General features: G+C 41.7%; 7 protein-coding genes and 1 pseudogene across 11 annotated transcripts; 5 read left to right on the plus strand and 3 right to left on the minus strand.

Annotated features, from left to right (window-relative positions):
- Window positions 1-3,253: 3,253 nt before the first annotated feature.
- Window positions 3,254-25,367, plus strand: mid1 (midline 1). Of its 3 annotated transcripts, XM_070976336.1 has the most exons (11): window positions 10,031-10,250; window positions 12,117-12,838; window positions 15,267-15,326; window positions 18,514-18,609; window positions 19,232-19,339; window positions 21,520-21,668; window positions 21,749-21,876; window positions 22,471-22,614; window positions 23,181-23,342; window positions 23,439-23,646; window positions 24,191-25,367. In XM_070976336.1, exons 2-11 carry the CDS (start codon window positions 12,173-12,175, stop codon window positions 24,537-24,539), a joined length of 2,070 nt encoding a protein of 689 aa, XP_070832437.1. In that variant the 5' UTR covers window positions 10,031-10,250; window positions 12,117-12,172; the 3' UTR covers window positions 24,540-25,367. The 3 variants fall into 3 exon arrangements, with proteins under 3 accessions (XP_070832439.1, XP_070832437.1, XP_070832438.1); XM_070976338.1 differs by lacking the exons at window positions 10,031-10,250; window positions 15,267-15,326 and adding an exon at window positions 3,254-3,428; XM_070976337.1 differs by lacking the exon at window positions 15,267-15,326 and having other exon boundaries at window positions 10,032-10,250.
- Window positions 25,368-27,301: 1,934 nt separating this feature from the next.
- Window positions 27,302-38,193, plus strand: cog3 (component of oligomeric golgi complex 3). The gene is made up of 23 exons (XM_070976176.1): window positions 27,302-27,517; window positions 27,799-27,945; window positions 28,044-28,105; window positions 28,786-28,951; window positions 29,522-29,596; window positions 29,963-30,055; window positions 30,324-30,449; window positions 30,571-30,651; window positions 30,745-30,788; window positions 30,872-30,998; window positions 31,663-31,754; window positions 32,083-32,222; window positions 32,931-33,091; window positions 33,318-33,426; window positions 33,525-33,643; window positions 33,776-33,865; window positions 34,495-34,615; window positions 34,907-34,995; window positions 35,115-35,249; window positions 35,737-35,812; window positions 35,933-36,060; window positions 36,497-36,595; window positions 36,760-38,193. Exons 1-23 carry the CDS (start codon window positions 27,350-27,352, stop codon window positions 36,787-36,789), a joined length of 2,478 nt encoding a protein of 825 aa, XP_070832277.1. The 5' UTR covers window positions 27,302-27,349; the 3' UTR covers window positions 36,790-38,193.
- A 4,332-nt stretch (window positions 38,194-42,525) lies between these two features.
- LOC139340400 (endothelin receptor type B-like) lies at window positions 42,526-54,471 on the plus strand. Its single transcript, XM_070976204.1, has 8 exons — window positions 42,526-42,621; window positions 49,953-51,361; window positions 51,507-51,619; window positions 51,808-52,012; window positions 52,291-52,431; window positions 52,511-52,644; window positions 52,744-52,852; window positions 53,567-54,471. The coding sequence occupies exons 2-8, from the start codon at window positions 50,945-50,947 to the stop codon at window positions 53,735-53,737; spliced, it is 1,290 nt and encodes a 429-aa protein (XP_070832305.1). The 5' UTR covers window positions 42,526-42,621; window positions 49,953-50,944; the 3' UTR covers window positions 53,738-54,471.
- On the minus strand, window positions 45,119-50,687 carry LOC139340637 (glutamate-rich protein 6-like; annotated as a pseudogene).
- A 6,014-nt stretch (window positions 54,472-60,485) lies between the features above and the next one.
- LOC139340402 (leukocyte cell-derived chemotaxin 1-like) lies at window positions 60,486-63,525 on the minus strand. The gene is made up of 7 exons (XM_070976205.1): window positions 63,454-63,525; window positions 63,151-63,285; window positions 62,421-62,561; window positions 62,190-62,303; window positions 61,900-62,053; window positions 61,267-61,454; window positions 60,486-60,713 (listed from the first exon to the last, which is right to left on the minus strand). The coding sequence occupies exons 1-7, from the start codon at window positions 63,523-63,525 to the stop codon at window positions 60,486-60,488; spliced, it is 1,032 nt and encodes a 343-aa protein (XP_070832306.1).
- pcdh8 (protocadherin 8) lies at window positions 63,278-99,039 on the plus strand. 3 transcript variants are annotated; one of them, XM_070976203.1, is made up of 7 exons: window positions 63,278-63,307; window positions 90,494-90,554; window positions 94,559-94,623; window positions 95,073-97,367; window positions 97,500-97,570; window positions 97,813-97,946; window positions 98,105-99,039. In XM_070976203.1, the coding sequence occupies exons 4-7, from the start codon at window positions 95,190-95,192 to the stop codon at window positions 98,452-98,454; spliced, it is 2,733 nt and encodes a 910-aa protein (XP_070832304.1). In that variant the 5' UTR covers window positions 63,278-63,307; window positions 90,494-90,554; window positions 94,559-94,623; window positions 95,073-95,189; the 3' UTR covers window positions 98,455-99,039. The 3 variants fall into 3 exon arrangements, with proteins under 3 accessions (XP_070832304.1, XP_070832302.1, XP_070832303.1); XM_070976201.1 differs by having other exon boundaries at window positions 94,559-97,367; XM_070976202.1 differs by lacking the exon at window positions 63,278-63,307 and adding an exon at window positions 84,849-84,867 and having other exon boundaries at window positions 94,559-97,367.
- Window positions 64,666-68,503, minus strand: LOC139340784 (protocadherin-8). The gene is made up of 3 exons (XM_070976768.1): window positions 65,900-68,503; window positions 65,599-65,797; window positions 64,666-65,350 (listed from the first exon to the last, which is right to left on the minus strand). Exons 1-3 carry the CDS (start codon window positions 68,363-68,365, stop codon window positions 65,037-65,039), a joined length of 2,979 nt encoding a protein of 992 aa, XP_070832869.1. The 5' UTR covers window positions 68,366-68,503; the 3' UTR covers window positions 64,666-65,036.
- Window positions 99,040-114,228: 15,189 nt separating the features above from the next.
- Window positions 114,229-127,164, plus strand: LOC139340763 (protocadherin-17-like). The gene is made up of 4 exons (XM_070976723.1): window positions 114,229-117,507; window positions 118,672-118,730; window positions 118,882-119,051; window positions 125,907-127,164. Exons 1-4 carry the CDS (start codon window positions 115,039-115,041, stop codon window positions 126,482-126,484), a joined length of 3,276 nt encoding a protein of 1,091 aa, XP_070832824.1. The 5' UTR covers window positions 114,229-115,038; the 3' UTR covers window positions 126,485-127,164.
- Window positions 127,165-143,527: the final 16,363 nt, after the last annotated feature.

Below are 143,527 nucleotides of genomic sequence, written 5' to 3' on the forward strand. Positions count from 1 at the left end.
TTGCTTAGTTATGGGCAGTATGCCTTGGGGATGAAAGCAATTAAAATCTTGAACCTTTGCCATCACGAGGACAGACTACGCTTTCATCTTATTGTTTGTTGGCAAAATGAGGAGTGGCTGTTTTGGACTGTCCTAGTTAGGAAAAACAAGCAGTGCTGCTTAGATCAGTGTTTGCACTCAAAAAGACAATCTTGATGCCAAAGCATGTGCTAACTCAATTAGGCATGTGCACTCCGGCTTTAATTACAGCAGTTTCCGGGGGATTAATGGCAAACATAACACAATATTCTGCTTTGTATTGCCTTGTATGTGTATGTGGTCTATGATGTGATGAGTGGAGAATACAGCATTTATTGTGAGGATCTATAGAGCTGTGTATTAAATGCAACCATGCAGCAAAGCCCTGGAGACTGATCCCATCTGTTCAGGGGTCTGTAGTCAGGAACTCATCAAATTGTGTTCCCCAAGGTTTATGCAGCCCCTTTTGTCTCTCCATTTGCTACATCTTTGTCTTATTGCTGAGGGGATGGGGGAGCCAGGGGCAAGAGCTCAACCCCACAGAGGAGGGGTGGGGGTGACGGGCCACAGCGTTAATGGTGACAGTATCCATGAAATGACCCAGTGGAAGTGACGCTTCCTGGGCATGTTTTACGCTTGCACGAGCATACGGCTGGGGCTGTGGCAGGGTGGGGAGCTCCAGCAATGAGGGAGGGAGTGTGGAAAGAGACTAGCCAGGATGCTACTGTATGTTTTGTTTAGTCTCTCATCCATGTGGTGCTGAAGCAGAGTGCTGATCCGTCAATGGGAGTTGCATCTTCTTCAGAGGACCAACCTTTACAACAGCACGTAAGTCAGGCTAACTGCCTTTTGTTTTGGCTGCTTAATCTAATGGAAAAGTGGTGATGATTTACTTTAGAGAGCGATTCTGGTGAAGTTGACCATAAGGACAATATGAGTCTTGGCCAGGATGAAGGCACTTCCTTCTACTTTCTTCACTGCATAATATGCATTTGGTCACCTTGGATTACATACAGATTGCAGATTTCCTCCCGCAGTGCAAAATGAGTTTGCACCTGCCAGTGGCTGAGCACCAAGGTGAAGCCTAACCTTGTAAAATGATGATGTAGCTTATACAAATGTCTGCTAGCCTGGTCCCTGAGAGAAGTCCTGTGTCTTCTTTACCCATCAAAGTTTGTGTAACATCAGGTTTCACAGCCTATTTTGTTCCAACTTCTTATCTGCTCCTTCAGGAGGGCTTTTCTGGCCCTTTTCAGTTCTTTTTCCAATTAATACAGCTTGATGTGCCAACCGCCACCAAGAGGACCGCCTCAGGCAGCAAATGGCCTTATTTAGTGGAGATGAATATTCATTTGTTTTGAATAATTATTTCGACAGTGCTGTTACTTATTGATAAGAGAATATATGTTCAGCATAAAGCAGCATATTTTCTGGAAGTAATTTTACAAGGATTACACCAAGAACGTCAACATCTTGATTGCCGCTTATACAAATACATAAACAAAAAAATATAATTGTTATTGTCAGCATCCCAACCTCTGGACTAGATTAAACTGTGGCTCTGAGTCCTATTTTATCAATTGGCTAAGATGGAACAGTCAGCCTCTCTTTTGTCAAAGCTGATACATTAGAGCATAGCAGATGTCAAATATTTGGATTAAAGCAATATCATTGCATTTGTTTTGATTTGTGGAAGTTGAATTGTCACTGAAGCACAGGAATACACAAACAGTGTTTTTTTTTTTTTTCATTCCATTTTCAGGACTAGAACCCACAGAAACTTTATGCGTTAGCCCGGATCAAGGCTCAGGTTGGGTTTCCAGTGGGTGAGGTGGGAACATCTGCTAAAACCGCAGCCTAGACGTGTTTTCTTTTTTGGAATGGCTAAACCAGACACAGACAGTTCCCCACTTAATGTTTATTACAGTTCAGAAAGGGGAGTGACTTTGGACTGACCCTGGAGTGGCAAACCATTTTCACCTTTAAAAAGCACCAGCCTCAAATGTCAGCGTGACTCTGCAATCCATGTAAATGTCATGAGTTTTATGGCATTTCATTGCACTGAAATGAAACTGAGTAGCGATCTCATTATTTCACAGACAATTTATGGATATACAGCAATGTGTGGCCTTGGGCAGAGGCAATAACACTGTCTTGTAGATTTTCTTGCTGTTGTAAATTACTGAGGAGGGGGGCATACATCTGAGGAGTGATGTGAGAATAATTTAGCACTGCTGAAAGTGTTTTACATCGGAAATGGATGTGTGCTGTGCTGTTTACAAATCCATTAGAGGAATCACAGCTGAAGTCATGCTTAATTTGCCTTTTGTCTCTCCTTACTTGTCAGAGTTTAGACGTGGCCAGTGGGAGCAGACCCATCTCACAAACAGTTTCTCTTGTGAACAGCGTCTTTACACATTTCCTTTCCTTACAAAATGCTGCCGCATTTCAGATTGGCATGAGGTGTTGGAAGGAACTGGAGAGTGACAGACAGCAGTAGGCTTGACTGAGAAACAAACAAGCTGTCAAGAGACAGCTGAAGGTTTGCCAATGAAAAGATTAGAGTGGCATTTGGCTGGAGTGCCAAGATGCATCGTTGCTCTTGCCACACCGCCATGGCAACGGAAGCTTTGTGCCTTCCTCCCAGCCCCCCCACTGGGTGACCAGACTGTACCAAAGAGTCATTTAAAGATCCTGGGATTCTTCACATTGACCCTAACATTGAGCTCGTTAGTCATGTACAACGCAAAAGACATTTTCATGAATTCAGCCGTGTTAAAAAGACATTTGCTAAGTCAGCTTTGATTGGCCGCTCATTTCCATGCCTTTATTTTCTCTTGACATGTAAATGAATGAGCTGCATGAGTCTATTATAAATATGCACATAACCTCAGCTGAGCACCTCTGCAGGCCCATCCATCCCAGCGCTCCCATTTGTCATGCAGGGCACCTCTGTTCCCCGGTGGCCAATCACGAGTGCCTCCTTGGCAACCAAAAGCAACCACCCCCCCCTCCTCACCACCTCATCATCATTTGTGATTGACAGCCTCCCACAGGAAGGAGGGGGGTTATTTACCTCCTTATGTTCTCATGGGAGTAAGTTAATGATCCCAGCCAACAAAATAATACAAAGAGGGAAAAGCCTGAGAAGTCGGCGCCTGGTTGAACCATTTGGAGCAGTTTCGGCTTCCTTTAGAGAGGATTAGAGAAGAAGAGGCTGTGTGAGGAGAATTTCAGAGATAGCGGTGAGACAGACGAAGCAGCAGAGCCCCAGACAGAAAGTGGGAGCTAAAGGGAGGCTTCTGAGGAAAGCCGGTGTTTTTAGAAGCATCTCTTTCTGGGCTTTATTTCTGCATTCATCTGTCACCCGGACTATGGACTGTCTGTTTGACTGACTAACAGACTGAGAGGTAAGGGATCATCTGTATTTCCAATAGGTGACACTTTAAAAGTCCCCTTTAAGTATCTGTTAGACTTTCAAGTCAGGCTTTGAGAAAGTTTTGCCTTGCTAAAATAAACATGCTTTGCAGTCTTCTGCATGCTTTTTTTTGTCTATTTGTTTGAAATTCAGCAAATTATTTTGGGATTTAAGTGGAGATCACAATGAAAACAAAATATCAGTGGCGATGTTATGTTGCAGCTATGATCTTTTTTTTTTATTATTATTAATTTTCTCTGCAACTGAGTTGAATTATTTTTTAGGCTCCACTGCATGTGTTTCCACATGTACATACAGCCATAACTATTGCATTTGCATTGAGTTTCATGCAATTACTAATATATTAGTGTTCTGTTACTTCAAGTCATTATCTGCCTTAACATACCTTCAAATATTAGTTGTTTTCATTGCTCTCACATTTCTTTCCATATTTTATTGAACCCCGCAGGCTAAAATGAAACACAAGGAGTCCTGCCAGAGCTTTTTGGATTGCTACTAATCCAAACCAATCCATGCCTTATGTGCTGTGGTTTTACCACAAAACATAAACATTTGCTTTAAACAGAGATACCTTATTAAGAACAGTGACTCGATGTCGCTGACAAGGTCATCTGAGGTACCGGCCTCTAACTGAATGCCCCAAACCTCATAGCTAAACAGTGATCGTGGGCTAGCATCCAGAGCTGAGACACTGATCAAACTTTAAGTGATCAGCACCGCTGTTTGGATGCCAGTCCTGTCAGCCAGCACATGTTTGTGTTGGGAACGTTCTCCACGTAGCCAAAGAGTGGTGCCAACAATCTGAGACAACTTTCAACACTATCTGAGTCAACTGTCGCAACCACACTGCATTCCTGTGTGTTTCCATTTCGGTGTATTCACATGGAAAAACAAAAGGGTGGATTCGCTCTGAGAAATAAGGTTGCTGAGTCCCCCGACTGTATGAGGTTTGCTTGATCACTGTCTGTGCTGTGGGGAACATGTCAGCTGCCAGCAGAACACGGTAGCTGTGTGGCAAAAACAGCGGATTGTCTGTTCTGCTGTCACGTTAGTGCATTAGGCCATTAACTTGGACACACAGTGACACTGTCCTTTCTGGAGAGCATATTCTCGTCATTGATTACTGTGTTTATTTATGCACTACTTCAATCAGCCGTATTGAATCTCGCCCTGGGTGTGAAACACATTTCCAGCTGCAGTAGCTCAGAGTTTGCCGAGGATAAATTTAACATGTCATAATACCAATTATGCAAAACTCAAGACAGAATGTGTTACCAATGCGCTGAATGTTGTTTTTGTGGTGTGCAGTTCAGCTCTTTGGATGAAGTTCAGTTGAGGATGACAAACCAAAGCTTTGTTGGGAGTTGTGACAACACTCCATGCTCTGATAGCCTTGAGTGATAGACCAGCTGAAGTCCTGCCCCTCTTGTGTGATTGGCCAGTGCAACAATTTGCAGCCCTCTGTGTATAGATGGGATAGGTACAGTCGTCAGTGAGAGCAGAGGAACGGGTGGAAAGTTTCGACCCTCCTACTGCTTTTCAGTGGAGAACAGGGTTAGAGGGTCAGAACTTCACAGGGAGCAGAAGAGACGAGCCACTGCACTCAAAGTTCAGAGCGCTGCACTGGATCAGCTTGGCACAGTCCAAATATCAACACTGGCTGACTTTAAAGGTGGCTTTTTTCCTCTCTTGCCTGTTTATGGATGTAATCATGTGGCGGGTAAGTCATTCTTGACTCAGTCTGTATTTTGTGTTACTGAGCCTCTATGTTTTGCTACCAAAACACTGAGTCATCACTTGTTTCCAGGCCTCCAGGCACAGCTCTGCGCAAGTGCTGAGGTTGTTTGGCCTTGTTGTGTTCACAGGTTCCTTCATGTTTAGAACTGCGGATAATACTTGGGAGATAAGATGACTAAGTGAGAAGGCCGAGGGGGATTTTGTAAGCGTCAAAGAGAGTGGGAGTAGCCGAAGTAGGTTTCCAGTGTCAAAGCAGCTATTCGGTGTGCACTTTGTAGAATTTCCTGAAATGTATATGCACCTAACTGGACTCTATCTAAAACAATACATTAGAATTTGTAAGAGCAGTCACTTGACTGTGCCTTGCAACATGATGGTGGAGTGAAAGTTCTTTTCCTCGTCTCAGAGTCACCTTTTCTCATAAAAGTTTTTTATTACCTTTACCGAGGGAGATAAAAACCAGCCTTTCATCCACAATCTGCTAGCCTCGTGGCCCACAAAATACCATTTACCCCACTGATAAGATAAAAGATACAGACTCTCCTCCCCTGGCAGTACATCTGGACACAGTTTGCGATGGGCCCACATGCATTACACACACACACAGGAGTCGTTTCACACCAAGCTGTGGCACAGATAAACTGGGACATTGCAGTTAGGTCTGTGGTTCCCCTTATTAATTAGTAACTTAGCTTGTTCCTGTGAGGAGAAATGCCAGACATCTTCCCACCAGAGCGCCTGCTGTCTGCCTTTGATCACAAGTGTGACAAATAGATATCAAGCTGTCACCATGGCAACACATGTGGAGGTCTTCATGAAGAAATGTTGCATCGTTTTTTTTTGTTTTTTTTTTAGTGGGGGTAAGCTGAGGGGGCAGATTTCTGAATGTTAATTGTGATAACAGTGAGGATGGGGATGATTATGACAATAATTATTATGATTGTTGTCGCAACTACTTGTAAAATTGGGAAAAGTGCAAACAAAAACAGCACAGTTAAGGCTAAATTCAATTTGCCATATTCTTTTCAATTATAGCATTTTTTTTTCCACTGAGAACTGCAAAATGTCTCCATGTAATTTTGTTGACATTTGTAAAGCATGAAAGGTCTCCTCTGAGCGAGGAAGCGTCAACATTTTGCTGCAGTTTATAAATCCGCCACACGATGTCGCTCTTTGACCGTTTTCCCCCGCATTAATAAAATCCATTCTTGTTGAATGACGTTTACAAAGAGCTGTAAACACACGAGGCAGGGCGGACACGCAGGCCAGCAGCTGGTTTGTGCACATTTATGTTAACGAGATGCTTCTATCTGCACTATAGTCTTAGCTCGGTGAGTCATGTCCTCAGTGAGCAGCAGGCGCACGGCCACATGCCTGGAAAGCCACATTCTGTAGAGTTCCTGTGGTTGTGGAAAGGATACAGTGGAGGATTTTTTTTTATTATTATTGTTCCTCCTGATGCCACCTGCCAAACCACGGAGAGGAAATGAGCCTTTTGGTGCAACTTGTGACACTGACCAGGAAGACCTGTTCAGCACAGACAGTAAGAGAAATGATAGGAAGAGCTTGTTTGGCTGACCTTTAAGCCTCTATTTCCACTTCTCACTCTGTAAGAAACTCATTAGCTCCAAACATTATGTACATTATTGATTTTTAGTGCCATTTCCTCCTTAATGGAGTTATCTTTTACTTTCAGAACAATTCTGTGTCTGTAAGCATCAGTTTGCCAGATGAGTTCACAGCAAAAAGTCATACTTTTGGTTGACAGATGAGTTCTTAATCCAGTAGCCTCGGTGTTTAGATTTGTAATTAAACTGCCCTCCACAATCATTGAAATAACTGGAAGAATGGATGTTGGTCAGGGCCAGGCCTGGTACAGCTAATCTCAGTAATGTGTGCAGCTGCAGATCAGGTAGATTTGTCAGTCTGATCAGCTGGTTGGTGCTGCCACAGCTGTAAATCACATTAGGCCTGAGTGGGCCGCTGCTGAGCTGGCTGCTTTAGGGAGCAGCAACAGGCCACACATTGGTCACAGCCACGCTGTGAAGACAGGATTACAGATAAATATGTTAGGTGTCTGCCCCAGGAGAGAAGACAAAGAGCGATCATACTCTTTCAGTGGCTGAATACATGGTTAAGAGCCATCATTAAAGGTGATGAAAGAGCATAACCAAAAGGATTAGAAGACGCTTGAGCAGGTAATTGTCTTCCTATCTGAGACATTGTAATTGTTTCATCCCTAAATGACCCATTACTTCCTAATCAAATAAAACCACTCGTGTTAAGGTGGTGCTCAAGTTCATCATCTGCCAAAGCGTCACACAGTTGAGTGCGCACATCTCACAGCTGCCATGCTGATAGTCACCATGAAGCACCTAGAGTCGTGATTCTGCTGTGCAACCCGTACGCTTCAAGCTGCTGTGAAATGTAAATGCAGATTTTTCTTGGAATGCAGATATGGATTTCTTTGAGCCCATACAGATAACTGATAATGCTTCTCATGGCCGATACAGATAAATATTTTCAAATTTTTGCATTTTGATCAAAAGTTCTTGCACATCCTTGGGTGAACGCTAAGCTGTAGTGAGCAAAGCTGGGTGATTTGATATTCCATGACCTCTGACCTAACCACATCACTATGTAAGATTCGTTGTAAGTCTGGTAGACTTTTTCTTTCCTCTTGGCATCTTTGAAGAACACGTACTGTAAAGTGCAATCAAGTTGTCTTCCTCTGAAACTGTAAAAAGTTTGGCTTCTTCCTTTTCTCTTTCTTCTTCCTCTTCTTTTTCTTCTTGTTCATGTTAATGTTCTTCTTCTTCTTCTTCTTCTTCTTCTTCTTCTTCTTCTTCTTCTTCTTCTTCTTCTTCCTGTGTAGATGCTTCACTTGACAAAACTAAGTCAATGACAGCAATTTGGCTTTGTACTACCAGCTCTGTTTATCAGCTATAATTTCATTTCTAATATACAATAGCCAGTCGATTGCAGGGCAACATATAGAGACATACAACCATTTACACTCACACTCACACCTAAGGACAATTCAGAGTCACCAATTAACCTAATGAGCATGTTTTTGGTCTGTGGGAGGAAGCCGGAGCGCCCAGAGAGAACCCACGCATGCACGGGAAGAGCATGCAAACTTCACACAGAAAGGCCCCGCCTGACCCGGGGATCGAACTGGCGACCTTCTTGCTGTGAGGCACGCGCACCTGCTGCTCCACCGTGCCGCCTAATAATAATAATAATAATAATAATTATAATAATACTAATAATAATAATAAATCTTTTATTTCTGGATTTTTCCTCAAAATATTAATCCATAACAAACATATCTGTTAATAGCAATTATATTAACATTAAACAGATAATATTAACTGTTCTGTTGTTCTGGCTGTTTATATGGGATTTGGTTATTATATACCATGGCGTAGCTTTTGTCATTTTTCTTGTCTTAATGGCTGCATTACAGTTCTGAGCTTATCTGTAGCTGAATGAAGTGAACTATGAATCTCTTTGGTCATCGCATCTCACGCTTTTTGATTTTAACGTTTCTTATGTAGCCTCAAAGTGCAGCAGCATATCAATACGCTCTCTATCAGGACTGAAGTATACCCAGATGGGATTGGATATGCGATATGGACCGGCCCTAAAGGTAGTGAAACTTTACCTACACAAAGCCTCGTGTGGAAAACTTTGCATTGCGTAGACGTGTGCCTTCCAATACATCAATTTTGTCAGCACATCCTGTTTAAATGCGAAGGAGCGAGCAGGGGAGGTGGGGGAGTAGGCAGGAGTTTGATCTCATGGTACTAAATTCCAGTTGGGGAATGCCATGGGAAACCTGGGGAATGCCAGTCACATTCCCACTTGCATCTCCCAAGCAGCCACCGCATTGTGTGAACTTTAGCTCATCTTTAATATTTACAGTGTGTATCTGTCTCTCAGAGAGGATAGTCACTCTGGGGACTCCTTTGAATGACAGCAGAATTCAAATGGAGCGCGGCGGGGGTGTGTCTGGAAATTGAGGCACATGGTAAGCAGATGGTACCTCGGTGATTCCCACATGAGGGCCAACTGGGACAGGCTTGTATGTAGCAGATGATGTTAACGTAGTGTCTGTCTTCATTTGTAGCCTTGTCTGTCAGAGAGGATGCTTTCTGTCGTTCAGTTTTGGCTGTCAGGAAGTTGAAAGGGGCTTTTATAAGATACTTAGATAAGATAGTTATACTTTTCCCATCTATAGAGCGAGACGGTTTTCTGAAATGTGACCCTGGTGAGGCCCGAGCCTCTGGAGACACAGACTGTGATGTCATTTGCTTATTCCACGTCATCGCCGAATTTCAGACCTCTGTCCCACGTTCCGGTTGAGTCTCGCTGCCTCTCACACGGCCTCTCAGCTGTGTTTGTGTCTTCAGCTTTCCTCTTTGAATCCCTGGTGGCATTGCCAAGAAAAGTCCCGATCCACAGCATTGTGCTGCTAGAAAGCAGAGGGGACGGTCACACAAGGAAACCTGAAACTGATCCTGATGCTTTGAATTTCTGAATGGGCAGGGCTGAGAGGACACTAACCTGCCTGTGAGGACATGGGCTGGGGCTGTGCACAATCCTGTGCCTCTGCTTATTTGCTCTCTCTCTCCCTCTCCCTCTCTCTCTCTCTCACACACACACACACACACACACACACACACACACACACACACACACACACACACACGCACACACACACACTCTCTCTCTCTCCCTGTTGTCTGCTCTCTCTCTCTTCTTCCAGTACTGGCCAGCGCTCCAGCTGTAGGTGGAGCTGGCTTTCCTGGAATTGTCGGGCAACTTTTCCTGTTGTGCTTGCTACCTCTTGCTCAATCTCTTGCTTAATGACAGCTCTGCTGCAGGATTACTGGGGCTGTGAAGACTTGTGCCATCTGGATGCCCGTCTCTACAGCGTGCTGGGGTTTATGGCTGGTGCATTTGTTGTCATAAATATGTTTTCATGATTTAGGTCAGAAGTTCTCCCTCAGCAGAAATGTCTCGGCAGTGCACAGTGGGGCGAAATCCATCGGTGGGTAAAGTAAACTGTGTATGAATGGGAGAGCTTTCAGGAGTGCATAATGTACTGTACTTGGGGCTGCAGTAATGCAGTTGGCAGTGACTCTTTGCAACACTGTTGTTTTACAAGCTTTCTGTAACTTCGGGGTGTTTTGTGTCACAGGCGATGACATCGGAGGATTAGCATCTTTGCATTGTGTTTGTCATACAAGGCTCTTTATGCATTTTGTATTTAGGACAGCCCAGCCGGAGTAAGGACTCAACCTGTTTGACGAGACCTGTGCGACACCGCTGTTTTGTAGCTGATAGCTTTGCTAAAAATGACGTGATGTCTCGTGTCACGCAAATGCCACGCAAATTTAAAAAATGCTGGACAAGTAATATAGCAGTTTTATGTGCCACAGTTTGGTTTTTCTGTGGAGATTGCTTTGCTTTTAGGCTACTTATATATGCATGAATTATTCCCTGCAAACGTATGGTAGTTTAGAACTGAAATTGAAATAAAGTGCATAAAAGAGTATCTGACATTTTAAAGAGAATATGTTAATGACTGATGAAATGACAAAGAAAACAAAAGGCTTGATGTTCAACATATTTTGTTTAACGCTCGGGGGGTTTGCACAGTGAACAGGCTGTCTTTGATCCTCTCTTATAACTTCTAGACACCTGCATTCACCGCTTTGTCTGTAAAGAACAAAATAGCAAAGAAACAAAGGCCCGCAGATGCATCACAGTCGTCACCGGAGACAAGTGCAACAATTGCCTCTTGTCTTGTACAGTACAGTGGGATAGCTGAGTGTCTGTGAAGATTTGAATAGAATGGAAAGAACAAAACCAGGTCTGTGGCTCAGAGGTAATTGCTGTATCCTCACAACTTCAAAAGGCTACTTGTGCCCGACTGTCCTGATAATGAGCTTTTGCCTTCTTCACACATAATGAGTGGAGGTAGAGAGTTCACGTAGAGAGACGCTGTGAGCACAGTGTGTCCACTCGCAGCTGGGGTGTCTGACTGGCCGGGAACAAAGGCTTAGTGTCTGCGATAGTGTGGAGCCCCAGCCATCAGCAAGCAGGCCAATAGACTTCTGCTTGGCTGAGCTGTCAGTCCTCACTGGCCTGCTGGCCTGCGGACTACAGTATAGAGAGGAACACATGGGGACAGGCTAGACTATTCCTGTGCCAAATTAAAATGAGACGCTGCTGCATTCTCTGAGATGTAAGTTCAGCCAAATAGACCATCTACATGTCTGATGTACGCATAATATGCAGACACGTCAGTATGTGCACATGTGTGAGTATTCTGCTGCTTGCATCTATTATTTGTACAGTATGCTTCATTTCCCTAATCAGCTGTCTCTTACAAATATATGCAAACGCTAATAGTTATATTCATGTCTTCATATTCAGCTTGCAATGAAAATCTAATGAAACTCAAGACAGCGATGTGTTGTTTTTATTGTCATAAGCTCTTGATGATAGAGACAGAATGTGCATAATATCTGTTTAAGGTATTGTTTACACGTAAGCTTCACGTCTAAATGTGGACATTAGAGCTGCAAGTGATTTTCATTTCAGTTAATCTGCAGATTATTTTCTTGATTAATGGATTAATTGTTCGGTCTATTGGATGTCAGAAAATAGTTAAAAATAAAATAAAATAAAAAGGCTGGTGTTAAGATTACCTAAAGCCAACAGTTCAAAATCCAAATCCTACCACATGAAGTAAAGCTGAAAATCACAGCTGACAAGCTGAAACAAAGGACTGTTTTTTGCTTGAAACATAATTGAAAGAGTATTCGATCATTATGATAATTGCAGATACAACCTCCCTCTTTTCATACCTGTCACCGTTTTCTAATTCATTTCTGCGTTGTCTTTACAGATAGCTGATCAGCTTCCCTGGATTTCGCTGACGACCCCACTTTGTTTTGCCTGAAGATGGAAACACTGGAGTCGGAGCTGACCTGCCCAATCTGTCTGGAGCTCTTTGAGGACCCGCTGCTCTTGCCCTGCGCTCACAGCCTTTGTTTCAACTGTGCCCATCGCATCCTGGTGTCACACTGCACGCCCAGCGAGCCAATTCAGTCCATCAGCGCCTTTCAGTGCCCGACCTGTCGATATGTCATCACCCTCAACCAGAGGGGCCTAGAGGGACTGAAACGCAACGTTACATTACAGAACATCATTGACCGCTACCAGAAGGCTTCTCTAAGCGGACCTAACTCTCCTAACGAGACTCGGCGGGAGCGAGCCGTCCCCGACAGCAAAGCCATGACATCTCCCGGTGACCGGGTGCAGTGTCAGTTCTGTGAGCAGGACCCTCCGCAGGATGCCGTGAAGACCTGCGTCACCTGCGAGGTGTCATACTGCGACGAGTGTCTCAAGGCCACCCACCCCAACAAGAAGCCTTTCACGGGCCACCGTCTAATCGAGCCCTTGCTGGACTCCCATCTGCGAGGCCTCATGTGTCTGGAGCACGAGGACGAGAAGGTCAACATGTACTGTGTGACAGATGAACAGTTGATCTGTGCATTGTGTAAGCTGGTTGGCCGACACCGGGACCACCAAGTGGCAGCCCTCAGCGAGCGATATGACAAACTCAAGGTAAGATATGATCTGTACTTAGAGGAATGCTTGAGATTCATGATGCACTGGAGACAGCTGTGCCTACTGAGTTTAGCCACACTGAAAGCTGATTTCTGCTTTTCTTCAAACCCTCTTTTCAGTCTGGTATCACAGTATGACATTGAAGCCTGCAAGTAATGATTATTTTCATTATCTTTTCATCAAAGTGACGTCTCCAAATAGCTTCTTTCATCCAAACAACAGTCCAAAACCCAGAGATGCTCCATAAATAACAAAGAAAAGCAGCAAATCCTCACATTTAAGAAGCTGGAACCAGCAAAATGACTGAAACGACGATTCAGTTATCAAAACAGGCGATTGATTTTGTTTTGATTGGATTGATTTATCAATGAAGCTCTAATGAGACAGTCTCCTAATAAATGTGCTGACTTTAAATTTTAGAAAAAAGAACAAGTAAGTTTTTGTGTTGCTTGATTTTAGTGATGTAAAAATGTGCGCAGACATAAGTTCATCAGCACATCTTGAAAAGTTGTGATGATAATGCTAAATCTCATTAGTTGCTTTTCACCGTACAGCTTAGCTGAGCCAGTCGTTTTAAAAGAAACAAAAACTTTTAACATTGTTTTGCAGGGTTGGGTTCTGATGGCCTTTTCAATTTTGGATTCGGCTCCTGGTCGGTAAAATGCACAGATTCTTTAAGCTCTGAGGCTAAAAAAATGTTTTTTCTTAGTGAAGATGAAATGCAAATATTACCATTCTCACTAAAATCTGTCAAAATAACTGCAATGTGATTTTTTTTTTTTTTTTTGCACATCATTCAGTCCTGATCTAAACCGAATCTTGAAGTTTTTTAACTTTAGTTATTTGCAAATGATGAAAGAACTTAAACTTAATGAGATTCAGTGAAGAACTCGGATTTGATGAAATGCCATTGAACGCCAACCCTGTTGTTTTGTTGAAAATACTTAAAATCAGACCACTGTGTGAATAACAAATTATGCAAATGATTTAAGCCACTTCAGAAACTGTGATGGTCCTTGCAAGCACAAATAAGTTAACACTGCATAATGTTATTCCAAGTGAGACGCATCTGTGTTTATTGTTGCAAATGAAATTTGAAGCAAGCAGTGTCTTTAAAACTTCACATGACAAACAATATGAAACAGCTAAACCTAAGAAATAACTTCCTCATTTAAAGGAATTTTACAGTTATGTGTGTGTCTGGTGATATTCTGTATTTTTCTTATTGTCAACAAATCCTATGAAAAGACAAGAGTGCGTTTATATCTGCCTCAGATCTGCACTGTTGTCAAAGGCACATCAGTGAGCTGCACTGTTGCACTGGGTGACATGCTCCTTCACTGTGATGAACACGGCACTGTTGTTTATTTTCAGTCGATCCCGCATAAACCGTCCTGCTGCTGTAAATACTCGCAAGCGTACCAGATCTGTGGCTGAAAATTGTCCCAGACCAAGACGCTATTTAGCGCTTTTTGAGAGACGTTTGAGAAACAATACAGAGCCCAGCTGTTTAAAGGCAGTAACTTGGCTTCTTAAAAAATGTAATCAATATATTCATGACTTGTTTTGAAAGATTTACATGTCCAGTATGGGCTTGGGGCTTGATTTTGGTCTTTTCATGGGATGTGTTTACAGTGAAAAATATGTTGAATTGGCAGCCATACATAAGCCTTTGACAAACAGTATAAATGAAGTGAGGTAGAGGCTGTCTCTCTCTTGGCCAGCCTTAAATGGAAAGGCACCCATTGCCACCAACTACTTTCACAGTTTTAGGTTAAGAGGAACTGCTCACTTTGAGCAGATGGGCCAATATCAATAAGGCATGAGAGGAGGCTGTTAGCTGGAGCGTATAAAAAGGTGGCTCTGTATTCCCTCCATTATGGACGTGAATCAGCTTCTATCATAAGAATGAGATTTCTAGCTTAGCGAGGTCACGCTGTGGGTCTCCAGCAACCTCTTGGGATCATTTTATAGTCTACATCAAGACAATCATGCAGTGGAGCTTTATTGTGAAGACTTTGACCTGGAAATATGAAGTTCGCTTAGATCTACTGTATGTGACTCCATTTAAGGAAGGCAAATGGCCTCGAATCATCAGAATATGGGGTATTTTAGTCTTTCAGTTCATCTTGAAGTGTGTCCTGGGGATAGCGAGGCATCCACTGCATGAAATAAAAATGATGGTTTGCTTTGTGTTGCACAAACATTCACACCGTCCGTGCATGACTCACAAAAGTGGGGGTGGTGGTGTTATTGTATCACAAGTAACCCTCCAAAACCCTTTTGTGCCCGCTCCTCTCTTTCACAATGCTTAGTCACCGTGGATCAGGGATGCAAACAACCTTTTGCAGCATTTTGCAGCGATAGCTCAGAGGACCGCTCTTAACCTTAATCTCCTTTGTTTGATCATGCTGTCGTTGTGCAGAAATCTCCTGGCCGCTTTCTCTGTGTGGGGCGTGATCGTTCACACCAGGAGGCACACCAGGTGATCAGCATCATTTCTTCAATTCCACATTCAGGGAGAGATTTAGTTTAATGGGAAGACCTAAAAGTTAGTGTGGCTTTTCAGGGGCTTCAGCCTTTGGAAACCAACAGAATGTCAAATAAATGCCTCTCTCAATGCAGCAGGTCAGCCACGTAGTAACGAGACATGGTAATTATAGAGAATTATAGTATACTGCTTTGTGTTTTCATTATTCGGAGCAGTAGTTGATGTATTGTTCTTTCTCTTTTAATAAGCACATTCTGCTTGTGGTTAAAGTCAGCAGAGTGCTGAGATGAATAGAGTCCTTTATCCTTTATCTTCTAAGAGACTCCTTCTCTATGATCCGCTTTCTGTTATGTATAATATCTTCAGCTGCTTGATGTAACCGTACAATTGGATATATTCTACCAATTCCTGTTTTCATTTGTCTGTGTTGACCTCATATCACATACACTGAGCTGCTTTGTTAGATGCCTCCAGTGACATAGGAAAAAGCATTTCCCATCTTAGAGAGAAATTGTTTTGTTTTTTTTTCCTTCGGGCACGCAGGACAGGACCCAGGTGGCATGCAGCTGAGCTTGTTCATAGTTGCTGTTTTTTCCAAACACATGTTTACAGTCACAGTGCCTCCCATTTCTCAGACATTCCCACACAAAGGGATATTGTGACATTGTAAAGAGTGTGTGTATGTGTGTGCAAGCATGTATAATGCTGTAATTTCTTCAGGCTGGCATTATGTGGCATGATCCTGGGCTGGTATTATGTCTACTTTTATCTATCCATCATTTATGGCAATTCGTCCTTTTTTTATGGTCAGAGGAGCATATTCCAACATGCAGTGGGTAAAAGGGAGAACATTTTGCCCATTGCATGTTCAGGAAAACCCCCTGCTAGGTCTGTCGCTGGGCTTCTATATAAACAGACAAAACCCTCACAGGCTTTTTAAAGTTTGAACTGAAGTTGAGCTGAACGGCTGCGAGCTGTGGGAAGAAACTCGTGTAAACACAGAGAGAACATGCACATTTAACAAAGAAAGCACCAGGAATGAAACTCAGAGCCAGGACCTTCCTTTAGTGAGGTGACAGTGCTGATCACTGAACTGCATTTTAAGTGAAAAATAGGTAGTTATTGTCATGACACTGGCACTTTAGGATTTTCCCGAACAAAGAAGACTCCTCTTCATCTGCTTTCATTTCATTCGAAGGTGACCTGCCGTGCCGTATATAAACACTATTGTCGGCTAACCTGTTTAACAGAAGGCCATATGCATCATTGCAGCCACACTGCATTGTGTCTGATGAAAGGTTAAATTAGAAAACAGGTTTGAAACCTGCTTTCGCTCCCACGCTGACTGACAAGTCTTTTAATGAACCTTTTCCCCAGCAGACATGCTGAGTTGCTCTAGCAGGTGAGGCTCAGGTGTTCCTAAAAACATTAGCAGCAGCTCTGTGCTGACAACATGTGCGTTTTAGTCATGACAGTGTGACAGTACAATACTAGCACACTGAAACTGATAAATGTAACTATTTACATCATGTGCCTGGTGTCAAAATGTCTTACAAACCAAAATAAATCTAATTTATTCATCTTTTCTGAAGCAGTCAGAGTTTGTTTAAAATAGTCAAACAAACCCAACAGACTCTGAAATTATGATCAGAGGAGAATCTACCATTGAACACGTCTACAATACGCTGTCTATGGCAAATACTAATTGGGCCTTTAATGCAGTGCATTGACAGATACTAGCTAAAAAGTTTGCACACTTTGATGTGTGTGTCTGATTCAGTGAAAGCTAAAACAGCCGCTCCAACAAGGCACAAACCACAGGCGCTGTGGTGTTGACAGGATGAAGTGACAAACTCTGACAATGGATCCAATTTCTAATGTTGACACAGGATAAAACTCCAAGTCCTGACAGTGACCTGTCAGGACCGTGAGAGGAAGGAAGGGAGACTGGCCAAAGCAAAGGTGTGGGACCAGAAGCAGTCACGTACAAAAGGAAGCTGCTATTCTTTCCTCTCATCAGCTTGAAATGATTCTGGGAAAAGAGACCTCCATTAGAGAGAGCTGTCTAAACACATGAAGGGTGTTAATGTTGCAGGAAGAGCCACACTTTAGGCCCTCTGAGAACTACAGTGCACTAAAATGTTAGCGGATATACATTTGGATATATTCAACATCAGCTTTGATTCATGCGTTATGTTCCATGTGTCCATTTTCAAAGGTCTGCACTCGCCTCACCTGTACCTGCAACTCCCAAATGGCTTTCATCACTTTCCCTTCCATTTAAATAAATCATATTTGTGAGGGTGGTAAAATAAAGCCTCTGCTATTTTCGTGCAGAGTGACGCACCCGCCTTATGAAATCACAATGTGGGCCATCTAAGCTGAAAGAGGTCTACCCGCCAGCCTTGCACCTTTACAGGCCTTTTATTCTCAGTTTGTTCTCTCCTTTTGACTGTTTTCAATGTTTTGTTTTTCATCATGTGAAATCAGCCACAATGCTCCCAATTATATGTCGAAGCGGAGCGTTTTCCAACGTTTGCGCTTTCATCGTACGGAGATGAATTGAATATTAAATCCACCTTGGACCTTTTTTTTTTTTGGACCATAAAAATGTCAAATGCATTCACATATATTATTAAGGCTTTGATTAATAGATTCAAACACACCTCTCTTTTGTTCCAACTGCACTTTTCACTTAAATCATTGATAGCGCGCTTAAATGCAATTACATATTAATCTTTCATTTAAGGAGAGTAGCACTTTATATCACAAGATATTTTGTCCTGCACAGTAAGCAGTCATCATGCTACCCAATTACAGTAAGAGATTAAGTTTGAAACATAAGCCTTTGATCTGAGTCAGTGATTAACACAGCCGGGGTTTAGTTGTCCAAATCACTGGCAGATGCTCTGCTAAGCTCCGTGGCCTCAGCAGGCAGTATGATGGGATCTTTGGCACACAGGGAGGACTGGGGGGCTCTACGCTGATCCGAGCCCGAAATGTGGCCACTCATATCCAGAGGCAGCCTTGTGTGTTCTCTCCTGTGCCCATTACACTCGGGCCAGATACGGTCCTTATGTTCCCATTCACCTAACCCTCCTCCAAGATTTATTCAGCTGTTTACTGTTTGATGCGGGGGACAGTGTGTAATGACATACTCATTTTCAATTTCGCTCTGCAGCAAGCCTTGGATTCCAACCTCAGCAGTCTAATCAAGAGGACCAGTGATTTGGAAAGTCTGATGGGCAAACTTATCCAAACCTGCCAACATGTGGAGGTGAGGTTGTTTATCTGTTCCCTTTCAGGTGCAGGCTCCTCGCTCCTGTGGCATTTCATGAGCAACAATTCATTAAATTATTAACACAGTGATGAATTACTGTATCTGAGAGTTGCTTTTCATCACGTCAACAAGATGAAGTGCTCATTAGTCTATAGATCAATCATTCCTGTAATATGCGTACAGTCCGCTCCAAATTTAGTACTTTCAGAGTATGTATGTATAGACCTATAATAAAGCTTAACCAACCATTGGTTCACATAGATTTTAAAGTCAGCGAGCAGGCTTGTTTTGGCACGTTCGAGTGTCACCGTAGTAAAAAAGAGTCATCGCTGGGTGCCACGTGTTCATCATAGCGGCTGTGATCGTGCCTGTGTTCGGGATAAAAAGACAAACTGTGAACAAGGTCGTCTGATTGCTGCTCTGTCCTGCGCATCATGAGGGGGCAGAGTGATCCTCTCTTGTGGCTTTTTCTGTCACACGGTGTTTGCATCAAATTAACTGTGCTGTCAGTAATGTGTTGGGAAGGAAACAATCAAATGAGGCTGCAGTTGTGCAGCAGAGCAAATGAATAACGAAACCCTTGGAATGTCGACTGTCTCTTATCTGCACTTCTGTGTAGGTGAATGCATCGCGGCAAGAAAACAAGCTGCTGGAGGAGTGTGACCTGCTGATTAATATCATACAGCAGCGAAGACAAATCATAGCGACCAAGATAAAGGAGGGAAAGGTATTGTTTATCACCTTTTGTCACCTTCGTCTTGATAAACATTGTTTGTTTGTTTATCACCTTGCGCTTGTTGATAACCTTTCGTCCCCACGCAGCCGACAAGTTAGCTTACATCTGAACACCTGAGCCTGCAGCTCTTCAGCAAGCTGTTGGTTAAAACCAACAGATGTTGCACTTTAAGGCGAGGCTGCGTAACTTGTGAAAGAATCAACAACATGCTCTCCTTCTTACAAATAAAAAGTTTCATCCTTAAGCGATAAAACACACTCTGAGTGAGTTCAGAACATTAAGGGTTTTGCTGCTACAGCCTTACTCACTGTGTACACTGTGAAACTGACACTATTAAGTCACTTCACTAACTTTATTGCTCTTCATTACTTGTGCTAGTGTGACGCAGCAGTTAAACATGCCCCACATTGGCCCCGGTTTAAGTCACCGAGCTCAGCATCTGATTATCCTAAAAAGAAATATTTTGAAAAACCCAGTTCATTTAACGACACTTCCTGCTGATCTGAAGGTATTTCCAGAATCCTCAAAGACGCTTCTAACTATCCGGATGAAGAAATAAGGATAAACAATATGTTTAACACAAGAAACACATTACAACAGAATCCAGACAGCACAAGGATTTCTACAACCTCAATAGTAAACACACAGTTGAATTAGCTCCTGTTGGAAAGTTTGAACTAAAACGGAAAATTATCATCATCATAAATGTTGAATTTGTGGCAGATCTGTTGCATTGAATTGCATTGTTAGACATGCTTGTTGTTTCCTGCTTGGGGTCTCATTCGACTTGCTTTCAGTTAAGTTATGATGTCTGTAGAGCAGCTGGCTTTAGTGAATCTTAATTCGGTGAAATGTATCTGTAATTGCCAACAAAGTCACATAGCCTGACTTTAAGAAACTAAACTGTAATAGCTTTTTTTTGTCTGATTTGTTTGGACTATGTTTCATAAACTCAACGGCTGTAGATTCTGTTAACGCAGAGAGGAGCATGCAGTTCTTTTAAATTACGCCATGAGATTTCCCAAATTGAGGGTTATAAGATCTTAACCTGACAGTGATGACTTCCTAATTGTCTGCTACATTCTAATTAGATATGTCTCTTTAATTAAACCCCCAAGTTGCAAACGAACAAGTTTACCGACAGCAGTTTTACAAAGTGTTCCTGAGCCCATGTAGTAATATCCTTTATACAATCATGTGTTCAAAGTGGTGAACCTCGCTCCATCCTGACTGAGCCTTTCGAGGATGCCCCTTTCATACCCAATCATACTTTCATCTGTTACCAATGAACCTGTTTACCTGTGGAATGATCCAAACAGGTGTTTTTGAAGCATTCCACATATTTCCAGTCGTTAGTTGCTCCTGTCCCAACTTCTTTGAAAAGTGTCGCTGCATCAGAATAAGCAGATATTTCCAAAAATCAATGAAGGTGATGAGGTCAGACATTAAATATGTTGTCTTTGTACTGTTTCCAGTTGAGTAAATGTCAAAAAGGATGAGCAAGTTAGCACATCTGAACCTTTTTGGAATCAGGGTTGCAGTAAACATGTGGTCTCCCTGGATGCTCCTTGCTCTGAAATACTCCCCAGCCTGCAGCGTTTATCACTGTTTTGTGGTCAGTTTCAGTCCTCAGCTGTGGAGTACCTCTGGCATACATTTGATATGCATATGCTGTGCCCCTTGAATCATTTCCCATCCTTTTCCCCTGTTAGATGCCATTAGAAAGGCAATGGCACGCTGTGCCATGCTCTGTCAGAGTGAGGTCAGCCCTGCTTCCTGTCATGGCCCTCTCTGGAGGAGGTCTCTTTCCTTCCTTGCCCCGTGCCTCAAGTCAAGTCCTGAACTTGCTTTCAGCCGCTAAGCCAATGAGACACAGATGTGGGACAGGATGGTAACTGTGGAAGTGTTGTGTGGGATGTTTCACTCCCAATACGCCTCTCATGCCAGTGTAGCTTTTAGAACAGGTTGAAGCTTGCAGTCTTGTGGGCATTACACAACAGAGAAATCCAGTTGTCAAAGGTGTAAATCCAATTTTCTTCTGCGGGAATTTTCTAATTGGTGAGATAAAATCAAATCGAACATATGGTAGGTTGGTGCCGCATATAGTAGGTAGTACATTGGCTATTTATCAAGCTTTTCATCTATCGACGTGTCCTGTTCTCCCTGCCCAGGCGGTGCGGCTGAGGAAACTCGCCCAGCAGATCGCCAGCTGCAAGCAGTGCATCGAGAGGTCCTCCTCCCTCATCACTCAGGCCGACCAAACTCTCAAGGAGACAGACCACACTCGCTTCCTCCAAACGGCCAAAAGCATCTGTGAGAGGTGATGGAGGAAAGAACGCCATCAGCAGACACGGTGTAGAAAACAGTCACCCATCTAATCATGTGCTTCTTTTATTCCAGAGTTTCAATGGCAACGGCATCCTCTCAAATCCTCTTACCAGAAATTAACTTGAATGACACCTTTGATACTTTTGCTTTGGACTTCACAAGGGAGAAGAAAATGCTAGAAAGCCTGGATTACCTCACAGGTGAGTTAAGCACACCGTATCGCACTGCATGGCTCCCTCAGTGTGTGCTGCCATGAGGGCTTTTGGGCAGTTATTCACTCAGGCTCTGTAATTCCCCAAACCGATCATTTTTACATGATTTGTTGGGCTGATTTATCCTAACAGTCCATTTGAAATTGGCCTCACCTTATCCTTCAATTTTGTATGATTTAAAGGCTTTGTCGTGAATTGAAGATATTTTGACTGTGTGCCTGTTAGCGAGTGACAGCAAACGCAAAAAAAGCTCACAAATGTTAGGCCACAGTTAAGCTTTATTTTCCGCTGAATAAAACAGGTTTGATTGTTTACACTCAGGCGCCCGTTGTGCAGTGTCAATTTAGCTCTGCATGGGGGCTGTTGCTGTAATAGCTGGAGGAACTGCAGCCTAGCTTAATTACACTTGTCAGAATATACAAAAAAAGCAACACACAAATGGATGATGCTTCTTACCACCACTGGTCCCTGCAACATATCGTGAGGTTTTTTTTATTATGATTTTATATTGTTGTGTGCAAAATCCACTTAGCGTTCATTCCTGAGTTAGAGAGCAATGTTTGTCTTTTTTTTCGATTGCAGCACCAAATCCACCAGTAATCCGCGAGGAACTATGCACAGCTTCATATGACACCATCACAGTTCACTGGACATCAGACGATGAATTCTCCGTTGTGTCGTATGAACTCCAGTACGCCATTTTCACCAGCCAATCGAATGTTGTCAGTAAGTCTATATGCAGCTCTCTGGTGGGAGCCCAGTCTGATGTTTGTGGTGGGAAACATGACAATGATGGAGGGATTTGAAAGGGATTTTGCTGAAGTACTTAAAATTGCTTGGGAGCTGTGTTACAACATCCAAACATAATATTGTATTGTAGCAGCAGAGGAGAGCTCCGTCCTGGCTCTTGTGGGTAATGAGATGACACAAAGTACACTGCAGTGCCTGGGAAGGGATACGGGGAAAAAATAACATCTCAGTCAGAGTGGATTTACATCCAGCTGCACATCATAAGCTTGATATTATCTCGGGGTTGAAATGAGCAGCAGACTGTTTGAATTGATTACTCTAACAAGGTCACAACATGCTCGATCAAGCAATTCATTCTCATCCGCCTCAGCGCTCAAGCACACTTGGATGAGTGGAAGCGCGACTGTATTTGATGAGTCAAAAATAGCAGCTATAGACTGAAACGCTGCATACAATTACGCTGTATTGTCTCTCTTCTTGATTCCAATGCTGGGTGATGTTTGCTCCTTGCCAGTGACTCTCTGTGTGTGTCTGGGCTGCAGGTTTGTGTAACTCTGCTGATAGCTGGATGATTGTACCAAACATCAAGCAAAATCACTACACTGTGCACGGGCTCCAGTGCGGCACCAAGTACATTTTCATCGTGAAGGCCATAAACCAGGCTGGAAACCGCAGCAGCGAACCAGGGAAACTCAAGACCAACAGTATGTCAAGCAACTGTACAGAATTCATTCTAGAATGACTGAAAGTTGTAAGACATTTCAGAAACTAGATTTTTTTTGTCTATCAATTTCTTTAAGGTCAGCCTTTCAAGTTGGACCCGAAGTCAGCTCACCGGAAGCTGAGGGTGTCCCATGACAACCTGACAGTGGAGAGGGACGAGACGTCGTCCAAGAAGAGCCACAGTCAGGACCGCTTCTCCAGCCACAGCAGCTACGGTGTTACAGGAAATGTCTACATCGACAGTGGCCGCCATTACTGGGAGGCTCTGATTGGAGGAAGCACATGGTAAAAATATTCACCTGTTTTCAACCAATGACGGCAGCATGGCCCCTGGGATGGCAGTGTCTGTCAGTCAGCTACTTTGGTCCAGACTGAAATATCTCTTCCTTTTTTTTTTTTTTTTTTTAATCTTCAGTGATCTTCTGACCTTTGCTCTAGCGCCACCAAGAGGCTGACATTTGCAGTTTTTGAGTGAAAAAAATGGCAGCTGTTATGTAGTAACTGTTATTACTATGAGATTTGATACAGGCATTTGTGTTCCCCACAGAATTCATTATAATAACTTGCGGTGATTCTGTAACTTCACATCAAAATCTTAATTTGTCCTGTATTTTTGGTTTATGACCACATACCTGCAAATAATGACATGTCCATTAGCCTCAGCTCTACTTCGTGTGTAGTGCTAATTATCAAATGTTAGCATGCCATCACACCAAATTATGCTTAACATTATACTTGCTTACATGCCAACAGGAGCTTTTATCAGGAATGTTTCAGGTTTAATATGCTTCTATTTGTGAATTGTTTTCTTTTTTCCTTTGGGCCACAGGTTTGCAGTGGGCATTGCATACAAGTCAGCACCGAAACACGAGTGGGTCGGCAAAAACTCCGCCTCCTGGGTCGTGTCTCGATGCAACAACTCGTGGGTGGTGCGTCACAACAGTAAGGAGATGCCCATCGAGCCTTCGCCCCACCTGCGGCGTCTCGGAATACTGTTGGACTATGACTCTGGATCTCTGTCTTTCTACGACGCCGTCAGCTCTCAGCACTTGTACACGTTTGACATCGCCTTTGCTCAGCCAGTCTGCCCTGTGTTCAACGTGTGGAACAGGTGCTTAACAATCCTCACAGGACTGCCCATCCCAGATCACTTAGAGGGGACAGACTACAACAACTGACAAAACCAGTCCTGCTGGATTTCCTTGTGTACCCAAAAAGACACCAGATTGCCTGCACCTCATCAACTGTGATGTCCACGTACGCACTGTTGACAAAATACAAGCAGTAACCGAATGAGATGCAATGAACGGCACAGGTGTACAATCCTAATCAATATGTTGAAATGAATTAGAATTATTTAAGAACTGATTTACAAGCATCTGTAGATGTATTTCTTTGCTTTGCACATTTATGTACATTACACTGCTGGATGGGTTTAAGGGTTCGCTCACAGTATGAAATTCATGGAGCTTTTTCCAAATAAGCTCCAGGTTGGTTTTTTTTTTTTTTTTTCTGCCTAAATTCATATTCTACACTTTCCTAGTCATTTGCTCTAAAAGGTGATGACGAATCTTTAAATGCAAATGACAAGCGAAATCTCCCACTTTAATGTTTCTGGAAGGTTGTATTATATCTTATTTTAAATCTAATGTTTTTAAAAGATTTTTTTTTAATTCATAGCACTTTGAGAAGTTGTCACTATAAAATGCATTTCAAAGCCACTTGTCCCGTAATGCAAACGTTTCCTTTTGTCAGGGAAAAGCACTTAAACAGATCAGTAATAAAACAGTTAACAACAGTTTTAGTTAGAAAATGTCACATCAAATTGGTCAATTCAGTAGTTTTTAAATATTTATTATCTGTAAATGCTCGAGAACAGTTCAGAATTATGGGATTATTCATCTCCTCATTGTAGCTCTTTCAAAGAAGGTCTTTGTCTCAATTTTCACATTTAAGTTTCTCTCTGGCAAGATGGAATAAAAGTGACTTCATTTGATTATCTGCGTGAATTGTCTTTTTCATTTGTTTGACGTGCCGCATGCTAAAAAATGTCTCTCTGTAATATGATAATTTAATACGCTGCGCACTTGTTGTTTACACTCATTTATACTTGATCTCTCATTAAAGCTCCAACAAGCTCTCACAACACGACAGTGAAAAGAAAACATGACCACCACAGAGGAAAGTGTTGCTTTACAGGACTCGCTCTGACCTACACTGAGCCAAAATACAACTTCTGACAAGATTTGCTCTGACATCTCTTTTTGTTCCGGAGTAACGTGGCTTGAATTCTGCAGCATCTCCTTTCAACTAAAGTAGACAAGAGCAAAAAAGGAAAAAAAAAAGTCCTGAACTCTGTGTGACCTCCTCCGTGAGACACCCTGCAGACCGAGCTGTAACACATGAACATGACCTCCTCCTTGTAATGCCACCAGGACCATTGCTGAGTTTTGAGATGTGCACATTTCTGTGTGTGAAGACATAGTGAAAGCCATTCGTGTAATCAGAATTGGTTGCTACATAGTGCTGATTTTGACTGTAATTTTAGCCCTTAACAAAATATAAATGAATATAACAGTTCCATAAAGAAATAGAATAGAATATTTTGTAAAAACATTGAAACTAAAATATGGTTTTCATTATAGTCAGATACTAATGTTTTTTTTCCCGAAGACCACAAAAGTATCGTGCAAAACAAAATTCCATTTCTATTTTATATCACTTTATCACATACATGCTGAAGAAAAGAGTTTTCAAGTGTTTCGTCTTAAGACAATGGCCCCATTGATTGTGAGGTGTTTGCAACATTTCATCACTTCTAACTGATTGAAACTAAAAGCTGGAAACATATTTGTCCAGTGTCTGATTTCCATTAGGAGAACACGACTAAACAAAGACACTGTTTTCTCTTCTCCTGTGCTTTTTCATCCTGCATGCCTGAAAAAAAGCCCAGCCTTAGCAGAGCTGGCAGACATTACAGTCAAGCCTCTGTATGTTGGAGGATAAGAGGAATTGTCTTTGCATGTGTGACTGCCACAGAAATTCTTTACTCTGAGAGAGTACTTAGAGAAAAGAAGCTCATCTGCAGACATAATGAAAAAAAATTTTAAAAATGAAAATCTCAATTTGAGGTATTAAAATGTGCCCCAGGGCTCCACCTGCTGGATCTGTACTTTCTGTGATTAATGATTATGGTGCCATAGGCTATATCTGTCCCACCCAGAAATTCAGTCTATCCCTTTGGTCTATTACTCTTGTGGTGTTAACTTTGTAGTAATGGTATCGTGGGCTTCAGCTGTCACCCAGATGATATGTGAGGCAAATTTAGTTCAAGGAAAATATAGAATAAAAAGAACTTGGTCAGGAGAAAATTAAATAAGACTAATGTCAAGTGAGTAACTTATCAAGACAATTAGAAACAATTATAACGCAATTTTGTTCCGCAGTGGTCTACCTTTTATTTATGGATTTTATTTCTCACAATTTAAACCTGTTTTTTATGCATGAAAAGTTTATTATGAAGTGACTGATTTCATTTGAATATGTTATAACCAACATAAACACAGCAAACACACTTGTCAAAATAAGTATAGGAAAGAAAAGAAAAGAAAAGAAAAGAAAAGAAAAGAAAAGAAAAGAAAAGAAAAGAAAAGAAAAGACACAACAAACATATTCCATCCAATATGACACTTGGAAATACAAAAACAAAAAAATACAATTCAATGAAAATAAAACAAACCATCCGTACCATGAAAACCAAACAAGCTATTATGCTGAAAATTTAAGCAACACGCAGGTTGTTGTCAGCATGATTTAGGGCAGGCCAGGTTTATTGTGAAAGGTATTCATATTAAAATATCTTTGAGTACTCTGAACTGTTCTCGAGATGTGACTGTAACTGTCAGCTTCACCGCTAAGCCCCGCCCCCACTCCCGGAACAGGAAGTAGCTGCGCGTTGCTGCTGACGTTGGTACTACACAGAGTAGCGATGGCGTTCACGGATCAGTCCCTCCTGGACCTAACAGATAAAGAAATGCGGGAGAAACTGTCGTTCTGGGATCGCCGCACCGATGCCATGGCCCCCCTCACGGAGAAACAAATGGACTCTGTCCTGGAGCTCCGAGCCGCGGCTGAAACGCTCTCTGTCCCGTCAGAGGTGAGATGAGACTCCATAGCCAGCTAGCTAGCTAACAGAGTTGCTAACTTACTTTCCAAACGCCAGTGAGATTAATTAAACCACGTAGCGTCCTCTGTAGGAACTTAGTTTACTTGTCTGCTATGTAAACAGGATATTAAAGTTAATATGTCACGTAATGTTAGCTTGTCGGCTAACTAGCGGGCTTGCACTTGCGCCCCGCCACGTCAAGCCTTCCAGCTAGCTCATCTGAAACCTTGCTAGGTATGTTTGGAAACAGTGAGCGCTGCTTTGTCTCGCAGTTGCCCATTGAGGACTTGTGCAGCCTCTCGTCGCGGTCCTTGCAGTCCCCCTTCACGGCGACTGTGCCCGCTTCAACGGAGGACGTCCTGCTGAAGGGTTTCCAGATGCTCGATATGGAGAATGACCGGATAGAAACGGCACAGCAGGTGACTTGTGTTTGCCATCAGTAAACAGTGCTGCAGCCAGTCAGGCGTGCTCTGCCATAAGATGCATGATTTTAATGCAATGCTCTATTGTGTTGCAGTTCTTTGCCTGGTTTGCCAAGTTACAGTCAAACATGGACCAGGATGAGAGCATAAAATACAGGTGTGTCAATGTGAAGTGCTTAACCTTACACCTACACTGCTGTCATACTGAGCTATTGGCCATATGCTTGTTTAGAGGAGGGCAACCAGAGAGGAAAGTTTTATGAAAGGGTAAATCAGAAACAGACTATGTGGACAAGGCAACCAGAGTCATTAACATTTCATGACAGGTAAACTCAAAGTGCTTTGCAAATTCTTCTTCATCACCCACCCACACATAAAACGCCCCCTTCCACTCCACACATCTTAAACCAGCCTGGTTTCAGTCGCTGCCCATGAGTTGAATGAAGTGGCAGTTCAGTCTGATAATCGGGTCAGTTAAACATAAACCACAGACAGAAATGTGCGCATATACAGATGTACGGTAGATAATCATAAGCCAGCAGAGAAGTTTCAAGTCCCACAGAGCAGGACCAAGTTACAAAAAGCAAAGCCGATCATCGCCTGTGCTGCTCTTTTCTGCTGCACTTCTGGCCACGCCCCAGTTAGTGATGTCACAGCGTTGACAGGTGTCACATCTCCTGGGACATCCCTGTTTGAGGTGCGGTCAGAAGTCCAACCTGCATGAAGGTTTCAACCCATAAAAATATGGTCAAATTACTTTGGAAACCACTGGGGAGCCTCAGTGCATCATCTTGTCTTTGCTTAAACAAACAAATAATATGTCTCCTTTCCCTTCAGGAGAACCAGGGATGATCTAAACTGCTACCAGGAACAGTGCGATGCCATCCTGAAAGACGTCAGTGCTGCCCTGGAGCACTTGGACTCCCTTCAGAAACAGTATCTGTTTGTGTCCAATAAGACTGGCACCCTGCACGAGGCCTGTGAGCAGCTCCTAAAAGAACAGGTACGTTGCACGCTGTTCTGTCCATCTGTTAACCCGAACCATGTGATGGAGAGATCTGTGAGACCCCATCAGTGGGAATGTTTGTACTACAACGTCACCTCATGTTTGTGTGTGGCCACGGACACATGAGGTGACGCTGCAGAACTCACTCCCAAACCCAGAAACTGCAGAGTTAGTCGTAATGTCTGCATGATGTAAACTCTGGAGCTGTTCTGAATCGGGAAACTATATAAAAAGAACTTTGATAATACCCCGAGGAGTCACAGAAGATGCTGTACATTATCTAGTTCAGAGCAGCTTGACATAGATAAAAGCTTGTCTGAATATAAAACTGCTAGCAAGCGTTCTGCAGGTAAAAAAAAAAAATCTGACTGCTGTGGCATATTTAATTTCTTATCGACGCTGCAGTTTTCTTTCTGTTTTTTTTTCTTTATTATTATCCTGTGCAGATAGCTGCCTGTGTTCACAAATATATGTGAATTGGACCATCAGAGGGACTTGAGCTGAACTGAAATGAAACTGTCGTGCCTGATTGTGTCCGTTGTGGCTTGTTGTTTTCTCTCGTTGCAGTCAGAGCTCGTTGACCTGGCGGAGAGCATACAGCAGAAACTGTCATATTTTAACGAGTTAGAAAACATAAACACGGTAGGCTGCGTTTTATTGCCGTCTGCTTCATGAAAGGTGATAATATATGCTTTGTAAATTGTGCGTTTATTAATCGCTAATTATACATGAAACTAATTATTCCTTAAGATCAGCAGTTATGTTCCACATTAAAAACATCATTCTATAGAATTCAGCTGCATGTGTAAAGTATGAAAGTAAAATCTGTAAAACTGGTTTAATAGATTTCACTTTGGCCTGGTTTCATATTAAGCACATTTTGACCAGCGATGATTTTGCCAAACTGAGAGAAGTTTCATGTTTTAATTATAAAGGCCAAGAGCTGGAGGATTCTAATCGTTTATGTCTGAAATGCCTCCAAACCAAGCCTTTTCTCCATCTTTGCAGAAACTGAACTCGCCAACCTTGTCTGTAAATAGTGAGGGCTTTATACCGATGCTGTCGAAATTGGATGACTGCATTGAATATGTTTCTTCGCATGTAAGTGGCTTTCACAGGATTTTAGTGTCTGCGCACATCTCATTTTATTGGCAGCGATGGAAAAATGAAACACTAGATCATGTTTTTCAGCAGTAAATGTGCTTGAATGTCTTCTGTTTAATTGATGCATATTTATACCAGTGAGAAATCGAAACCAAGACCTGGACGATGCACAGTTGACTTGTTATAACTGCAGACTGTGCTATGATCTATGGTATGCGGTTACAATCGCAGCTGTCTAACACTTGACTGTCTTGACTGATTGCAGCCCAATTTCAAGGACTATCCAGTTTACTTGTCCAAGTTTAAGCAGTGTCTTTCCAAAGCTATGCACTTCATGAAGATCCACATCGTAAACACTATGCAGAATCTCACAAGCCAGTTAACGAAAAGGGTAAGGAAAAGTCACATTTCCTCCTCCTACACAGTCAACGACAGCGTTTGAGGCATTGATGCTTTATGTGCTGATTTTAATATCAATATTTAAAACCTTTATTTTATTTTATCCCCCTCAGGATCCATTGGGCTTGACCAATGCAGACAATGCCTTTACATTGTACTATGTCAAGTTCAGAGCAGTTGCACCTAAAGTTAGAGTGAGTGTCATGTGCTTATTATCTCCTGAAATTACGCATACACAGTTTTTTTGGAATCAAACCTCATTTTCATTGACTTTGTTTTTCTTCCAGTCACTGATTGAACAGATCGAACAGCGAGCAGAGAAGATTCCCGAGTGAGTATTTGTATTAAGTAGCAGCTTTAGCATTTCCTGCGCTTCAGTTAACTCATCCCTTATCCTTATATCAATGTGAGCAGATACCATCAGCTCCTAGATGAAATCCATCAGTGCTACCTTGACCAGAGGGAGCAGCTCCTCAGTCCGAGCATTACATCCACCATTACTGACCTGACCAACCAAAACAGCAAAGACCACTGCGCCCTGGTAAGGCATGACCAGTTCAAAGCAGAACTGCCCTTTAGATACAGCAAGGTGACATTTGAGCATGCAGAGAATGCCCAGCGTGGTCCCTCTGGGATATTTTCTGCAGTGTTTGGTGCAGACACAAAGCCGTGCACATGATAAATGAGTATAATCTGAGACTGTGTGCAGCAGGCATCCAAATCTCACTCCTGTTTTGTTCGCAAGTGAATTGCAGTGCCGTGTTGTTTGTGTAGTCTGTCATACCTCATCTATAAAGCGGTGACTACTGTGCTGTGTTCTTCTAGCGCTTAAAAATGCAACTCGCCGAAAGGTCGGTGCAATAATTCAGGATGAAATATTTTTAATGCCATTTCCTACTTCAGAAATCACTCATCCTGTTTTGGCACCTGGACGGTCTATGTGTTCTGACGCTGTGCTGGCATTTAAAAATACTTGACTAATTGGCTTGATGGGGATCCTATAATTAAAGGTCAGAATTTCATGCAACAAGCTTCATAACAGCCACGCCACCTATCCGTGATTTTTCTTTTAGTGAAATCGTTAATGATTGCTGTAATGGGTCCCTCTGTCTTTTATGTAGGAGGATGTGTTTGCTTGTTTGAAGTGGAGCCAAAGCCAAGTACCGCTATGCACTGCAGCGGGTAATCACTGTGTGTTTGTACAGGTTCGCAGTGGCTGTGCTTTTATGGTTCACGTGTGCCAGGATGAGCACCAGCTGTACAATGAGTTCTTCTCTAAACCTACACCTAAACTAGAGTGAGTATCCCCCACGTCATTGGTAACATGAGCAGAGCCATCGTCTTGTAGCTCACACGCAGGCTGTATGTGTTTGTCAAGGCGCAGTGCTTCAAAATGCATGATGCCCATTTCAGGTTTTGCTCAATAGTGTTTGAAATACCCATTTACACGGCATGGGCAGACAATTTGGATCACTACTTTTTTTCTTCAGTTTGCATAATTATTTTTAGGCAGTACTTTATTTCTTAACTTGAAGGAAAACTTGAAGCTTGAAATGAACAGAAAGTGTAATTTTAGACCCCTCTCAGTTGTACAAAGCAATTAAATGGTGTTTAATCTTTGACAGCGAGCTGCTGGAGAAGTTATGTTTGTCCTTGTATGACGTCCTCCGGCCTCTAATCATCCACATCATCCACCTGGAAACCCTGTCTGAGCTCTGCAGTATTCTCAAGAACGAGATGCTGGAAGACCACGTTCACAACAATGGTAGGTCAGAGCTCCTGTTCTCCTCTAAGCTTCTCACTTATCACACGAGGTGTTAAATGTTGAAGTTTGGGGATTGAACTTTTTGCTTGGAATCACTAAATGTATAAAACACACAAGTGTGAAGTGTGTACACAAGTGTGAAGTGTGAAAGAGCCTGTTTTACGAGGGGTTATGTACCAGACTATCTTGGTCGGGACCAGTTGCCCTGCAGCCAGCGGACACTCCAGGAAGTTACACCCGACCAAGAAAACACTCTGATCGTGTAACCCCACGGAAGACGGTGATTAGTAGTGTTACACTTCAGTGATTAAACAAACAAGATATGGTGAATTAGTGAGTTTTAGATGTGCTGGCAGGCTGATTTTGTGACCTTTGGACAGAGCGAGGCAAGTTGTTTCCAGTGTTTGCGCTAAGCTAAGTTAGCTGGCTTCTTGTAGCTACATATTAAGCGTACAGGCATGAGAGTGGTATCGACCTTCTCTTTTGACTGGCTGCAAGAAAGCGAATCAGTGGAACTCTAATAAGGGTTAAGGGAATTGAAGACTTTTTCAAGAACAGCACTTTGCTTTTTGGTCTCTATTGACTCCTTATCTGTTCTGATTTTATATCAATATACATCAACTTTGCACTGAAGCCCCCATGGGACATCTGTCTGATGTATCTGTTCACAACAAAGTGTAAACTGACCTCTGGCGTGCTTTTATGTAGCCGCCCAGCTGGGGGCCTTTGATGCAGTGGTGAAGCAGATGCTGGAGGACGTCCAGGAGAGGCTGGTCTATAGGACTCACATTTACATCCAGACTGATATCACAGGCTACAAACCGGCGCCGGGGGATCTGGCCTACCCTGAGAAACTGGAGATGATGGAGGCAAGTCTTGTGTGCAGAAGGGGATGTGGTTTCACCCTGCAGCTTCTGCTCAGCCAGCTTCACACTGTGCGGATGCAACAATGGCTGCAACTAAGGAGTATTATCATTAGTTGTTAATGTATCTTGATATTTCTTTAGATGATAAATTGAATTCTGTTTTCCCTTAATTTAGCCTTTTTTCTGTCGACTAACTATCGCTTTTCCTTTTGTTTTTTGCCACCATTAGAGAATTGCTCAGAGCTTGAAGGAAGAGCAGATGAAGCAGATTTCACAAGAGTCCACGTTTTCTGATGTTCAGCTTGAGGATCCTGACGGTAGAAGAAACAGTAACGCTGGTCCGTGTTTCCAGATTGTGACAGTTTTTAATTTTAAGACTTTGGGTGTTCTTGTCTTTTGCCTAATGGCTCTTCCTCCTTTTGCACAATGAATACAGGGAATGTAGAAGCATCGAGCCTGCAGTCGTCGATCTCTCCTGCCGATCTGCACGGCATGTGGTATCCCACCGTCAGACGAACGCTGGTTTGTCTGTCCAAGCTCTACAGATGTATAGATGTGAGTCTTCATTTTTTATTTGTCTCTAATTTGTCGTCTCAGATCCAAAAATATGGGAGGATGTGCGGTATATAGTTTTCTTCCTGCAGTTCTCATTCATGTGTTTCTTGCTGTGACTTGGTCTTTTTCCAGAGAGCAGTCTTCCAGGGTTTATCTCAAGAAGCCTTATCTGCCTGCATCCAGTCGCTGCTTAAAGCTTCAGATATCATCCTTAAAAACAAGGTTGGCAGACAAAGTTATGAATAGAGTATAGTTCTGTGTTTTTCCTGAACTTTTTAGATTTTTATTATCATCAGAATAACTGGAAATGTGCCTTTCTTTTGACATAGTAAATAAGATCAGTTCCCTCTTAGATAAAAAGTGTTCTTTTATTCAGATTCCTTCCGGCTGCAGCATCCCTAACGAAAGCAGCCGGGATGTCATTTAAGGTTTACTTTAATGGGTGCTTTATTATGCTCTGCAGAGTGTTCAGCAGACCATCCTTTATTTATGGGCCTCTCTCACCTTCAAATTTGCTGTCTATCTGTGCTAACTGGCCCGTTTCAACCTAACACTTCAAATTAAAGCAGCAGCATCAATCTCAGAGGATGTGTTCCCACCCTGTGTTGATGATGTCTTTTTCCAATGTTTTAGTCACTGGCTGAGCAATAAATGGTTTCAGCTGCCTTTTTTGTCACAGTAATATGTCCCTTTCCAGCTATGGCTAATCAGCAGTTATTAATTAGACGTATTCCCTTATCGTCTCTGAGCTTGTGCTTTTTATGTTCTCCGTAGCTTGGCTAGTCAGCAGATGCCCTTTTGTGTTGGCAGCCTGCAGTGTGGATTTAACAGTGCGCTATCACTTTCTGTAGACGCAAATAGATGGGCAACTTTTCCTGATCAAGCACCTGCTGATAATGCGTGAACAGATTGCCCCATTTCACACCGACTTTGCTATCAAGGAAATCTCACTGGACCTGAAGAAAACGCGAGGTAAGATAATTAAAGGTGGAGGGAACATTGGTGTTCGGCTCCATAAAAGCCAGTCATTACATTCTCATGCTCATTAAGCAACTTGTGCCTATCACATGCACCAGTGGCAGCAATTAATGTGGAAATTACAGTGTAATCCAACACCATAATGTACATTAACCGATGGCTCACAGGGCAGAGTCGCTCCTCCTATCACATACCTCATCTCAGTCAAGGTCATATTAAATTTGTAGCACTAGAGGGCACTCTAACGCTACACCAACCCAGATTTAATCTCTGCTTTGTGTTCAGATGCTGCCTTCAAAATCCTGAACCCTAAGGCTGTTCCCAAATTCTTCCGACTTAACAGTCACAACGCCATACTTGAATTCCTGTTGGAGGTAGCGTTTCTGTTTTTTTTTTATTAAACATACCATACACTTTGTGTACTTTGATAGCACCCTGCCTTAAGGGAAACGCCACTTGATAGTGCTAAACCTTTTGTCTCCATGGCCCCCAGGGAACACCGGAGATAAAGGAGCACTACATTGACTCTAAGAAGGACGTGGACCGACACCTGAAGTTCAGCTGTGAGCAGTTCATCCAGCAGCAGACTCAGATCTTTGTGGGGAACCTTGAGGAGTTTCTCACCAAGGTAACTGTTAGAGCGAAGGCAGACTTAGCCCCAGGCAGCGACGGCTCATTCTGACCTTCATTTTTTTTCTGTTTTTTTCCTTCCTTCAGCTTTTTAAAAACCTTTAAAAAATCATTTGCTTATTCGTTTATCACTGAAGGTCTCAGTGCTTTCCTGGCAACTCAGGATAAAATAGCTGTTTTTCATCTAGGACGTCTACTTCTAATGCTTCTTATTAGTGTGTACATGCATGTCTTTTGATATTGTGTTCTGAAACCTGTCAATGCTGTGATTGTGCTGCAATAATGAGTTGGCTGGGTTTTTTTTTCCTACCCACCTCAAGCAGACAAAGAGTAGTACTTACTTGAACAATAATAGAAGATGCAGTTGAATTGGCCCGACTGGCAGCACAGCTTCTTGTGCTTGTTTTGCATGGCTTACTGTAACACCAGCACAAATTAAGTCTTTTCAAAATCTAATGTTTTGTTTTGACTGTGCCTGCACTCAGGTCGCAGCTCTTAAAACTATGGCTATCCAAGGTGGTCCCACATACAGCCTGTCTCAGCAACCTTGGGCGCAGCCAGGTAAGATTTGTCTCAGGAAACGCCACTGGCATCATACTGTAATTCATCAAAACTTGTATAGCGAATGCTGGAGGGCATGTCAGTGTTTTTTTTCTCAGTGCTTTTTTTTTCTCTTTTCAGCAAAGATCAACGATATAGTGATGGCTACCTACCGGGTGATGAAGAGCAAGCTGCCAAGCACTTTACAGAGCATGTCCTTGTACTTAGCCAATAGAGACACAGAGTTCATCCTTTTCAAGCCTGTCCGGGTGGGTGGCAGAATTAATAGTTTGCAGCATGCACTGTACTTAAAGCTTGAAGAATCCTTCATACATTACAAATCAGGAGTGCCATGTGCTCTCTCTCAAACATCTAGTCAGTAATTATATCTCACTGCATTAAAAGCCCTGTCAATTGATTTAGGAGAGATTGAGATTATAATCCAGTGATTTAATTGCAGTCGTGGGTTGACTCTTTGACTTGGAGATTGTGCCTTTAGCTGTAAATCATCAGTGTATCTGCGTGTGTAGAGGAGTCTTTGTGCTGCCTGTGTTCTGCTCATCAAGGTGCCAGGTGAAGCTGAATGAGAGAGGCACAAAATTCTCGCGGTTGACATGGAAACAAGATAGCGAGGGGACGTAGGCCAGATGGAAATGGAGTATTAATTTCCCCCAGCACTCAGTAATAGGATGACTTTTTCCACAGAATAACATCCAGCAGGTATTCCAAAGACTGCACGCATTGCTTCAGGAGGAATACAGCGGAGAAGACCTTCAAATCATCGCATGCCCATCTACGGAGCAGGTACAGTGCTGTGGATTAGCACAGCCCAAAGCCATCTGACATAGTTTTAATAATACCGCTGCAACATCCAAAAGTGCTGAGAGCCACTTCAGTGGAGAAACGCTGATAACGGATGGCGGCTAAGTCACGGTGAGCACTCATCATTTTTTGCGGCTCTCTTTCAGATTAACCTACTGCTGTCTGTGAATAAGTAATGTCCGAGTTGGGCGTGCGGCGATACCGATGGGCGCCCTCTGGAAAGCGCTGGGATGCTGCAACTCCAGCCGTGACCAGGAGCTGTGAGGCTGAGTAGGCGAGATGACCAGAGAACTGTACCCGAGCTGCAAGCTGGACCGGGAGTGCTGAACTGTCAGCAAAGAAAAAAAAAGAACTAAATAAAAGAAATCCTGCACAAGGCCAAAGATTCTCCAGGAGAGGCTCGAGTAGCTACAAGTATGTTGAGGGTCAGGTATTCATCTTGAAGTCCATAACAAACTGGAAAGTGGAGGGGATTTTTTCTGGGTACTGACTTGATCATTTTGTTTGACTCAAATTGAAGGTGGTGTTGTGGTTAGGGTTGTTTTCATGCAGGAGGAATCCATGTTGACGGGTGGATTCGTGATCACGGTCTCTCTCAAAGGTGTACTATGCAGGAGTTGTCATTATTGCTTAGAAACAGTTTTCTACACTGTGCCCGCCATTTCCGGAGCGTCCTCTTGGATGCTTGCTGCTTACAGTCTGACACCTGGCCTCTACCTTTTTATGAAGTCCCGACCTCACTTGCGCTCTGTTATTGGCTGTTATGGGCGACACGCCAACTGCCCAAAGGTTGCAGCCCAGAAACGTCCAGAACAAAGCAAAATAAGAGGAAAGTAAGAAAACGCAGACGGAGGGGAGGGTCTCTGCAGATAAATACTCCACCACACACTTCTGGTGCATCATGTGATGACTGAGAGGGATTGTACATTGTTTTGAAATAATTTGCACCTGCACTGTGTGAGGGTGGAGGGTGAAATGTATTAAGAGTGTTCAGAGAGGGACACTTGGGGTGTGCAAATAGAGGCACTAAAGGGTTGTTGATCAGCCAGGTAGCTAATGGCCAGGAAGAAGCTTGTATTCCAATCCCCACACTCCCTTGATGGGTTTGGAAGGGAAAACGAGGAAAATTCTGCAAAATATTTTATTCCTCTTTTTTTTTTAAATGTAACATTTAGTAGAAATGTGGTGGCCCGATGTGCTACAGGATGTTCATGTCCGACAGGTTTCCTTCTCTCATCACAGCAGAAATCCACACAGATGTTCTTCACTCATCAGATGTTTTCTTAAAGAAGACGCTTTTGTTATTCTGTTGCAAATATGTAAAAAGTATACAGTGAAATCTTATGTTTTATACTTCTTCTTTTTATAAATAGGTTGATTAAAACTAATATACTTTTACTTTTGGACTGACCTTGGCGGATTTGCACTGTGCGCTGTATGATTTATGGGTGAGTCTCGTCCTCGCAGAGTAAGAGAAAGAGACACTGTCGGTGTAATGTTTGCTCTGGTGTGTCCCCTGTAAAATGATGTGTACAGTTCTACTATTTATGAACATTCTGATTAAAAAAGGTTAATGAAGTACTCTGGTTTTATTTCTGGAGAGCACTTTGTTGTTGTGTGTAGATTGTCGGAACACGACCGTACGAGTCACTTCACACAAATGAGAAACTGCCATTCAAGGACATCCTCGGCTTTAGGGGGTCTTCTTGGCAGACTGTTGCTGCTTCATTGGCAGCCGCTGTCTTTCCATCTGTGAGATGAGGCTTTGCCGGGGCTTGACCTTCTGCGAACTGACAGTCTTTTGATAGGTGATGAGGGACTGGATGTTCTGGAGTAGGACATTGATCTTTGCACTCTTCTGCTGCAGATACCTCTGAAGCATGTCAGGCCCCGGCAGCGTTAGACCTTTGCCTTGATTCGGCTACAACAGCGAGGAAATATAATATAAAGCAGAATCCGTGATTTGGCCTAAAATTGGAGTCTGTTCTTCACTTTCTGCTCGGCTTGAAAATGATTATTAATATCACAAGCTGCACTTACTTACTTTCAATTTTGCTCTGCATTGGCCAGAGGAGAAAGTGATGCTGATGTCCTCTTGGGAGCGGATGTGGATGCTGAGTGTAAAGCTCACGGTCAGGCGGAGGGGCTGCCAGGGCGGAGCATGGACATGATTCCCATTGTCCAGCCAGCTCCAGCTTTTCTTCAACTCTCCTGTGTCACTGCAGTTGGTGCCTCCCCATGGAGTCAGATTCACCCTAATAAAGAGAGGCAGCTTGTGAACAATAAGCCCCTCGCGGGTTTTATTGTCCCACCCAGACAGACTGTTATTTCTCTCTGCTGCCAGTTTTATCAATAATTAAACTAAGCTAAACTTGAAATGCTTCTACAGAGAGCTGGTGATAATTAATTAGATTTTGATTACAAAATAATGTAATGAATTGATGGCAGCTATTGTTACACTTTGAAATAAAACCCTGGGAATAGCGAAACAGCCAATGAGACCACACACAGCTGTTGCTGCCGTGACAGACACCCCGTCCTCTGCTTGCAACACCAGTCAGCTGAATGTGCAGCCGATACAAGAATAGCAAGCCCTCCCAGTGGATAGCTTTAAAATATGATTAAGGTGAACAATCAAACATTACTTATTTATGATATCATGTCAGTTAGATTCACTGTAAAGGATACCACACCTGCCCAGCTCCATCTGGAAAGATCACAATAAATGTTTGACCATCGTTGTAGTGTTTGACAAGCGGTGTCATCTTCTGTCTAACCAAACAGAGTGAATAATTAACGTGGGCCTCCATACCCTCAGATGTAGTCTTGATGGGCCCCTCACTTGAGTCGGGATTTCAACATATGACAACACCTTCTGTCCAATTTTTCAGTGTAAAGAGAAAGCGTTTTCAGAATCCACGACTTCAGGGAGCGAATCTTCCTTCTTGGCAGTCCCTGCGTTGTGTCGGGTGGCAGATGCTTGTTGTTTGTGTCCTGTACTGTAGTTAAAAGTGTCATGACATGGATGAACACAAGGGGAAGAGAAGTTAAATTTAATCTGGCTGAGATATCTGTCTGTGGTACATGGTGTGTGTGTAACCTGCTTTAGGGCTCTGACAATCGGAGCTCCTTTCAAATTCCAAACCTCTCAGCCTGCGGTGTGTCATGGAAAACGTAGCATCAGAGATTCAATGGCATGGAAATTTAATTTGAAAACCATTTAATGGTGGAGGCCAATAATGGACAAGAGCGATCCTGACCTTTGATCTCTCTGCTTCACTGGGCCCCTATCAGTCACGCTTTCCTCAGTGATAACCGCTGCACCCTTCAGCAAAATCTTTGATAACTTCAGTGCTTTCTCACAGCAGAAAAACTCCCACAAAGAGAGAAAAGGATGACTGTAGATGGAGAAGTCTGACTTTTCGGGGTTTTGCAATTATGATTTATTTATATTTATTATTATCTCCTGTGGAAGCAAATAAGAGACTAAATGTGAAACCTAACCACTGCTGAACACTTAATGTGAACAGTGACAACATCATTTACAGCGTTCAAATATTTTACTTTGAAAAGCATCTGAATTCATGTCATTCATGTGAAGTCAAAATAATCAGGTGACCCAAATTGCATTAGTGAAATTTAGATATCAAAATCCAAGTGAAAAAGAATAAATCAAACTTGAACATTTGGGTTACGAATGGCCACATGCTGATAATGAAGTATTATGGTCACCACGTCCAGCATGTTAGCATGCTAACCTCAGTTAGCACAAAGCATAAGGTTCTAATTGAAACAAAAATTGACCAGCTGGTGGCGCTACAAAGAAAGTCAGAAGATCACCAAAGTCATTTGGATTTATCTTCTCTGCTTCATTGATATTTGTACCAAATTTCATAGCAATCCATCCATTAATTGTCAATCTTGACCACAAATGTCAGCGTCATGACGGCACTAAAGGGACAATGAAGGGATCCCTGAAGCCTGTAGGCGTCATCCTCTGGGGACCATGAATGTCAGTGCCAGATTTCATAGCAATCATCCAGCAGTTGTTGAGGCATTTCAGTCTTGACCAACATGGTTGTCAGACCTTCCTTTGAGCCATGCATGGCCAAGAATACTTAATGGAGTTCTTGAAAATGCAATACTTAATTACCACTTTGAAATTTCACCACCTGAATTCAAAAGGTCTTTGTTGTGAAATAGTTCAGTATTATACATTTAGTGACATTTCAGTTTGCACATTAAGTATTCAGTAGTGATTAAATGCCACAGTCAGGTGTTGGGTTGCTTGTCAGATTCAAATGATCACTGCTGTTATTTGCTTCCAGTATCGTCTCAGCTGCTCACGTTAACACTGAATGCAACTCTTCATTCAGCAACTGGCAAAATGAGCAAAATCACACTTTTTTTCTAGTTCAGTCAGTTTTTTTTTGACTTGTGCATGTCACCATATTAACAGCGGTAGCACTCTCGCTCTCTCACCTCTTTTGGGTCAACACTCTTGGCTATCTGATCACTGGTCACTGGGGGTTTCTTCAGCTGCTGGCAGTGCTGGCAGCAAATGTTCAGCACAGTCTGCAGCGCCTGCTCTGATGAGTCTGATCATCCACTTGAGGTTGGGGATCTGAAAACACTGTTGGAATCGACACTTTTTTTTTTTTTTTTTCATAAATCATATTTCCTTTCTTTTTTTCTTTCTTTCTTTTCACTTAATGAGGTATTCAGGAAGCATGTGACAGCCTGGCATGTTTCAAAACAAGCAGTGGCGCAGACGGGCAAGTTTTGATACGAGACGAACGCAGATTAATTCCACGCTCCACAAATGAATTCATATTTATACGCGAAGAGGAAAAAGAGCAGTTTAAATGTGGCATTTCCCTCCATACCTTGTCCAGATTAGTTAAAGACTCTTCAGTTTCTCCTTGGCAGGCTGTGGGAGCTTGGGGAGTTTCCTTGCTGAGTGAATCCAACACTTCATTATCTGGGGATATCTCCAACTCAGACTTCATGTTTTTAGGAGCGTTCTGAGGAGGGAAAAAACAAAGACACTTCATAATTTATTAAATTCTTTGAGGTCTTTAACTTGTGCTTCATGAATAAATCAAAACCGTGTCTCTGGATACCATGTCATATCATCTTTCACAAGATAAAACACTGTGACAAGGATAGACAACGCTATGAAAACTCAAATTCGGTATTTCTTTGCCAGTGGTGAAATTATCTCTAAAACACACAAAAAGACCCCAAATATGCTAATTGCATCTATTCACCATTTGTCGACAGTTTCTCTGCAAAGTGCCTTTCAAATGTACGTTTAATAACATAAAAATACTGTCAAGTTCAGAGAAACCTCTCGTACTCTGAGTGTCCTGGCAAAGCTTTCACTTTGTCAAGGACTTTGAGAGAGAGGAGGGTTTTAAAGCTGGAATGCCTCTTCGTCACTTTGTCGTTGGGAGCCATCTTCTGGGTTGCTGACCCGACCCTAACACACCCACCCGCTTGGATGTCAACCCTGAATTCTTGTGAGGAGCTAGTGATGTTTGTTGTTTTGGGTTACAGAAGTCTGCGAATGCAAGAGCAAAAAAGAAAAAAAGAGAAAGTGACTCGTGACAACTGTCCACTCAAGTGCATGGATCCTCAGATATTCACATGACCTCACACTGAAACCAGTCCTTCATTATCGACAATTGCTCAAAGCACGTGCAATACAACCCAGCCGAGCTGTCGAGCCACAAGCACTGCAGGCTGAATAGGAAACATAATGTCATGTGCTGATCGTGTTCAACCTGAAAGCGTGTCCATGAAAAAAAATCTATAACAGATTCAACTTTTCTTTTGTCCATCCTTGAATGCAGGCAACCTTTTTTGTTTCTTCTCTGTCTTCGATGACCATTAGTTGTGCCGCTCGCCGCTCCTGACGCGCCGACTCGAGTGCCATTCCTTACCTGACCTCTGTGCGTTTCCAAGTCCAGGATTTGTTGTTGAATCCATCTCAGCTGATTCACCTGGTGAGTCAAGTGTTTTGCGTCTTCATCTTTGTGACAAGCTCGACTCACGAATGAAAAAAAACATCAACACTTTGAATCAGGTGCACAATGACCAAAGGAAAATGGCATGTTTTGTTCCAAGTGTGCCATAGCAACTGTCGACCAATAAGCAACTGTTTCTATGGCAGACGTGTTAACAGGAGAAAAAAACAAGAGGAAACTGTGCTGAGGTTCTCCAGATCCATCTTTTCTTTTATCTTTTCTTCTGTAGTCTCTCACTATTGCCATTATATATATATCTTTCAGTGTTTTCAAGTATTTATTTTACATCTGTTGTGCAGTAGGTAGTAATGTCCCGAGAGTTTATTATCTTTGTTCTTTAAAAATCCAAATGTTTAATTACTGCCGCTGAAAACCTTGCGCTCGGGTAATACTCAGTTATACTAAAGTAAAGTAAATGTGGATTTGGCTGTGGGAGAAAGGAGGCAAAGTGAATATTTATGTATCTGTAGTGGGTTCCCGCAATCTGCAGTTTCTGTGTGTGAGTGTAAATCAACCATATATCCGCGTTCAGTGACCGTATGAGCTCAATAATTTAGCGGTCTGGGAATAACACTAATTAACAGTGTTCCAGTGGGCCATATTTAGTAACTAGATAATGGAAATAAATCATTACAGTGGTCTGCAGTTGACTGAAGGTCTGGACTTGTTATAGTAGATTAAAACAATGGCATCAGCATTGAAACAAAGATCAGACTCATCTTCCTACATGTGCTTCTTTTGTCACCTTTTGACACTGAGTGAATGCAGCGCTTCAAAAGCCTGCGATACACACCAGGATGTATCTGTTTTGATTTAATAAGGGATGCTACAACCATGCTTTATTTATCTCATCAATCCCCGGGTTTCATTTTTGAAACAGCTTTTGTTATCCCTCTCTGTCTCTCGTAGCCTTCTGGACTGTTCACTAAATAACAGCCCCAGAAAAAGAAGGTTATCAGGTGCTGGAGTTGTTGAGGAAATTGATTGAAAAATAATTACTTTTACTGAAAGTGATGCCTACAATATGAAAAGAAGCTGCAATAAATGGAGGAAAGTAGCATCCATAAAAGACCTGCTCCGATAAAAAGTTTTTAACCTTGTTATCATGTCAGTGGGATGTTTTTTATATATACTAGAAGACATCAGGAGTGAAATAAGCAGGAGTGGCTTTCTGGTTTGGAAATGGACCAATGAGAGTCTCAGATCGATGGATTCAAACAACCACGGTTTCATACATCACATAACTGAGGCACCATTTCTAATGTAGAAAGTGATACACAAAATATATTACCATTCTGATACAATAACTTGTAGGCAACCCCGCACAGTTTGCTTCTTCTTCTTATGTAATTTTGATGAACATAGATGAGTTTTTAGGGGTTTAATCAATGCCTGGAGAAGAAATGTGTTTTAGACTCTATCTTCTGTATCTCTGTAAGAGTTACATCCTAAAGCATTGTTCTATAATGCATGCAATGTGGCACTTGAAAATACTTTATGTTGTGTTTACTTCCTAAATAAATTAGAAATCACATGCAGAATGTGGACATCCAATTAAAAAACTGCCTTGATCTCATGCCATTCTCCTCAAGGGACTTAAAGGAAGCCGTATTTATGTTACAGAGGAGTAACATAAACTGCATGGAGGATGTTATTATTACAACTGTTCGGCAGGTCAGTCTCTGGATATCTTTTCTTTCTTTCTTTTTCATATAAATGTCATGTAATTGCTAGTTAGGTATGATGGGAATATTTCAGATGGGAAAATGTGATGATTTTGGGAGATGAGAGGCAGGATTAGATGGATTATGGAGAGATGGATGAGGGGGATAGAAAATGTGTGTACTTATGGTTTAGTGCCTTTTTCTTGTTGCTGCTGGTCTGTTTGTGCTCGTACAAAGTAGAAAACATGTACGCACAACTTGTCTTTTTCCCTTTGGAAAACCAATGACGAGAACGAGCTGCATTAACGAGTCAGGTGTCCTGAAAAGTTGAAGGTCTTGATCATAAGAGAAATGTTTAACTGCATTCATGTTTTTCATGAACATGCATCTATCCACCATTTCTGTGGTGTGGCTAGTCTCTTTCATCAAAAGCAGTAACACAGACTCAATCGCAGATCTTATGAAAAGGTATCACATGATATCTGAAGGAACTCATTTGTTCCTGCTGACCTTTTATATTTTGTTCTCAAACGCAGACATCCTTCACGCCTTCCCTCAGATTTTTTTATTTTCTCCTGCCAGATTCTGACTTCCTCAAGATCTTAACAAGCTGATCTTAATGCTTACTGAAATCCCAGCATTACCAACACAAATTGACCCAATTCTCCATATTTTTCAATAAAACTCAAGCTCCTTGCTGTCAGGATGTAACCATGAACGAATATAAGCACCAGATATTCAAGAAGTTTAAACTAATATAAGGCTGTAAACTGTAACACAGCCATAAATGTTGGCAATTTTGTATTTCCCTCTTAATTTACATGGGTCTTTATCTTTTCTGGGGGTGACTTCTCCTTTTCCATTTGTCTGCTACACTGCTGCATCTGGTTAATGAAACTGTAAAGGTGGGACACGCAGGTCTGCCTCTGGCCAAGCAGAGAGTAAATCTCTGAGCTCGTCGTTTGGATATATCTCTCCACAACGTCTTGCCCTGGCTTGTCCTGGCTCTCTGGATAAATGAGCTGCATTAAAAAAAATAACATGTGGCCTCTGTTCAAATCCACTCTTTTTTCTTTGTGAATCACTCATGACAGCTGTGATTTGCTGCATGCAGTTTGACATGGACGCTCCTATATTTTTCATGTATAAAACAAAGAGAAAGACTTCATTCACAGTGCATTTATCATCACCTGCCTTAAGCTTTGACCCCACGCTGAAGCGCATGCTGTTTTTCTGATGTGCAAAGGTGACGGACGTGTGTTCCTGCGAGTGTGTGCGCACACTGATGTGTGGGCCGAGGCCAAAGGTTACAGGCTTGAAGGGAAGGTTGCCTACGTGCAGGTCAAAATAGAACCAATTCCAGCGCTTCTTCAAAGCTCCTGTCTCACTGAGGCAGAGACCTCCAACCGGGGTCAGATTCAACCTTCAGACACAGCACAGAGATTAACAATACACACATCCTGATCTATAGCATGAGAGCAGCAGGTTAATCAAAAAGCCATCTCTGGTCAAAAGAGAAATCTCAGAGATCTTAACCATGTGGTGTCAAAGATAAAAAAACAAAACAAAACATGCAGTTAAGACTGAGTTTTGATGTCTAATAACATTTACATTTGATTCCTAACTGACTAATTGAATTAAAGGAATGCTTTGACATTTTGGGAGACTTAGATGAGAATTATACAATACAGTATACAATATGTATACAATGCAGCCACTAAGCTTGGCTTAGCATAAAGCCTGCAAACAGGGGGGAACAGCTAGCCTGTGTCTGAGGCTCCAAAATGTAAAAACACCACTTTGCTGTTTACATGTGACCAGTAACATCCTGAAATCTTCACTGGTTACCTGGCAACCACTTCAGTCAATAAAGCAAACAGTTTGGACACTGTTGTACACAAACAAGATATAACTTTAGAGGTTGTTGACGGTGAATTTTGCTGCTTCAGACACAGCTTAGCCTACCGCTTAACCCTGTTTCCAGCTAAGTTAACCAGCTGCTTGTGGTCACTTCATATGTACTGATGTAATAAGCGAATAAGCATATCGCCCAAAATGTGGGACTATTCCTATAAGGCTTGATCTTAATACAAACTTTGTTTCATTTAGTATAATGACAGTTTTTAAGGAGTAGTATTAGCATATCGTTCCTTTGGGATGGCAGCATGTGGAGTGGCCTTTATTTGTGAAAATGCCTTTGATGCCGGGCGCTACGTCCTTGTGCTCCAAGATTATGTAAGTGAAGTCAGCAGGTTCTGCAGAGGATATTATAATGGCTGCTTTCCCAGAAGGATAACTTTGTCTATTAAGGATCATTAACATTGTGCAAACCTTTTATCAAAGGGAACAAACGTGTACCCTCTCATTAAGTACTTTGACCTTGTCCTTGATCATTCACTTTGTGCACTGCTTAAAAGGATACAAAACATTATCCGGTCCATCTGGACACAAGGTGAGAAAACATTTCCGACTTTTGTAGGACTTCCTTTCTTGCTTCAGCTGTGATGGAAAATAATCAAGTTATTATTACGTTTTGTGGTGAATACACTGTTGATAAAACACCTGTTCTGGTTCAGGAGAGACCACGGCAGCAGCAATGTTATTACGAAAGCATACCTTCAAACATACCTCCAGCTCACCATCTGCTCTTCCGACAGCGTAAACATGCCAGTAGTATTTTTGATGTCTATCTTAAGGATGTGAGGCTCATCATTGATGTGGGGAATCTCTTTGACAACCTACGCTGGAGCTCAATGCAGCCTGAGCAGACAAAGGAGAATATGCTTTTATTGATATTTTGTCAATGAGAGGCATGAAAGACTGCATACCTTTGTCTACTATAGGGCCCAAGGTTGCATGCTTAGCAAAGTTGTCTTGTTTAGGTTTTCTCTTGGGTTGCAAATGTTTTTTAAGTTATTTTCTGCAGAAAGGGGTATAATGTACAATACAGTGGCAAAACCTGGAGGGAATGTTGAGAATCAGATGCCTCCTCATATTTCTTGAAGAAAAATGTAACGCTTTTATAGCTTGAAATATATTAAACAAATATCAATATATATGCGGTCCAGTGCGGTTACGTCTGTGTCCTTCAGCAGCTGTCCCCACGATCCTAGCAAGATATAAAATATTTCAGAAGGGACAGGGCACACGCGGCACTCACCTCTCCCTCGCCTGCTCTTCAGCAGCTTCCCTCTCTTCCTCGCCAATGACGGGCGCATGAACATTCGCATCAATCTTTCAAACGGACTCCTTCTGCGCCAATTTCTCTCCCTCTTCAAGGATAAGCTCTCTCATTTGTTTAGCTTGCTCACAGCAAAAGAGGCGAACAAAAGAAAAATTCAGTGTTCCACTGTTTTCCCCTCTTTGTTTTTTGCTCTCCCCGTGAACCTTTTCCCACCACAAACAGTCAATCTGAGCAGTCATTATTTCTAATGAATTTATTTTCGGTTTCTTATTGGAAGTAAACAAGCTGCACTCACCCCCTGAAAGTCTATTTCTCTTTCCAGCAGTTCGCTGTGTGTGAAAGGCTGATGGAGCTGCTGGCAGTAGTCACACTGAGCAAGATGCACATCCTGTTTAGATTCAACCTCTGGAACCTACAGTGCAGCAAAAAAACAGATTCACAATCACCTCTCCACCTCTGATATTATAGCCTACACACACTGCTATTACTGCTGGGAAAATGAAAAAGGCCATCACTGTCATTTCCAGGCCCTATGAGCAATATAGAGATACAGAGCTAAGTCGATGGTCCCTTTTCAGCATGAAGAGTTTGTTTTGGCTCTGGCTTGTAATCCATGAGACGAGGCAGACCCACACAAGGTACATCATGCTCCTTTTTTGGCATCCTCCTATCCTCTGTCTCCTGGTGTCAATAAGACTTTTACCAACCAAGACTTTTAAATACTGTTGGATGTAACCTACATATATCCTATATGTATATTGTGCTGGTACAGCTCATAAAATAATGCCTGTAAATTTGTCTTATCTTTGGCTTTCCAGACTGTATGTTGCGCAGACTGTAAAGCCTTTGCAAAGACAAATTTGTGGTTTTGGCAGTGATGGCAGATTTTTTTCAATCTCACTTAAGAAATGGAGCAAAACCACAATGTAGAAATACTCTGTTATAAGTAAAAGCCATGAATTCGAAGTAAAACTTAAAGTACAGTAAAAGTATCAGTTATTTGGAGATTATATATTTTGTTTGAATAATATGAATCCGCAAGGTAACTTGTATCTAAAGCTGTCACATACATGTAGAAGTAAAAAGGTACTTTCTACCACCAGATTTGTGCTGTGTAAACCAAATTAACTTCACCTGACCATGTCTAAAACACAGTTTCCGCCACGAACAGGCGACCTGTGAAGAATCAGGATCAGTGGCCACGCTTACCACGTCTGCCTGCAACAACCGCTGATCCTCAATTTCTTTTTGAACTGCACAAGAGAGAAATAATTGGGAATTTGACAGATGTCTAAGTCATGAGAGGCAAGAGGGGGCAGGAGCAGGTGACCCCTTCGTACCCAAACTGATGACATGGCTTACCCTGACAGCTGAAAGAGAGACTCTGCTCCTCCCACTCCCAATCTGTCTGGGTCTGAGTGCTCACCAAAGTAATGAATCTTCCATCCAGCACGTGTACCTCCATGAACTCTGGTGAGCCCAGAACGCTCAGGAGAACAGAGACAGGAGGCAAAGAATTACAGCAATGCTCTACCAGAATAACTCTGTTCATCTTAGTGGTAAATTAGTGGATGGTTGGCTAAAAACGACTTACGTCTGATATATTATCATCTCATAAAGCTGTTTTGGTTGATGTGTTAGCTGCATTGTGGTTTTAACAGACGCTTTTGGTGAAAACAGCTGCCTGCTGAGTTAAAAGTGGCAAACAAGGGACGAGGTTGAAGTTGAAACTTTGCATAAAAGCCCTGAAATAAAGCACTGTACCATAGAATCACCCAGTGCATGCTGGGATTGAAATTATGGATCGCTTAGTGTGCTGATTAATAACCATTAACAAACCAACTAAGTGTGAAGGTAATACCAGTTAGGCTAGCTGCTTAGCATACAAATTTTAACATTCAGTAGAGTTTGGACAAACCTGATTATGTTAATGTTTGTTTTCTCCCAAAAACAATGTCATGACCGAACGTCAAACTCGTGTTTGGAGTATAATATTCACATTTTCATATTTTATTTTTTGAAAAGCTTTTTAATCATTTTGATTACACAAACGTACCACAGGGAATTAAAATGTAACATTCAAGGTCAATGATATGATCAAAAGGGAATCATATATGAATATTATTGTCTTTTAGTCATGCTTCTGTAAGTTTGAAATCTTCCTTACAGCTTCCACGTGATGTACTGAAGCATCCTGGTTCTCTCCAATGGCCTATATGGATGGAAAAAGCTGTAATAATGCAGAGCATATAGACAGTCTGGCTGTGAACAGTTGTCATACTTTTTCTTAACCAACTCCTCTTAATCAATTGTTCTTGTAGAGGCATGCCAGCACACGCTTTCCCAAGGTCATTTGTCGCTAGTGGAGCGCAGATTTGAGTGTTCAAAAGAGAGCTGGAGCAGTCGTCTGGTATGTTATTAACAATGGGATCTTTCTGGTCTTCTGTCTCGTGCTCCTCCAGGCTCTTCGGGTTGTCACAAAGCTGTCGAGGGGAGAAGTCACCTTCTTCAGGACTCTCAGGAGATGCAGAGGCACAGTCTCTGCGGTAGGATGGAGACTGACTCATGTTTTTTAAAAAAAAACAAAACAAAACCTGACGCGTCAACTAAAATCTCAAGAGGACACTTGCTGAATGTTTCACGGTTCCATTTGTATCATTTTTTGTTATTGTTCAAGTGCATTTGCCCGACAGTAGTTTTGCATCGGGCTCGTGTACATCCAAGCTGTCGAATAGCTGCAGAAGACAGTTTTCCTATTCCTGTTACATTCTCTAATGATGACTTCTAAGTTTAATGAAACAGGCTCTGTGGCTTTGAGAAAAAAAAAAAATCATCTCCTCACTAAAATAGACATTTTGCTACATTAAGATTTTGTGTAGAACTTTTATGTCAAACAAAAAAATGGCCAACTTTTTTGTGAAAGAAGGGGAAACAATAGTAACATAATATCCCTACTGAATCCTATATAATGATCTCACCCTGTGATAACAGACAATGCACTTCAACACCATCCTTTTATTGAGGATGATGCATCAAGGGAAGTAATTACAGTCACTACTGACAGATCGATGACTAATGTTGACAACAATCCCTTCGTGTATAAAACCCTGATTTCCCTCTGCTGGGTTCAAACATTTATAGCAGGCACAGCAACAAAGTAGTAGCAGAGTCTTGCTTTGTTTCAAACATACAGCCATTTTTGTATTGCAGAGACTCATTTCCTGCAGATTTTGTACATCTAAAGGTAAGCTGGCATAACTTAGAGTATCATATTGTGTCAGTGCTGTTTGTTTATTGTTGCCTTTTGATCAGGAAATTGAATTAATCCTTCTCCTCACCTAAATGCTTTGCTGTAAATCTCAAGGCTAAGATGCAGTGCTAATTATTTCCATTCTCATTTTCAGTCTGGTGCTGGTGAAAAGCTTTTCAGGGCCTTTTGAGGAAATCATCAACAATGTGGACGGTAGCTCTGGTTCTTTGTTTGGGAAATATTCTCATCAGAGTCGAGGCCAGTGATCAGCATTCAGAACCATTCGCTGTAATTGAGCTCTCTGAAACGGCCTCCTCTGGTCTTTTAATACTGGAAAAACAGAAATCCAACAGCTCAATTCATCCAACGCGAGTAGCAGGACCAAAAACACCACACCCTCCTATGTGCTCGGAGTCAGCTGGAATCAGAGATGCCTTCAAATATGTCAATACTGTGGTTTCTCTTGTTGTTTTCGTCGTTGGCATAGTGGGGAATTCAGCCTTACTAAAAATTATATATGTAAACAAATGCATGAGAAGTGGACCAAACATTCTCATTGCGAGCCTTGCTTTGGGGGATCTAATCCACATCGTGATAGACATTCCAATCAATGCATACAGGGTGAGTTGCTCCCCTCACGCTGTGCAATTACAATGAGAACACAATGTTGCACCTTCTCTTTAAATCCATTTTAAAATTTCAATCTCACCTTGAACTGATTCCCTCAGGTTTGTCTTACTGAAATTGTCCTTTGTTTTTGCTTCAGCTCATGGCAGAGGATTGGCCATTCGGCGTGGTGCTGTGCAAACTTGTCCCCTTCCTACAGAAAACCTCTGTTGGAATTACCGTGTTGAGCTTATGTGCTCTGAGTGTTGACAGGTAAGGAGATAAGCAGCACTATCCTGTGCCCTACAAGGAAACACTGTTTGCCTGCTACTATCTGTTTTTCATCAAGCAGACAGATTTGTTAAGCATTAGCCCTTGAAATTTTCTTTAACTGAAAAATGTATCATTGTTACAGGCAAAACAGTCCCCCAAGCCATAACATTTTCCATTGATTTGAGCAGATATCGAGCTGTAGTATCCTGGAATCGAATCAAAGGCATTGGGGTTTCAGCGTGGACAGCAATCGAAATAACTCTGATATGGGTTATTTCTATCCTGCTGGCTGTGCCTGAAGTTGTCGGCTTTGATATGATAACAATGGACTATAAAGACAAGCATCTGAGAATATGTCTGCTTCATCCCATGCAAACCGCACAGTTCATGCAGGTAATGCAACAGGATAAAACAAACAGATCAACATGTGTTTTGATCGGATTGTCTTTTTACACCTAACATACGGCAGTGAGTGTTGGTAGGAAATGAAATGAATAATAGCTCTCATATGGTTTTGTCTAACAGATGTCCATCTCGTTCTTGTAGATGTCCTTGTAAAACTATATGTGTTTGAAATATTATTTTATGCATGCTGTAAGGTAGCAACCATTGGACTTCATGTCATCTGCGGCACTGACTGACTGTGGGCCTCTGCCATGTTCAATCAACAGTTTTATAAATCAGTAAAGGACTGGTGGCTCTTTGGCTTCTACTTTTGCATGCCATTGGCCTGGACCGCCATCTTCTACACACTCATGACCAGGAAAATGTTGAAGAGCACTGAGAATACGCTAAGTGACCACACTAAGCAGGTAATCAGTTAACACTTTCAAGCATGTATTGCAATGTTTTTTTTTTTCCACATTTCTCACATCAACTTTCCTTTTTAAGAGACGAGAAGTGGCAAAAACGGTCTTCTGCCTGGTGATTGTGTTTGCACTTTGCTGGTTGCCTCTGTACCTGAGCAGGATCTTGAAATTAACCTTATATGATGAGAAAGATCCTAATAGGTGTCAGCTGCTGAGGTGAGCATGAAGACGAATCCAGTACTTCTTTTCATTGTTCTCTACCCTGTCTGTGCTCTTTTGTCTGATTAATACCTTATGTTTATCCCCCTTATTCAGCGCCTTTCTCATCCTGGACTATTTTGGCATTAATATGGCATCACTCAACTCTTGCGTCAACCCTATCGCATTGTATGTGGTCAGCAAAAGATTTAAAAGATGCTTCAAGGTAAAATATGCTGTCACACGCTTTTTGTTTTCCAGCTGTTCCTATGTAGGACACTATTCAATTTCAGGGAAATCTGGGAGGGGGTGTGAAAACAGTGTGATCCTCATCAGATGAGCTATCGTATGTGTCATGCAGGACATATGGAGTCATGTCTGTAAAATGGCCAGACCGGAGCAAGCAATGACCCGAGGGGGTAATAAGTGAAAATGGTCCATAAAAACACTGTCAAGGAAAAAAAAACACAAAAAAACCCAGACACTTGGCAATCTACCAGACAGTTCATCACTGAATCAGAGTGATGTGTGATAGGGAAGAAGAAAACATAGCTTCAAGGCAATTTTCAAGGGAAATGTTTTAAAAGCCTTTATTGTATTAGCGCAGAAGGACATATCTAAAGCATGCTTTGATTTGTTGTGGCTGTCATCGGGTGTCTGCGCACCGCAGCCCACAAAGAACTGCTCGTCCTCTGCAGTAATACTGCAAATGATAACAATAATCACATCCATTTCTTTACATTTTCCTTTTTCCTTTCAACATACTGCTGTGTCTTTAATTAAAAGACCCTGAATCATACAAAGAAATAAAACCCCTTTCTAAGACTGCATTGCACATGTAAATAAACCTCACAATGGAACATTTTTCTCCACATTTTCTCTGACGGGGAATGCTTTTGTTGTCCTCTGACCAAATGTCTTTGTGCGTGTGGTCCTTCAGGCATGTCTGTGCAGTTGGCGTCTACCTCTTCAAGGCGTCACCCATGACGAGGCGCAGTCTGTTTTGAAGTCCAGAACGCAGGATCAAGCCTCCGAGCAGAGCTGCAACATCAAAGCTCACAAACAGACTTCCACACCTCTACCTGAGCAGGGGAACACCTTGCCGTGTTAACTAAACTCGTGTGGAACTGTGGAAATCCTTTGTGAGAGTTCTTTAATATTTCTTTATTCAGTATATACATGGCTATGAAAGCAGCAGCTCAGCAGCGTTGACATGCCATCTTAATAAAACGAGAAACCTTGTGAATAACATGCAGCTCTGTCTTTTGTGCTGCTGTCGTCAGTTGAACATCTGCTTTGGCATGAGCAACCTGGAGTCAGACTGTTCAGACTATTTGCCCCTGGGGCTTGACTCACTCCCAACCATTACATCAGATTTTACCTCGTACCTATCCTGTATCATGCATCACAGTTCTCAAATCACTGTTTTGGGCACGATGTTAACCTGGCACCCATCAACAGAAATCTTGTCATGGCTTGCCGCCTGCATATGTATTATTTTGATTCTGCTTCTGGATTCTGGAAAGACACTGTGCCTTAGGAAATCAAGCAAATAGGAATTCAGAATTATTACGGTGGGTTGTATGGGGGGTACGGTGTATTATTAGCACATGAATGTGTGTTTTCATCTCTGTGAAGTTTGCCATACACAGCAGCCTAAGAGTTTATAGTGTTCCTTTCATTCTTAAACCTTGAGAAACATATCAAATTGGTGCCACAAGTAGATTCTGTCTCCGCCACTGAATGACTGATTGATGGTGGCCTATTTTTAATGCATTGTTAAATGTGTAATGCATGGAGACACTTTATAAAAGACCTGAGAGTGGGGAAGAAGGAAAATGAAGATGACAGAATGAGGTCAGGAGGAGAGAGGATGGGAGGGGGGGCGGAGGGTAGAGATGAGCACCTGATAGGTCTCCCTGTCACAGGACAAGGCAAGCACAAATAGAGCGCTGTTCTTCCAGCTAATGCTGTATCAGTCTGCAAAACTGTCTTGATGCTGTGTGCTGGAATGCCTATTAAAAGTTTATCTCGTCTAAGTAAAACGCGCAACCCTCAACTGAAAGATTCTGGTTGTTTGTATAAAAGCGTGTGAATGCTTGTATAGAAGAGACGTGGCTTCATTACATTTAGCTAATTAAACTTCTCAGTTCAGTCCTGTAGATTACTCAAATTAAACTTTCATCTTGTGTTTCCCTTCATTTCCAAACACATATGTTGTGAAGACAAAACCCCATATTTAACTGCACTTTTGACACCTTTCTCTAATCTGATAAAAAATACAAGTTAAGACTCTGTAATTTGAAACGAAACCATGCAAAAATGGCAACTTTGTTTTGTGTCATGACTTTTTCATAGTGCCATTGTACAAAGTGCTTTGTTGCTGTAATAGTCTCAGTGCATCAGACAGAGAGCGAACGGAAATGCTGGTTCTATATCAAACCAACTGCCATCTTTATGTACCTAATCAATTGTACATTCCTCCACATATAAACACTAGATTGAGCAGTTAGAGTCAGGGTTAGGTTTGTTAATAAGGGAGATTAACAAGAATCAATGTAATCCTTTCAGTATATCGTAGTCCTCCGACTTGCAGAAAACGTGACATTTTAATGTCATCTTATTTTTACGTTGCACTGTGAAGACAAATTTGCGCCATCTGACTCAAAATGTGTTTGTTTGTGATTAGAGATGCCAAAAATATGTTTCAAGAGAACAGAGAAAGTAACATGCGTGCTTTCCAGCCCACACAGTCATATTGCCTGCTGTGCTATACTGTCATGCACCTCTCTGTTCTGACATAAGAGAGACAGTGTCTCTGTGTCTCTGAGGCTTTGACTGTTGGATACAGCAGTGTTGGACAGGATAAGGGAGTTCAACATGCTCATTTACACTGAAGCCAATCTGTGCTGTTTTTGATCCGACGTAACCTGGTTCATGTATTTGTATTTGTTTCTGTTGCATATGCATGTGTATAGTTTGAAATCTGTTCTGCAGGGTATTCTTCTTATTTTGTGCTTTTTGCACCTCTTTATAATTCCATACTGAATTTTTATGGCAATCTTGACTTTATGGAAATAACGCAGCAGCACACTTCAACAGACACTTAAATGCTAATTTGTTTCAAATGCTCCAGTCTGCTTCTTTAATGCATGCAGATAATCAACAAATGGTACGGTGCTATCATGTCCCTAGCAGTAAAAGCTCACAACAGCCAGATAACACTGACACAATCACGCTCCGGTATCCGGAGAAGGGTGACGTCAGTGTCAACATCAGTGAAAGAGTGGGTGTCTGAGACCTTCTTTAGTAATCTCTGTACACACAAGGCTCAGATAGGGCTCCCCACGGTGCTGCCCAGACTCCCCAGACTGTGGATTTAATTAAACAGTGTGAAATTAATTAATCAGTGGGGTGGCAGGTAAAGGACTTCTCACTGGAACGGCTCACACAACCAAGACAAGCATTTCATGTGCGCTGACAGTTATTAATTTGCTGTATGTTTTATTATAGTGTTTCTATATAGAGATGCTGAAATTCTGGGAGATTAAAAAGCTTGGCATGGGAAAAAAGTCATGCAAATTATCAAAATAACAGCTCCAGAAAATCAAAGTGTAAACCTGTGTTTGATCTGTTCTATCAATTAATTAAAATTTTCAGTTCTGTATAATAATATGGTGCAAATTAGATGGAAATGAGATAAAATATTCATTTAGTTATCTGGGGAATCTGCCTGGAGGGCTTTTTAGTCTTCAGTCTGGCTCAAAATGCTGTCCATATGGCAATTATGTACAGTAGTGTTGCAGGAGGATTGGTCTGATGCCTACTGGCAGAGAGGAGCCTGCCTGTGACAAACTGCTGCTAGGATCTGATGTGAGTTGAGGGAGATAATGAAGCTGTTGTAAGCCTTAAGTATAGAGCCTGCCCCCGGGGTGGCATATCTAAAGGCTCAGGCTCCCTCATTGTTGCACGTGCTGCTGAGGATTAAAACACATTTACTTTTTTCTTATAAACTTTGTCAGTACTTCCCACAACTCTTTGGACAACTTCTGCTTTCATGTGGCAAGCCTCTTGACATTGCTTTGTGGAGGAGCTTGGTTTTTTTTTTTATTATTATTATTACAGTTTGTAGATGTGAAGTCTTGATTTGATCCTGCTTTGAGCTATCTATAGCTCTTTTTAAGCACCCCACCAGAGGATGTGCACGTTCTGGGGTACATCCTTGGGTGACTGAAGTTTTGACAGATGCCATATTCTAATAGAGAATCTTTTAATATTGATCTCATTGGCATGTTTTTTAAATTAAATTTCACTGAGTACAGGGTTAAAAAATGGTGATATGGGTGAGGCTGTGAAAATGTGTGTTGGTTATACAGCGTCCTCTGAGAGAGCCCATGCCTGCTGTTTAATAAAGATAACTGCCCACCTCTTATGAGACACTCTTGACATCCAGTGCAGGTTGGATGCCTCCACCACACTAACTGTCACACATACAGTGTGTCCCTATAGGAAAACAATGGTGCAAATTCCAGCACTGTGTCCAATTTAGACCCACCGCACTACAGGTTTTCTATTTGAGTGTAACAAGGACACCATGCAACCAAGTGCAATACACAGAAAAAAAAATCCCTGCAGTGCGCGCAGAGTAATTGAGTCACTGAGGACAATAGCTATAATGTTTCATGACCGAGAAAGTGTAACTAATGTAATGCAGGTAGATCTGCAGACATGTTCGCAGCATTAACTTAGTGAAGTAAATAAGAGTGTTCCTTATACAATACCGGCAGGCATTTAATTAATGGCCATTTGGGGTTTGCATACTAAATACGAGGGTGAGAGAAACACACACACAGACAGAGAGAGAGAGAGAGAGAGAGAGAGAGAGAGAGAGAGAGAGAGAGAGAGAGAGAGAGAGAGAGAGTTATACGGGCACCATAGCCAGTGGCAAGGAAACTTCAGAGAGACCTGCAAATCGCAGGCAGAGCCAGACTGCTGGGCAGAGCTGCAAGTGGTCACTCAACCATGGGATTAAAAAGCATTTAAGCCTTGTACCCACCCAACCCCCCACCCCCTTCACACACCCACCCCTTTTTGTCCAGCTATGTTATTTCTGACCATTCAGGAGAACAGAAAAGACAAATGTTCGGTGCCTGGGTTGTTATTGCTGGTGCAAAACTGTGGGTTACAGGTTTTTCACGATGCCAGCATCTATAAGCGTACTGCAGTGCTTTCTTGCAGAAAAACATAATGAGCCAGCCTAAAAGGGTTTCTGTGTTCTGGTTAAGGTGCAAAATGGACTGTCACTACTGTTTATTTCATTCATGTCTGGATGTAATGGAAAACATGCAATCAAATGTAGGACACGTTTACCAGAGTGGTTCACTTCACACTTCTATTCACACTTCTAATGCCTCCTGGGCAACAGCAGGCAAAATTATGACAGGCTATTGACGTATTTATAGGGAGCTCTAGTGAGTACTTGGGCTTGATTAGCACAAATCCCTGCCACAAAATAAATCAGCAGCTAAGGTATCCCAAATGTATTGTGCTGAGTGTTGGTGCCAAGAGGATGTTGGTGAAAAAGCTTTTGATTCTGTGGTCACCAGAGGACCACAGCACCCCGCCTGAATGTGCTTGTTTTGATGGGCAATGATGAAAGCACAGGTGGATGCGAGAAAAGCTCCCCTCCCTCGGCTGCTGCGGACTCCTCTTCTGTGGTTTCCTATTAGCACGGGAGTGGAGGTTTGCAGTCTGGCTGCTGGGCACAGTGGGTCAGTGCTCACAAAGCTCTGTTTGTTCCCTGGCCTGCAGGGCTCCCAGGGTAAGCTTGGCTCCAGAGGGGAGGCAAACAAAAAGGCACCACTGTCTCACACACTGAAGCTGCTCTCCAACACATTCGTCTTTTCTACTCAATGGGGGTACATTTCTCTTCATAGGAGAGGAATGGCAAAAGGAAACAAGTTTTTTAGAAACAGGGCCCCGGGATAACAAAACTGCTGTTGTTCTGAGCTATGTATTTTTTCACAGTTTAAATGCCATTTTGAGTTGTTGCTTGTGGTGATGTGTTTTTTCCTTTTGCTTTATGTTTTTCATCTCCTTTTGTCTAGCTTCGACTCTGCGCTCTTTGTCTTGTGCTGCTGTATCAACATATTCTGAGTGAAACCCAAAGGAAACCGCCACCAGCAACAGGCACATAACACATCATATTTACATTTCAGCTGCAGTTGCTAACTTTAGAGATTATATATAGCGCTGCTGAACTGCAGCTGGTGTGACTACGATAAGAAAAGGTCTCTCAATTAATTAATAATTTCAAGGTATCTCCATGAATGCTGCCTGCCTGTGATTTCTAAAGATGAAATAATATGCAGTATACTCTTACAGCTGCTGTCAGGTCAGACATTCACTGTTGTGCTGCAATCTGCAGTCCAAGTATAACTCCATTATTGAGGGGACTTTAAAATGGGAGCTGTGTGACACACAGCGGGATGATTTAGTTTAATGACCATGGCAGTGACAGTGCTGTGATGGAAATTGGACTCCCCCTGCAAATTTACATCACTTGAGGGTACTTGGGGCTCTTTTAGCGGCTGCACTCCAGAGCACGAGCCATCAGGAGGTCCTGGATATGTCATGCTTGTCACCTTCCTTTAAGTGCATCTGCAGACGTGGGAGAGGGATTAATATTATATAGCCTACGGAGGCACAGAGGCCGTCTTATCAGCACTGCAGATGTGATAAGCACCTCTACCCCCACAAAAACCAGGAAAGATCTCCAAGCAAAGAGACAAGCATCTCTTTGTGTTGTTTCCTCACACTGCTTCAGAGTTTCAAATGCGGCTTTAGTGGCAGATATGGTGCAATTTCACATCTGTTGTAATTTGATGTGCCTGGATCACCCTCTGTGAAATCGTCTTGATCGCAACATGGCTCCTTTCAATTATTTAGAAAGTTGGCATATGGCTTTAGAGATCGTAATCTGATTTCTTTTGATTTTGAGGTATTCAGAATAGCCTGCACCACAAGCCCCAATAACAGCTGTGCGAAAGGAAAAAAAAAGAAGAAGAAGCCCGTCTCTGTGATCATGTTATTTGGTAGCTTAGCATCCACACTCCTCTCTTCTCATAGAGAAAAATATCGATTTATTTATTTAATAAACATGTCACTTCTATGGAAATATTTTCCATCATTGCCATGACACCCATCTCACATTAGTTCACATCAATGCAGATGTCAGTGTGTACAAATTGCATTGCCCTCAAACTGATTCTGAGCTGTGAATGGAAGTTATGGCAACCATTGCTGTCACTTCAGTTTTATCAGAAAAGCACCCAGTGGAACCATGGAAACAAGATGTGACACAAAAAACATCTACATCAAAGCCAGCATATACTGTAATTAGAATTTATTGAAACCTACTCAGTCAGAAAAGGGACATGATCTGCTGAGCCTCTGGATTCAGTCCCATACCTTCCATTAAACACAGTACAGTGCATTAAGCCTTGCTATTACATGCCGCAAAAAAAGAGAAAAAAAGTGCTCATTTGTGAGTCGGTTGCTGCAAATAGAAATATGGCATTTATGTATTCCAGTTTTACTGTATGTAAAGAACTAGTGTATGCATACAAAGAGAAAGCGCATATTTGTATGTGCAGCATTTTGTTTGGATGGATGAACCTTTGTCATAGTTAGTATAGGTCAGATAATCATACAGCATGAGCTGCATTTCATGCAAACAAGCGTAGTTTTCTGGTACAGTCAAACTCAGGAAATAAATATCTGCATGCATAATAAAGTTTTAAGACCTTGGGGGTCTTATTTAAAAGTTCTCTCACAAGAGTCGCGTGTTTTTTTTTTTTTTACACAACACCTAAAATGCGTGCCACCCACCAACGACACGGCATAATGACTCGGCAAGCTACCTGGCATCCTCTGTAGTTGTAAGGCCAGGGCCAGTAGCCACGCAGAGGCTCGCATATTCTCTGACAGTGAGTGTAGCCTCGTTGGCATTCTGAGCAGCAGATCCCCTGGTGGTCTAACATGGTGTCAAAGGTCATGGCGCCTTCCTCTCCTGCCCCTCCGCCGCGCTGCAGTTTGGAAGAAATGTTCATTTTGAAGCGCAATCTTTTCCAAAATTTACACTCATTTGCAATTCAGATTTTTTTTCCAAAAACTTCTCATCCTCCCAAACATGTGACTATGGTTCTCTCAGGCAACATGAATTTTTATAACCACTGGGAATTTTCACTTCAGTTCATAAGTTCATCAACTTGGAATGGCAGCTGTTACCCCGGTGCCCTGTAATTACAGCCTCTAATATGACACCCACTCAACAGCAGCAGCAGGACTGTATATACCCACAGCTGACAGGAGGACCAAATCCAGGTTAGCACATTTTCACACCATGGACAGTGCTGCTGTTTCTGCGAGAATACAGTCTTGAACAAGGCTGCTTTCATAACGAAGGTATTATGAAGTCATTTGTAAAAGTGTTGACAAAACAGAGAAACTTTAATTCACAATGTTACTGTAAGGGCTGCTCCAGGGCTCAGTATACCCCGCTTGATAGTTAATCAAAAATTCACCAGCTCTGGAGCCTTGTTTATCACAAACAGTGCTGTTGACAAAGTTGCTACTCACATGATAGGGGTTCTCAGGATTGTATGCTGACCCCGCAGTAGACTGTGCCCCCTCCTCTTCCTCCGCGACTCTGGGGGTGTCATCCTCTGCGTGACTCACCGGGTCCCTCTCCTCAGCAGCTGCGTCAAACTCCTCCATGTTAAACTGCCGTTTGGCTCGCTGCGTGTCTCTCTTTCTCCTCTCCCCATCTGTTACAGCAGCCACGAGAGGCAAGAGTATTGGGTCAACATCCACAAGACGCCATACATGTCCTCAGAGCTCAATCCTACATAGCTGCGGCTGTCTCAGATGTCCTGAATAATTAAATTAGCAGCAGTGATTTCAAGCAGTCTTTGCATATTTCAAGATCATTCTTTTTTGATACAAGACCGGAGCCGTTTTTGGTGTACAACTCTAAATGGAGTGTATGTTCAAGATGTTTCAAGTGTTTCAACAACTTCTCAGAGTCAGAATTTTACAAGTGTGTCAGCAGATAAGCAGGGCAGTCGCAACCGAGATCTGAATAAACAATGAAAGAATGTGCAGCAATTCAAATGCAGTAGACCGTGCGCTCTGATAGCAGGCCAGTTTTATAGACTCTGTGGGATTGAGTGAATCAATACATAATAGCTGGAAAGAAAAGAAGAAGGTAACCTTTGGGATAGATAGAGTGGAGCCAGTAAATGGGAAGCTCTCCGCAAAGACTGAGGATTTTGTTGCTCAGGAAGCTGGTGTCCTTCAGCGGCTGCTCTGCTGCGACCCATATGAGGAACTCCTCATCAAACCTCATTGGCATGATTTCATCTGTCTGGCGAGAACAAAAAGATAATGCCCTTGAATTGCTAAAACAGAATAGGAAACGCCAGTGTTAAAAGCAGACAGACGATCCTCTGTAATGTCTTTTCTCAATTCTCTACTTTCCGTATCAAGCAGTGTGCATATACCAGGTCAAACATCAGCGACTCTTTGTTGTGAGCTCCCATGTGTGGAAGGTTGGCTTTGATTTGGGATTTTATGTAGCACTTGTCTCCTCCAAAGAAGCGGATTCCAGTTATTCCCTGCACCAAATCACAGAGATGCCATGTTTACACTCACAGCTTTGCTACTTTGCTAAGCACACAGAAAGTCTCAGCTGAACTACCCCAGGAAGAGAGAACAAGGACAAACTCACTCACAATTTGAAAGTCATGAATCTCCACAGCTTCCTCAGCTCCACTCCCAGTTTTAAATCGCTCCAGGTTGTTGTCAGAATCAATTTCCACGGAACCTTCCCTCACCTCCCCATTGATGTTCATACTGTAACGAACATTATAAACCTGGCAGCAAAGTGGAACGTTTGAATGACTGATTAGTCAAGTTATGTAAATCACACTGTGGCAAACACAATGGAAGAGAGATACAGAAAAACAAGCTTCCCCAGCACAGTAATTGCTGGTGTTGCTTCTCCTACTGAAACCCTGTGTAGTTTAAGCACACTGTGGATTGAGCAAAGCACCACAGGCTTTGAAAAGGATGTTTGCCCTACAGGTGAGCTCAATAAGACACAAATAAACATTACACTGTTTCATACAAGATGGAGCACAATAACAGGAGCTGTTTATGTAGTCTGTAGGCTGTTTTGTAGGCAGAATTAAAGCTGCGGCTTCACAGTCTGAACTGTGATGATGAATAGGATCACTAATAGGGCATCTCAGTTGTTAAGATAGATATCTCTAGTGACCGTCTGTCTCAGAAAAATACAATTACGCCTATAATAAACAAGTTTTTATTATCAGACAGTTTGGTAATCTACTTTGGTCCCATTTCCCACCAAAAGCATCCTAAAGCCTCCCTGCATTCACCTGAGATAGCTGTTATTGAAGGGGCGCTGCAATAACCACAGCATAATCCTCAGTCGACACTTACATTTTTATCGCTGACTTTCCACAGGTAGAGAGCAGCCATGGATGCACACAACATTAACGCCGCGCCGACAATAAGAGCCACAGCTCCAAATCGCATGAGGCGACTGACTGCGGCAGAGGTCGGCGTGCTTTGTTCCTTAAAGTTCAGAAGATGTAAAGTAAGAAATGACGCATGCTGGACAATAGCCAGGACCAGTGATAACATTCCCTGGAAACCTTAAGAGTTTGCAGAGTCTACAGTTTTAATTGCACGTCATGGATGTCAATTATATTTCTAATCAAAAACTTAGTAAGCCTGTCTTACCGGAGGCGTGCAGTGTTCAAAACAGCCAGATCCATGAGTGGTATTTTGGACTTTTTCCACCGTCCCTCTCATGATGTCCTCTATAATTCCTCCACTAATGCTGTTGCTTCTCTGTGGAGAATCAGGTTATCCAGCAGGAAGCTTTTTGACACCTGTGTGTGAATGACGTACAGTCGATATAAATTCTTTGAGCTAAATTCTTCATCTGAATGTTACCTGTAGGTCCAGGTTGCCTAAAGCACGGTGGCCATCCTGTGGCGCCAAGCTAAAACGAGACTTTTGAAGCTGAGCTCATCAGAGATTGGCTGGTGTTGCAGGCAGCGATGGTTGGTGGAGAGATTGTGAACTGACCTTTTGATCAGTGTTAGGAGGAAGTCAGCTATGCTTTCAGAGAATGCTTTAATGCCTTTCATTTAATCACCCTCCTCTCGTAGTTGGATCTTAATTGTGATAGAAATGTGTATGAATGCTGCAGACTTCCTCCAGCTCTTTTCTGATTACAGGTGTCACTGGGAATGAACAGATTTCACTCTCTATAGTCAGACTCGTATGCAGAAGGGAGTTGTCTTGGGTCTTTATATTCCTTCAGTGTACAGCACTGACTTAAGAAACCTCACCCAATCACAGGCACACACAGACATGACCTTTGCGTAATTATAAATTTTTTGATTTGACAATGGCAGAGAGGTATTTTCGTGGTCAAGGTTAGGCTGTCCTTACTGTAACTTGAAAAGAAGAAACATAGTAAGAAAAAAGATTCAAATGTTCAGTGCTGCTGTTGCTTGGAAACAGATTGAACCACATTTTTTGGATAATTGGTAAGCTGGGAGGCAATCAGAAAAGGTGAGGGGATTCTTTGACCTTTGAGAAAATATGTAATTGTAAGAGCAGTTGATCAGCCATGCATTATTTGCATGCAAATTGAGGCAGCACAGTAACTACATTGTGTACCATGAAAAGAATATGACTCTGGCTTATGCATGCTATCAATTTAGCTGTGATCGTTGGAGGACCACATTTTATTTATTGTGGCTCATAAGCCTGTAAGGCAAATGAAATGCATTCAGTAGGCTAATTGAGGATGTGCTGCGTGCTGTCTGAATAGTTCCTCGGGACAATAGGTTGTACTTTTCCTATAAGATTACATTTAAGTCCTGTAAGCCCAGATAGCTCAGCTTTTAAACTGTGGTTGAACGTAATTGCAAAACAATTTAGCTTTTAACCGTTTATTTGTGCAACGATGTGACAAAAATCTACCACAAACATGGTAATCTTTCATATTGATTGTTTTCCACAGCAGAAAGGCCCCTTTCAGCCTAAATGTCCATAGGTCATGCCCCTTAAATAGTAACACATGCTCTTGAAAATGTATAATAAAATTCTTCTTTACATTGAATCATTATGAAAAATATATTATTAATGTACAAAATCTTGCATATTACACATGATACAATGAACAGTCTTATATGAGCCAAAAGACACGACATACTACAAAACACAGCAACAATCCAACATAAAGTCAATTAAGATCAAAGTACTATACAGTATAAAGACAGAATCCCTCGTGATGACTTTTTTGATCTTTAAGAGTTTGTGTACTCTGGAATGGATATCTCATCCGTTTCCTGTATTCGGGCCGGCGTTGGTGGACCAACGAGGATATAGTCAAACTCCTGGTGTTGGACTTTTTCGTACACACTTTGCAGACCGTTGGTTTTGGGTAGGTGAGCTGGGTAGTAGTTTTCCCTTCTGGTGTCCCGGGGAAGTGAAGCTGTCTTGGAGAAAGTTGACAGATGCGGTCCAGAGGCCATGCTCGTGTTGGGCCTTGTAGCGGAAGGGCTCCAGCATCGGTCTGAGTGTCCCAGCACTTTGCACTCGCTCGTGCATGCCCAGAGACCTGTGGAAAACAGCATTGCTGTGAGGATGTAATGTGAATACATGTGCTGGCTCATCTGCTTGAAGGTGCTGAAAGTGATCCCAGGTAATGTGACCAGTGTATTAGAAAATGCATTGTAGCATTGCTTAGCTTAAAATAGCAATCACAGAATAAGAAGCATCACTGCATGGATTTCCCCTTCACATCCTCATTTTCCCTCCAATTTTCTATCTTAATGTTATCTTTACTGTGTTTTTTGTGACACTCACTGTTTGTCGGGGGTGACTCTTTTTTGTGCACGTCTCCACTTATGTCAGAATCGCTGTCATTGAAGTCACTGTCCCCTTTTCCACTGTCCTTGCCACTGATGTGAGGATCTCTCGCTGAGATTGTGGTGAATGAATTACCCTTCCATATTGTTATTGGTCTGACTGTCTCTTTCCCATATCCCGGCAGTGTAGAATAACCCTGCAAAGACAAAAAACACACAAACTTTGAGTCAAGATGCAAAAGACAGCAGAGTCAGTGTGAAAGAAACTTGAAATATCTCCTGCATAAATAACGACTTACCTTTAATTTCCCCTCCATCACTCTGCTGTTTGACTCAAAGATGCCTGCTGTCTGCCTGCCATCCTCACAGCCTGTCTCTGTTGGGTTGCTGCTGGCCAACGGAGGCTTCTCTGGAAATGGATGGGCATCAAACACTTTGGCTTTGTGGCTGGCAATCAATGAATCAATATGACCACTTTCCACTTTCTCCACATTTGGTACATCTTCTTTCTCATCATAACCCCCCTCCCTTGTCTCTTTTTTCCGGCGGCTGCAAATGGTTGTGATGAGAATGATAGCCAGCAGGAGGAGAGAGCAGCTCCCTGCCAGGACAATGATGATGGCTATGGACATGTCCCATTCAAAGAGCTCCTCGCTGCCATTTTGAGCCAAGGAGGGCATACTGGGTAGAGTTCCTTCTATGAAGCTCAAGTGTATAATGGCTGTGGAAGTAAGTGCTGGGGAACCATTGTCACTGACCGACACTGTGACTTTGACATTGTCCTCGAGATCATACGTCAGCTGTCTGCTCACGTGCACCTTCCCTGTGTCTTTGTTGATGGAGAAACCCAGGTGCCCCCCCTCTGTGATTTTATAGGACAGCTGTGCGTTTATGCCTTCATCAGCATCTGTGGCCTTTATCTGGGTTACCACATAACCTGCAGGTGCATCTTTGGGCAGGAAAACCTCAGCAGATCCTTTGTAAAGCGGCGGCTCTATGATAGAAGGTTGGTTGTCATTCTGATCAACTATTTTTAGTCTGATGACAGCTGTGCTCTGCAGCTGTGGTGACCCCCCATCGCTTGCCTGGATGTGTATATCTAGCTGTTTCATGACTTCATAATTGAAACTTCTGAGTGCATATATGGAGCCAGACACTGAGTTGAGAGACACAAAGGTGTTCACCGGGGACCCCATGATAAGGCTGTCCACCAGTCTGTAGGTGATTTTGCCATTATTACCCAGATCCGCGTCGCTGGCCTCCACTGTGGTGATATAGGCCCCTGGGGCGTTGTTTTCCACCACTGAAACTTCACTGACAGCTTTAGTAAATTGAGGGGCGTTGTCATTCTCGTCGCTGAGTCTAATGGTGTACTGAGTGATCTTTCTCAGCGGGGGTGACCCAAAATCCTCAGCCATGACCGTCAAGTTATACTCACTAATCCTCTCCCTGTCTAGGGCTGCTGCTGTAACTATCATGTAGCTGTCCTCGTAAGCCTGTCGGAGTTTGAAATGATCGTGGCCGTATAATGTGCAGTGGACCTGGCTGTTAACACCCGAGTCTCTGTCCAGGGTGCTGATCAGCGCCACCAGACTGTCCTTGTCTGCCGCCTCGCTGATGTATGCAATGCCTGTCGTAATGGAGGTCATCGGGGTGATGCTGATTTCTGGGGCATTGTCATTAACGTCTGTGACGTGAATGATGATTTTGCACACGGAGGGGGTCGGGTTGGGTCCCAGATCGGCCGCTTGCACGTCTAGCTCGTAGGTGCTTTTGTCCTCGAAATCCACCGGGCTCCTGAGCGTCAGGCGACCCGATTTATTATCCACTTGGAAAAGTTCTCGGATCTCGTGAGAAACCTGTTTTCCGAACCCGTAGACGACCTCCCCGTTTAAGCCCTCATCAGCATCAACTGCGTTCAAGTCCAGTATAACAGCGCCAGCCGGTGCGTCCTCCGGCAAACTGACTGAGAAACTGTTCTGGTCAAAAACGGGACTGTTGTCGTTAAAGTCAGTTACTTTGATAGTTATCTTTGTTGACCCCGATCTGTACGGGTTCCCTCCGTCTGTGGCGACCAGCTCCACAGTGTATGATGACTGAGTCTCCCTGTCTAGCTCTTTCATTAGCACCAATTCCGCATATTTAACCCCATCCGCTCTCAGGAGCACATCAATGGTAAAATGACTGTTGACAGAAATCTGATAGCTTTGGATGTAGTTTGACCCGACGTCTGCGTCCACAGCTGGGTCTAAGGGGATCCGGGACCCCACTGCTGCATTCTCCGAGATCTCCACTATAGATTCCTTGTTTGGGAACTCCGGAGAGTTGTCATTGATGTCCTTTATTTCCACCTCAACGTGAATCAATTTGTAGCGATCTTTGGAGAAATTGACCACGTCAAAAGTAATGAGACACTGTAAAGTGTGTCTGCAGATTCTTTCCCTGTCAATTCGTTCCCCGACAGTGAGTTCCCCGTCGCTTTCTCTTACCCTGATGAATGAATCATTGAATTGTTTCATCATCCTGAAATTGGTCTTGGAGGAATGAGACAGACTCAAGGACATGTCCTTGGCAAGGTTTCCGATGACTGTACCTGGTGCGCCCTCCTCATTGGTCTGGTATCGAATAGTATTTCCCTCGGACTGAGCCACTGAGGCAAATAAAAATTGATGGATTGAGAAGAGAAAAATCCACCGGTGCCAATAAGTTATAAATTTGCGCCGTATCATCTTCGTAGTAATGTTTCCCTCGGTAAGCAGCCTCATTGTGCGCTGAGCAGTTCACCTCTGGAGTGAGCTCTCCATGCAGCTCCCGCGTTTCTGAACTGAACTGAGCTGGAAGTGAAAGTTACTTGCTCCTTGCGCGCAGCCAGTCAGACACGCTTGTTGCCTCGCCTTCAACACAGCTCAAAATTCTGCAGTGGCGGGGTTTATACAGCTCCTCATGCTAATGAGACGAAGTGTGACCAATCCCTCGCTTTAGAATTAAAAATACCCCCTTATGAAAAAAAAAAGAAGCAGCTATAAGCCTGTTTTGAGAGTGTACACTGAAGCAAGTTGCAAAATAGGAAAAAAGGGCAGAGAGATATGGCATTGCTTGAAGATAGTTCCTGCACTGTTTATCGTCTTAATGCAGCCATTACCGAGTGATGGTTTTATTTAGCAAAAGCCTATTTCTTCTCCTTTTGATGTTGAGTTTATTGTCTAGCGAGCGTGCCTGAGGAGCGAGGAGGTGTGTCTATGCGTGTGCACGCGCTCACAAGGCCGGCTCAATTGTTGTTGTTTTTTTGTTTTTTTTGAGAGCTGAATGAGGTTTTGTTCGGGGTGCATCTCGTTTCAGAACAGCTTCATTATCTGGAGACACATTCAGCATGAGCACAACCGCAGCCCATCTGAGGGAGGAGTGATGCTACACCCACACTGCTTTCTTTTTTTTTTCTTCCTGATTATCTGTTATGTATTGGAAAAAAGATGATCAATATAACATCATGTCAGTTTTGTAACCTGAATGTAAAAAAAACAGCAGATAAACAAATGAAGAAAATATTTTGAAAATATTTTCTCATATTTGAGATCAAGAGTCTTTTTCATCTCTCCAAATCACACTTCAGACCTTACATCTCGCCTCTCTCCTAATTTATGGAAAACATATTTATAGACTACTGATAGATGTTTATCTCCTGGGTTTTGACTGCAACCCCCCAACTCTGAAAACACAACTTCCAGCTGTTATGAATTTCAAATTATATTCGATTCAACTAATATTCACAGCACTGTGATGAGGATGGGCCATTTACTTTTGCACCTTTATGTGTACAGTTTCACAGGAACTGCATTATATGGCCGTTTGTACACACACCACTTTATTTGTGGTTATGGGCTGGTGGTGGCTAAGCTCTTTAGTTCCAGTTGAAGGAAATCTTAATGCCGTAGCATACAATGATATTTAAGACAATAGTGTGCTTCCAACTTTCTGGCAGGAATTTCCTGTTTTAAACAATGCCAACGTGCACAAAGCAAAGTACATAAAGAAATGGTTTTCACAGTTTGGTGTGAAAGAACTTGACTGGCCTGCACAGAGCCCCATCCAACACCTTCAGGTTGAAGTGGACGAAGACTTCCAGCCAGGTCTTATCACCTCACTCATGCTCTTGTGTCTGAACAGGAGAAAAATCTGCAGCCAGGATCCAAAATCTTCCCAGCAGGGCACAGCGTGTTATAGCAGAACATCAGAGAGCATGGTTTTGGAATAACATGTTCAGTCATCACTTTTTGATATAATACTGGATTGTTAATGCACCTTGCTGAGGTGTCCACATACTTTTGGCCATGTAGTGAGCTCTATACATATTCTTAAAGAACAAGCATGTAGGATTTAGTGGCATCTAGTGGTGAGGTTGCAGATTGCAACTAACTGAAGACTCCTATCTCAACCACCCCTACCATGGCCATGAAACCATTAAAACACAATAGGCCCTTGCTAAAGCCAGTGTTTGGGTTGTCCTTTCTCAGCGACTGTAGAAACACAAGTGCAACATGGTGGACTCTGTGGAAGACTCCTGTAACTGTAAAGAGATAACTCAACAATTCTTATTTCCAGGTCATTATATGCTGATGAAGACATAAGTATGAACACTATATTACATTTCTGCCAGTAGATCCCCCATAATCCTACACACTGGACTTTTAAGTGCTGGAGTTGGCCACAATACAACACCACCGCAATCTTCTCTGGCACGTTGACTACTGTTCTGGATTGAAACACATGCTCTTGTTTTATTGTATCTGTGCAGCGTTGGTGCAGGTATATGTCAACCCTTGTTAAGCTAATTTCCCAATTTCCTTGAAAAGCGATCGTGGAATTGTCTGTAGTGGTAATATTGAAAAGAAATCTGTAAATCTTCACCCAGGATCTGATTTAGTCTCCACAAACTATGTGTGCATGCCCATTCTTTCTTTTTAAATGCTCTGTCCAGCCTCTTGTGGAGCTTATTAGATTTGATGGAGTGATTTTTTTCAGTATAATTATGTTTGTTGCACTTCTTTGTTCTGCTGCTGTGGAGACGACACAGGATTGTTAAGAAACCCAGAATACAACGGTCGTACTGCCCAGAATCCGGAAAGAAATCGCTTGTTTTGGGCCTCTGCTCACACTTTATCTGCGACTATTTACTTCGAGCTTCTCCATCGACTGTGTATCTAAATGGGGTGTGGAGGAGAGTTGTTGAAGATGACAGCTTGTGTGTATTTTGCTCAGAACGATTCATTAGTCAGCCATAGAGTCAACAGCGTGCTGCAGTTGAAGCACAAACAATAATCTGAAACAATAACACTAACAATAGCAATAATAATCTGAAACATTGCAAGAAGCCCACAGAGACACATTGAAAGGGAAAAGGCTGCAGTAAACAACAAAGACAGGAGGGCAATTTTACAGTATAAGCTTTTGAACTAATGGAGAGAACAACTGTGACAGAATATTTCGTAAAGCAGAGTTTATCACATGTGGAAAACCAGTGCTTAGATGATGTTTGGAGAAAGATCAGATGTTGGCATTGCTCTGAATGCAAACAATGCTGGCAGATTATTCTAATCATCTAATTAGATTCATGCTAAGGCTGCCAACATTTCTTGAAGCACAGTGTTAACATGCAGTTTGTCAAAATCATCCACTCAAATAGAAATATACAAACAAGTTTCCCGACTTTAAAATGTGTTAATCACGTATACTTACTGCATTATCAGTGGGATACAGTGTAATTAGTGTGCAGAGGTTTAGATATGTTGGCAATTAATATGAAGACTCCTGCGAGCAGGAGTCCGGCAATGACAACAATTTGAGAAATGTACAAAACATTCATTCAGGCTTCTTCGTGAACTGCATGAAATCTATTGCCACCTGATTCTTTCTCATCCTCAAATTCATTTCTTCCCATGCTGAATGACACTGGGTATATTTTTAAGCATCCAGAGTGCAATACAATCCATCTGAGGTGGAAGATATTCATTTTTTCCTGTTATTGAGATTCTTTACTGTGTTTCAGAGAGGGCCCCAATGCACACCTGGGTCTATGTGAGATGTTTGATGTTTCCTTTAACTTGCGCTGTCATTAACAGGCTAAATTTGGAGGTGCTCCACTGGGGATGAAATTGGGAAAAATGGTGGAGTTAATTGCACACTCAAGGGGATTTTGTAAGAGTACTGGTTACAGTAAAAGCTGCACTAATCAGTAGTTTCATAGTAACAATGGATCAAATAGCCATGTCCAATGTGAAGGTGCTGTTTGCAGTGACAAACCAGAATCAGCACCTCACTCTCCAGTTCTATCAGCTTTATGGAGCATTTTAGCATTTTTTAGCTCACTGTTTTGGTTTTATGGCTTTCAGCAGCTGCAGGCAGCTATTCAGAGCCACAAAAAAGTGGAACAACGTGGAGCATTTAGCCGCTAAAGAGTTAGATATTTTCATCAGACGCTGGTGGAGACCAAAACAGAGCTAACAGGACAGTGAATATTTGACTTATATTCATCAGGTGGAAACAAACATGACTCCAAACGAAGGTGAATACCACAATATATTTGCTGGATGTGGATGAAGTAAATGTTTGCTAACTAGTTAGCCATATTGACTTTGTGAAGTGATTATATATAAGAGTTTTATTTACAGCTTGTTGCATTGCTCCAAGAAGGCTAAAAACCTCTCCTGGTTGAAATACATTTAACACAGCAGCAGGAAGCTAGCTTACTATTATCTTCATCAAAGTAATGAAAACGGAGGACAGTTGTCTATTGCTGCTCTAATATTCTACAAGGTCGTCATGCTGAGACACATCTGTCCACCTCATGGTGTCGCAGCTTCAGCACTGAAGTATAACAGGGTTTGTACAAAGTCTTGACAATTGGGAAAATGCTTCATTTTAACTATTTTCAAATGTTTTCAAATTTGGGAATTTACTTGAATTCTAGTATATTCCTAAAAAAGTGCTCGATTTTCAAATAATTTACAATATGCATTGGTTGCTGTGAGTTAAAATGATTCTGTTAACTTTAATTGTCACAGTTTATTTTAACATTTTAGATGTAATGATTAAAGTTTTGACAGGCTGGAAATTCTTTGGTGTAGGTACCTTGAAAGTGCTTGAAAAGTGCTTGGATTTTACAATTAGAAAGCTCTCCAAACCTGTATAACTTCTAAGGCAGCAAGGAAATGAGTAGAAACCATCCATGACAATTCATTAAGCAGTCTGATGAATATTGTTTTCTTCTTTCAGCTCAATTTAGAGCCTCATATTACGTAGACTGATTTGTACTTTAATGAGTGCAGAGGTGATCATAGAGTCGGTGTGGGCGATTCTCTTTGGATTACATTAAACCAGGTCAAACGGCTGTGGCAATGGATTATTATACTACAATACAGCATTAGTTTGAACTGGGACGCGGAGGAGTTTATATGAATTTATGGTAAGTAAATGATTGTTTATGGTTGAGGAAGGTTATTTAGCAGATGGGTGTTTTCATTGTGGTGTGCAAATTTCACAGTCTATTGTTGCTTCATTTACATATTAAATTTAATTGTATTGTGTTGTGATTGAGCACATTAAATATATGGAATGTGATGGATTTTATGCTCATTACGCCCTGTGAGACATTCGAGCTGCATGGATGTCTGAGTTCCAAATAAGCAGTGCTCGACAGTTAAAAGTGGTAATAACACAGAGCAGAATTTGATACTTTAAAAAATGAAATATTCCAATACATGTGCTCAAGGTCACCTCCACAGGATGACTTCATGCAGCATCCCACACTCTGAATTCAAGCTACATTTTATATAAATATTTGATTTTATATCTTTGTAGCAATTTATATAACTGTTTTTTATTCACGGCGAAAGCAGCCAACTGTCAGAATCATTAGTAATAAAAAATGTCTGCATGATGCTGATGGAAAATCATGATAGCATTTTCATGATTAATGTTATATAATTGTGTCGAGTGTTGCTATTTCCATGAAAGTCACTGGCAAATTATTCACAGCCTCAAACAGATTCAGTAAGAGAGTGAAGAAAGCAAGCGGCAAACGGAAAATGTATGAGGGGGAAAAAAAAAACTGTTGCAGGGAAAGATATTTCAAATTTACTGTTGGCCCACAGACACAATTCCATATTTAATGGGATTGTAAATGCATTCAGTTTCAAGGGATGCCTTCGCATTTTTAGTTCTCTAATCACTCTGGTCCATAATGTGCCTGAAGAAATGCCATGATAGTCTGCATTTGTGGAAGGCACTTAGCTTCGCATTCTTTTACAAAGATTAGAAATCAGAGGCAAATTATACTGTGGTGGAGCTCAGCTCTACTGAATGTTCCTCTGGTGGGAGATCACTTGCCTTAAAGCAGCCGTTCCCAACCTTTTACTCTCATGTAGCTCTACCCCCACAGCCCCGTCAGATGAACTGAAGTGCCCCTTCATCGACACCACCCATCTTGTCTCGATGTGTTCAACTGAATTGATTTTAAACTGTATGTTAGGATTTTTAGTTGAATTCTAAATGTTGCATTTGCTCTGTTGGCGCCATTTGATAGTGACAGAAACTGGATGTTTCAGCCATTTATCCAATACTTTTAAGTAACTCTTCCCACTGATTATTGGTCACTTAAAGCAATCTATTAGAGCCATTTATCAATAACTTTTAGCTTTCTGTTTCAAGGATTTATTTGTTACATTCAGCTACTTCAACAACATATCTGCTATTTCTGCTCTTTCATGATTATTTCTGATACGTTTATGAACAATTGCAACTGCCTCTGATACCGTCAGCTGTCTATTTCAATCATTTATCAATTATCTTTACATATATGTTTAAACGTATAAGCATTGCTATTCAAAGTAAAGGACAAATGGTTGAAATAGGCGAACAGTAAGTAGCATTTAACCATTACTTTAACTTTTTCCAACTATTCTGCTATGTAGCGTTCAGGTGTTACAGCTCAGCAGGTGGACAACATACAAATTAGTTGAGATTCTCTTCAATCTTCCCAAGTACCGCTTGGCAACAGCAGAAGTGCCCCTACAAGTACCCCTGGTGGTGAATCACTGCCTTAAGAACTCAATTTTCAACTAGACTCACTCTCACCAGCTGTTTCATGTCAGTTATTCTGTTCATGCTCAGCTGGACATTAAAATATGACATTTGAGTTACATTTAGTTTAAGTGATCCTTCTGAAATGTCGACAGGGGCTATTAGCACATACTTATGGCCATGCAAGATGTGAACTTTATTGTTATTTTAGAGTTCAATCAAGTGTTTTCTCTGCTCAGGAGGAACTGTTGGAAACAATTCACAGAGTCATTTTCTTGACAGTGCACCGGCGCAGTACGTACTGATGCATACATGGAGGTACGAGGGAACAAGCTGTGAAGAATAAGGGGATGGCAATGTGGGATTTTTATACTGTAGGTATATTTAACTACTGAGCACCTGTTCTGTTATTATAAACTCTGACTATTACTGAGCAACAGAGCCGGATGAATCGGGGGAAGATGGAGTAATGAGTTCTGTGGAGCATTTTAGAAATCTGTTGTGACTTATTTCAAAACATATGACTTACGTACACTGGAGAAGTACAGGTTATAACAAAATGAAGATGGGGAAACTGCATAGTTCCTAAATAACTACAGGGTGCATATGTGTCTTTATTAGCTCAGTACCTGTTAGATTAAAATATCAACAGTGTAACTTCTTTGTAAATTCCTCCCAAATGCCATGCTCAGTAGGTCACACTGTCCTGATATGAGAACAGGTGCTTATTAGTCCCTTGCTTCTCATCGTCCCTTTTACCTACATGTCTGTATTGGTTCGCAGTGTACATGTACTCCATAAAATTACACAGTAAACTGGAAAGAATTGCACCATATGTTGCAGACTGTAATCTTAAGTGTTACTGACTAATTAAAGGAATAGTTTGGCCTTTTTTGGGAAATGTTTATTGGCTCTCTCGCTGAAATATGAAGCTACCACCGCATTTAGTTTGCTTAGCTTAGCAGAATGACTTAAATAGCTAGCATGCCTCTGTCCACAGGTATCTCACAATCAGATAAATAACGAATGTGTTATTTCTTTTGTTTTTTCTGCATGAAATTCAAAGTGTAAAAACGATACGTTTTAGTGATTTTACAAGATGTTTTTAAACTTTGGTTTTTGTGCCCATTAAGCAAACAACGCATGTTAACTAATGAGCTGTATAGAGGCTGGTAGGTGTTTGCTCGACTTGCTCTTTCCCCATATTTCCAGTCTTGGTCCTCAGCTAAGGCTGCTGGCTGCAGCTTCATATTTACTGCACAGACATGAGAGTGCTATTGATGTTTTCACCCCCCCAGCAAGAAGGCAAGTCAGTGTATTTCTCAAAATGTTAAATCACATACAGCAATCAAGACATTTCACAGTGAATGTAGTTATTTGTGCAGGTAGAGTTTATTTGAACAAAGCCACAGCATTGTTGCCTTCTGTCTTTGTTATCTATGGAGTTGGAGCTGAAAGGATTTCTTTTACCTCTGAGATAACATGGTAATGGGGTCACACTCCCCTCCCATTCAGCTGTGTCCTTTGTCTTCCATTGGTGTCTACATATGTCGACCTGGTCCACATAACTGCCCCATTGTATTGCCTTAAGTGATGCACTTCACAGGGATTTAACCTTCACATGAAAGTTGTTTAAACATGCTGTGCAGTGAGGTTATGTGAGTCAACACTTATTTTCAACACAAGTCTTTGAAGTCAGTTTTACTCACCAAAGGGATAGATCAGGACATTAAAAATATGTGGTATATAAGGAAATGAAGATTGGCTGAGTTTAGTAGACCAGATATGAAAGGCATTATGGCTCGTCTTAGCTTATTGTGGGCTGTTGCGATGCATTCTTCAAAACATGCTTTTAAATACAGGCTGTGAAATCTCAGATGGCCGCAGCTCCCACAGGCAACATCAGATCTTTTTGTTCTGAAGATGCTCTCCGCTGATTAATTCAAACATCAAAATAAAACTCTGGTGTTTTCATATGCGAGAGTAAAGCCTCCGACGTCACTTGGGGGTTTCAAACCCCATCGGAAGTCTTAAACTCAGAGAGATACCAATGTTATGTTTTATTGATTCTTCTCCTGGAGTTTGGAGACAATCAGGCGGGTGAATATTTCATTTCTCTCTTTATGTTTGGACTGAGAGCTGTATCCCAGTGTTCAAGGTGCCTCTCCAGACATGTCCCATAGCAGACATAAACAAAGTTATTAGATGAGCAAGACAAGATTCAGAGGGAAATTCAATGCTGGGAGCTTTGGAGGAGCCCTCTGACAGTACGTTCTGGCAATTCAACCTGTCATGCCTCATTGTTCTTTGGGGAAGATGGGTGTTGTTTGACTTTGAATGTTACCATAGAGCTTATAGACTCACCTCTGGTGAGTCTTGTTTTGCAATATTGTGCATGTAAATGAGAATTTATGTTTTGCATTGAGGTGGTACTCTATGGGTTTTGCATATTGAAGGAAGATCAACTTAAATATGTACAGTAAGTGCAAAGCATTGTGAAAATTTAGGTCATCTTTCACAGGCAGAGAGATTTTCTCTCTTTGTGTGTATGTTTTAAGAGGAGGCGGTGTTATATATGTTTGTGTGTGTGTGTGTGTGTGTGTGTGTGTGTGTGTGTGTGTGTGTGTGTGTGTGTGCGAGCGAGCGAGCGCATGGGGGGTTGGGGGTCATATCTGTAATTCAGCGAGACCATCATGTCTCATACAATGCAGATGGAGGAGGCAGCTTCAACATTTAGTATTTTCTTGCCACGAGCGTTAATATGGCTGTTCCTGCTCATGCTGTTTTGCTGTGAGCAACCTGGTGTTCGAGGCATGTGCTTCACACGACTGGATGAGGTATAATTATGTAAATTGTATTCAAAGGAATCAGCAATAGCTCATGTGGAATGGATGTGTCAACAAGGTGTCCGCATTCGCTGTGAGAATTTGCTAATTAAACATGACACCGTTTCTCTCTCAACACATGGGCACAGTGGGATTTAAAAGAAAATAATACTCTGGTGTATATTGTATTGCTGACTGAAAAATAATCTTCTTGGAAAAATAGGCTTTCATTTTGCCAGTCCAAGTGTAAAAAATGTGCCCCCGAATTCACTACAGGACCATTAAACTTTGTACATGTTGTTGACATGTGTGTAATGAAAGTGCCTAAACTTCAAACAGCCTGTCCGCAGAGCAGCCTCTCTGATGCCCCACTACACAAAAAGGGATGATTTATTACACTGGCTATTTGTCTGGCCCGCTAAATGCTTGAACTCTATTTGACAGCAAGCGTAGATAAACTACTGTGCCTGAATGTCTGAAAAGCACTGTACCTGAAAAGGAAAGATTAATTCAGTCCATCATGAAGCATAAACACATTTTCCCCTTTTTGTGTGATATCTCTCCCCTGATGAAACAGTCTGACTGTTCCTTATCTTTTGTGAACTATTCAACATGGGGAACAAGACAGAGGGGAATAGCACGGATTGCGTTCTCCTCAGCTTTGGTTGCAGCGGAGGCACGTGACGTGGGTGAAGCGCGGAGACAATTAATGAAGGAGAGACAAAGTGCTTAGAGAGCTAGTGAATGACACTTGAGCGCTGGCAAGGAGTGAAAAAAAAGAAAAGAAAAAGAGTTTTGAAGTTTTTCTTTTACTCCCTCCTCCTCTTGCGTTTGCCCAAGATGAATTGGCTTTTCAGATTTAAGAAAGTGCATGGCTGAAATACAAAGAGAGGCTCATCTATCAGCCCCTGAATAGTGAGAGAAAATCCTATGGCTGTGTGGAGGGAGGGGTGCGTTGTTGGTCTCTGATTAGACCCTGGGCCAGTCCTGCTCAGGGGCTTGCAGCGCAAACATCAATCCTCTCTTCTTCCCCTTCAAATCCTTTGAACCACTTGAGACAATTTCTTCACTGTAAGCCCCCTTTTAAAGATTTTCTTTAGCAAATGCTCCAGCATATGTGTCAATGAACACTTATTGCTGCTTGGTTGTTTATTATGTAAAATTCTAGCTTGACAAAGGCAAGCTCTGGGCATCAGTAATGGGAGTAAAAAACAAACCGAAACAAAGCATCCAGTCTGCACTTCCATCATTCAGATGCAAACTGTCCTTGGTCCAGTATGTGAGTGAGTGAAGCTGTGGATGAGGCGGTAGGAAGAAAAAGGAGCATTTGAAATGACTCTCCATTATGCGGGGGGATGTCAGTCTAAACACAGAAAATACTGATAAAATTTAAAACGCCTGCCATCCTCTGAACACACACACACACAAAAAGTGCATAACCAATTACACACAGAGCAGCATTATAGAAAGCTTTTATAATGTTTCCAGGGCGTCAAGATCTTAATTTTTGATGCTGCTTTATGTGCATCCGGAGTGCAAATTGGCCTCCCCAGTTTTCTGAAGTGATAAGAGGTAAACACCAAAAACCAATAACTGTCAGCCGAACATTAAATCAAACTGACATGTCTCTTAAAAGGTACGGCCATGAAAAATTAACTGGGGGATTTTTTGAGGAGACTTAAAATGTGGATTTTTTTTTTTTTTTTTTCATCCATCTCAGCTGCTGCTGTGATCTACATTTATTCACACTGTGTGACTGACTTCAGTCTGAGCTTGAAAACAAACAGTTTGGATGACAAAGCTCCATCTAACGTTTTAAAAACTCTTCATTTCAGGCAATATTTTAATGTTCTTTCTTTTTCATTTGCTACATGGCAGCTGGATATAAAGTCCTGCCTTTATTCTCATATTCCACAGAGGCAAAGGAGGTTAACTTGACACGAATATAGTGGTACTGACTCAGGTCGAAATGGTCACCTTGACTTCCTGCTACACAGCCTCTGAACATCCTGTCTCTGCAGTCTCTGCACGGCTGATTCTGCGACCCGTGAGCGGAGACTTTAAAGATTTTATGGGCTCAGTCAGTCTCAGCTGTGTCCTGGGTTCAGGAAAACTGAGAGAGAATCAAGTCAAACCCCGACAGAGTACGAGTGACATTAAATCCTTAATAGTTATTGGTAAGATATTAAGGGATTACAGCACCATGGGATACTCAGACCAAATGGAAAACTATGTGTCAAATATCCTCTCACAGATTACCACGTTACATGCTGATGCGTCCAACAGCCCATTCTGCATGTACCATAAATCTCATCAAAATGTGCATATATGGCAGTTCTGAGAAATGCAGACTAAAATTAGAGAAGGGGGAACTTCATTGCCCTGACACATGTAGGTCTTGAGTCACTTGGCTTTGCATGGTTTCCAGAGAGCAATCGCACAGAGATTGAGCAAAGGTACGGCAAACTTAAACATGTCAGCCAATTTCAGATGTGTGAAGCAACAGAGTGCTTCAGCAGCGCTCGTGGCTCATGGCCTTGGGTTCTGGGCTGTCTGAATCTGAAATTCACAGTTCAGAGCACACCCCGAGATGGAGCCGTAGAAATCCTTGATGCCCTGCACAATGAGGCCATTTCATAGTAGATCACGGCAGTCTCTTGCTGGTGTTGAAGGGAGAGGAAAAGCATTTTGACAGCCCAATGAAGAATTTATTTGAAATGTCTTGTGGTGTTGAGAAGATTTGCGTGCTCTTCAAAAAGCTACAAGGGAAACCATTGGAGGGCACACAGATACGAGTTTACACAACCATTCCCCCAGCGTGGTTAGAGTGCTCTATCAACACTTACACCAGCTAGTTTTGAAGATGATCAGTCCTTTATCCACAAAATCTTGGGGTATTTCTTTCTTTTTTTTTTTTTTCTCTCGCATGTCTGAATTGTCAGTTTGATTCAACACATCACTCTTGACAGTGTGTCCGCATAGCCCGAGCAAACCACACAGATTCCACGGGATCTCGCTGTGCACAGCAGTTTGTATGGAAACATGCAACCAAGAGAGAGAGACGCCGAACATGAGGGAGCATCAGAGAAAGTGATTTAGGCTGACAAGAGAGCTCTCTGCTTGATTTTTGTGGTGACAGGCTGTGACAGTTCTCAGAGTATACAGGTAGGAAACAACAGTGGAGAATTTTGCTTTGAGTCCTTGTACAAAGTATACTTGTCGCCAAACATAAATTGAAAGGATTGTGTAGCTCTCAGACCCAGGCCCACTTGTTCCCACTGAAAAACAGGTCAACACACCAGTAGCAGGCCAAATAATTTCCTGTAATAGCTGGCCACTTCAGTCTTTAGAAAACTGTATTCAAAAAACAGTAAAAAATGAGTTTTTGGAGACTATTTCCACCTGTAGCTTTGGTGCCCAAGCAAGTATCCATGGCACTAGGACAGTGTATGTAGGCTTGACTCAGAATTAGCCTCCATGTTCATTGTAAGAATGGCACATATCATCTAGTACAGTGGTATGGCTTACTGGTGTGCTTTTAATTGTCTTTGGGCAGAAATGGAGGAATATGGGATAGTATATTGGGCTGTTGGCACCAGAGACAATGCTTATCATCAATTCATTGTTGATTTTGGTGTTTTTGAAGAATTTGTTGACAATAATAAAAATGGCCTCACTAAATATTATGGTACACATATTCACCATTAAGTAGTTGCTCATTAGCATGCATATTAGTAAAATATTGGTTAGTTAACTCGAATCTTTGTCCTTCCCATAAGAGAGCTGGTTTTGCACAATGCACCAAGTACTTTACTAACATTTCTTCAGCACTGATAATACCTATTGGTTGGGAGGCTTGAACACCACATAGTGGCAATTTGAAATCGGGCTCAACAGGTCTGTATCTGGAGTCATGGGGTATTTTGTGGAGGTGTGTCGGGAAATGTTTGTTAATATGCTGAAAATGTAAAGCGTGGGTTGGCTGATTGTTTAGTGTCTCGTGTAGTGATTTGTAGAGGCTGGGGCTGTGCCTCAAGGACACGCAGGCCTGTAGCTGTCTGGACTGGGTGAATATCTGTGAAACAGACAGTATGTACAAGCCAGAGGGCATGTGAAATAATTCACTTTTATGCTGTACTCCTGTCTAACTGTCACTGTCTTTTATTTCCAGTCAAGAACAGATTATTATCTGCTAGATTGTTTTCTTTCTTTTTTTCTTTCTTTCTTTCTTTCTTTTTTTTTTTTTTTAGCACCACGGCCTTTTAATATTTTAAGACTGGTTGTGCTATTGGCTCTTCATGGTGGCAGACTGTGGGGTGCACTGGGGACAGTTTGCATTTAGGTGTGGCACATGGCATTTACTGAGACGGGATGTGTGGTGGTAAATTTGGGTCACACATATGAGTGATTTGATAGTTGGTAAACCTCCTCTCAGCTTCTGTCTTCTCTTTTTTTTGCCTCTTTTATTGCACCACCTGCAGATTTATCCTTTTCATCTAATCAATAAAAATGCTTGTAACAGCGCTTCAGCTGACCATTTGACTGCTGTATTCATTTATAAATGAATGTAGTAGATTAGGGGGTATTAGGCCCAGGCTAGTGATGTTTAAATCACTGCTCCTCTACCTCGGTTACCTCCATTGTTTTTAACTAAATGTTCCTCATGTGGGGTTCAGTCTAACATTCTGCGGTAGCAGCCTTGTGCACTGGCGTACATCCCTAGTTTGGTCCTCAGCCTTCTCTCTACTCCGACTCACACACACACACATGCAGACACACAAAGGTTAATTAGGCACAGGTGTGCTTCGCTGACCTGCTGGATTGCTCGTGGCTGTTTCCGTAACACAGTGTGTGCCCTGCTGGCCATACAGCTTTAAGCGGAGACACCAGTTCCCAGCAAAGATTGAGGCAGCCAATGAAACCTCTCACAGCAAACATCGGATATTCTCCAGAAATACAAACCAAGTCTTCCACCACGGCAGCAGAGGATTAATAGTGCTTTAAAACATATCGTATACTTGTCTCCTTTTCATGGACACGGCTGTAGATGCATCTCCAGAGCTACAGCCGGTGCCAGTGGAGCTAAGTCTACCCTGTATCTGCTACAGTGAAACTAGAATATTATTATCAAGTCTATCATGCATACACTGGATAATTGAAACAGAATTTGAATGCATTCTGTATTGATTGTCTTTCTCATCTACGGTATATATCTATGCGACTGATTGCCATGTCAGGGCCATTCAGCCTACTGGGCACCATTGCTTTGTTAACATGTGGACTACAGAGAGGAATTCACAAGTCACACTAGTGAAAGCTCAGACAGTAGAAAAGATGGTTTAAATATTAAACTATACTCTGCCTGTACTCCAAACATAAAACAGATCTCCCTCTGTTCGCTGTCTCCGTCTGTTGTTGAATATATTCATATGGGCCGGCTGACTGTGCTGATAGCAGGTACATTAAAAATCTAAAGTTTATAAATGTTAGATTGAAGAGCAGGGAACTGTTTGGATTTCCCTTTCATGAGGTGAACCGAATCGGCTCATGTGCTGATTATTGTTCACTCCCTTGAACTAATATCTTCAGGGCTCAGCTTCTGGTCAAGGACAAAACATTCTGGGATGCTCTATTCTTCGGCTTGGATTAAATATTTATTCTGTTTTGAGAGGGGTCATTTCAATTTTGCTCCTGCAGGCTCCTCTAGTCGTTCTATTACATAACTCACAATGGAAACGCGAACAATAGTTCATTTCCTGCTCCTGAAGCACCAAAACGTACTCTGCTGTTACCTGGGTCTCAACATGAAAGTTGATCTCATTCTTGCAGCCTGACTGGCCCCTGCGCTTTGTCCATGCTCTCTACTTCACTCCATACGATGGTAACTCCTATAACTCATACCCCAAAGGAACACAGGAGCCTTGCATTACACATTCAGCTTCAGTATGGCAAAGAAATTGATTGTGTGGAGGGGGAAAAAGCCACTGAAATGCATTGCACATTTCTTATTTCTTCCATATTGCCCCTGTGCCGCACTGGTTTGCATTTTAAATGTAAACATGTGCCACATTTAAAATAGATTTCAGAAAACAAATCATGAACATACCTACATTTCCAGATTTGTTAAACAGTGTGTTTTTGGCTCAAGATTCAACATACTAATTAGCCCCTAGGAGATCCATCTAACAGTTTGTGATTTTTTTTCCTGATTTTTAATCAGTCTAATTTCTCTCTCCAACACACAGGCACGTTCAGTGCCATACACACAAAGCCTCTGTTTGCATAATGTGCTCACTGTCTGCTCCTCTGAGACTAAGCACTGTTTGTGCATCCCTGCATCTATGTGTATCTGCTGCTGCGTGTGTGTGTGTGTGTGTGTGTGTGTGTGTGTGTGTGTGTGTGCAAGCATGAGATTGTTCAAGTTCATTAGTATGTGTTTTGGGAAAGAGGGCTCAACCTCCCCCCCCCCCCACTCCCCCCCCCCCCCCCCCCCCCCCCCCCCCATACTCCTTTTAGTCTGCTGCCCTGGCTGTGGCTCGACCATGATTGCTCTGACAATTCAGCAGAGAGAGAAAAAAAGAAAACACCTTCTGCCAGACTGTTTTTCCTGTTCTGTTATGGAAATGAGATTTTCCATCTCACTTCATCTTCAGTACTTAAATACCTCTTTGCTGAGAATAGGACTGTCTAGCCTGTTAACACATTTCCTCCCATATAAGTGCTCTGTTGTTCTGCAAAGCTTAGTTGAATTTTAGCTTCTGTGCCTTCACAAAGAAATTAGATTTTCTACAAATTGCGTCAAATGTGAACTGTCCTATTAGGCGTACGTTTATTGCTCTCTAAATCACAGTTAGAGTGTGGTGTCTTGATGGCAGACTGCTGAATCTCCTCTTTGCATTATTCCCAAAAGTCACGCCTTATTGTGGTCTTCATTCACTTTTCTCCTCAGACATGCGACATTGCGAGCTGAATTGTGATGCGTGGTAAATATTTTCAATCCCAAAAGCACACTATGTAATTGTAGCCTTCATAATGCCCTTTCATTTATAGTGCACTCTTCAAACTGTATTTCAGGGTGCTTTATCAAATAAATGAGACAAAGAGGCAAGAGTGAACATGAAGAAAATGGCAAAAAAAACAAATGAATAAAGAGGTAAAAGCAGCAAAACGGTAGAAAATATGACCTATCATTTCTTTTTGCCATAGACGATCATCAGTGGTTGGACCCTCCAGATGATTAGCATACAGGACATCAGGTCCGCTCTCATAAATCCACAGGCCCATCAGACAAGCAGCATCATTCACCAGCCTCCTAATCTGAAAGATTTACAGCGGAGTGTCGGAGCAAAGATATGTGGTGTTATCAGGTACGTCCTTTTACTGATGTTTTGGATGAGTTTGGCTCACATTAGCCCAAGAAAACCAAAGAGTTTATCCCAGCATGACAACGTCCAATGACACTGCCAACCCTCTACATACCTGGTGTGTGTTTATGTGTGAAGGGTTAAAAGGAGGGAACCTGAATCTCTGTTAAGGTTCGTCCTGCCAACCAAGGTTTTCAATAAAGCTATAAATTTAGCTTCTAAAAAGACCAACTGTGCAGGATAGCTTGCGAAACGTAAAAATATACTAATTAGCCAACAAAAGAAAGCTTAAAAGGTATGTTTAGCAAAGTGTCCCGCTTTAATGAGGAGGGACTGATAACATACTAGCCAATTTGTGCAAGCAGATGTCATTGACTCACAATACTAAATTAATTTAATACTTAAAAAAAATCAATTAAGATAATCTGCCCTCAACAGCAAACAAAGCAGACTTGGAAAACATTGCCGCGGAGCTGAAAAGAGAATTTCTTAATCTCAGATAATTAATAAGTAGGCCCCCTTAAAACACTCATTTGGTTTTGCTCTGGAGAATGTGAAATCTGCTCAAATGTACACCAACACTCGTCTTTATCAGGCCTTGCTCTGTAAAAGCACAGAGCCCAGATTCATTTTTACGAGAGCTTACAGTATTCTATTCATAGAGCCCTTTAGAAATAGCAAGCATTCATAATGGAGCTGGGATCTGATTAACCTCCTCGCTTGCTGGCACAATGGCAGGCTACCCTGAGACTCAGCCCCGTAATGGAGTCCGCTATCACCAAGCACACTCCAAACATTCTTCGCACCGCAGGACTCGACGACCAGATTGGAATCCCTTAACTCTCCTCTGCACTCGGCACACAGTAGGGAAACAAAACATCCTCTAAGCTGATGCCCCTCAACATTAATCTATCTCTCTGCTCCACTTGTGCACTTGCGCACATAAACACCATAGGCATCCTCTTTAGTGCCTTTGTTGCAATTTTGCATTCCTAATTGTACACTCATATGAGTAAAGGCAGAAAAATAAGGGAGTGTTGTCTCTACTCTGCATTGTTAACCATCCCTTCTCTAAGAAGCCTTTGTCTGTGAATATGCACCTTTAAAACACACACACTTTTGAATATAATGCAATTAAATGGAGTAGCCCTGCAACAGGCTTTGTACTGTATATGTGAAGCTTAGAAAGTGTCACATTTTGTGGTAGTATTGTAACACATTCTATATTATACTGTATTTCTCCACTATTTTGTTTTTTCTCGTGAGCAAAATAAGACATAATAAAACATGATAGAGGAGCATCAAGTGGAACATTTTTCATAAATTGCCTTTACTCTTAAATCCTTACATGCTGTCTTTAGCCTCTTCTATGATATGAACCATTACAGGGTTGAAGTACTTCAAATGTGTATCACCCACCTCAATGTTGCCATCTCCTGGCCTAACAGGATTAAGCAAGGCACTCACACAGTCCTTTCTGTTGTGGAGCAAATGGATAGCTTGTGCCAAATATGTCAGAGGGAGTGATTACACCCCTCAGTGGCCAGTTGGCCCAACAGTCCGCCCCCAGTGGCCAGCCCTGTGGGGGCTGTCAGGACCAGGCAGACTGGAGCTTGGTAAGGAGCCAGTCCCACGTTTAACAGCCAGCTCCTGCCCAGCCCAAGTGTCATCTGCACCTGCCAATGGGAAACAGTTCTCACCCATCAGATAATGGCTGAGAGGAAATTGCTTCAAGGAGGCGACATTCTAGGATGGCAATATGGAGATGTGGAATATATTCAAGAAGGAGGAGGAGGAGGAGAGGGACCTAGTCCTTGAAAAGGCACAAATTAGCATTGACATACACATCCACACACACACACATAGAGGCACATATAAATATACTCATGCACAGACAGTTTTACATGTGCGCGCACACACACACACACACACACACACACACACACACACACACACACACACACACACACACACACACACACACACAAGCAAGGAGGCTATACTTAATCTTCCCTGCTTTGAATAATATAACCGTCCAAGACAGAATCAAATTTATTCACAGCCCGGACTACCAAGCAAAGTCGTATTTACCTCACCTGATATAGTAACAGCCAACGAGCCATGGGAGTACGAGTGTGTACATCCTCGCTGCAGACGCACTGAAACAAGGAGATTTTCAGTACTGTAGTATCTACAATGACCAGTTCAGCGGTGACGTGGAAAATGAAAATCAAAGTGAAAGTTGGATATGGTTATGTCAAGTCAAATATGTGCCCGCAATCATCACACACAGAATATCACTGGAGGTTAATGTGCAGGCCTGCTGATCTTTTGGGGCCCTCATCCATGTAGCTTAAGGCGGTGAAATTCAATCTGAAGCATGAAATGTGAAGTAGTCATGATAATTGGACTGAAACCCATAGTGGATCTTTTACCAACAGAAAGTATAAAGCACACACTGCGAGGCCACACTTCACACTAAGAGGAGGGAAGCTGATCTCAAGTTGAATCGAATTGGTTGCACTAATTAGCCCCTGTCTGGACAATATGTTCCCTCAAACAGGTGGTTCAAGTATTGATTTATCATTTATTAGTGAGAGAGTTAATGATCTGTGTCTGTGTGAAAAGTTGTGTGTGAAAAGCCGCACATGCTTCCAGGATTTGTTATTGCTCGCAAGCCATCTGATGGCAAAGTTTCAACCTGTAGATGGCACTCTCATCCCTGGTTTTAATCCAAACCTTTAGGGTTGACTCCCCATTTTGAAAGGACTGGCCTCAATTCCAAAATCTGTTTTTGCTTTGTTTGTCATTATGATTCTGTCGCAGGTATTTTGTTAATGGCGATGAGACAGGATTATGCATTTTACACTCTGTGCTTAAATTGTAGTGACAGATATCCCTGTGCGCTGCAGTAACATACCTGTTTGTACATATGGCCAAAGCATATATCAAAAATGCTTGTGCATAATGATTTGCAGCTAGCAACTGTTGTTCCAATCGTTCTCAGGCAGCAAGCATTAGTTACACAGTGGGGAATGGTTGGAGTTGAGTGGGGGTAGAGGAACCTCAGCCAAACATGGTTTGTCTCTGAATACTAATGCCTCTTTTGATCTGCCTCGGCTTTTAGGAGATTTAAACAACAAAATCTGTCTTTCCAAATTTCTTAATAGACTCAGCCTTTTGTGGCCAACGCGAAAAAATCCTAGAAACATGTTTACACGGCATCCATATTAATGTTCTGAATTTGTTTAAAACATGTAGAGTCCACTGAGATCTTGTTACAGGCAAATCCTGTATTATTCATGTTTGGCCCTAATAGACTAATTAATTTATCATAAAATAGTAAGGCAGTTTTATGATTTTCTTATGTTATGCATTTATTTCCATAATTGATCTTTGTTTTACAAATACATCTTTTTAAGTTGCCCCTCATATGTCCTAAATTCAGTAGCTGTGCAAATGAGATTTCATCCCTCCTGAAATCATCTGAATGCATTAGTTACAGAGTTACAGAGGCTAAAAAGAAACCAACAGGAAGAAAAAAAAAAACAATTAGACCTAATAGCATCAAGGCTAAAAGTACCTATGTGATTTATATGGCCCTAAAAGCTATTTAGGAGCATATTGTGACAGAATGTTAAGTGTGATTAGGGACAGTATGTTAAACATTTGGCCAGTTGTAATCAGTTGGAGAGCTGTGAGGATGAGCTGTGGTTGGGGGTTATCTGTGCCTGTAACGCTGCAGGAGGTGCCAAAAGCAACAGAGACCACTAGCCAGTCTGAGTATTTGGCACCTCCACAGCTGCTGCTCACATGCTTCCACCCTCTCCTCACACCAAGGGCCAATACCAAGCACAGGATAATCTTGTTTTATCTGCCTTTCAGACAGCCCAAATGGCCGAGATTAAACCTTCCCCATGACCCTCACGGCCAGAGCTGTGACATGTATACCCAGAGTTTATTAGAGCACCTAAGGTTAAAGTGAGATGAGGAAACTGATAAGGGGCTAGCCCGAAAATGGCTGGATGAGTTTCCAGCCTGAGCAAAAAGTCTGTGCCTATCTAAATTTAATAAATGCTGTGTCATGAATACATGTCTATCTCTCTCCAAGGCTGCATTGTTATCAGAGAAACTCATTTAGGTAATTAGCAGCAGGACTTGCACGCACAAGGCGGTTCAAGGTGTTTAAAAATATCAGATCAGCACAGGCATGGTAGTATAGCCAATACCCAATCAAAAGTTGTGTATATAGTTTTTTTTTTTTTTTTAAATCCTTTTGGTATTAGTAGAATTAAGTTTTGTAACAGTTAATACGATGATGTTATCCAGCAGTGTGTAAAAACCTTCCGTGAATGCAAATGGATTGATCAGTGATGAGTGAATTTCTTAAGCATTTAAACTGTGGAGCATGCAGTATCTGTGACAGCATGCAGCACTTACGGTTACTGAATGAGCATGTCACAACTTTCATTTAAGTAGACTGTGCAACATGTAACACAGCAGTCTCTGTTGTTGTCTACAGCTCGAGCCAGAAAAACTATGGAAACAAAGCTAATTAGCGTGTTTATACTTGTTGTCATGTTTTACTTTGATGCATAATAGCTTGTTTTTGCTTCACGCTTATTTTCTATTTTGTCTACGCACACACATGCATGTATTTGGCTCCACCCTCGATCCATGCTATACTCTGTCTTTTTGTTTATTGTGCATATATTTGCAAGTATATGATTAATATAGTTTCATAGCAGAGTAAACCCACACAAACCAAAACTCATAAATAAAACAGCTCCCAGTCTGCCTGTTTATTACTTTAACTGTATATTTTGGCATTGTTAAAAAATCCCCATAGTGATCTGCGGCTGACAAAATTAGACTGCGAAACACACGAAATAGAAAACAAACATGCCAAAAATAGCATTTTTAAAGCCTTTTTAGCATTTTATTGTATCTCTAAATATTTGACTCACAACTGGGAACCTGGAGTCTATGAAAATGAAAAAAAATAAATAAAAAAGGCCTGGCTGACAGCTAGCTGTGGGTGACACAGTGGCTGTTATCCAAAAGGTGGGCCTTTCAGACATTTGTTCCCAGTGGCATATGCCAGGATTACTGCTCCCAGTGCCACCAAATGCTTCCTGCATTCCTACCTGGTGGCGTGTGAGGTGGAGAAGATGGGCAGATCTTCAAATGGCCTTCAAAAGAGGTCAGAGGCTGGCTGACATCAGACTGATTTCTGACCATTATTGTGATCACTGTGATGTTGACTGCCAGGGCAAGATTAACAATATTCTTACCTTTAATTAAAATCACCTCAGTGCAGAGCAGATGGCCAAAGCCATTAATCTGCTCTAATGCTCTTACTGTCACCACAGACGTCTTAATCAAGCCGTGATCTGCATTAATCACCTGACTTAAGTGACAAACAAGTATCACACTTGTGTTAGCCTGGCTTCGTTTGTGGTCAGACCTTTAGTGACCTTGCAGTGATCAGAGAAATACTTGCATTTAAGTGGGTGATGTGATATAGGGCAGTTAGCTCCAGCGTAACATAAAGAAAATCACAAATGAGCAAGTCATCAGTACCTGTGCAGCCACTGCTTTAATCATTATGTCTGTGCTTTTATTTGAGACTGAATATTTTCATCTACAGCTGCTCAGTTGTTACCTTGAAACCGTTGCAGCACAAAGTGGTAAGTGCGTGAGACATTTGATAAGATTAAAGTGTAATCCTCTTAGTGGCAAACAACTAATTTGGCTAATAATTCTGTCTTACCTTCTGACTCCTCATAGCCATAAAATCCTGGATTTCAACACCCAGCCAGCATGGGACTATTGTGCTGGAGGCTTTGTGTGTCTGGTAATGGCAGAAAAGTATCTTATGTTTGATCCCCCTCTGGCTCAGTGTTCCTATGTTCAGCTTGATCTTGTTTTTAATAAAGGATGAAAATAGAGATGGAGAGCGAATAAATATAAAAAGAAGGGAGTAGATTAGGAGAGATACACTGAGCTCAGCCTCAGAATATTTCTCGCTCAGTATTAAGTAAGCGATGATTCAATGCTGCTGAATATAAGAGACTATTGATTTATGTTTGGTTTTGCATTGGTTAGCCTTAGCGTACTGTATATAATAACAATAATATAATAATACAAGCATTTGGGAAAACCACTTGTTGGTTTGATGTCTTGTGGATTTGAGAACAAACTCTTAGCATCATCTTCTGCTGTAATGTGATCCGACTGAAGCACGTTCCAAGTTGAGTATGTAAATACGGTGGCTTTCAATAGCATACATTATGAATTGGCCTCCTCAGATGGAAAATGTTTTAATGGTTTGTGTTTTGTTCACACTGCCTGGTATCCTTGCCAAGAATAGTGGGCAATATTATGCGAAAAAGAAAATCAATTTTCACATTTATCACATTTATTAAATATGGCCTGCCCAATCCGAACCAGACAGGTGCTTTGTTATTGGACCTCAGTGCTGTTTGCACTGGCCATATAAAACACCATGTTCAAGCATAGGGTGATTCATAAGTGCACTTGGCTCCAGAATGATCGTCTTTGCGGTCATGTCGTCAGATTTGCGGCTGTGTGTGTTACTGTGACACTGTGGTGAAGAGAGGAGAACTTGTGGTGAGGTTGAAATGGGAACGCCTGGCTGTGGCCCCTGTCTGTGAGGTCTTGAACTCTCATCTCTAGAAGAATTTTTCATGCATCCCTCGAGTGAGTCATGTTCAAAGCCTTCATTGTGGTTGCTGCTTGGAGTTGTGTTCAGAAGGTCATCTGTGCCTGTTGTGGCGTGACAATGAACCTGAGAACCTGCTGGCGTTCCGGCTTAGTTGGAGTCTGGGGCCTCCTGAAGCAGTAGGTAGGTGCTAGGAGGCCAGTTGACGTGGTTAAGGGATCTGATCAGTGACCTCTGGGTGCTTTCCTTTGGAGATCTTCCTGGCATATCCAACTGGTCGGAGACCCTGAAATAGACACAGAATTCCCTGGAGAGACTGTGTATCTCATCCAGCTCGAGAATGCCTTCATGCCCCTCAGAAGTAACTGGAAAATGTTGCTGGAAGAGAGACATCTGTTTTAAACCAGCTTAACACAGAGTCAGAAAGACCAACCAACTGTTCAAGATGACTGATTAAGATATCATGGTCGATCATATAAAACGCTCTGCTTAGGTCTAAGAGGACAAGAACTGAGACCTTACTTTCATCAGAATTCAATCTGAGGTCACGCATTATTTCATTAAGAGCAGTTTCAGCAGATTCCTCCAGAATATTTTCTTTATTAAAAAATGAGTTAATTTGCACTGACATGATCTTTTCCAGTGCCTTAATGATGAATGGAGGATTGGATATTGGCCTATAGATGGTGAGAGCATTACTATCTAGGATGGGTTTCCTCAGTCAGGGTTTTACTGTATAACAGCTGTTTTAAAGGCATTTGGCAAGATGTCTGTTGGCAGAGATGTATTTGTAATCTTCAGGACATGACTTGAGACACTGTTGAACACCCACTATAAAAATGCTGCAGGCACAGGGTCAACACATGAGGTGGATAAGTTAGACTCAGTGACAGTCTTACAGAGCTCAGTTTCTGTAATACAGGTGAATTTTCCAATGATTATGTCTGTTTGGCAGGGCTTGCTGAGGTCATTTGTGTTTACATCAGCAGCAATGCTGTCTCTAATCAAGGTTATTTTGTCATTGAGAAATGATGCAACTTCTTCACAATTTGATGCAGCGAACTGTGTTGAGTAGCTGGTCGATAATGGACAATGATATTCAAGAGTTCCCAGCAGTCTCTGTAATAACATTGGAAAAGTAATCCTTTCTTGACAGATATATTGCTTTGTTACAGACAGTCTTGGCTTCTTTGTATATATTACAGTGAACTGTGAGCCCAGTTTTCCTCCATTTTCTCCAAAGATCTCTTAATCTCATTAACAAGGTTATTGTTTATCACTGGGGAGATTCTGTCCATCACCCACTTTATAACCTTTGGTGGAGAAACAGGATTTAAAGTAGATGAGAAGATACTGTTGAAATTATCAACCATGGCATTTAACGAGACTCAGATGATCTCATGGTATTGCATCACACAAGCAAAGCTGGACTTGTATAACACTTTAAATGTGGCAGTGCAGAGCTCCTTATCACCTCCTGCTGACACAGTATCACAAGTATCTCTGGTCTCTGTGGCTGTTTATTGTGTGATCTTAACACCTTCCTGTATGTGCCCTCTTGGGGGCTCAGACACATTTTACCCAAACTTTTGTGAGGCGTCAAGAGCCCTTTGAAGGCCTGTAGACACCTTTTAATCAGCAGAAGCTAATCACCCAGATGGTTGACAAAAGTCTGGTTGACTCATGCTCTTTTGTTATTACTAGGGGAGCTGTTTCTGGTGTGTGTGTGTGTGTGTGTGTGTGTGTGTGTGTGTGTGTGTGTGTGTGTGTGTGTGTGTGTGTGTGTGTGTGTCTGTGTGTGTGTGTGTGTGTGTGTGTGTGTCTTTGAGGGGGGGAGGGGGGAATCTTTCACTGTAGTTTATTTGCTTGACGTCTTTTGTCTTCTGACTTCCAAGGCTGCTGTTTTTAGAACTATTGTTGAAAAGGTTAATTTAAGTGCACTTAAGTGTTTATTACAATACAGATGGTCATGATTATTCAGGCAGGTTTTTTTCTTGAACACAGAGTTACAGTGATATGTGTAATTAACATTGTGGGTGTCCAAAACACAACTCTAATCAAATGACACTTGTTTGGCTATGTGGGTTTCCTTTACTGCATTGCGTTGAAATTCCTCCTCTACTATTTGAGAGGATGAGACATCGTCTACAGCTGCACGACAGACTGAGAGATTTCTGCATTTCCTTTATTATGCAGATTATTTATGGTCTGTGTTTACATGAATAGGTATGATTGAGAGGAAAAAAAGGAGAATTGAAATAAATATTTATGGATTCATCGTTTGGGTTTTATTAAGTCTAAATGTCAGGGTACAGTGTTTGATGAGACTGTGTGATTATAATACATAGGTGTATCTGAATAACAATGAAATTCATCTGGCTCTACAATTATGAGGTGCTTTTTTTCCAGTGTTGCACTGTTTCTACTGTTTTTACCGCATGGTGGAAAGTAACTAAATAAGTTCATTAAAAGTATTAAAACACATTTTTACTTACAAACTTTGCCTGAGTATGTCTTTTTTATACTATAGTATACTACATTTCAGAGGGAAATCTTGCACTTTTCATCAGATGCATTTACCTAGCTGCTATAGAGACAATTTTACTAATTGCCATAACTAATTCAATGAAAAACTTGTGATAATGACATATTGCTACAGATTAAACAACCCTGCAATATATAAAATAGCAAAAACCCAGCTTCACCTCAACCAACTAGAACACTGAAATGTTGCTTACTCAATAATGCATCAATAAAAACAATCCAATAATATAATATAGGCCAAAATAACACTGTAAATGCAGCCATTCTGCATTATTAGTGCTTTTATTTTGATACTTTCAGTACATTTTGCTGGTGTTGTTTCTGGACTGTTACAGGGTACCAGTGGTGCTCAAAATAGTTTCTGTTGTTGTGAGCCCTCGTTTACTCATATTATCAGCAATTATAATTTCACTGACACGTGTATTTTTTTTTTTCCTTTTGCATTTTTATCTCTTTCCACCGCAGTTTCTGCATAATTTCCTGTAAGTGACAGACTAACACACCCAATCGATCCTTAAGGATTTCAACAGGTAGGCTTCACCTTCTTCTGATGCCACTTAGTCTTATCAAATATATTCCTCTAAGTTTTTCAATTCGTTGATTAATTGCCATAAGCAGATTTCTTAAGCATCACTGTTATCAGCCTGAGTTAAGCCCCATAATCAGTTTATCTAATAAACCATTTGCACACACAAACTGTAGAGCAGTTTGCTGCAGAGCCAAACGCTTGCCTGTTGGTGGTCCACTGGAAGGCCATTGGTCGATGGGGCAGGCTATTTGCATAGACCGGGGCTTATAGTCCCACTGCAAAGTCAGAGTTTAACCCAATTGAGATTCGACCTGACAAAACACAAGTGGAGGGTTGTTTGCGTCACTTATGACTTTTTTGAGCAGCATTTTCTGACCTCTCAACATGGGATTTTGCAGCATTGCAGGAGTTGGACTGTGCATGGTGCTTGCTTTATTTAACTCTGTTCAGTGTACAACTACAAGGTATATCACCTATGAAGAGGATGCACCAGGGACGGAAATAGGAAATTTGTCCCAAGATTTAAAGATTGATCCAGCTGATGACCCCGACACGTCGTTCCGCTTCATGCAGGAAAACAACTCCTCTGTGATTCAAATGAGGGAGATTGACGGACTTCTGAGCGTGGCGGAGATGATTGATCGAGAGCTGTTCTGCCTCAGGTCCCCGCGTTGCTTCATCACTTTCGACATTGTGGCCTTCTCCAAAGAAAAGTTTCAGCTCATTCACGTGGAGATCGAAGTGAAAGACATCAACGACCATTCTCCTCATTTTCCGCGCAACGAGACGAGCCTGGAGATAGTGGAAAATGTTCCGCTCGGCTCGAGGTTCCCCCTGCAGATTGCTCTCGACGAGGACGTGGGTGAAAACTACATTCAGAGCTACAACATCTCTCCCTCCAGTCATTTTGCCATTGAAGTGAGCGATCGGGAGGATGGAGTGAAGTTTGCTGAGCTGGTGCTGATGAGGGAGCTCGACAGGGAAGTGGAGGACTCCTACACAATCGAAGTCACCGCTAGCGACGGAGGAGCGCACGCCAAGTCCGGGTCAATGACTGTAAATATCACAGTGCTGGACTTCAACGACAACAGCCCTACGTTTGAGCACAGCACGCTGAAAGTTGAGCTGAATGAAGACTCTCCGGTAGGTCACCGAGTTGTCAAAGTGCACGCTTTTGACCCGGACGACGGTGTAAACGGCGAGGTGACGTACGCGTTTGCTGACGGGCTGTCACCAGAAGTTGGACGCCTTTTCCACATCGACCCTTATTCCGGAGACGTGACCTTGAAGGCGCTGGTCGATTTTGAGAAAAGAAGGTCGTACGAGCTGAACATCAGAGCCTCGGACTTGGGCGCGAACTCTGTGCCATCCAGCTGCAAAGTTGTGATAGACATCGTGGACGTGAATGACAACGCGCCTGAAATCAGCATCAAACCCATGACCTCCAGCAGTGACGGAGTCGCCTACATCACAGAAGCTGCAGCTGCGGAGAGCTTCGTGGCTCTGATCAGCACCTCGGACAGAGATTCTGGCTCCAACGGGTACGTGCGCATCAGCCTACTCGGGCACGAGCATTTCACCCTGCAGCAGGCATATGGGGACTCTTTCATGATTACAACCAGCGCTACTTTAGACAGAGAGAAGATCCCCGAGTATAACCTGACCTTGGTTGCAGAAGACTTGGGAAGCCCACCCTTCAAAACAGTCAGACAGTATACCATCCGGGTGACAGATGAGAATGACAACCCCCCTCTGTTCAGTAAGTCACTTTACGAAGTTTCAGTCCTGGAAAATAACATTCCAGGTTCGTATGTCACCACTGTCGTTGCCCGAGATCCAGATGTGGGAAAGAATGCCAAGGTCTCTTACAAAGTGATAGATTCGGAGGTGCCAGGAGGATCTCCAGTGTCCACTTATGTTTCTGTGGATTCCCACTCAGGTTCTTTGTACACTCTGAGGTCTTTTGATTATGAGACTCTTCAGCAGATTGAATTGGTCATCGAAGCTGAAGACAGAGGCTCCCCGTCTCTTTCGAGCACATCCACAATCAGGATTAGGGTTGTGGATCAGAATGACAACTATCCATACTTCACCTTCCCCGTCCTTCTGAATGACTCTGCTGACATCCCCCTGCCTTTCAACGCTCCCGCCGGCTATCTCGCCCTTCGTGTCTCAGCTGAAGATCAGGATGAGGGAGTGAACGGCGAGCTCTCCTACCAAATTGTACAAGGTGACCCAAAGCTTTTTGCAATGAACAAAGAGACAGGAGAGATTGCTTTGAAACAATGGCTGACAGCCGAAATTGGAGACGTGCTGGAAATGAAAATTGCAGTGAGTGACAATGGCAGGTCGCCGCTCTCTAGCTGTGCCACCATTAGGTTTGTCGTCTCTGATGCAGAGCCCTCAGAAGACCAAGTTGTCATTGTGTTGCGGTCAAGCGATGAAGAAGGCCACAGCTTGGACGGCTCACTAATTGTCATCATTATGCTCAGTGGGGGTTGTGCGTTGTTGCTGATTGCAATAGTGGTGGTTGTTATCACGTGCAAACTCAGCCGCGGGGGGAGAAACCATGGCTCGAAGAGAGAAGTGCGTCGCAGCCTGTTTGATGGCAGGCCCATGCCCATGCTGGCCTCAACAGAACCAAACATATACGCCGGCCAGCGAGGCTTCTTCCATGAGAGAACCTCTTCATCTCTAGATGATTCCTGCATGTATGAAGAGAGGAGTCGGGACTCGGAGACAAAGGTGCGTCAACTACAAGTTTTTCTTTTTTTTCATCTTTTATTTTCATATGCACAAGATGTTCCCAAGTGCTGCCTTGATCTTTGTGCCAGAAATGGAAACTAAGCTCTGCTGTCATTTTGTTTGTTCTCTTAGATGTTCTTGCCCTCCAAGCATTTCCAAGCAACATCTGTGTGGCAAGGTGACAAATACTGCTTGCAAGTGAGGTAAGACAACTAAATGTATTTCTTTTTTCAAATAGGATGTGCTTTATGCACAGTGAAATCTCTGCAACACAGAGGGTAATTAACATGCAACATGCACACATTTTATTGCTGGTGGCACTCCTGTGGAATGAGGTTAGACGGGTAGGATAGGGACAGGCCTGCTATGGGACAAAAAGACATCAATAATCAGGCTAATGTGGAGCAGTGGTGGCTCATACTGTATCTGTTGATTGTATTTGCAGTGGCATTGGCAACACCGACCAGCTGAGCGTGAAGGACAGCGGCAAAGGGGACAGTGACTTTAATGACAGCGATTCTGATATCAGCGGCGACGGCGGCAAGAAGAACTTTATTACCTTCCATCCAAGGCTAAAAAGTGAGTTTTCCACTCTGAGTTTTGCAGAATTGACATCACACACGACTGAATTAAACACAAATATCCACCAGAATGACATAAATGATAAATGAAGCCAGCGTAATGTCTGCATCAGCAATTTCTCATCCTTATTTTTGCCCATTTCACTCGTATTTCAGGTTCATCCAGCGCTGCTAACAGCTTGTCTGGGGATTACCAAAGCACCTACTGTGCAGTACCACCACAGAGCCTCCGAGCCCCCAGAGAAAATGCATACACAATAGGCTTCTCTCCTGTGCCAGTCTTTAACAATCCTCATGGGTATCCCCACTCTCGGAAGGATTCTGGTTATGGCACAAATCGCCCAAAATCAAGGAGCAGCATGCAGACCTTCTCCAGGACCGGGACCCTCCCGTCTTACTTCCCTCAGCAGCAGTGCGAGGCCGCCATTGGAGGTGCTGAAATCCACAAACAGAGTCCAAATATTGTAACTGTGGCTACGGCATTAGAGGTTGCAACTATCTTTTAAAAATCGTTTTGATAAGCTAATTGAGATGTACCTGGAAGATGTAAATATTTGTAGAAATGGTTACTGCGAGATGGTTAACAGGTGTCCATATTTTTTTTAGTTGAAAGAATTTATTATCTCCGCCAGGCACATGCCTGGAGGGGATTGTGCATTTGGTGGTGTGTGTGTGTTGGTATGCATATGTATGTGTGTATGTGTAGCTGTTTTCAGCTAATCTCGCAGACTGCTGGACCCGACAGCTTAACGTTTTTTGTATACATTTATGACTCTATGCTCCAGGTCCTCTGGTGGTTGCAGTGATTCACAATATGTGAAAAACCTAAATTATTGACTGTTGCTCTGCTTTGTGCCGCCATTGACTGATGACTCCTCGGTCCTCTAAACCAGCCCGTAGCGGCCACAAGTGATCAACAACAGCTCCAATTTGCCCTCAGACAAACCTTGGAGATATCTCCACACTACTGAGTGCACTCTTCTAGTTGTAAAGTTGAGCGTATGTTTATTCATGTTATAGTATTTAAGTTCCAGTATATTGTATTCTATGATGCACACTCTTTTCCCAATAAAAGACTGAATGAAATAATGAAAAATGTCGTTTGTTCAACAATATGACTACCACAGCGAGATCATACAACACATCAGTTTAATTGAGGAATATTGTGTTTTGAAGATTGAACATTATTCCCTTGCTAGTTGAAACTCCAGTCTGAATTGTAAACATGTAGAACTCTTCCCCTAGTTTGAATCTACATGATCAAGACTCCAGTCAGTGATGATCAGATGTAAAATCTCAAGCTGCTCCATTACCTGGGAGACTGGCTTTGAAGACTCCTGGTTGCTCGATTTTTCTTTCGGAGTTTCTTGCATGCAAATGAGAAGGTAGAGCTGGTACTCAAGTGGAAAATAAAGTATAAACCATTATTCTGACAAAATCATGTTGGGTGCTGTCACACCTGCTTCAACTCCTCTAAATAATTTACATCACTGTAAACAACACAGTACAGCATGTATTAGGTTGCTTGACAAATTCCTGGCTGTCATTTGCTGCTGTGAGGGGCAAATGTTTATCTCTTGTATATAAATGTAGCTGTCTTTACCTCGAGAAAAAAAAAAAAAAAAAAGGACAAAATATGCACAGGATGAAATAATCTCATGTGACTCTTCCTCTGAATGCTCTGACAGTCATAAGGCACTTGCTTGCCTGGCTTTACTGTCACATTTGCAACACTGGTCACTATTATTAAATTTAATCCAACCATGAAAGACAAACTGTCTCTGGTCCCGAATGATTTATTGATGAGACATTGATGAGTTTAAAAAACAAACACTGACAGACATCACACTACATACTGCTTATTAGCTGTTGAGCTTTTAGAAGCAGTAGCATACAAATTACACACCATTTGCATTATTTTCTTACTTGCATCTCCCAAAATAGTGCAGCACCAGAATTTTATGCACTTAAATCCAGGACACGCAGGTTCAATCCCCCCCAGAAAGTCTAGAACTGAATTATGCAAGATAAAATCAATTAAATACATCTCTCAATCAAGGGACGACGTCCAGGGGGAAGTCCAAGCGTTTTCATCAGCAACTTAACATGTACAGGCCTGCTTTAATATTGCTATTCATCACCAGTTTAGAATCTGCTCTCGTGTTGAAAGGCTGACTTAAAAATATACATTTTAAACAATGTTAAATACCTGCTCATTTTCATCAGCTCGTGCGCAAGTTTGTCGCAGTGTTCCGTCCTCATTATTTTAAAGGTCACTTTAAATGAGCCAGTGATGTATGAAAGCAGATGAGACAAGAGTAAAGTGTTGTTACAAACTACATAATAGCCATCTAAGGGCCAGTCCGGAAGATAAAATAAATAGTTTCCAAAACTGCTGCCAAGGAAGAGCTATCATTGGAAACTGATGGCAGACTGAGCCATTATTTTTCTCTCTCTCTTCTGTTCATCTGCAGGAAAAGGGGACTAAGAGCAGTGCTCATTTGCATAAGCATAAATACCTGCTTTTCTGCTTTTTGATAGCTGTGATAAAAGCTGGAATAGAGTGGATTAGATGCCTTTTTACATAACTGTAAAGCACTAAAAAGACTTCTCACATGTTACCACAACATGGCTCATTAACAGAGGACAATGTTGAAGAACTATATTCCCCATTTAAGGTGTCCTGTGCACCTTTTTTTATTTAATACTCCTACACTGCAAAGTCACTACACTTTGGAAATCGCAAAGTGAATAACTTCATTTTAGGCATGCAGTCCACTGAGGATTCAAGGCCACACAGCACAAAAGGCAAGCAATAAGAAAGAAGGTCATATTTCTGCCCCCAGTGATGTGCACTGGTCTGACAGATAGCCAATTGCACAGAAAGGGAAAATGCATTTATCAATCAATACAATATGATTCCCTTCATCATTGCTTTATATGCTCCTTGTAGGTCAAATAGTTGTGCATTGACCTGACAATGTGTGCCACAAGGTATACTCATCTGCACAGTTTGGTATAAAAATGTGTGTCTGTTTGAAAAGCCATTGCTGGGAGCCACAGCGTTCATCTAAATGGACCTCACATTAATGTCCTGCAGTAGCTCTCACAGCACATTTGAAATCTCCCCAGGTAATAGAAAATGAGTGTTTCAGAGTCGCTTTTCAGCTCATCAGTAGTCCACTGACTAATGTGTCAGATCCGCACACGTCATTTCTAGCCTCTGCACCTGTTGGCGTTAGGTTTATTTTTGACAAAAAATAATGATTGTGGATTGTGGAATGATTGTGATTACGCTGCTATGGCCTCTTAGCATCTCTTCTTAAAAACACAAGTCTCCAGTGTACCCTGTGTGTAAAGACAGAGGCTCTCTCAATCGATGTCATTTGGTGCTTCAGGCCCGTCCCACAATGCAATGTTTTGTACCGCTCGCACCTCATCTTCATCTTTGTCTCAACTGCCAAGTGAAGATATTGACTTTTGGATGCTTTGAATTGCGGGGCTGGTGTGTGAAAAAAATAACACCATTTGTTTTCTGCCTGACAGTTTGTCTCGAAGGAGAAGGTTTGTCTGTGTCTTTTGCCATTAAGATGTTGTCTGCTTCATTTACAATAAGTTATATCAAAGCAAGTTCACTCCCACATCAATGCCTCATACTTTGGGATTGTTAAGACATTAGACAAAAGGCAAAAGCAACCATTTCTACAAAATTATGGGATGTTATCACTGTGGCACTGTCATCCCTCTGTAATTACTGTCAGCATGTCGGAGATAGAATTCATCCTCTGTGAGGGCCTGCATGGACCTGTGCTTTAGTTTTTTGTCAACTCGCTTATTGTGAAAGAAATCTTACTAACGCAAGTTTATATTTTGGGATCTGTGTGATCGCTGACGGGTGATGCCTTTGCTTTGATTACTCATTTTCCACACACAGTGACTTAAAGGAACAGTTCAATACTTTGGAAAACATGCTCACTCTCTTTCTTGCTGAGAGTGAAATGTGAAGGTCGATACCGCTCTCATACCTGTTCATTCAATACCAAGCTGAGCCTGCAGCTGGTTAGCTTAGCATAGCATAAAGACTGGAAGGAGGGGGAAACAGCTAGCCTGGCTCTGAGGTCCCCCATAAAAGGCTGAATTTCTTGTACACTTTGGTTCTTGTTTGAATTAAACAAACAGGATATATTGTGTCATTATTGAGCTTAAGAGGCGCTGGTAGGTCATTTGTTGCTACCTTTGAATAGAACCAGGCTAGCAGCTTCCCCCTGCCTCCAATCTCTATGCTAAATTTAGCTAACCGGCTGCTGGCTCCAGCTTCACTGAAGGACAGACATGAGTGTATTTTTTATTTATTTTTTTGATCTTATCATCTAACTCTTGGCAAGAAAGCAAATACATCTAATTCCCCAAATGTCAAATTATTCCTTTAACCACAAATTCACCTATCAAGGGCATACTTTCCTCTGTTTTCTTGCACACACAAATCATTTGATAAATATTTGATTTTCATATCCTAATCTGAGCTGAGAACATTGTTTTCTCTCTCTGCCAAATTGTGTCATATAGTTTGCGCCTGTAATAATGCAAAGCTGTTCCACTGGGAGTCTGGGTTTGGATCACAACCACCAAGCTGCCCTCTGTATTCGACATGTCAGAGCATCAGACTGTGGTCACAGGGTGCTGCCCTCGGTTGCACCACGGCTCTTCCTGCGTCTCTACACTTGCATTTGAATTAATTCAAGGTATTATTCTGATTCTGAATTGTACTGTTTTATCTGACAAAAGCTACATTGTCACACAATTTTGGTATGCTAAAGACATGCTGTTATATATGATTTTGTGGACTGAAAATGTCTGGTTAGATTTGTAATATCTGCAGAAAGAGCAGACCCATACTTAAAGTAAGAAATGGTTTGGTAAATTGCAAAAACTTCTAAATTCAGTCAAAGACATGAAGAGATATTGGCTACTCAGAATGCGGACGGCCAAAGAAATTGCTCATTTCATCCTTAAGAAGAAAAAGAAGAAGAATCCTTTATTAATCGCAACACACAACGTGCATAGTTACAGAGGGGAGCTGCACACGCCATGCTTAAGTGAAATTCTGGTAAGTCCGTCCTCATGGAAGCGTTTTCTTTCAGCTGTAATGTTTTTATGGAAATCTGGAGAATTGTGTCACGATGGGATTTCTGGTGCCAGAGTGCAACCTAATGTGAATTGTGTTTTCTTTTTAAGGCTAGCCACTGCACTATTACTATTATTACTCAAGAGTTACGAAGGTAGCCATTTAATTTGATTGATTTGATATATTTACGGTTTTAATACAATGTGCTAGATTTTGCTTGTATCTCAAAAGTCGGACACAGTTTATGGCAGAGAGACAGAAGAGTGACACTATCATCAGTTCATCATAGTAAAAAAAAGAACCTATTTCAAAGGAAATGTTGTCAGCTGTGATGCAGAAGTCTTCAAGCCATTTCAGCTGCTCCATCAATCATTGCTGTTTTTGCATTATTATTGAAAGAATTTCCTACATTTAGAAATGCTCAAAACAGTCCCAGGCAGGTGAAAATGGTAGGAATTCATTAATTATTTGGACTTACTAAGCAATATAAAGGAAAGCTGGCTTTGTTGGGACTAACAGTATACAAGCTGGAAAATCAATCATCATTTGTTATGCTGCTTAGCAGAATATTGTGAGGCAAACATAGATTTATACAGGTGAAGCTAAGTTAAGAAAATGTTACTGCCTGATTAATCAGTGCTGGATGTAACCCAAAGTAGCACTGACATTATCAATGTCTGTATGTTCTCTTTTAGTTCTTATACCACTAGGGGGAAACATCATGCTATGCAACCTCAGACCATTACTGGCTACCCAAACATCATTTACACTTCTGGACCAAAGCTTCAGGCACAGAAAGCTGGCCAAAATGTGATAAGAACTATACGATTGAACAAACTAAACCATGTAGATAATTATTTCCATTGTTATTGGTTCATAATGACTTGAAAACCTTTCTTTGCTGAAACAGGCATGTGTAATTCATGAGCGCTTGCTGTGCTATCACAAGACCTTGGTTTTGTGTCAGTGTGTCAGCGCTACTTCTGACGTGTTCTTTCATTGTATGGCGAGTGCTGTCAATTGCAGGTTCAGCAGCATTGTCCTGTGTAAGGGCTACCACTGAATTTACATTTTCAGTCCAGGGTGGCATCATCTGGAGGGTTAAGGACATGTTGCATTCATGTGTGGTGAACAAACAAAGGATGAGCACACTCTGAGGGGCTTCAGCAATCAGAGCATCGAGTGCTCATTTTCAGCTGAAGCACATCTACGAGCCATTCATGGCCATGAATCCCATATTCTGCTCTTTAATCTTCGTCTTAAACAGAAGCCGAAACCAAACCCACACACAGTATGGGAAACAAATTAACATTCTAGCATCTTCCTTCACTGTAAATCACATTCACGAGTCCATAGAAACACTGGAGATAGCTCATTCACATTCCTATCAAGCATATTGACAACACTGTGAAACAAAAGCTTAAATCCTGGTTGGGCTTGTACTCAGGATGAGCTGTTATTATGCATCTTTATAAATAACAAGTAGCATCGCATGCATGAGTGAGCAGAGTGTTCTGAATGTTACCTCAGTGACAGAGGAGGCAACAAAAAACAACAATAAACATAAACGATCTCCCTTTGAGCCTCTTTGTTATATGGCGTCTATATAAACCAATCCAAAACCAGAATGTTTCATGCCATCAGGCTGGCTACCACAGGAATATTAATTTCATTTATCGCTGCAGAAATGTACACATGGAGCGAATGCTGCTCTCCCACCTCAGGAACAGACTGGTTGACCTCTGTCTTAAACAGTGATGGCAGTCCCTGCAGTTCTCTATCTGCGGAGTGTGTCAGCTCACACATAGAGCTTTGGTCCTGAGCTGATGATGATAAATCTGTGCCAGTTGTTCACCAGTTGATTGTGGTTTACTGCTGAGCCGGGAGAGTGTCTCATTGTGTCAGTGTGGGCCGTCATGGAGACAGCTGCCAAAGGAAACGCAGCCTTTATGCTGCTCTCTGCTATATGGAAGAGAAAATTAGGGAGAGAGAGGGATAAAAAGAAAGAGTGAGAGAGAGAAAGGGAGCACAGAGTAATATGTTGCATCAATCAGTCTAAATGACTTGCTTATGTAATTAGCTAACAATGTTTTGTTTCTCCGGTTCCCTGAAGTTATTAGTGGTTCACAGTTAACCTTGAAGTAATTGGAAAGGCTCCGTTGATGTTCCCCTATCTGTATGGGACTGACAGTTTATTTTTCTTCTGTGGTTGGCTTCCCTCCTCTTTCATGTTGCTACAGTGTTTAGAATTAGTTTCCTGTCACTTTACAGTACAGTCTTATACTAATTGGTGGTGAGATATATGGGTTATTCACATCCCAGTAGGTGGCATGCTGTCTTCCTTCCTTCCCGACATTTACATGAGTGAGAATTGTCAAAACTAATAACATGGTGTTGCTCTGGTAATGCTGCTGCACAAATTACACCTTCCTTGAAAATAGCATAATCTTGAACATAAATTTAAACACTAAGTGTGCAGCCACTGCTTCTGCAACTAGTCCCTGACATTTTAATTTGATGATTCATCTGCAATTAGACATGCACTGCATGGCCATTGGCTTATTTTTATTTAGTAAGAATCAAACATTCACTTTGGACTCCTCTTAATTTAAAATGAGAGACTGAGCCAGATTCCGTGCAGGGGTTTTACCCTCAGTCCTTATTAAGAATTAATAAGTTGGACAGTGTTTCACTGAAAAATGAATTTAGCTGTCATGGTTTTGATGACTGCTGTATCAGTGGCATGCTATAGGATGCAATCAGCAGAACGCTGGTCCGATTGCCAATGGAGAGACTGAACGCATTGTCAGAACAAGTATGATGAGAAGTGCGTGTGAGGAAAAGTGAGAAGAAAAACAGCCACAAAAAAGCAATCTGTTAGGGAACATCTTGGAATGTTTGCGTAGCCGATGGACTGCTCAGTTTTGTTCCATTTCTATTTCACTCAGAAAAAATGTTGTGTCCTTTTTAATTTTCTGATAGTCCCTTGCCTCAGTCGGCCACTTCGCTGGATAGATATCTGCCCGAGAAGTTAATTTAAATGACTTTTTGAGGATGGTGATTGATCCATTGCATACTAAATAACTCTCCCTGCCTGAGATAAAGTGCCACTGCAGAAAGAATAAGGAAATGTCATGAGCTCTCCTACATCCTTGCTATTGTAACTATCTGTTATCGTTGTTTCCATCTAATTGTGTACGCACTGTTCATAGCATGGCTCTCACCTTCCAGTAATCCAACACAGAATACAGAAATCTACTCATTGTCAACATCACAAATCTTATAATGAATTTATTTTGATTCTTTAATACCCTGAAATTTTAAAGGCACTTTTCAGGGGCTTTTGACTCGTCTAATATTTAAAATATATAAAAGCAAAAAAGTGCTTTGTTTGTTGTTTTCTTTGGGATTGTCAAGGATCGAAGAGGCTGAGGCAGGTTTTCTTTTGTTTACCCAGGAAGATCACCGCCTGGGTCATATTAGAGATGTTTACTCCTCCTGTCAAAGGATAAGTTGTAAATTTTAGCTCACAGGAAATGAAAGATGTAGTGGCATGCTGAGTACAGACACCAAAGTAATGTCACCTTGAGTGAGCATTTCTCTTGTCTGGACTGGCAGGTGATATCAGAGGATAAACTCCATTTTGACCTTGTGCTCACTCATCACAACAAAAACAGAAGAGAAGAACAGCACCAAAAAAAAAAGCAAAAAAGCAAAAAAAAAAAAAAAACACCCGTCACATTTCAAATATTATTGCTTCAGTCAGCTGATATCACCCTGCGCGGCTGCAGATAACTGCACTTCATTCTGTCTGGAGCAATGGATGACTAGGTTTGATGTTAACACTGTTATTAAAAATGCAGAAAAAAACAACCAAACATATCTTCATTAACATTCAGTGCCATGGAGGTGTGATTGATTCCATCGTCAACCAAGTCATTTTCGTGGCCAGCATAGGAACATCAAACACCATGACCTCCATTATTTCCCCTTTGAAATTGCATTCACTTTATTCGCCTCTCCAGCTCTCCAATACCTTGAATCATTTCTCCTGGGAGGTGTTTTTTTCTAACCTGCTGCTTCTCTGCCAGTCCTAAGAGCAGTGTAACCAGCAATTCTCTCACACTGTATGTGGGACACTTGAGCTAAGAGTGAGGCGAGGCATCTGGCACAACTTTCATGAGACTGCGCACTAGATTCAGCTCAGTGAAATTTAGACAGAGGCCCCAGAAATAAAGTGGCACACATGTTATATTTATCGTGATAATATATGGATCTTTTGTGGCACAAATCAAACCCAGTCTTCGATACAGAGCAGCAGAGTTTGAGAAAACTGTTAAAAATAGATTCAAACATTCGCTATATGTCTTTGTTAAGTGTATTCTCAGCTTGTGTACTCCCAATGTCCCATCAAGCAACAGCCTTTATACTTTTCAAGAAATAGTTCACCATTTTGAGAAATGCCCTTTGATTTCTTTCTGAGAGTTAGATGAGAATATTGATACCACTCTCATGCCTGTGCTTTAAGTGTGGAAAAGACAGAAGGAAATTAGCTTATCTTAGCATAAAGACTTGAAGCATGGATGACAGCTAGCCTAGATCTGCCCAAGCTTAGAAATATATCTGCCAGCACCTCCGAAGCTCACTAAGAAACACGTATTTAATCCAAAATGTAATGGAGTCATGCCATCACATAGAAGTTACATGCAAACAGTGAGGACCGATAAAGAAATTGTTCCATCGTAGCTAAAACCCCACAGTGAGGCTAACTGATGACATCATGGCTCCAACTCCCTGCTTCATACGCACACATCAGAGTCATGCCAATCTCAACATCACCTCCCTCAACGAAAGTGAAAAAACATACTTCCCAAAATATCAGGCTATTTTTTAAAATCTTACACACAGAAAAAGTAATATGACTCATATTTTCTTTCCCTGTAGGGGAACAAAGTTAAAAGAGGCCCATAATTTGTTGCCTTTGTTGCTACACTTGGGAGCAAATTTATTGTTAGCTTCATTGTCAGATTCCTTCGATGGATCGCGCAACCCTCCTCCAAAACTATTGCAATAGTTTGACAATACAATCTTAACTATAGGTCTATCTCAACTGCATTTGCCCTCATCAGCAAAGTATTTTTTTCTCAGTTGTCATCATGCGACCATAGAATGAAACTTGGTCTCTGGTGTCACATCTTTCTTCAGCCGTCCACTTTCTTCCCAACTGGTGCTGTGACCGGTTTTGGTCTGGTGATGTTGTCTGTTTCCAGGGTTCATTCAGCCTCTTGTCCAGGGTCTTTGCCATTTCAGCTGTCACATGTGGTGTCACACTCCACTCCAGTTCTTCACTCCAGGTGTGGGAGTTCAGCGTTCAGGGCGTACCAGCACAGATCTTAAGGTGTTGAATGGCTTGTGGTAAGTGCTGACTGCTTGTGACTGGCGGCACAGATGTTCTGACAGTACAACAGACAGAAACTGAGCTTCCAACTCTTGCTGAAAGCCTAAAATCAAAAATTTCAGACTTAAAAATATGACAAACCTGATCATCACAGACAAAGACTCTTTCGGTAATTGGGTGTGTGCTGTTAAGCTAATTTTGTAAATTGTTGCTGGAGCATCTGAAGCTTCACGGTATGTTGTAGATGACTGAAGTTTAACAAGTTAGGACATGACGTCATTACTGAGAAGAATAATCAATGTATTTCTGTGAGGGTGATTCTTCCTGACAACTGCAATACTGTAGTCTTTCCACCTCAGGCTATTTACAATTATCTGACTAATTTGTAATACAAAACCACATTCCTCAGTAAAACCTAGCTGATTAAATGGTAAATAGTATTGATTGGTTGCAATATTTACAATGCATGCACTGTTACAATACAGTGACCATCTCTCATTTATAACTTAACAAGAGGCAGATGATATTTGACTGGATCTGATTGTATTTTAGTGTTGGGTTAAGTCATTTTACTTAAAGGTCCATAGCCTTAGACCCTAACAATGATAACTGAACATGTATGACATTTTCACTCATTTAAAAGCAAAGAAACATCACCGTATGTTCAGAGTCTGCTTTTCATTTATTGTCAGCACTGAAACGCAAAGGATTGTCTGTTAGTGCATCACCAGTTGTGGTGTTTGTTTTCTAGTTTCTCAGAATTATATTCACAAGTCCAGTCGCAAATGTTTGATGTGAACTGAATGTGAATTCAGTTCCAGAAAGTACCCATCAGTTTTACAATCCTAATGTGTTTTTGTGTTTGGATCAGAGCAGTGTATTACACGCTTGTTTTCCAGACTGATTGATGAGCAGGTAATTTGAGAGTTTTTAGGTGCATATTTGCATAAACCCTTTAAAAGGCACATTCTCAACAGACAGTCACACTCTTAGCTCCTTCCCCCACAAAATGCAGATTAGGTTCAGAATTTATTAAACCCATCTTACCGACCACCAACCGAAACTCTACTGGATGCTATGAAGAATCCAAAATGCCTTCAAGTCAGACTTTCAGTTTTGATAATTTGGCAGAAGGTTGACTTTGCTTCTGGAGCCCCAGAGAGTTTCTCTACAAATCTAATGCAAAAACATCAACTCTTTAACCCACACACTCTGGAGAGCAAGACTCGACTCCTGAGTTTTGCCTCAGAATTGAAATGTTGGAGAATTGGCACGTTGACCCTTGAGGATTTGCATTCACATGCAAATTCACAGCTGGTCTGTAACAAAAATAATTTATTCGACATGTATAATGATAACAAGGCTTTTGAAATGTGTGAGGCTCCTTTTGTTGTATCAACAATCAGGCCAGCAGCTCTGCCTGTAGAGGTGGATGCAGAAGACCTACATGACAAGTGTCATCCTATAATGCATGGCATCCAGTAGAAGACCATGCTGTGTGTAAAGAGGCCAATGATGAAACTTCATCTGTATCTTATATCTATACGTACTCAGTCTGACTATCAAACAGGTTTCTTTCTTGACATGCTTGCATTTGTTCTGTAGTTGACACAGATACACATAAAGCAAGGAGCACAAAATGCAACAAAGGTTTCTCGCTGCAGTCAAATGAGGGGTGATGTGATGACATGATATGCACCTTACACCACCAGGCTATGATGCCCCAGCAATTTAACAAAGTGAAAATAATCTGCCAGTCAAGCGTGATTCGAATTTTACCACGTGTCAGTTTAGGTATTTTTGAACAAATCATTAATACAAACATAACAAACCAGCCCGACAGGGCAAAGCTGGTGATATTCTATGTTTTGTTACTGTTGACAGCTCACACAAAGCCAATGCCTGCCTTAGCATTTTAATACTTATATTGTGCATATTTTACAATATTTTATCTTTGAATTTGTATTATTTATATTTCTTTTTATAATTAGTATTTGTACTTTTAACATAGCCTCAGGAGTATGACAGTCTGGATTTCACTGTATACTGCAAGTGTGTGAAAAGAACAACACCTACAGGTCAATAACAATAAAATAAAGCTAAATAAGTTCCTACAACACTTGGGCACTGGCACTGTAGTTCAAGCAAACGTTACTCCAGCAGGAGCAAATAGGGCATTTGTTGGGGGCTATTTTCAGCCGTGGATTAAGACACATTTGGTACGGATGGTGGGATTGACTGAAAATAAATGTACCCATGATCATCTTAATGAAAGAACACCCAGTGCGGTGGTGTCAACCGTGTCTCAGAGACATTATGTTTATGTACAGCGAATTTGCAACAGTAAATACAGTTTGAAGAAACATAATACCAGGTTGGATTACACTTTCCATTAATACAATCAGGGAATGCTGTTTATTAACATGTGTGGCAAGCTGCAAATGTATTGGTGCTGAAAGCTGTAAAATATTCAGTGACATCAGATTTAATTTGTTTTCTGCTGAAATACCCTTCTCACAATGCAATATCTGCTCACAGTTACACCTTTTTCTGGTTATGCTTAAGCACTCAGCACTCTCTTAAGGTTACGGAAATATAACCTTCACCAAAATGCTTTTGTTGCCGAAACCTGACCACAGATGGGACACTGGATGTGAACCTCAGAGTACAGAAATGCTCCATTTGCTCCATAAAAGATAGCCTTTGCACATAATCCAGGCATCTATTACAGTTGCCACCACAATGTAACAGTCTAGTTCACAAACATAATTTCTACGAGACAGGGTTTACAACTTACTAACAAGTTTTTAGCCGTCTCTGGTCGTCAATGGAGATCAATAGCTTAGAGGAAGAAGCCATATCAGCCTTTGACAATACAGGCAATACTTGTTAGTAGGACATCTTCATTGTTGGTTTTGTCCTTGTGGGAAAAATATAGAATATCACCATCCTTTAATTTAGGAAAAACACAATTTGTGCACTGAATAAGTAAAAATAAGACATTTCTGGACACCCCCATACCAGATAAAATATCGCTTTAAATAGTCAGTTCACAGAATAAACAATCACCCACTTGCCCAAAGTGGTATTGAGCCATGCACGTAGTGTCAGTTTTATCTGCTGCAGTTTCAAATTGCCCCATTCTGCTGCCACCCCAGCAGAATGCAAGATAATTTAATTTTCTTTCAGGTGGTCAAAGCATCTGAAAATTACATGCAACAGGCAAATGTCTTCCTAGAAACAATGTCCTGCTCGCTGCAGATACCTTCACAAACCTCTGTGGACACTTTTCATCTGAACTACTTTCCACTAAGGAAATACTCCCCATGAAAAGTGTGGACACTGTGATCTGTGGATTATCCAGACCAGCTGTGAAATTGTGTCTGGAAAACATGCTGCTGGTGAGGTTTTAAATAGATTTCTGCATTGTATTGGGCTGGCCACACAAGTTTCAGAGGTGGATTTCTCAAAACACTGACACGTGTGAACTGAGTGAACTGACCTTTTAAACTGAGCACTCTGCTGAGGAGTGATTATCAATAGGTAGAAGATGCATGATAGGGACCTATGAGAAACTGTATAGCGATATTCATTTATCATGGTAGTATAGTCGTGGTAGTGGTAGCAGGATTAGTATTTAATTAGTCAACTTTTATTTGTGTTTGCTTCGACAATCCTCGGGAACTTATGTTGTTGTTGCTTTGCCGTCTTGTGTTTTTCTCTGTGGCTTAACATAACACTCTTAAAACCCTGCTCAACTGTTAAAAAACCCTGCTCTGTGTGCTTTTTTATGTGTGAAATTAGCATGTTTACACATTGTCTCATGGAGAAATTTATTCCAAACTGAACTTGTTCTGTCATGCATCTGCTTTGCTGCAAATTCAGTGACTTGATCATTCCCAGACACCACCATCAGTATTCCAGTGGGCTGCTTGAGGTGTGGTGCAGCCATCAACGGGCGCAAAAAGAGAATGATAAACAACTTAATCTCACCTCTAATCATGCTTGTGCGGAGTGGTAAGTGAGTCACATGAAAAAGATGCCGAGATATTGCGCGTATGCTTAAATGAGCATAGCTAGTGTTTGTCATTTCAACCTCTGTGTATTACAACAGGTATGATTTTACACCAATAGAATAATGTGCTTTCAAGTAAAAATCAATTTGTCATGAAACAAGCAATGCAGTCCAAGTCTTTTTACTGCCAACAAAAGCAGCAGAGATTGCGTCTCATTTCGGAGCAGGTGAGGTGGTCTCATTAGGGGAAGTTATCCATGACAAACTTGTCAGCTTCTGGAAAAACAAGGCAGTCCAAGCCACACATTAGGATGTGGCCTATTTATTATGGATATGAACCGCCCTCTCATTCAGAGTTCAGATCATATTAAATGGTATGACTGTGACAGTGCAGACACAATTGTCAATAGCAGTCCTTTCCTGAGGTTTTAACATAGAGTGAATGATAATTAGTTTCCCTTTGTTGTCCTTATCTCTTACCTGCAGAAATGGCCAATTTATGCAGGCTGCACCATGGCCAGGCAAAGTTGATGCTCCCCAGAGGAGGAAAGCAGCCATGTTTCAGACAATGGAAATGAACTCGGGGACAACTCAAGGTTGATTTAGATCCTGGGCTACATGGAATTAAATGAGGAACCAGGCCACACGGTTCCTGCCCTAATGTTGACTCAGCTTCCTCTCAGAATTACTCTCACGGGGTACCTGCATCAGCAAGGAGCCCCGTGCATCACTGAGATCTGGTCAAGTGAGAATAAAAATGCAAATGCCATATTGTTGAAAAGCTGAGTGAACTAAATGTCAGTCCATCTTTTCAATGTGAGATATGAGATTGATGTGGATAGGCTACTGGAGGCAAGTGTGATAGCTGCAGAAGGCAGGTTATACCAACAGCTGTGATATTTGAGCTGTGAAATAAGCCTTGTTTTTTCCGAAGCATAAGTAATTCTCTTATGTCCTTTGCAGAGATTATCCTGAAAACACCCACGGTCTGTCTCTTATTTTATCTTATGGCTCATAATGATAACAAGGTACAATACAGGAGACAGGTGGTATTGTTTTCAGTTGTTGATAAGAATCTACAGCTCTGAATATCCAAACGAGCTCCATTGATACTGAGAACATACCACTCTGAGGGGAATAAACCCAGTTAATCTTTCAAAAACAAAATTGTCATCTTGAATTTCACATTTTTCACAGCGAGATGCCCATCTGATCCACTTCTCCCCGAGACTGACCACTTGTCAAGTCCTTACTGCTCCTACTACATCCCAGCCAAACGCATTTCATCGATCTATTCATAATCCCTAGTTCACATCCACATGTATTAGGAGCAACATCCACCAGCAGCACGTTTTCCCTCTGATGCTGCTGCTCTGTGCGCGCACATCAGTAAATGAATCACGTAGCACTAGAACAGCCCTTCTTCATGCGATCTTGCCAGACCTATTGGAGAAACCCCCCCAAGGCAAGATCTGTCACTGTTCACTCATTTGCTGGAAGACGATCAGAAACTATGTTAAATGCACCAAGAAAGACACTGGAGTCTGTTATAAAGGCGTCGAGAGGATTCCGGTCAGATCTCACTGCGAACGAGGGAGCGGGTTTCAACAGTTGACGCGGAGAGAACTGAGCGCAGGAAAAGCGATTAATTTTGATTATCTGAAATCTTCCGGCACCCTCCTTGTTTCGCGTTTTTTCTTCTTTCTTTCCTTTTTTTTTTTTTTTTTTTTTTTTTTGGCAACGTTCACGGGGCCAGTGCGGATGAGCATTGTCCGAATGAAGGATTCAAGAGCACTGGGTCCAATTGGACTGGATTATGGGATTACTGGACTGATTACAGGACAATCATCGGGCAAAAGTCGCAGCGGTGCTATAGATGCTCTTGAATGACGGGCACACAAAAGGTTGGACGGGATTAACAGCTCCATATCCTGCTTTTATTTCACTTTGTGGCATGGGCAGGCTGTGCTACACGAGCAGAACCCATATGCAACAGTGTGCCGCACAGGGGAAAAAAGTAAATGCATCGTGAATGGTAACATCGGACAATGCTGCATTTTGAACGGGCATGTCAGTGTTTGCTGTAGCCTAGGTGTAGATGTCGCATGAGGGCAATGCGCTTTTGTAAGCTACGGTCTAACCTTCACCACAGAGATTCAAACGCTTTAACCTTGGATGCAGTGGGGAATATTAATACTTTATAGTCATCGATTATTCATTAAGTCCCTCTGTGAGGAAAAAAAACAAAGCATGTCTCGTTCACTATGTTGAATTTGATCTTTAATTCATGCATAAGGTGTCGTCGGGCGGTCATCTTTGTTTACAGAAAGAGTTCATCATAGCCGAACGGCATGAGAAAGAGGTCGGAATATCGATGAAACGGCAATAGCGGTTCACAAATCGATTTAATGCCCAATTAGTGGGGGATCGGCGTCAACCACACGCCTGATTTGGGTTTAGTCCTCTAGGTTTGCCGTAATCAACAGGTTGAAAGTCAACGAGGATTTTTTTTTTTTTTTCTGTCTGCCACTACCGCATATCCAGTTGAAGGGATGCGTCTCTCTGTACCCATTTTCTTTCTGCTGTGGGTTAAAGCCCTGACATTGAAAAATCTCAATTATTCTGTCCCAGAGGAGCAAGGACCCGGCACTGTTATAGGTAATATAGCAAAAGATGCCGGATATGGGACCATGGAGCGAGGGAAAAAATCTAACTTCAGAGTACTGGAGAATTCTGCACCACATCTGGTGGATGTTGACCCGGAGAGTGGACTAATCTTCACCAAACAAAGGATTGACAGGGAAACGTTATGCAGGCGCAACCCAAAGTGCCAGCTGTCCATGGAGGTGTTTGCCAATGACAAGGAAATATGTATGATCAAGATTGATATCCAGGACATAAATGACAACTCGCCCAGTTTTCCTTCAGATCATGTTAATATTGATATTTCAGAGAACGCAGCTGCTGGGACTCGCTTCCCTCTGACTATTGCACATGACTCAGATTCTGGGGAAAATGGGATAAAGACATACCAAGTCACAAGAGATGACTACAATACATTTTCTTTGGATTTAAAAGTGAGGGGCGATGGGACTATATATCCAGAGCTGGTGGTTCAGAGACCTCTGGATAGGGAGGATCAGAGTCATCACACCCTGCTCCTCACGGCAATTGACGGTGGGGAGTATCCAAGATCGGGCTCCATGCAAATCAACGTCAGAGTGACTGATTCGAATGACAATAGCCCTGTTTTTGAAAAATCCTCCTATGTGATTGAGATTGCAGAGAATTCCCCTCCTGGAAAAGTACTCATAGATTTAAATGCCACTGACCAAGATGAGGGGAGCAACGGACAGGTGGTCTATTCCTTCACTGGGTATGCATCTGAGAGAATCCAAGATTTGTTCTCCATTGACCCCAATACTGGCGTCATCAAGGTCCAGGGAGAAATTGACTATGAAGATAATCCAATCATAGAGTTTGACGTGCAGGCTAAGGATCTTGGGCCCAACCCGATACCAGGCCATTGTAAAATTACTGTCAAAGTGCTGGACAAAAATGACAACTCACCAATAATAAGTTTTGTTTCTGTCCGGCAGGGAGCCATCAGCGAGGCAGCACCTCCAGAATCTGTCATAGCGCTGGTGAGGGTGACAGACAAAGATTCTGGCCGAAATGGTCAACTTCAGTGCAGGGTGCTGGGTAACGTACCCTTCAGACTGCAGGAAAACAATGATAATTTTTACACCCTGCTCACAGACAGACCTCTGGACAGGGAAATGAAAGATGAATACAATGTAACAATCGTGGCAAGAGACAATGGCATCCCTTCTTTGAACTACACTAAGTCGTTTACTGTGAAAATCCTGGACGAGAATGACAATGCGCCACGCTTTACAAAGACAGTTTATGTGCTACAGGTGCCTGAGAACAACATCCCAGGGGAGTATTTGGGCTCCGTTCTGGCCCATGACCCAGATGTAGGTCGCAACGGAACAGTGTCGTACTCCATTCTGCCGTCACATATCGGAGATGTTTCAGTGTACACCTACGTGTCTGTTAACCCCACCAATGGAGCCATATATGCCTCACGTTCTTTTAATTATGAGCAAACAAAATCCTTTGAGTTCAAAGTCCAGGCGAAGGATGGAGGATCACCTCATATGGAGAGCACTTCTACAGTCAGGGTCAACGTCCTTGACGTCAACGACAATCTCCCAGTTATTATATTACCCCTTCTGCTGAATGACACAGCAGAAATCCCAGTGCCTAGAAACGTAGGTATCGGATACATTGTGGCGACAGTGAAAGCGGTGGACCACGACCACGGAGAGAGTGGCCATTTGACCTATGAGATCACAGAGGGAAATGACGACCACCTGTTTGAGATGGATCCAGTTGGAGGAGAGGTCAGGACTGCCCATGCTCTTTGGGAAGAGGTTGCCCCGGTGGTTGAGTTGGTGGTGAAGGTAACTGACCATGGCAAGCCCCCCTTATCTGCCGTGGCTAAGCTGATCATTAAGGCGAACACAGAAACGGCAGCAGGAGGGGGTTCCAGCGCGAGCGGGGAGCAGCAGCACTGGGATGTATCCCTGCCCCTCATAGTTACCCTCTGCATTATCTCTGTCATGCTCTTAGCAGTCATGACCGCCATCGCTGTCAAGTCCAAGCATCAAGATAAGGAGACTGGGAATTATAACTGCCGCATGGCTGAGTACTCCAATCCTCCAGTGGGGAAAGGCAAAAAGAAAAGGATCAACAAGAGTGACATCATGCTGGTGCAGAGTGAGATGGAGGAAAGAGATTCTGCCAGCCGGATGAATGTGGTGAGCAGCCCTTCTCTCATCACTTCACCAATATGTTTTGACTACCAGAGCCCTCTGCCGCTCACGCTGCCCAGGTCAGAGGTCATGTACCTGAAAACCACCCCAAACAGCCTGACAGTCCCCAGGGCAGGCTGCCACTCCAGCTTTGCCGGGCTTAGCACAGACACTCCAGCGAATAGGATGTCAGTGATACAGGTAAGGAGGATGCTGCACTGTATTCTTTATCTGCCCTTTATTCTCGCTTATCTGCACACGCTGCTTTGTCATACAAATCTGACAAAAGAAAAGTAATCGACTGAAAAAGAGAAACTCTGTCACTGTGAGCAGACATCATTATTATTGCTTTTTCTTTCCCCGTTATGACAATGTGAAATATTCTCTGCATGATCTGGCAACTTAGTGTTAGAATGTATTAATCTGTTGCAAATGGCATTTCACTAAAGGGAGCTTTTTCTAACTGCATTTGAGGAAGCAGTGTCATTTTAGAAAGTGCTCCATTGTAAGTCCTCACTTGCAAAATGGTACAGGTGGTCTGCATAATCAGAAAGTCCTCTCCGTTAGACATGCAAACAGTGTGAGTCTTGAACAAGGCTGCTGTGACCCTGCCAGATCCACTGCTATAGAGTGAAAACAAAACCCTGCCTGAAATGTGGGATTGGACAGGTGTTTGAGCAGCTTGTCCGATCACATTACTGAACCAATGTGCACCAGACAGCTAGATGCACACAGCATAACCTTACAATCGCATTTTTCGCTCCCCACAAATATGGGCCAGATCCACCCATCCGCATCCGAAGTTGGCACGATAAGGCCATTAATAGGGTCCAGCCTTGCCTTGTAGAGATGGCGGGGTTGTGTACACGAGCCAGCTAACATACTAATTTGACAGCATGGGCTTGTCGTGATGTTTAGCACAGCAGAATTATCTGTGGTAAACGATGTAAATATCTAGGACAGTCTCACAGACAGTCTCATTTGGAGATGATAACACAGATGACAAGGCCTGGCACTGTCACCAGTCACTAGGGTATGTGGGTGTGATCAACACAAACACATTATTCTCAAGATAGGGGAAAAAGGATGCTGATGACAGTGGCTAATGCTTTCCTCCTTTGCCTTGCCAAGGAGTCACATATGGTCACAATGGAGATTTGTTCTTATCATGCCGTCAATACTGGCAGGTGCTCTATAGCTTTTATTGACATCGTTCAGGTGCTATAATAAAGATTTAAGAACCTGAAAAACAGACAAGGCTATTTCTTTTCCAGTTTGAATCTCATGTTACTCATACTATTGTTGAAAATTGCATGAAACTTTTAACATGGCCAATGGAAAATATTATTTCCCTTTCATTTCTAGACGGAAAATTTCCCCTCAGAACCCAATTATGCTGGCAGCAGGCAGCCATTTGTTCAAAGGTAAGAGCTCTATCCAAAAGCTTCCTGACCAGTGCATTTAGCTTCTTCATCCTTGTATCAAGCCAGCTGACTATGGCTATCAAATAGGAGTGCTCACGCAGAGGTAATGGCAAGTTGTGTTTTTTTCCCCCCTCCTTCTATTCTGCTGCAGCTCAACATTTAAGGATGCAGAACGAGCAAGCCTCCGAGACAGTGGCCATGGTGATAGTGACCAGGCTGATAGTGACCAGGATACTAATAAAGGCTCACACTGCGACACGTCTGCTAGGGAGGCCCTCAAGATGAAAGCAACAGCAGTTAATGGCCAGCCTTTTGAACAGGGTGAGTGGATGCACTCTTTTCCTGACATCTTGAAGATGCCTAACTGATACTTGTAACAGACATTGTTTATACTTTATGCACAGAGAACATGCACGCAGCTCGCTGGTGTTTTAAGCAGGGGTCCACTGGCCCCTGGGTGCAGCCAACGCAGACAAATATTTAACATGGAGGAGGTGAATCCATGCTGTTATTAGATGCCGGTAGTGTTACTTTGTACTGCCTTGCAACGCAGACAGTCTGAGCTGTTTCAAAGATGACACAAAGGCACCAGAGTGGAAGGTAGATGGTAGCTTTAAAGGATAAAAGAGTCCATTGGCTGAAGGTAGAATGTTCAAACATCTTCTGTCTGATTTTTTGCCATCAAACGAGCTCATATGCATGGCAAAGTGTACCTCCGTCTGTGTCTCTTTTGATCACGTCATTATTTGAACACAGATGCACTGCATGCATGTCTTGAATAACACGACAGAGACAAGAAGAAGCATGATAGACACTTGCAGTGCGAAATGACAGGTATTTCTGGTGCAACGTGACAGAGTCTTTCCACCTTTTTCTTGGAAAGATTTTCTCAGTTATTAGCGGGTTTGCAGTGGTTACGCCGTTTTTAGCGGGGCTTTGCTTTACGACTGAAAATAGAAATGTTAAATTTTATTTCATGAATCTCAAACAATCTGCACCTCCAGGAGAATAATCATAGATGACTGTCAGTCTGTTGCAACCCGCCTGACCTGATAGGGACTGATATATTTAGCTATTGTGGATATAAACTGAAAATATGAAAGCTACTCTCACTGGTAAGATAAAAGATAATGGGGACTTGAGTGAAGTGGTGATGTCTCTCATTTCCTTGTGCCTTGGAAGAGAATGGCTCTGGTCATCAGGTCCCTATGCAGTACTTTCCACACCATTTACATTGCTATGAACTGTTTGTTTGTGGCATGCTCAGGAGGGCAGAGATGGAAACACTCTTGCAGCTGCCAGAAGGATGTGTGAATCTCTCTCTCTGTCTGTCTGTCTCTCTCTCTCTCTCTCTCACTTTTGTGTGTATGTGTGAGTGTGTGTGTGTGCGCCTGTGTGTGTGCGCTGTGAGGAATTATGGCAGACCAAACTTGACTCTGTGGGAGGTGTAAATTCAATCACAATTTTTTCGCAGCACATTTCTGAATCTGATTCAGCCCAAGTTCTAAGGCCAATCAAATGGACACATATTGAAAGAGATGTTTTGTACATGCAAGACTGAATATTTACATGTGCAGCACTGACGCTTGCTTGACAGCAATGTCAGTTAATTTATAGACCTGCATATGTAAGATAACAGAAATGCAAAGAAGTGGGGCATTGCTTTTAATATTAATAGGTTTTTTTTGCTACTGCCGTGCCTATTTCCATTTGAGAAATATAGTTAAAAAGCAAATCTAATCTTTACAAAAATGGGTTTCTCTCTCTGGTTTGGTCAGTTGAACATTAAATAGCGTCACTGTCTGCTCACTACTAGATGGAAGATCTGCATTATGCACTATGCGTTAGACCCGATCACACAAAAACATCACCCTGCAACCCACACACCCCTTTTGTCTCTTGCCTGCACGCATACATACAGGCACATTTATTGAACAACAAAGCCACTGTTGTGCAGATTTTGACAAGATAGTGCTATTATCCAAAATGGAGACACCACAGAATTTTAGTTCCAAATGCACCAACACAAAAGCTTGCGGGTTAAGTAGTATTGCTTTTATGTCTTTACCTTTACCATCCCTCTAGTCTCCTGGCTGCTTTGATACAGGTAATGTATGCACCTGTGCAGCTTCCACTATCATGCACTCTGAATATTTATTCACTCTCACAGACACCAGATGCACAGTGGGTATGTTGCTAGGCTTTCTCTGATTCTATTTATAATGGGCAGGCAGTTTCTTTGTTTTTGAGAACATGTTATTGTTCCATTCACAGTTGCCCATAAGATCAGTGCTACTTTGTCACTTTGTCATGATTCTATTATGTGACTATGTAAATGCAGTGGACTATATAAGGCCATTGTGTAACACTGTAATTTTAGAGCTATTACTCAACAAATTTTTACTCAGTGATGGAATGGAAAATGGAAATGGAAAGCCAGTGACAAGCACAATAGATGAAAGCACCCCCCTTCCTCATCCGCTTCCCTCTACATTTTTGTTTTTAAATAATTACAAAGCTTCTAACAGTAGTCATTTTTAAACAATTTGTCATAGGAAAAGTTTACAGTGTGGTCAGGAAGGTGTGATTATGGCTGCAAAAAGAATAGAAATCTGTGCAATAGAAATTTATGTCTTGTAAGCATTAGGCATTTAATGTTATGTAAACATGCAGACGTGATCCTCAAATTGCTTCTGGTTGTATAGCGAGACGAATAGCACAATGACAAAAATACCTGTCTGTGTTTTTGCTCAACCTCCTAAGCACATACATCCCTTTGCATCAGCATCATCTGCTAGCTCCTCTGCAGTAGTGATACGTACCATGGAAATGAATTCAGCATCTCCCTGCTTCCCCATGCTTATGCTTATTGTTCTGGCCCTGTGTATCCGTGCCTAAAAAAATACTTTTCTTTATGGCACTAAAAGAGAGATGGAGAAACACAAATGTAAGGGCCACAGAACTGTAATCTGGGGTGTAGATGCTTCAAAGCATAGCACTTATAATATGCAGGATCTGTGTTGCGGTTTTGCCAAATCAAAGCCATCATTTAGTTCTCCCTTTTGATGTAAAATGCATTTTGAACTCAAATGCGAATTTTCTCTTGATCTTAGTCCTGACAAAGAGAGCACCAGAATGGTTTATGCTTTGAATGTAACAGTGTAAGTTCACATAATATGTAACATGACAGGGAAAAAAAGTCACAGTATGCAGCAGGGAAGTTAAATTTGTTTCGGGAAGAGTAAAAGTGGCTTGTATAAACTTGTGGTAATGTGAAAATAGACGCAGTTACATTTTTTTGCACCGCAGATTTAATACTGAGGCTAGCACCCAATCAGGTATGAATCAGTTACTGCTACTACTTTAATCACCATGCTTCTCAAGCTGGTAAGCCAGCCCTTGGACTGTTTAATGTAACTTTATTATTGTCATCTAATTTTGTTTTAAACCTTTCAACCAACTCCATTTCTATCACGTATGAGACATTCACATGTATATTTCTTTTCAATCTCCTTTACTTAAGCTTTTCCAGAGAGACATGGCCAAGGATGCAGCATTAAAACATTGTTGTAACAATTAATACAAACAACATAAACAGAGAAAGTCAGTAGATATACACATAACTCCAGTCAAGATGCAATGAGAGACTATAGTCAATATTCAGTTAAGGCGTGTAGACAAATATGACTTCATCATCTAAAATAAAGTAAAATCTAAAAAAAGGAAACAACGGAATGGATTTTGATTCACCACCAGTAGTCAGCTCTGTCAAATTCAGAGCGGATTACTGAATCTATTGTTTATTGGACTCATGTAAATTTTACCACTTTGCTTTGAATAAATAAGCACAATTCATGTAATATTCCATACATTGTTAAACCAGGCGCTAATAAAGGCTCCAAGGTTTAGAATTTTATGTCAGATTAGCCTCTGTTGTGTTATCGGTCAAAAGCAACTGATTTGATTTTATTGAGAGAGAAACCACATTTGTTTCCATGTGAATGTTCACGTAAATCAAAGACGGCGGATGGGTTGCACAACCATCCCCAGTTGGGTACAGCTGCAGAACAAAACATAGCATTCAAAGGAAAAGACGAGGCTTTTTATACAGTGCAATTTGCAATCTCCCCAAAAATGTGTGTGTGTGTGTGTGTGTATGTGTGTATATTTTATATATATATATATGCCATTTCCATCTGCAAACTCCACAAAGAGGCAACATATAACATAAAACGTGACAGCTCCACCGACAATTAAACAATTTACTGCACATAAAAACACTTAATGTCCTAAAGAATTTACTTGTAGCCCATAAAGGTAACTAAAATGTGTGTGATAACATGTAGAAATGCCTTTTCCTTTCAAGTTAGCGTCCTTTAAGAAGCCTCTATAGCAGTTATGGTGTCACATCAACAGCCCCATATAACGTGTGAAATCTCCATCTCATCATAGAGTAATTAACAGGTCCATCGTGTCCTATGGCTGCATCTGCGTGTGTGTGTGGGTGTGTGTTTGTGTGGGTGGTCATGGACTTGAACACCAGTAGTTGATAGTGGTGGCCTGTACTTTGCAAATTAGCTTGCAGTGTTGCACATGGTGCTGGTTTTCACATCTCTTGGGGGTTGTGGTGCAAGATGGTATCTTTTCTTTTTGGGTTTGAACTTCCCCCCTTGGGGTTGTGCGTCCTCCAGCAAATTGGTGTGCGAGGAAGGTACTGTTGCCTTTGAACAAGAGGATCCCCCCCACTTCTTGTAGGAAGAGCCCCATCATGTGGAGCTTCCCCTTGTTCCAGGCTGATATTCTCATCCTCATCAGGGCAAGGTTTGAAAAAGAGATCAAGTGCCTCATTCGCAGTTAGTCACTTTCGTCTCATTGTCTTTGATATCACATAATGGCATGTGAGCAAGATGGAGAAGCCTTATTTATAGACCAAAGCTACGAGAGCTAATCGGTGTAGTATCAAGCCATGTGCTGTGATTGGATAAAATATTGCGGTTATTCCCGTTAAAAAACAGGTTTAATCTTTTAGTTGGAATTTTACTTCCCATGGGACAAGGAGATTTATGAGAGTTGGCATGTGAGGTGTTAATGTGTGATTGTGTCTTGATGTGAGAATTTTTCAGATTTTCTGTCATAATATTTTACAAGGAACGTTTGGGTCTTGTGGGAGAGACACCTAGACAGAGGGGGAGATTGTTCAGATGTGATGTGAGCTATCTTTATGCATTTGTCTTTTGTGTGTTTTACCAGCACATCCATTCATTTGCTATAGTTGGAGATTTGCACAAAACCTAAATCAATAACCAAATTCTGATTGGTCAAGTAATCATTATTTTTATTTGTTTGCATAGCCAGCATAAAGGATGTCATTACAACCTCGTGGCATCACAGCAAAGAAAACACATTTATTAGAGTTAAATCATTCATCAGAAAAACAGGAAAATATAAATTAATACTTTTGCAAATCAAATCGCTGTTTTGTTTGCATGTATAACAAATGAAGGAAAACTGTCATTTACCACCAATTTACAAAGACACATTTGACATTTTGCTTCATGCCTCTACATGCAAAATACCTCGATGGATCATTGTCAAATTAATTCTGATAGCATAATGTAATGGCTGCAGAAAAAAAAATGAAACCCTCTACATCATAACACCATGGAAATTGGCTCCTTCTTTGTGTCACTCTCTGTGTGCTTATTTCACGTCTACCAGGGTTAGATGTGGTGCGAAGTGTAAAAGACTGACTTGCACCACAAAGACAGAGCCTTACCCATTGCTCCACTTTTTGCTGCTGACACTAATATGCAGCCACTCGCACATGTTATACAGTCCTGTGGCGTTTGGCTTTGTGTTCAGTATCAACTAATACAGCTGAATCTGCTACAGCCATGAAATAATCAAGGAGCCACTTCAATCAGGAATGAAAGGTTTCATGTTTTCTATGCAACAAGTGACATAAATAACCACCCCATTTGAAATTCTACTGCGAGTAGTGTTAATCTAGTGGCACTGAGGTAATACTTGTGTAATACGGACTATTATTTAAACCTCACTGTTGCTCATTTTGTTCATTTTTGCCAATTCTACCCAAAGAATATCCAGATTTAGTTTTAAAGCACATCAGTTTAATTGATTCACACTTTTTTATGTTTCCACACATCCAAAATTAGCTGTGTTTCTTGCTGCGACAAGAAAGCGTTGACCACCGTCTACAGCAAACAAGGTCCTCTTTTGGCAAGGACGGGTCATAAGAAATGTCCACTAATAAGAGGTGAAATGAAAAATGGGCAGGAAATGCAAATGAGCTGCTGAGAACGCACCAGAGTCCCTCAGAGTCATTAGAAAAATTACCAAAGGTCAAACTAATGAGTGTTTGCACTACACATGGTATTTTCAAAACCCAATCTCGCCTTGATTTTTCTTTTCAGATTTTCAAAATGAGCACCTTTAAATTCCTATAAATTGTCTTGGAAAAGATAGAAAATAATGAGGCCCCAACAACATTATAATCAGCAATACTACAACTGCAGCATTTGTCACAACTTTCTGATCAGAAAATGGCAAATATCGCTCATACTCATGCAAATTGCTCATGCAAATGTTATAGTTGTTTTTCTACTAATTCCACACACTGCTGCTGCTGATGCTGCTGCTGCTGCTGGAAATGTAAATGAGAGACACATCACTTCCTCTGCACCAGATGATATTTTCCAGGAAACACCTACACAAGTTGTTGAGAATAATGTAGGGAAGAGGCTTCATGCATGGGTGGACACACTGACCAGCAAAAGACAAAAAGGAAAACTTTTTTTCTCAGCAGGACGTTGCTCCTTTAAGGTTGCATTGAGAGAGTGATTTTTAGCCTAGAAATGTCTGTACTTCAGTAAATCAAAACAACATTGCTAAATTTGAACTCCCACGGCTGCTGCAACAGGCTGCAGGTTCTTATTTTATTCTGAAACATTCTCATGATGCATCCTAAACATCTGACATCAAGAAAGGTGCTATAGTTTTTTTAGCAGGATTTTTAAGAATAGTGCTGGAATTTGTGTTCGCTGGAGAGTTTTATAATCATGGCTCATCCTTCAACATGCCATCTACATTTTCTTTTTAAGTTGTTTACTCTTACCCCAGCAGGCTCCAATAACAAATGTTTAACTGTTTTTGCAGAGCAAGACAAATCAGTCCACTGCACCGATGAATGTCGTGCACTGGGACATTCTGACAGATGCTGGATGCCAAAGTTACGGGTAGGAAGCCAAGCAGACAGCGCCGATAATCGCACCAACCTTTTCATCCCTGTGGGAATGGACGCCATGGTAGAGACAGAGATTTATGGCACCATCAGCTGCAGCAGCAGAAAAACCCTCAGCACGTTTGGAAAGGAACAGCGGGACAGTACAATCCTTGTGGCCAATGTCAAACCTTACTTAAAATCGCAGCGTGCACTAAGCCCACCGCTACAGGAGAGTCCATCTGCGTCCACTAGTCCCACCAAGAGTAGTATGCCCCTGGACTTGGCCAACCAAGAGTCCACAGAAGAGAGGGAGGGTGGTTCAGACATCAGTGCCTATGGACCTCCAGATGGCCAGTGCTCCCCACTGCACACTGAATTGGAGGAGCCCCCCTACCTGACCTGCGAGCTCAGGCCCAAGTCCCTGTCAAGCAGTCTCATTCACAGCTCTGTCATCAGCCAGGAGTGTGGGGGGTCAGATTGCGCTCTCGACCCGCTGGACTCCGGTAACTGACAGGTCAGATGATCCCACTCGCTCTCACCTGCCAGGGGTGTGATGATGATATCACAGATTAATGACCAAGAGGTGATTTATTTTGACCCACAGAGGTGTCCAGACACGCATTGTATAACCAAAAACCATCTGCTTTGTATGTTTTTTGAGTTTGTGACTTGTTGTGTTTAAGTGAAATATGTGTCCTTGACTGCTGTGAAGGTTTGGGGGTGGGGGGGTGGGGATCAGTGCTTACCTGACTTCAAGTGTTTTCACAGTGTACTGTACCTGTCAATTTAGATGTCTGTATTTTACACATTTCAAGCTCCAATTTTGTGAGGCTGTTGAACAAATTGCTACTGTTAAGCTATTGAGTCCTGTCTGCTTTTGTACAGTGAAGCTTTCTGTCTCCATTTAGTGTTTAAGGAACATCTCTTTGAATATCACAGGCAACTGAAATACATATCAGTGACGTTAAATACAAAAGTGAAGTGTCTTATGAACTGTTAATGGTGGTGCAACAGGGAATGTCCCTTTTCATAAAACCATTTAAGGTTCCTATAAAAACAGTTTTTTAAGAATGTATTTGTAATTTTATTGTTGTCCTCTGCAGTTTATGTGAAAATAAGCTGAGCTTACACGTGAATGTGGGCTACTGTACTTGTTGTGTATTTTATTAAATTTGTATATACTGTGCGCATGGAAGGCGGTTATTTTTGACTGGTGGCATCTTCCGAAGCTGTCATGTTGTTGTGTGAGAGAAGTGCATTGATGTCTACAAGGTGCTTAATGCGTGTTAATGACAAAAAGCTCTAGCGACTCTGCAAACGTGCCAATTGTAGCTCTATCCTGTATACCAGCACATGTTATCTGCAGTAGTCTAGACCCTAGTTGGGGGATATTCAAAAGAAAATCACAATCAATACTTTACAAGGTTATTTATATTTAAAAACTCAAATAAAACCAGGCACTGTGTATTAGTGCACCCAACAGAAGACGAGTTGACTTCCTCTGCTTATATTAAGAAGTACATGCATCATAAGGTGGAGATGGAAACCCCGCTCATGCTTTTGTGCTCTCTCAAATTTAAAGTCACCTGAGCTGCTGTCTGTTAATGTACGCTTGTGATTTCAGGCTTATTTATGAATGCGTCTGACAAATGACGGGACATGAATCTAACAAACGTGTAAAAGTTAACATTCAGCTACGACTGTCAGTTACAAGCAAAGACTTTTTGCAGTGAAATCTTTGATTAGATAAAATGAAATTTTAATGATCCCTGTGGGGGAAAGTGGGTCATTGCAGCAGCAAAGGATTGAACAAATAGTGCATTAAAGGTTATGACAAGTAGATACAAAAAAAGAAAAAAGGCAAACGAAAAGAAAAAAGAGAATTATATAACAAAAATGTAGAAGCTTCACTGAATAGATTTCAAGGTTGGGTGACATTTAACTGTATATGCACTGTGCATTATTCACTATTTACTATACACACCTTTCTTTCCAAACATAAACTGGTTTTCTGCCACTTCCCAGTCATTCAGTCGTTTGACATCGACCTAAATGTTGCTGTGACCCGAGTTATGCTATTTAGAAAACTGAGCACACCCAGTACATCTGCTTGACATCATCTATATACAACGATTAAGCATAAACACGGATGTATGTTTACCGAGATAGATCACTTAACTTCGGGATCCTGGAAGAGTGCAGAAATGTTTTCTGTTTATCATCTGTACAAAAAATCACACAAAGCCTCCTGTTTTTTTTTCTTTTTACTTAGTTTAGTTTCTCCATCTGGAGACACTGACTTTTGTACCCTGGCTCGGTGAGCGGTTTGAGAATGCCTTGTTTTTCATGAGCTCAGGATAACAGAATCCTGTCATCTACTGAGAGCTGACTATAAGTACGACTCAGTTTCTCCTCAGGGAAAACACATTAATTTGGATTTTGATTTGCATTTGTTTTGGTGCTGGTATTGACACAATTCCAGACCTAGATGTCTCATCTCAGCAGGCAGCTCTGATGAGCTCATCTGCATAAGTTGAAATACTCTTTGAGAGGGAGATTGCGTGGGTCACAGCAACTCATCCCATTGAAATACAGACAGAAACATCACATCATTTTATCTGTATCAGTCCCGGGGTTTCAGAACACGGGGGATGAAGACAGGTGAGCAGAATGTCAAGTAGAAAAGGGCTGAACCATTTGCTGCGACTCTTACTCCAGCAGTTTCTAACTCTATATCATTGTTTTACATCACAAGGATGTAAAGCAGGTTAAACTTCTGTTTCTGCCATAATTATGCAAAATTTGCTTTGAAGCAAACCCTTTCTTAATTAAGAGTGTACTACAGTACAGCTGCTTGACAAAAAAAAAGTGCTATGTTGTTGAGGGGAGCTGAATGCAGATTAAGGACTAGCATGCAGTGCTGGATGAATATGACTTGTCTCTCAGAATGATTACAGTCACAGTGAAAGGGAATTACAGACAATGAAACTGATCTGTGTAATACCTCCATTCTTCTACATTTTACATACACAAATGATCTATTCAGATGAAAATGGAATGAGCAGTGTACCATTCAGTTGTGAAAAATTGACATGCTCACCCTGAGTACTTAAGCTTTTAATTCAATAATTCAATAACACAGCCGATTAAGAGCTTGTCTTCCACCTCCACCAAATGCTATGGGAGATGGTTCCACTTGGCTGAGAACTGTTGGTGGGGAAACAACAGTGAACACAACACATAAACAATATTGAGAGTGTAGTTTTCCTTTTAACTGAGATATGTCATTGAACACAGCATGCATGCCTTTAGGGCAATAATATTAAAATGCGTCTTCTAGGTTTGTTTGCATATTTGTTTTAACAAACTAGCACATAAATAACTGAAACTGTACCCAATTAGGTAATGTAAATTTGACGCCTCTGAGTTTAATGTTAAAGAGGTGCTACTTTGAGAATCACTTTGTATAATACACACAATTAATTTATTCATTTGGTTATTCATTAACACATGCATTCATTTTTAATGAAAGAATTCAAAGTGCACTAGAAACTCTCACTGGTGCAAACCTTTGCCACACTCCATTTTCACCAAGAAATGCCTTGACATGACACGATACAAAAGACGACACTATCAGGTTTCATGATTTATTTTTAGGATTTATGAATCATTTGAATGGCTTTACATGTGGATTAAAAGAATGTTTCAACATTTTTGGCAAATGTGCTTCTTCGCTTTCTTGCCAGGAGTCAGATGAGAAGATTGACACCGCTGTCATGTCTGTGCGGTAAATATGAAGCTGAAGCCAGCAGACACTTAGCTTAGCTTAGCACAAAGACTGGAAACATGGGGGAAACATCTTGTCTGACGATCTGAAGATAACAAAATCCACCTTCCAACACATTAAAGCTCGCTGATTAACACATTATAGATCAGCTGTTTAATTCATACAGAAAGCATAAAAAGCGTGGTTTAATATCATGTGTTATGACGTGTTTTGGAGCTAAGCTAACTAGCTGCTGGCTGTAGCTTCATTTAGCATATGAGCATGAGAGCATAGCATCTTCTCATCTAACTCTTGGCAAGAAAGCAAATATACACATTTGGGAAAATGTCAAACTATTCTTTTTCATATTGGGTATCTGTTTTTCAAAACCTCAAAGCCTGTTTCACACTTTGAGACCACAGTGCATAGAAGCTTTTTAGGTTACTTGAGTCACTGAGATAGAAATGCAATTCTCCACTGACGACTTGCGGTTTATTAGAAGATTTTCTAAAGCAAATTGTGAGCTCTTAAAAGAAAACTACAAATGTTTTAACCTTCCAAGATCTTACCAGACTTTATTTAGGTTAACGTAAAAATTCCAGAGAAATACTGATTGATTTTAAAATATAACCTGTTTCTCTTTGTTGTAGCTTCTTATCTTCATGCATTGGTGGAAGTTTTATTCAAAAACAGAATAAAGCTATTACAATGATTAAGCTCAAATGACATTGGTCAAAAGAGATGATTAAAACCTCCTGAAAACACACAGAGAAAATGCTGTTGACCAAATTGATGAATGTGTTGTTAAATTTCTCTCGTACACAGTGGCGTAGAAATACATGTAAATGCCATCTTTCACCAGTCAGTAATGATTTCCTTAATTTGGATTCAAAGTAGCACAGCAAGACATGCGTGTGTTGAAGCAGCTGCACTTGCACAATTTATTTTTCCTTTGTGACTGCAGACAGACTTGACAGGGCAGTCTGGGAGGCTTTTGCAAAACGCTGTCCTTTAAACATTGTTTTGCTCCCGTTCTTAGCGGAGTATGACACTGTTGACTGCATTCAGTTTTCTTTCAGACCCACAGGAATTAACACCCCTTTTAATGACCCCGTCTGACAGAAAAATTCCCGACTACACAGCCATTTCATTTTGAGTGCTTGTTAAAAAAAGGTGTTACCTATGGCATTCTCCTCTGGGAGGAGTTCAAATGCACGCCTATCTGTCAATCACGATTAATGTTCAATGCCAAGAAAGGATATAGCATGAGGGAGCGATCCGGCAGGACTTCACACAGGTTTCACTATGTGTTACTGGGTCATGACACACTTTCCTCACTTTGAATTGGGCAAAAATAGTCCTCTACGCGCCTTTTTAGTGACAAAGTGGGCCAATATCTGCATAAAGTGGAAAAGCTAATGCGCTCTGTCATATGCTCAAAAGTCCTGAGCATAAAAAGCTTCACCCTTTAAGTGCTTTGTCTGCCATCACAAATAAGATGGAAAATTTAAAGCCGAGACAGGGAGAAAAAGGGAACACTAGAGACACAGAGAGAGACAGAGAGTAGAAACATGGCCAGCCTTTTAGAATCAATAGACAGTTTATTGAATCAATACATAGTTTGGTCTAGTGTGAAACATGTCTGTCTGATGAAAATGGTAGATGTTCAATAGGATGGCCTGATAAAGTGTCATGCAGACACCAACCTTGGGCTTTTCAGACACAGCAGGCCTCCACACTGTTCAGCTGTTCGACTTCGTGGAAGTAAATATAAAGGTGAGGGTCTCACAAAGCTTCTGTAGCGCACAGTCAATGGTAAGCTTTACATCTTGTATAGCCGTTACAGTCGAGACTTGTCATCAGCATTTACTGTGACTTAGCTCTGCAGATAACAATGCAGGACAGCTGTCCAGATTGCATGCTTTTTATTCGTCGTATATACTGCAGCTGCCCTTACAAATATATACGAATGCATGCAGTATGCATGAAGTAAGAACACACTACTGCACTTCATCACAACATTGAACTTTGAGCCTCTCGCTCACGTATGCATCACAGACTGCATTGTGAAATAAGAAGTAACAAGAAATGCAATTCTGTTGTTGGTGTGCTGACATACTGACTTGCACACTGCAAAATGCAGCAGGATGCAATCTGACATCTGGGTACTACATTTGACATACTATGCATGGGAACATACTAAAGCTTCTTCTGGCGTAGTAAATATTATGGTAGTATGGGTATGGCTTTCAGTGTGTGTAAGTTGGACCTTTATAAAGTTTGCATAACTTTGCATGCATTATTACATTAACTCCATAAGCATTTGGGTTTCTTCTTTGTATAGACGGCCTAGTTTCTATCCATTTCAGTTCATTATTCAAATCAAATTGCAGAGAGCTGAAATATCTTGGAGACAGGCTACAGTGTCAATGCACATTTATTTGCTTTTGTCAGAGTTACTCATCACTGTGTTGCTCTGCTGTTGTGACTGTACAAAACCTTGCTTTAGAGCACTCAGAAACACTCATACAGCACATTACATTGGTGACATCAAACCCACAAGACAAAAAAAAATAAGCAAACATGGATGAAAAGGAGAATGCAAAGTGGTTCTTGCTTGGATTTAAAAGTTTGAAGCAGTTCCACTGACATTAAAGCCCTTATACACCCATGGTCCACGCAGGTGTTTTCACCTACTTTGGCTGATTAAACCTCGCCCGATGACTGTGTGGGGGTGTACAGAAGAGTGCTCAACTGACATCTCCCTCACTGTGCGGTTAGTTTTATTGCACCTGTTCGGTTGGTTTATACCTTTATGATTATTAGTATGCAAAGTTTTGCAACCTCACATAATTCCCAGCAAAGGTCCACCCAACAGAGGGCTGATATGCCAGGATAGCTGAAAGACCTGAATGTACCAGTTATGTACATAGATACAAATAGATATATAAACAAAGAATAGAACAGAGATGAAAGTTTGCTTAAATGGATTAGCTGTCTCAGACTTGTCTTGGTATTTCATGTAAAATATGAGCAGATTGCTTATGTGAAAAGAACACATCAGCCAAAGCTTAGATGAAGCAAGGGAACATTTACATTCCCTTGATCCCAATGAACAAACACTAATAATTTATGATTTTGATAATTATTTTGTTATTAGGTTTTCAACCCTTAAATTAGCACTGGAAGTCTAATTACTCCTGCGTTGCCTTCTCCTCCACTGTCTTTAACATTCTGCCCCAGAACAAACAGCTTTCTGCTGGGGTGCAGTGCTTTCAAGAATTGGCTATTTGATTTGTTTAGCGTAGGTGCGCATGGATTTTCCATTCTACTGATGTGCTTAAGTTTTTGGTGCATTATAATGCTTGAGAAAGAATATTTATAGGAATGAGTAAGCCACAGTTTATTATTACACTGCACAGCTCAGTCAATAAAACATTAAACATGTCACATGATGATGAAAATGAAGTTTTCTGGGTCATCCGTTGGATACAAATCAGGAAAAAAAAAAATCTAAAAACCATAGACTTTTAAAGGTTTGGTTGCAGCCAGTGGCAGACTGGGAATTTCCAAGCATAGCCATAGAGCCGTGTGTGTATATAGAGCCATAGCCATGGAGACTGTCTCTCACACACCGGCAGCTTTTCATGCTGTGATAATCTAGCTGTTAGCCTGGTAAAGGTACATAGGTTGAGCTGTTTTCATGCAACTTTGATACCTGCCTTAAATGAGAAGCACTGTCATCATAAATAAAGCATTTAAGAGAATATCCTTATCCACCTATCTATCATGGTGTTTCACTCACAGATAGATCAGTCCGTTGGCATATAAGTATAAAGCGCAGCTGCCAGCTACCCCTCCCTCTGTGAATGAGTAAAGTAGGTTAACCATAACGCTGTGCACGTCGGGTAAATATCACAGCAAGCCAAGCCTCTTAAACTCATAATGAGAGCATTTGTCTATATGAACTATTAAAGGCCAGTTATAGCAGCTCCATACACTGACCCAAAAGTGAGGTTATCTGAGGAATGAGAATCGTGCACATGAGGCCACTGACACAGCTCCTACACATGCTTCATCAGCAGAGGTTTACATGATAAGCATCAGTGTTATTAGAGTGGATCACATCGTTGCGGTGTCCATGATTATGTGTAACCTATTTAGTCATGACACACACTCCACGCTTTAAGAATTGATGAACAATGCCGGTCTTTTCATTTTCACTAGCGGTCGGTTAATGAGTCTTACAGAATGTTTTCATCCAACACAATGCAATTTAGGGACCCATAGACTTGACCCGGATGTCCTGTTGTTCCACAAGCACTGGGCATTTATAGATGTATAATGATTCATTATGAATGCCCAGTTAAGGTAAATTTCCACCCAGAACAGTCTATAATGTTTTAAGAAGTAATGCCAACTCTAATAATTTTGGCAGCTGCAGAAATGCATGTAAATAGTGTGACCTTACACCAGGATATAAATATGATTTGTTTAAAGAAGTGCATGACAAGGTGCCATGGCACTTGAGTGGATTAGTATAACCCCCTGGGAAATCATCCATTTTCAGCTCTTGCATGGGTCTGAATCTAATTGCATGCAATGGTATTATATCTCTCGTCTCAGTCCTGTTCATCGTCACTATACCTTCTGAAAACCAAACTAAAAAGATGATGACATGAGTTTCCTGTAAAAGCCTGCCTGCCCTTGGAAGTATCTATTAATGGACAATAAAGCCTTTCATCAAGGGTTTCTGCTCACACAGACTGTTCAGTGCAGATGCAGGAATGAAAGATGCCCTGCTCTTCACGCTTCTCCCTCTTATATGCCACCGATACCTCGTGGAGAACATTAGTCTAAGCTGTGAACAAAAGATGAATAGTAAGGATCAATTTGCAAAGATTCAGTGACCCCTGTGTTCATCCCACACTGATAATAATAGTCCATAATTAAAGTCAGAAACCTCAGTGCTTGCTTGATGCTACATCTATGCTGATTAGATGTTAAGACGGTCTAAATGTTGACCTGAATCTCAAGTTGGTGTCAGTAGGGGCACTGCATGAAAGCAATAAAAACAATCAAAGAACCAGTTGACAGACAGCCACGTCAAATGCTAAGTCATCAATCATTTGGCACATCTTCCAACAGCATCCACACTCTGCTGGGCAAAGGCCTGCTTTGTCTTTTCAGGCAATAGCTGGAAGTGAATTTGGATAAGTAAATGTTTGGATCAGTGGGAGCACTAGGATCAAAATTGTTTGTGTTGGAGTCGAAACACTGTTTGCAATATTGACCCCAGAGCCATGACTACAGTGAGATTCACTCTGACAGATCTCCTTCTTGTCCATCTGGCCTGCTCTCCTTCCAGAATTTGTCGCAGTAAAATGTAACATTCTTCCATTACGTTTCGCAAATAGCTCTTTTGTGAAATAATTACATTGTAAAACACCCAAAGCCAGATCATGTGTGGTCTGTTTGCTGTTTACCTAAAGTCTGAACAAAGCCAAAAACAGAGGCAGTGAAACCAAAATGAACTGCATCCCCGTTTCAAACATGCATGCTTTAACTGGCACTGACTGCAGACTTCACATTAGACTCTGATGCAATACCTCCTGTCCAATCCACTCTGATTTCAATTCTCATTGCAGCCTGTCTGCAACAAGGACACAGCATCTAACCCATGAAAAAACAAACAAAAAACCGGCATGCACACTCCAACTCTAATTGTTCTGAATACTTTGTTAAGACACTACTTCCTCTAGGTCACTTATTTTACCGCTGCTAGAAAAATATTAATGGCATCAAAAGCTGCGCTGACAGAATGTGTCTGTCTCTTCAAGCCCTGAACCCTTATCAGCAAATCCCGGGCAGGATTTCATGCAATTTGTGACGGCAAATGTGTTCTTTTCACTATTCCCTTTCCTGAAAACTCCACATGTGTGGATGAAAATGGCAGCCAAAGTGGAGTTTCATTCTGGCTTAGATGAGGTGAGGGAGCATTTACATTCCCTTGATCCCTTATTTTTTCTCCCTTTAGTGAGGGATATGAAACGTAACCATCCAGCATGACGTTTAAATCCCGCAATCCAGCGGCTCTATGAACCTTCCTGCTGATAGAAACAAACAAATCATGTTACTGATTAAACCCAAAACAAATGAAATGAATATAAAGTTAATTTAATGCATTATTTATCGAGACTGAGACTTAAATTGGAGGGACTGGACAGAAATTATGACAGCCATGGCAGAGGCAGCAAACCTGCTTCCAGGCTATTTGAGTGGTCGACATGCTACCACAGCACCCGGCTGGATATGCACCAAAGGTACAATAAATGAGAAAGTGAACACATTTTGAGCATCCTTGAACAAATTGAATGTTTATGAGTAGTTTCCTTTGGGGATTTAGTTCTTGCACCAGAGGGTGGAGTGATTGCGTGGGCTCTCGTCATCTTTTTTTTCCAATCCATTATAAAGACTCTTCCGTCATATGTGTGATCCTTTTCCTCCGTCATCTTGAGAAAGGAGATTAGACTGGATCTGAATACTCTAAAGAAGTACTATGCTGGGTTTTTTTTCCTTCGAAATTTTTTCTTTTGACCCCTTCCCTTCAACCTTGATGGAAACACGTCAGAGAGGAGAAAATGTACGTCAGAGAAAGAGCAACTTGAGAAGAAACCACTACAGAGCTGAAATAATCCAGCTAAAAGAAAATTTGGCATATAATGAAGTGACAATGGTTGGAAGTGACACCTGAATTGACTGTCATCTTTAAAATATTGCTGGAGAAAGGGCATGTGGGGATGGCAATATCTCCCTCCTTCCAGGACAGTGCTGTTTTTCGCAGGCTGGAGGAAATAAAAGGGAGCAGTGGAGAATCTTACAGTGTATGGGAGTTTTACTACTGACTTCAGTGCAGCATCTGACAGCCACTTGAAGAACTTATTCTTAAGGCAGTTTTGCACAGAGCGCAGATGTCTCACCCCTTTTCCAAGCTAGCCTTTGTTCTGCTGGCCCCAACTCCACAATACATTTTCTCACACAGAGTGTCTTTTATAGCATTTCTGAAAGGCTGTAATATGATAACTGGCTTTTTTTTCTGTCCAATATGCTAAGTTAAATTTAGTCTTGTACTCGCTGCTACGACTTGATCACCTCTTCTTTCCAGACATTACGCTACTAATATGCATGCTAATAAGCAACTAGCTAATTGCGAATATGTGCACCTTAATATAAAGTGTTACCACATTTATGTTTTCTGCATTCAACAACTACTACTCCCATGAGGCTTTGATAGCACACTGATCCCTATAAGTTGCGGTTGTCCTCCCCCTCCCTGGGCCAAAAACTGATAGGAATCAGCACCGCAGCACAGAGGGTAATTGTCCTTTTCAGGGGAAGAAAACTAATATAATAAGGTTGCATCTTCCTGAATTATAGAGAATTTAAAGTCAAGAAACTACTATTACTCACTGTACACAACAGAATCTTGAGAAAAATGATAGTTTACAGCTGCAAATTAGCTTATAGTATGTGAATAATGCCTTTTGTGTGACTGGCTTTTTATTAGCCTTTCGTTCCAGTCACACAGAATGGCACAAATACATTTATACAACTTATAGAGGAAAAAAATGCAAAATAATACACAAAACACCTTCCCCCGCATCCAATTCGCCCTCTCATCCTCCTACACCCCCATCATCACTCTCGCTGCTTTGCAAGTCTTAAAGAATACTGATTAAACACATGCAAGAAGTAAAAGTCACACAGAAAATACATTTATGATATGCATCATTTCTGCCAGATACTCTTCCTTATTGCTGAGTATTGCTTCACACATGTTTGCACTTCCCAGCCCTTGTGGAGAGGAGGAACAACAAGGAAACAAAAGGGGAATAAATTATCTGATGTTCGAGACAACTTCTAACTGAACTCCATGCTATTTATCTGTCATGCTTCCTGTGGGAATTTTGGAGATCCCCCCAGTCAATTCAAAGGAGGACAACATCCAGAAGAAAGTGTTTTACATGAATGAAACACAGCATTACCGGCAGAGGCTGAGAGAGCAACTTATCATCAGGGAAATTCATATGACCATGAAATTCATGACAACAAATTCTCAAGGAAAATAGATTCATTTGTCTCCAGATTGATGGTGTGGTGTGTTTCACTGGAGCCCGTATAGTGTATGTCAAAGTTATTCTGTTTTGACAGCAGTTAATGGGCCAACATATAGTATCAGTCAGGTTTTGTTTCCTGGACACCTTTATGTGCCTTACAAATCATTATGCATGGACAAAATGATTAAAGGTCCATGTCTGTAAGCAGTGGTTGTCTATCAGGTGCAATAAAATGACGCTTCATTGTGTGCAGCATTGTTTCTCAGAAAGTCAACAAGCGACATCTCCAGCATATGACCTTGGTCTGTCAGCACAACCTTTGCTGACAAACCTGATGTGACATTTTGAGTGTCTTGGGTTGTTCTGTGAATGAGAGTTCAATCATCACATCATTAATGGGTCTGGAGTGGGGCCAGTCATTCATGACACTGTGCTTTATAGCTTTGCCAGAAATCTCTGTGCTGAAATGAGAAGGTTGTAGATATTTTCTATGGAGCTACTTCCTGACCAGAGGGTGCCTCTGATTAATGGCTTTTTCCCTGCAAAGCCATTTAGGTAATCCAAAAGAATAATCTTCTCATGTCTTTGAAACCTTAAACTGAGCAGGTTGACCAGGGTTGGGCCCTCCCCTCCTAGTCAATTAGTGGGCTAATTAGTATTTATGGTTTTTGTCAGCAAAGATGTTTTAAGTCAATTGCTTTGTCTTGTTGCTCTTCATTTGTCTTTGCATTTGTTTTTGTACTCAATTTATCTAATAGCAACCTGTGAGCTTATCTCTGCAGCTGCAATAATAGCCTCATGTATGAATAGGTTCTTGATAACCAATAGATCCAGAGAGGCTATTTTGCATGATGATATTTGTTCATCTCTAGTGGCGCCTTATCCAACAAAAGCAATTTACAGGCATATTGATCATAGGTTCTGTTTTATTAGTCAACAAAATCAGTTTTTTATCATTCAAGGATTTCTTTTCTCAGGAGAGCCCACGTGTTGGCTGATCCTGATTTGTGTGTACTCAAGTTATTGTTTTCTGTTTTTATGTCGTTTGAACTTCATGCCTTCCATCACTCTCCAGACTGTTGTAAGGCTTTATAAAAATTCCCCCCAAAATCCATCTCAGTAAGTAAATACAACTGCTTCCCTTCAAAGCCTGTTGAGTGTTTCTCTTGACTCGCATTGACTGGGCATTGCCTGGGAGACTCACCCTGCGCTCTACACCACAAATGTTAACGCCAATTAAACTCTTGGCACCACCCTGTCATCCTCCACATTCTGTGACATATGAGTGATAACACAGACCCTTACCTTCAGGTCTCATCTGACGCACATTAAATGGCACTAGACCCCAGCGTTTCCTGACATTTTCTAGAAATCGATTGCAATTTAATCAGTGTGAGCATGCTGCTATCAGCCACGCTTGCGCCGGCTGTTTCTTGCGTTACCTGGGTTGAGCTCTCTATGGTGGGGGGAAAAAACATTAACAGCAATTTCAAACTCAAACAGTATGAAACTCTCACGAAAAGAAAAAAAAGACAAGATCACAGCATCAAAGTTGATAATAATAATCACAGATTTGATGTTCCTGTGAAAGCATATTTCCATTCAATTCACACGCTATTAGATTTATTGCCTATTTTGAACACTCATTACTTCCTTTCTCCCTCCCTCCCTCCCTCCCTCCCTCCCTCTCTCTCTGTCTGTCTGTCTCAGTGTGTGTCTCCCTTTCTCTTTCCCTCTGGTGGTAAGTGCAATAATTATCCCATTATTCTTTGAAGTCTTCGTAAAATCCAGGGCCCCCAAACAATCCCCAAACATGTGAGTACATGGTCCTTTTAAGTATTTGGGGTCCTACGAGGTAGCCCCCAGCTGGAATATTCTCTCTTTGAAATTGTAACAGGTCAAAATAAATCCCAAAAGAACATTGTTTTAAGGAAGAAAAGCGTCAAGCGTGTCGTTTCCAGGAGCTTAAACGATACACAAACCTTTTCTTTGAGCAAAGGTGTACTGAGGCCAAAATTCAACTTCCAAAGATTATCTCGGCACTCATAGCACTGTTTTCCTATTGAATCCTCATTATGGCACCATTGTTTACTAGTTTTTTAAGAGACCACACAAACACACACAGATGCCTCAAGGTAACCATAAAGTCGAAAATCTATAGAGCTCAGTGCTGAGATGAACAGATTGAGCTTTCAAGAGAGTGCTTGGTACCAATTTCTAAATGACTTAATAGGGTGATAATGTGCTAAAATGAAAATTTGTCTCTATTTTAGGAAGATGTTGAGTTGTATTGCCGGCTGCAGATTCTCACACATTCACACATGCGCAAGCATCATGCAGACTCAAGTTATTATCCCCTCATCCTTTGAATTTGCAATTAAGTATGCAGCACAGACTGTCATCTTATACAGAGAATTCAGGCAAAATGAATATACCGGCTGTTTCATATCCAGATGAAATATTGATTATGAATGGCAGCGAGAAACCTGAGCTATTAGGTGGAATAACATTTCACAAACATGCACTCTCACCTTAATTGAGTAGAGACATTAATACGTCACTGATGTACAACTATCTGAGTCCTGCCTGCCACTAGGTATTACTCTGGGTTACTGCCTGAGGCTAGACAAATATGAGCTGAAAATGAAAGCAACTCCATAACTGTTTGGAAGGTGGATGGTCTGATAAACGTGATAGAAATACTCAAGCTGTTTATGTCGTCTCAGGCGGTGCTCTTCCCTGCTTCATAGCTAAATCCACATGGGAGCAGGGAAAGAGGTGATGGTCAGCTGAATGATCATCGCTGGTGCGGAACAGGGACATAACACGGAGCAACAGCAACACATGTTGTGACATGCATGCAAACATGCACAAACTCTTAAGCATACAGCATACACATTGTCACACAACATGTCACAGCATGCATGCAAATGTCCACACTGTGAGGTAATTATCATGTGTAAACAAATGCATGGCGCAATATGGCTCCCATTGCAGAACGCATACAAAATGAGTAAAACATATGCAGCCCCATAACTAATTTAATATAGATACAGCATCACTGTGGTGTAAGTTGAATACTATCATGGCTGCAAATGATCACCCAAAAGATGTGAGCAGAGGCTGTCATTAAAGGCACAATGTGTGTTACCGTGGCAACATCATAGAGGTCTCCATTTTTTTAATGCTGTGGTTTTGAACAATCAGCGTTGCACCCAATCCCCCTGAGAATTAAAGGCACATAGCTAAATAAAGCTCAAGTACCCTGCTGCCACGCTATTACAATACACAGTTTGTCTCTTCTCTGTGGGGAATTCTGTAACAACCTGTTTCTGTGGGGCAAAGTAAAGTAAAGCAAAGTATCAGCACCCGACAAAGTAGCTCCGCGTTAGCCAGAATTTAATTTTAAAACAATTATGCGGAAGAAAAAATGACAAAACCGTCAAATTTTGATTGTCACGCATGTAGGTCACAGTAATTGAACAACAATGCAATGCGGCTGTGTCTCTGTTCACTCCTTTACTGATTTAACACCATGGCACAGCTGACATATTCCTTCTTCTCTTCCAATTTCATCTTGTGTCCTCTCTCTGGCTTGGTTAAATGTAACTAAGTTCAACTCCCCGCACAGTTACTCCTTTTCCATTATGTTCCACAACGACCTCTCTGACCAAGGTAATTACCTCAGCTCTTGAGTCATCGGAGTCAGAGATAAAGCCCGCAGAGATCTTTCTGCATCAGATTAGCAGTGTGGTTTTTGCAATCCTCAGAGAGCTACAGCACAGTTGTTCAGTCTAGACATGCATGGTGATTTTTGCTTGTTTGTTTATTCATTAGCATTTGATCTGCAAGCCAAAGAAAAGATGTCTTTACTTTGCAGGAGAGTTGTGTCAGCATGAGAAACTGAGATAAGGTGAATAGTATTTAATTAAGAGGGTAGGAAGCCCTCCTGGTATCTGGCTACATACAGACACCACACAGCAATTGACCTTAGTGATCATGTCAAGACTTTATCTTGCTCCCATCAGCCCCAAGCAGGAGCTGTGAAGACAGTAAATAGCTGTGCTTTCAGACAGCCTTTTGATTTTCACAACCAGACTCACATTTTCAAGTGGTGGCTTTAAGTCTTGCGGATGTTATGTGACATTCAAGTGTGGAGACATTATGTTATGCATTGTGTTCATGGATATGTTACTTAAATGCTAATTTATTTATTTGATGTCATGCAACCAAATGAAAACGCTGCTATGTTTAACTTGAAATATGTGTGACAAAATGAAACAAACAGCACCAAATTTATCAGCAAGGAGTGACGATTTCCCTGAAATGTGCTGCAACTATATGAGAGGGGCAAACACTCTCAGAAACAGAATCTACAGCATGCTGCTTTTCAGCAATAAGGCAAATCGGAGCATCAAGAATTGCATTAAACATCAGAGCAGTCTGTCCTGAATCGACACTGAATCAGTGAATCTGTGAGTTTTGGTTTGATGTATTCAGGACAAATTGGTGCCATGTTTATTCCAGCTGTGAATCATTCGATGTTCCTTACCCTAACCACAGAAAGGAATAACAAAGGAAGGAACACTGACGGTAAACTAACAAGATTCTTTCATAAGTCAGCAGTGACACCTTGAGGTTTGAGGTAAAATTACATGCAATTTCCGAGATTGTTTGGGTTGGTTCAGGTAAACTGAAAGATAATTGCCCAATCCTATAATTTTAATAACAGAGAGCGTAACAGTGGGAGTAGAGAAACATAGAGGAACAAGAATAAGAGGAAAATGTAAGAATAAGAAAAAGAGGAAAAAAGTAAAAGATAGAAGGAAATGATGACGACAACAAACATTTGATCAGTGATGGACGAAGTACTCTGATCCTGTACTTAAGTAAAAGTAGCAACACCACAGTCTAAATATACACTGTTACAAGTAAAAGTCCTGCATTCAAAATATTACTTAAGTAAAAGTACAAAAAGTAAAAGTACAAAAGTCAATGGCATGGCTGGCAACAAAATATGCATAAAGTCCAAAAGTAAAAGTACTCATTGTGTAAGAATTCATATTATTCATTCATTCATTCATCTTCTATACCGACTATCCCTTTTGGGGTTGTGGGGGGGGCTGGAGCCTATCCCAGATGTCAACAGGCGAGAGGCGGGGTACACCCTGAACCGGTCACCAGTCGATTGCAGGGAGAATTCATATTACCGAATTAAAATTAGTGGTGCGTTAATGTGTTATGTTGCAGCTGCTAAAGGTGTGGCTAGTCTAAATTACTTTATATACTACTGCTGCTGGGTATCTTAATCAACCAATTTATCATTTATAATGTAAGCGTGACCAAGCAACCTGCAACTACAGGTATTAAATGAATGTAGCGGAGCACACTAACTGCCTCTAAAACATTTGTTTTTTGTCACAATAAAATATATATTTACTGAAATTTGACTGAGTCATTCCAAACTTGCAGCTGTTGGAGTGAATCACTCTCTTCTCTTTGTTCTTGTCAGAGATCAGACTGAAGCAAATGGATGGACCGGACTGAAATTGCTTGCGGTTACTTCCATTTACCACAGTTTAACCTCTTAGCGTATGTCATAGAAATGAAGCGGTCAGTCTCAAGGATACCAGCAGCTCTCCTTCTTTGACCGTGGCTGTTGGTAATGATT

This window comes from Chaetodon trifascialis, chromosome 12 (genome assembly GCF_039877785.1).
Source record: "Chaetodon trifascialis isolate fChaTrf1 chromosome 12, fChaTrf1.hap1, whole genome shotgun sequence".
Classification (NCBI taxonomy): domain Eukaryota; kingdom Metazoa; phylum Chordata; class Actinopteri; order Chaetodontiformes; family Chaetodontidae; genus Chaetodon; species Chaetodon trifascialis.

Bases quoted from the DNA above. Each gene is read 5' to 3' on its own strand.
- mid1 (XM_070976336.1), top strand. From the start codon at position 12,173: ATGGAAACACTGGAGTCGGAGCTGACCTGCCCAATCTGTCTGGAGCTC. The intron at 12,839-15,266 runs GTAAGATATGAT...GTCGTTGTGCAG, and splicing joins AGCGATATGACAAACTCAAG to AAATCTCCTGGCCGCTTTCT. The intron at 15,327-18,513 runs GTGATCAGCATC...TTCGCTCTGCAG, and splicing joins CACACCAGGAGGCACACCAG to CAAGCCTTGGATTCCAACCT.
- cog3 (XM_070976176.1), top strand. From the start codon at position 27,350: ATGGCGTTCACGGATCAGTCCCTCCTGGACCTAACAGATAAAGAAATG. The intron at 34,616-34,906 runs GTAAGATAATTA...CTTTGTGTTCAG, and splicing joins GGACCTGAAGAAAACGCGAG to ATGCTGCCTTCAAAATCCTG. The intron at 36,596-36,759 runs GTACAGTGCTGT...GCTCTCTTTCAG, and splicing joins CATGCCCATCTACGGAGCAG to ATTAACCTACTGCTGTCTGT.
- LOC139340400 (XM_070976204.1), top strand. From the start codon at position 50,945: ATGTGGACGGTAGCTCTGGTTCTTTGTTTGGGAAATATTCTCATCAGA. The intron at 51,362-51,506 runs GTGAGTTGCTCC...TTTTTGCTTCAG, and splicing joins TTCCAATCAATGCATACAGG to CTCATGGCAGAGGATTGGCC. The intron at 52,645-52,743 runs GTGAGCATGAAG...CCCCTTATTCAG, and splicing joins AATAGGTGTCAGCTGCTGAG to CGCCTTTCTCATCCTGGACT.
- LOC139340402 (XM_070976205.1), bottom strand. From the start codon at position 63,525: ATGAGAGGGACGGTGGAAAAAGTCCAAAATACCACTCATGGATCTGGC. The intron at 63,286-63,453 runs GTAAGACAGGCT...CTGAACTTTAAG, and splicing joins TTGAACACTGCACGCCTCCG to GAACAAAGCACGCCGACCTC. The intron at 60,714-61,266 runs GTGAGTAGCAAC...TCCAAACTGCAG, and splicing joins ATCCTGAGAACCCCTATCAT to CGCGGCGGAGGGGCAGGAGA.
- LOC139340784 (XM_070976768.1), bottom strand. From the start codon at position 68,365: ATGAGGCTGCTTACCGAGGGAAACATTACTACGAAGATGATACGGCGC. The intron at 65,798-65,899 runs GTAAGTCGTTAT...TTGTCTTTGCAG, and splicing joins TGATGGAGGGGAAATTAAAG to GGTTATTCTACACTGCCGGG. The intron at 65,351-65,598 runs GTGAGTGTCACA...TGTTTTCCACAG, and splicing joins AGAGTCACCCCCGACAAACA to GTCTCTGGGCATGCACGAGC.
- pcdh8 (XM_070976201.1), top strand. From the start codon at position 95,007: ATGGGATTTTGCAGCATTGCAGGAGTTGGACTGTGCATGGTGCTTGCT. The intron at 97,368-97,499 runs GTGCGTCAACTA...TTGTTCTCTTAG, and splicing joins GTCGGGACTCGGAGACAAAG to ATGTTCTTGCCCTCCAAGCA. The intron at 97,571-97,812 runs GTAAGACAACTA...TTGTATTTGCAG, and splicing joins AAATACTGCTTGCAAGTGAG to TGGCATTGGCAACACCGACC.
- LOC139340763 (XM_070976723.1), top strand. From the start codon at position 115,039: ATGCGTCTCTCTGTACCCATTTTCTTTCTGCTGTGGGTTAAAGCCCTG. The intron at 117,508-118,671 runs GTAAGGAGGATG...TTTCATTTCTAG, and splicing joins ATAGGATGTCAGTGATACAG to ACGGAAAATTTCCCCTCAGA. The intron at 118,731-118,881 runs GTAAGAGCTCTA...ATTCTGCTGCAG, and splicing joins AGGCAGCCATTTGTTCAAAG to CTCAACATTTAAGGATGCAG.